The sequence below is a fragment of the Rosa chinensis genome, chromosome 3 (genome assembly GCF_002994745.2).
Source record: "Rosa chinensis cultivar Old Blush chromosome 3, RchiOBHm-V2, whole genome shotgun sequence".
In the NCBI taxonomy this organism is placed as follows: Eukaryota; Viridiplantae; Streptophyta; class Magnoliopsida; order Rosales; family Rosaceae; genus Rosa; species Rosa chinensis.
This window is the reverse complement of record NC_037090.1, coordinates 35,092,583-35,236,761: the sequence shown is the minus strand read 5'-3', so window position 1 is coordinate 35,236,761 and position 144,179 is coordinate 35,092,583. Positions and strand designations below refer to the sequence as shown.

The following is a 144,179-nucleotide window of genomic DNA, read 5'->3' as shown; positions in this document are numbered from 1 at the left end:
ATTCTTTCTCTTCTCTTATACCCACCAAGACCACAACCTCACACCAATCAATTTTCATCATCTTCTCCAAGGATTTGGGTTAAGTATAGAGAAAGTATAATTTCAAGCTAGTCATGCTCACTCTCTAGTGTTGTTGTGACTAGTGTTGGTTTCTCTCTCTTTTCTCAACTCTATACTCTCTTAATTTATTGGAATTTGATGAATTTTGTTGTGGGTTTGTTGATGAGTTGTGAGTAGTGTATTTGGAAACTAGGGTTTGAGCCCTAGCATAGATTTAATGTAATAAATATGTTTTGATTTAATGGTTTTCAATTTTGTAATTACAGAATGGATGTATGTATTTCCCAATTAACGGAATTTATCAATATGTCAACAACTTTAGAAATCAGTCTTAGGAGTGCAGACCTGTTTGCATCCTAATGTAGGATTGCAGTTGAATTTGAATCCTAATTGAAATTGCAGATCTTTGATGACGTTATGATTTATTCAATTTGCCAAACCATCCAAAAGTAAAATCATCACACATAACACAAGATCTGTTGACGCAGTAAAACCATCCAAAGAGGTAAACAACTGCGGGCACTATGTCGGTGAACAATCCACTATATGAATAGGAAAGTACATAAAGATCTTACACAACTCATCTACTAGAACCAATCTAGTGGGCAGCGGTGTCTTCTCGTCTTTGCTACTTTCAGATCAGCGAACTTGTTCTCCTTTGTCAATCTTGAGATGACACAACTCTCACCTCGGTTGTCAATCACCTCAAGGCACAAATCATGCATGAACTACCAACACACATGAAGCATAAAACCAGAAAACTTTTTGATAGAAAAAGTTTGAGATTTGATAATCCTTCAAGAGCTAAACAAGGAACAGCTCATGAAGAATTCTCACATGAAACTTTAGCTCAATGCTTTCTGAAGATAAAGGCAGAAAACTCTCAAGAAAGTAACGACCAAATATTCTGATATATTCCACACCTGTTTGCATCCTGATATATGGGCTTCATGACGTCTTTTAAAAAAGTATGGATTAAAATAGAATCATCATTTAGAAAAGCACATAAACCAATTTAAGAAACTTTGAATGCTTTGGATAAAACCATCTGAAAATTCTCATATCAGTGCATTAGGATCGAAAAGATTTTCGCATCCTACAATAGGATTTAAAGACAAGTTCAGTCCGAACCATTTACAAGCATGCACATGTATGCAAGACATAGCTGATTGATGAGAGTGGTACATGAAACTTGAAGCATTCCATTCTTTCAAGGATCCAAGAGTAGAAAGCTATTTCAAGAAACATGACTCTTGGTTGTTGTGCTTAGGAAATGCCAATCAATTAAACATTGCACTAACAAATTTCATATGTGGCATATGTTCTATTCTATAATATTTGGCTTAGATGCATGCTTAGGAGCTTGATTAACTCTTGAATGTGTAGATGAGCATGTCTAGAACAAGTTAGGGGACCTAATCACTTCTCTAATTTATGGCTAGGACACTTGTTTAGAACATGGTTAGTTACAATACCAATTCCGATTGCCGTATTGGCTAGCTTGGGAACCTTGATTTTAGGACTCTTCGCCTTTTGGTGCAACTAGAGGCCCTAACAAGGCTCTAAATTGTCCCAATTGAATTTCTACGACCCTTGATCCGGAGTAGGAATACCATTTAAGGAATCTAATGACCCATGAGCCTTGAAAAGCCTTGGGTACGGTTCTTGATGCCATTATGAATTGAATGACCATTGTCGGAGCATATTTATGCATTAAATTTGGCTAGGAGGATACCCTAGTGACCTAATTTCCTTTTCTTGATAAGTTTCTATCATCTTTATTTTTAGTTACAATTTTAATTTTCAATTGTCAATTTTATTTTTCGCAATCAAAATCAAATTTCACAAACCACTTTCATTGTCCATACCATTTGGTTGTGAGCTTCCGCATTTATTTGTGGTTCTCTTGACCCATTTTAGGCTTGGTTGTTCCGAGCCGAGCATGTAAATAGCTTGGTGCTATTTTTCTAGGTTATTTGTTAATTGTTAGTGACTTAGTAATCGGCATAACCAAGGATTGGAGTTAGCTTTTCAATCCCCGTGGTACGATAATTTCGGGTTCAAATATTTCCCACTTCTTTGATGACTTTGCCCTTATTGCGCGTAAGTTGCATTTAAGCACTCAAATCAGTTGCTACATATATATGGCTGCTGCAAAAAAAAAAAAAAAAAAAAAAAAACACTTGCAATGAATTACATTCAAAATCCCACATGGATAAGTTTGTACATGTTGTTACAGCCTTGACCATTTCAAACGGCAAATAGGCCATTCAAAATGAAGCAAGAGAGATATGCTGATAGTCAAAGTTTACTAGATTTGAAAAAGACTTCAAACTTGAAGCAAACTTAGGACTGTTGCTGGTCAAAATACAAGATAAGCTTGTATCCAAAATTCAAAGTGTGTCATTCAAATTTCAAAGTTACAAGTCCTGCGGAAGGCAAAGTTATCTGAGGAGTAGCTATAATATTATAAAAGGATAATAACATGAAAAGAAATACACGCGGAGAGAGAAGAGAGAAATATTCAGTAAACAAGAGGCTAAGACGCTGCCAAAACAGAGAGTGAAATCAAAGCAGCTTGAAGGGAGAAGTTCAGGTATACACTGCATCATGCTGCTCTTGTTTGCTTCGGCAGGGAATTAATAGGTTTGCTTCAAGAAAAAGGGGGCTGTTCATGAACAACCGACACCCTTTTGAGACAACCATGGTCGTTCAAGAACGGCCGAGCGATCTTCTCTTGCATTAAGACTGACATGGTCGTTCATGAACTGCCGAAGTCTTAATACAACATAGTTGTTGTGGTTTTAACATTGGAACATAGGGTCGTTCATGAAAGGCCGAGTTCCGGTGTCACAACCTATACAATACATTCACTGCCTTCAAACTCAGAAATACATAAAAAGCTTCCTGCCTTGTTTTTCTCCTTCCACCACAAGATGCCATATTCACCTCGTTTAAATCATGCTATAGCTTTATTCTAAAAGACAAAATGATGGGAGCCAATTTCCAGGGCCTTTGAAAAGAGATGAATCATGCAATTAAATCGGTGGCAAACATAATACTTGATTCCAAGTTTGAAGCGGTGGTTTAAAAGAATATTTGATGGATCGTGGCATTCACAGAAGAGTCATACCAGTAGAAAAGTTGCAGCAGCTTTTCGTTCTTGCTCACCGACTAATCGATCGAGTGCCGTAATGGGGAATTGAACCTGCACCGGCAGAGAATCAAATTTAGGAGTCTTAGTCAGTGTTTCGATCGATCGAAATCCATTGAGAAGAAAGATGGAGGCCTTACCCAGGTCATAATTATAGCATCACAGGCATGCAACCCGCTATTTATGCAGAGCCAAGCTTCAAGTTTCCCTCTCCAAGACGAATTGTAAGAATTGGCTTCCATCTCCAACACGATCTCTACTAGCCCGAGGCAATGACGAAAGATCTCACTCTTTCTGATGTGAGGATAGAGCTATCAGTTTAGTCTCATGGATGGAGTGGGCCTTACAATTGGGCCTAACACATAATAAAGCTAAAGGCCTGGAAAGGAAAGTGGGTGTCCAAATCATTTGGGCCTGACCCACTATAGAGCTAAAGGCCCAGAAATACAGACCACCTTTTAAGTCCGCTTATCTCAATATTCGGCCCGGCCAAGTTCGTTTGTTGACAACATAAAATCCCATTCACACGGCCCAGTACAAATTCAACACATTGGGTGCCCAAATTAGATTCGGGTGTCTATAGAAGAAATACATCCGATGGATTCGAAAATAAATATATGTACATCCGTCGACACAAATTCTTCCAATACCAGAAATACAAATTCATATGAACTACAACGGTTTGATCCATTTTCGAGGGTATGTAGGTAATCTAGCGACCCACTAGATACAACCGCAAGTCCAAACAAAAATCCTTGACTTCCTGGTTCATTCAATTAGAATCCCTGACCTCATCAGTCAAATTCCGCCAAACACCAGGAAAAGTCATAGCCTTTCCAAACAAATCCAAAACAAATCGAATCCCTGGTTCACCTACACCAAATTCGTCCAAACACTATTCTTGTAGATACCTCTACTAGCAAGGCTATTTTCTATGTCACCATGCATCAGTAACACCCTCTTGGGGGGCCCACAAGTCATGGTGGGGCCCAACCGAGACATGCATCCCTTAACCCGATGTCCAAGTTACGCCACGGTAGTCGGAAGCGGCCAATACCTCACCGGGAAGCTACCTTCCCGGCCTTGCCAAGTTGCCTCCATAATATGTATTTCTAGACTAGAATAGGACTTCTTGTCCCACATTGAAGAACATGTAAAGGAAGGAGCCTCCCTCTCCTATAAAAGGAGACTCCTTCCCATTTACTCATCAGCCCATTACATCTCATGTAATCCCCTTGGGCCGCAAGGCCCAACACACATAGTTAAGTTTTCAAGTGGACGTAGTCTCCCGCTAAGGCGGGAGACGAACCACTATACTTCTTGTGTCTCTCTCTCTCCCTCTCTCTTTCTTTTACGTTAATTAGACCCCCTCGGTCACAAACATTAACATTGGCGCCGTCTGTGGAAAGCCAACACAAAGGCTTTGTTACGTACTATGAACTTTGACCCGTAGGGGTCAAGTCAACGCCCATAGGGCTGGTCAACATCGAACAATGCTGGTTAACGCTGATAAAGGTTAGTTAACGCTGACCTACTCAAAAAAAAAAAAAAATTTGATAATTCACTCGGGACACCCAGAAAACCTCTCTGGGCACCCATCCTATCTTCAATCATCACCCACACTCGCCTCCTAGCGCCAACTCCAGCAGGCGTATAGTACTCCTTCTGTCGAGCTCCCTCTGTCAGCCACAAGGCCAGAAACCACTATGCAGCACCGCCGGGTTTCTGTCAAGAGGCAGCGCCGAGCCTCTAGAACAAGCCAAAACTGCAGTCAGCGGCACCGCTGAGATTGTGTCAGCGGCAGTGACCTCCACTGGGAACCACCGCCGGCAGCCCCGGGCAATCCTTTACTCGATCGTCAACTTCAGTTCGATCATCTCTCTCACTGCTGGATGTCGACATCGTCCTCCGCTTGGTCAATGCAAGCTCCAACGCGCCAGCAAACCACGCTGGCCATCCTCCTTCTAGCGCTACCACTAGCCGCCAGAAGCTCATTCACTGGGCTTAAAGCGAAGTGATACTACTCTAGGAGCCAAGTCCCACCGCCAAGCTTGATCAACGCAAGCGTAATATTTATATATATATGTGTGTACCTACATGTGCCAGAACAAGCATAATTAGCTATAATGAGCCACGCTCATTGTACCGCCAAAGGTACCGACTCTCACCAACGGCGTGACCTGCGAAGGCACGGCCAGTCGGGCTACCGCTCGAGCCCTGGATTGGCCCCAGATCACCGCTGATGCGCCGCCACGCTCCGCGTCAAGATAGCATCAGAAGCTCCAGACACTGGGAATCGAAGCACATCAGTCCCATATCGAAAACAAGAAGAGGATCAACCTTCCCCTCACCTATAAAAGGTTCTCTCCTCTCTCCTCATTAATTACGCATTTACTACTCATTTATTGTTATGCTGCCTATCTGCATTGACTGACTTAGGCATCGGAGAAGTGAAGACCACCCAACGCGGTCTCTCTCTGACGCCCTGTCTTTCGTGTGATAGCTAGCGGAGGCCATCAGACCCTCAGAGTAGCGGTCCGCCCACCAGACCCGCTTTAAACGAAAGATCGGCTACTGCGGGACTTTGAGCATCAACATTGGCGCCGTTTGTGGGAACCCTTGAACAAAAGGTCATCCCGCCACAATCACCATGACTAACTGTAGTGGGGGAAACGCTGAAGAGCAGGCAGACCAGTCAGCCATCCCCCAACCCACCCGCCCAGCGGTAAACGTCAACCGCGCACTATTCAACACCCCAGTAATCCCTGGCGGTGAGACAAACCCAGGTAGCAGCCGCCCACCAGGCCAAGACCTCACCTCTCTCTATAAGCTGGCACTGGCGGATCTTAATACGGCAAACAGGGAACGTGAACAAGAGCGCAAAGAAAAGGCCGAGGCCCAAAAGCAGGTGGCGACGTTGGTATCACGTTTTGATGAACTGAGAAGAACGCTGGAGGCAACTGCCAACCCGGCACGAAGCGAACAGTCACGAAGCACCAAGCATAGCCGACCTAGTACCGGCGCATTGATACCAACACCAGTCGTGCATATGCAGGTCTCGTTGGACCCACCGGAGCTATTGGGAAAGGGGCTGCCCCCCGTGCCCCAGTTAATGTTAGAACAGGAGGTAGAATCATCACTACAGCCCCACCGCTAGAGACCAAGGGCAAGAACCGAGGGAAACCGACCCACTCCCAGACGAGGATCAGTCCAGCAGAATGCCCGGCCAGGCCCCGCTGGCGATGTAACCGCTCAAATACTGGAAAGGATGCAGCAGTTGGAGCAAAGGTTAATCCGAGCGGAGTTAGGCACCCCAGCGCCAATTTCAAATCCACTTTTTGCGTCCAGGCCGGGACCATTCACTGCTGCAATTTTGCAGGCTGTCAGACCGGCGTACGCAAAGACTCCAAAAATGTCACATTACAGCGGTAAGACTGACCCCTTTGTCCATATGGACACCTTCAAGAAGGTCACCAACAACAAAGGATTCGATGACGCCACCCTGTGCCACTTGTTCAGCGAAACACTGGACAATGAGGCAATGAATTGGTTCTTCGAGTGCCCGCTAGGATCCATTGACTCATTCCAGGCGTTATCACATGCTTTCCTCTCTCGATTCATCTTACTGTCCGCCGGGCACCACAACACGAGCCAACTGTTCAACGTCAAGCAGGGTACGGAGGAAACACTGAAGGCATTCGTCACAAGGTGGCGGGCGGCTGCATCTCAGTGCCGTGACCTTGATAAAACAATGGCGTCGGTGGCTTTTAAGCAGGGACTCCTCAAGGGGCCATTCCTCTATCACCAACATGTCTCACAGGGCAAGAAAGCGTTATGCACGAGCTAATCACCCAAAGGAAGTCTGCAACATCCGCTACGAGAGATCCGCAAAACTCCCAAAGTCTGGTTGGGAGCCCATTACCTTCTCAGAGGAGGAGGAACGCGGAGTACATTTGCCCCATGACGACCCATTCTTGATCGACCCCATTCTCGGCAAAATGTCAGTTGGAAGGATCCTGGTAGATAGCGGATCCGCTGTCAACGTCATATTCAGCGGTTGTTACAACGACCTTAAGCGAAACAAAAAACTACTCCAAGATCATGAACCACTACTCAGCTTCTCCGGTGATGTCACGCAACCACTGGGTTCTAACTATATGCGGCTAGTTATCGGCACTAGCCCATGTATGGCGGAGATACATACGGAATGCATAATTGTCAACTGTTTTAGCTCATATAATGCCATCATTGGTCGGCCAGCACTCAACAAACTCAAGTGCATCATCGCCGGATACATGCTGCTCATGAAGTTCCCCACACCCAACGGCACAGGCTGTGTCAGGGGAAGTCAGCAGTTGGCACGAGAATGTTATTCAACTACTATAACACGATCAACTCGCTGCCATGAGATCCTAACGGTAGGGAGCTAGGTACCGCCACCAAATATCTTTGAGGATCCCAAGGATGACGAAAAGAAGTACGTAAAGAAGGAGCCGGTCAACCCAGAAACATCATTAAAGGTTATCAGCATCTTTGACGAGCACCATGAGCGGACAGTCTGCATAGGCACTCGATTAGACCCAGAGCTGGCGGCGGAGCTCACTCAGTTCCTACGTGACAACACTACGGTCTTGGCTTGGTCATATGCAGACATGCCATGTATCTCCCCTGAAATCATCACACACAAGTTGAGCATCAAACCATCCTTCTACCCTATCAAGCAGAAGCGCAGAGCCTTCGACGAAGAGAAATACCGTGCTATAGGAGAAGAGGTTGCCAAGCTGCAGGGCATTGGGTTCATCCGCCAGGTCATCTATCCCCAGTGGATTTCCAACCTGGTTATGGTCAAAAAGACTAGCGGCAGGTGGCGGATGTGCGTCGACTTCAAAAATCTTAACAAGGCATGCCCAAAAGATAGTTTCCCACTACCCCGCATCGATCAACTGGTTGATGCAACCGCTGGACACGAGCTCCTTAGCATGATGGATGCTTTCTCGGGTTATAATCAGATCAAGATGCATCCCGCCGACCAGGAGTGCACCACCTTCACCACCGACAAGGGCTTGTATTGCTACAATGTTATGCCTTTCGGTCTAAAGAACGCAGGAGCAACTTATCAGCGACTGATGAACGCCATGTTCGCGGAGCATCTGGGCAAGATAATCGAGGTCTACGTAGACGACATGTTGGTCAAGAGTATAAAAGCCAGCGGACATGTGGCAAACCTCAAAATCATAATAACCATCCTCTTAGCCTACGGCATGCGCCTCAACCCAGAAAAATGCTTCTTTGGCGTCACTACCAGCAAATTTCTGGGTTATATTGTCAGTGAACGAGGCATTGAGGCTAACCCTGACAAGGTGCAAGCCATCCTAGACCTAAAGGACCCGGAGTGGAAAGTCCACGTCCAGTGCCTCCCGGGCAAGCTAACCGCCCTGTCTCGAATCATCTCCAGACTCACAGACAGATGCGCACCATTTTTCAAGGTCCTTAAAACGACTCACAAGAAAGTCATCAACTGGAACCCGGAGTGCCAGGCGGTGTTCAAGGGCTTAAAGGAGTACCTGGCGGCAGTTCCACTCCTCTCCATTCAGGTACAGGGCGAGACACTATACATATACTTAGCGGTATCGCAATCGGCGGTAAGCTGCGCCATCATCCGGCGGGAAAACCTGGACGAGCTCCCAGTGTTCTATGCCGGCAGGGGCATGAACGGAGCGGAAACACGATATCCCTCCTTCGAGCAACTCTTGCACTAATTGTTGCCGCCAGACGCCTCCGCCAGTACTTCCAAGCCCACACAATCCATGTGCTAACCAATCAACCGCTGAGACAAGTAATGCAGAACCCTGAACATTTGGGGCGCCTCAGCAAGTGGGCCATTTAGCTCAGCGAATTTGACATTGATTACAAACCAAGAACAGCCATGAAGGGCCAGGCGGTGGCAGACTTCATCACTGAGCTCACCGGGCGTCAACCCGAATCCAAAGTCGGAACACCAGCAATGGAGATGGTGGTATCTGAGGAACAATCCCCCCGGCAGTCAGACTGGAACCTGCATGTGGACGGCTCCTCTTGCCCCAGAGCCAGCGGCGCCGGAGTCATCTTAACAGGTCCTGGGGGGCTGAACGCGGAGTACGCGTTGAAATTCAACTTCAAAGCTTCCAACAATATGGCGGAGTATGAAGCACTCATTGCCGGCCTACTCCTGGCCATCGATTCAGAGGCCGACAGTGTCAACATATTCAGTGACTCTCAGTTAGTCGTTAACCAAGTCAACGACAGCTTTCAGGCCAAAGACCAGCAGTTGGCAGCATACTTAGGGTACGTCAAGACACTACTCAAAAAATTCAAATTTCACACCATCACACAGATCCCCAGGGAAAAGAACGCCAAGGCTGATTCACTGGCAAGACTAGCAACCGTCCAGCCACACCAAAGTCCAGCGGACACAAGGGTAGAGTGCCTTGACAAGCCAAGTATCACAAAAACCTTGGCAGAGATCTTCAACATTGAGGCCAATCCTAGCTGGATGGACGAAATTATTAAGTACAAGCGGCACGGGACATTGCCAGAGGACAAGGTCAAAGCGCGACAGCTCCAGCGGAGAGCAACCCGCTACAACATTCAGAGCGGCAAACTGTACCGCCAGGGATTCACTCACCCCAACCTCCGCTGTCTAACCCCAGAGGAGGGAAAGGCCATTCTGGCAACGATACACGGCGGAGAATGTGGAAACCACTCGGGCGCCAGATCCTTGGCCAATCGTACAATGCGACAGGGCTACTTCTGGCCTACACTCGGTGACGACGCCCAGCAGATATCAAAATCTTGTCACAAATGCCAACAATATGCTGACCTTCCTCATGCACCAGCGGAACCACTGTCGGTCATCATCGGTCCATGGATTCACTCCACATGGGGCCTGGACTTGATGGGAAAATTCCAAATCGCAAAGGGCCAGTTCAAATACATCATCGTTGCTATCGACTACAACAGCAAATGGATAGAAGCGGAGCCCCTGACGGCAATAACTACCGCCAAAGTAATTCACTTCCTCTAGAAGAACATCTACTGTCGCTACGGTGTCCCGCATACGATCATCACAGACAACGGTACACAGTTCAATAACAAGGAACTCATCTCTTTCACTGCCAACCTGGGTACCAAGATGCGTTTTGCATCCGTCGCCCACCCCCAAACCAACTGCCAGGTCGAGGCGGCAAACAAGATAATCAAGAAGCTGTTACAGAAGAAGCTCGACAAGGCTAGAGGTTTGTGGGCGGAGAAGCTCCCGGAAGTTCTATGGGCCATCAGAACAACCCCAACTTCCGCCACTGGTGAAACCCCCTTTTGTATGATGTTCGGAACTGAGGCCGTCCTGCCTATCGAGGTAACCCAACCAACCGCTAGGGTCAAAAGCTACTGCCCCAACACCAATAGCGACAGTGTCAACCTTGACAGGGATCTCATAGATGAAAAACGAGACGCAGCCCATTTACACAACCTTCAGAACAAGCAACGGGTCTCGCGTTTCTACAACGCCAGGGTCAGAGCACGCAACCTCCAACTGGGGGACTGGGTAATGAAAGAAGTCATACCACCACCTACAAAACTCCGCCCAACTTGGGAAGGTCCATACAAAATTGTAGAAGTCGTTAGCCCAGGCACCTTCTACTTAATGGACAAGGATGGAGTCACAACGACCCACCCTTGGAATACCGAACACCTTCGGTATTACTACACAGTCATGCCGCTACCCAAGAGCATCTTGACTTAGCTAAATTTTTGTTCAATATTTAGCTAAAGGAAGCTACCCAACGGGTACGACCCCGCTTTTGTAAAACGCTGATCAGTCAGCTATTAATGAAACGAGGAATTATTCAAACCATTGTTACCAAGTCCAGCACTAGGGGCAACCGACAACGCCGGTCAGCGGACCACGTCCGATACATTGTGCACTTTGACCAATTTTAATTCCTTTAATGTTTCATTTGTTGCCAAAACCAAAATTGTCATAACTCTAGCGGTACAGGATATCGAAAACAAAATAACCAAATTCCGAAATTTCATAAACTTTAGGGCTATTCATTACATCAGATAAATACGCCTTAGCGGCTACAAAAATAGGCACTTCCATCTTCAGGTATTAGCGAGGTTGGCTTGGCTTCCTTCAGCATTTCCACCTTCAGCGTCCGGCTGCGGTTGTTGGCGGCTTGTCTGATCAGATCCGCGGGCTGTGGGACTTGGGGTCTCTATGGTACCATCCGCCCGGGTATGGCCCGCCAAAAACCCAGCACGGGACACCTCCGACTGGGTAGGAGTCCGCTGGGAGTCATACGCCGGGCAAGCGCCACTTTCCCCTCTACCCGAGCGGGTACCATCAGCCTGAGAGGGGCCAACACCCTTTGCTGCCGACGGAGCATCCTTAGCTGGCGGCACGACCGGCGTGGACGCCTTTGCCCAGTCAATGGCGCCTTTCTGCTGCAGCATTTCCACATTGGCTAGGGCACCGGCCTTCGCCACTTCGGTCAGCGCCTTCTTATATTCCGCCGACTGCTTGTACGACTCCACAGTGGCGATCGCAGCGTGGCTCCCCTCAGCACTCAGGCGGGCGACTTCACCCTCCAGTCGTTTAACCTCGGCCTGTCTAGCGGCAGACTCCCGCTGAAGGATTTCAACCTTCTTATCCTTGGCGGCCACCCGATCTTGCAGCAGGGACATATCTTGCTCCAACTTGGAGAATTGTTCGTTCCGTTCCAGGTCCCGCTTAATGGAGACTGCCAGCTTGCCATGGGCGTCTGCCGCATCATAGTCGGCCTTTGTCAAGCGTCGCTCAACATCATCCAACCTTTCCTGGGCCTCCCCCAAGTCCCTCTGTAGGCCGGCCACCTCCTCCCTGAGCTCCCGCTCAACCAGGGGCTGTTTTGACGCCGCCAGAAACATCTCGTGCAGCCCAACAGAGATGTGCCCAACTGCCGTGCTGAAGGGCGATTGGTTAACGGCGGTCGACCGCACAATCCCCTCCAGGCCGCCGAACCCCAGCCGCTCGCAGAGGTTATAAAGAAACTCCCGCTCACCGTCATTGAGGAACTCGGCGTAAGCGGTAAATGAGTCTAGCTCACTCGGGGCCGCCTCCCTCGCCACGTCCGCAGGAACCTCGGTCGGACCCTGCCTTGCCTTCTTCTTCTGGCGGACCCCAGTAATCTCCACGGCATCCTCCTCTTCCCCGCCGGAGTCAGGTTGGCGGCGTTTTCGCTGAACCACCCGCGTGCTTCCAGCGAGGGCAGGCCTCGGACCCCTCGTCGGCGGCTCCAACCTCGTAATAGTGACACCTTCCGCTGGGCGCGCTGTTTCTTCTGCACCCCATGCTGTGTGGCCGACACTCTCTCTTTCTGCGGTACTGCCTCGCTTACCGCACCAGTCGCCGCCTGAACGACAGGCAGCCCGTCACCGCCAAGATGGGAGTGGTGCGGCATGTGTAGCACCACAGGAACCTCGGACGGGCTTAGCGTCAGCGTCTCTGGGTTCACCACCGTCTTCTGAGCCGCCAGCCCGGAAGCGTACATGGATTCCAGGAAGTTGTCGATTTCAGCGCGGTCCATGGCTTTCGTAAAGGCGTCACGGCTCGCTTTGTTCCCCGGCGGAGTTTCTACAAAAAAGCAACAAACCAGTTAGCATGGAAAAATCTCATCAAAGGCGCGGCATGGCGGAGAATGCTTACCAACGGCACGAGTCAATTGTTGATCGACCAACAACTCCCAGCCAGTAAGGATACAGAAATCCAGCAAGTTGCGATTCCGCCAGCAACCTCTGATACGTGCCACGCGGTACTCTTCTTCGCGAGTCAGGTTATAACGCAACCCCGCTGCACAAAAAAGGTCATTATCAGTATAGAATACAAAAAAAAAAAAAAAAAAAAAACCCGCCACTCATGTTCAGCGGAGACGACATACGACCTCGGATGGGCTGAAACTCCGACTTAATTCTAAACGTCGGCTCCCCCTCGTTAGTCCCTGCTTGGTACTCCCACCCTGTCGTGGCAACACAGAAGGTCGCTCGCCAGTAGGACATGGAATCTCTCAAGTTCTCGATTAACTTTGGCGCTCCCTGGCGGCGACTCAGGTTTACCTGCCCTCTGTAACCTTGGCGTTTCACGTACACCAGTTTGTAGAAGTGCAGCACCTCTGCCACAGTCGGTCCCTCGCAACCTGACAACCGCCATAGCGAGTTCAGCGCTAGCATCAACCGCCAAATGTTGGGGCAGATTTTCCCAAAAGCAACGCCAAACTCGTACACCAAAATTTGAAGGTTTGGCACCAGCGGGAAGGTCACTCCCTGGCAGAATATCGCCTCGTGCACGGCGGCATGGTCCGCTGGCAGGATCGAGGCCTTCTCCTCCATCGTCGGCGGACGCAGCTTCACCACGCCGGGCAACCGGAACATCCGCTTCAGCCGGTTGACGGCAACAGCAGTCTTCCTACCTCCCGCCTCATCAACGGGGGTACCGTCCTCAAACACCCACGCCAACTCAGTATCCTCTCCCGCTACATCTCCCCCCCCCCAGCGAAGCCGCTGGCTGCACTATTGCTTTCTAACCGCTCTTCATGCATATTGTGGGCAGCGGCAGCCTCCCCTGCCCTAGAACTCTCTGGACGCGGTGCACGACCCATAACTACGTCCCACGGTATGGTCTGTAGCGGCTCAACCTCTAGCGGTTCTGGCAGTGAGGTTCCTGCATGGGTAGACGGACGCAACGAGTCAATAAAATTCCTATCCGCCACGCTGAATGACACTTCAGATCCGGAATCCTCACTACTTGAAATCTATATGACGTCGGCCATCCCAAACGCTAAAACCTAAATCAGTCAGCTCACACAAGATCTAACCTATCCCTATGTCAGTTAGTACCCAAGAACATCAAGAACAGTCACCCAGAAAATGCCGAAACAAGAACAAACACACGCAACCTAGATCCAACCATCTAGCAAATCCCTAAAAGCCCCAACTCTGGCAAAAACCATAACCCATCCCCAAACTCACCCTAACACCCTTACAACACGTCAAGGAAGAGCATATAAAAAAATAAACCCAAAACCCAGAAACTGGCTGTGCCAGACATCCAATGAAACAGGGATAAGGGTTTGAGTACCAACCTTAAGGAAGTCTCCGGTGAGATAGTAGGCGCTTCTCCTCGACACAGGGGGTCGTCGTCTCTCCAGGTATGGTAACTCCATGAAATCGCCGCAGTTTTCTTCTCGAATCTCAGGTGACCAGAGCTTGAAGAGGAAGAGTAGAGTTCGAAGATTTGGCAGAGTGTCAAAACTTGCTAACTTCCCTCCCTTTTATGTCAGCGTCAAACAGTTCTAAGTCGTCCACTGAAAAACAACATCAAATACCAGCCGTACACGTGTCCCACGATTCCACTTACTTTCCGGATTAACCGAGGCGTCGCCTCGGTTACAAAATCCATCATTACTCAGCATTAATGGCAGGGAGACGGCTAGGCGGAGGAGACGCGCCTCCGCACGCTAACCCTCTATGGGTTAGCCACGTGTCGGCCACCATCAGACGAAGCGTCTGATGGAAGTCACCACTCGGAAGGAAAGAGCCAAGTGTCGAAGTCCCCGCTGAGTGAAACCCCGCTAGCGGAATATCTCACTTGTCACCTTCCATGTGTAGAAGTCCCCACTAAGCGAAACCCCGCTAGCGAAACTTCTCACTTGTCACCTTCCAAGTGTAGAAGTCCCCGCTGAGCGAAACCCCGCTAGCGGAATTTCTCACTTGTCACCTTCCATGTGTAGAAGTCCCCGCTGAGTGAAACCCCGCTAGCGAAACTTCTCACTTGTCACCTTCCAAGTGTTGAAGTCCCCGCTGAGCGAAACCCCGCTAGCGGAGCTTCTCATTTGTCACCTTCCAAGTGTCGAAGTCCCCGCTGAGCGAAACCCGGCTAGCGGAACTTCTCACTTGTCACCGTCCAAGTGTAGAAGTCCCCGCTGAGCGAAACCCCGCTAGCGGAGCTTCTCATTTGTCACCTTCCAAGTGTCGAAGTCCCTGCTGAGCGAAACCCCGCTAGCGGAACTTCTCACTTGTCACCTTCCAAGTGTCGAAGTCCCCGCTGAGCGAAACCCCGCTAGCGGAACTTCTCACTTGTCACCTTCCAAGTGTCGAAGTCCCCACTGAGCGAAACCCCGCGAGCGGAACTTCTCACTTGTCACCTTCCAAGTGTCGAAGTCTCCGCTGAGCGAAACCCCGCCACCGGGAACTTCTCACTTGTCACCTTCCAAGTGTCGAAGTCTTCGCTGAGCGAAACCCCGCTAGCGGAACTTCTCACTTGTCACCTTCCAAGTGTCGAAGTCTCCGCTGAGCGAAACCCCGCTAGCAGAACTTCCACCCATCAACTTGCAAGAGATGCAGCCTCTGCTACACGCAACACTGCCGGCAGAGCTCCCTCTCTATCTTGCAAACCCCGTACTTTGCTGAGCGCAACACCGCTCAATAAAACACCGCCAAACACGTCTACGCGACGCTGTTTCCTGCTACAACCAGCGGGGGGTATCCGCCATGCGGCGTTACGGTCAGGTCGTCCCTACGGGACACGGGGACTAGTCAACAGTCTACGACGACCCTGATCAGGTACGTTGACCCCCGTCACTTGGGTACTAAAGATTGGGCTCGCTACCCAACACCCTCTGCTCCGTGCAGCTCCCCCTCAACCAACAATCTAACCGACCATTCGGAGATCCGTCTTGGCTAGGGAGTGGGGGACTCCCTGGCGGGCCTAGCAGGGGCCCACCCGAAAGGGTGTAAAGCGTTCGCTCAGAAAATCCATGGTTGAAAACGCACTGATGCTAATTATGCTGTTGCAAGTCTAGCGGAAGTAACGATTCACACCGCCGATCAACTCCCCAACCAAGATTGCCCTCCTTGACTGGGGACTTGGGGAATTGTATCTACATGTGCCAAAACAAGCATAATTAGCTATAATGAGCCATGCTCATTGTACCGCCAGAGGTACCGACTCTTACCAACGGCATGACCTGCGAAGGCACAGCCAGGCGGGCTACCGCTCGAGCCCTGGATCGCCCCCAGATCACCGTTGACGCGCCACCACGCCCCGCGTCAAGATAGCATCAGAAGCTCCAGACACTGGGAATCGAAGCACATCAGTCCCACATTGAAAACAAGAAGACGATCAACCTTCCCCTCACCTATAAAAGGTTCTCTCCTCTCTCCTCATTAATTACACATTTACTACTCATTTATTGTTATGCTGCCTGTCTGCATTGACTGACTTAGGCATCGGAGAAGTGAAGACCGCCCAACGCAGTCTCCCTCTGATGCCCTGTCTTTCGTGTGACAGCTAGCGGAGGCCATCAGACCCTCAGAGTAGCGGTCCGCCCACCGGACCCGCGTTAAACGAAAGATCGGCTACCGCCGGACTTTGAGCATCAACAATATATATATATATATATATATATATATATTTGCAACAGTAACCTTCGATTCTTTGCGGTCCGTCAATCAATGCACCGCCAATACTCACCGTCAAACGGCAACTGCCAACACTTTGGGACTAGCGGCACCGCCAACACCGGCGCGCTAACGACAGTTACACAGGTTAACCGGTCTTCGTCATCCAGGAAACTCACTGGGTATCTCGAAGAGTGATCAGTGCACCCATCAGCGATCACTTATCTCACCACTCACAGCCGCTGCATAATAGCTGCAATCTACCATTACCGCTGACCAAACCAACGTTGACCAACCTCCGCTGACCAAAGCTTCACCGCCGAGAGATTCACCTCTGAGCTTCACCGTTAAGTTTCACCGCTGGTCAAAGGCTCCGCTCTGCTGGACAAAGGTTCCGCCGACCAAGAGCTCTGCCGTCCATGATCCGCTCATGTCCCAAAGCTCCGCTCCGCTAGGAGCCACCCCCGACCAAAGCTCCTCCGCCGGCCATTACCGCCAGTCAAAGATTCACCGCTGGACAGGCCCAGGCACCACCGCTAAGCATCTAGCGCCTTGCGCTTCCGCCAAGCATCACCAAACTGCTAGGCATCATTCGCCAAGAATCACCTTCGATTCTTTGCGGTCCGTCAATCAATGCTCCGCCAATACTCACTGTCAAACGGCAACTGCCAACACTTTGGGACTAGCGGCACCGCCAACACCGGCGCGCTAACGACAGTTACACAGGTTAACCGGTCTTCGTCATCCAGGAAACTCACTGGGTATCTCGAAGAGTGATCAGTGCACCCATCAGCGATCGCTTATCTCACCACTCACAGCCGCTGCATAATAGCTGCAATCTACCGTTACCGCTGACTAAACCAACGTTGACCAACCTCCGCTGACCAAAGCTTCACCGCCGAGAGATTCACCTCTGAGCTTCACCGTTAAGTTTCACCGCTGGTCAAAGGCTCCACTCCACTGGATAAAGGTTCCGCCGACCAAGAGCTCTGCCGTCCATGATCCGCTCATGTCCCAAAGCTCCGCTCCGCTAGGAGCCACCCCCGACCAAAGCTCCTCCGCCGGCCATTACCACCAGTCAAAGCTTCACTGCTGGATAGCCCCAGGCACCACCGCTAAGCATCTAGCGCCTTGCGCTTCCGCCAAGCATCACCAAACCGCTAGGCATCATCCGCCAAGAATCACCGCCAAGCGGCAAAGTCCAATTGACGTGGCCGTTCACCTGCACCCGTCAAGACCATCAGCTCATCCATGACTAACTCGAGCTCATCCACTATCAACCAACGGTCATCCACAACGAGGTCCAGTAAAACCTCTCATCAACATCAACCATCGATCAATCATCAGCATCAAACACGATCAACGATTACCGCGTGTAGGGAGCGTTTCTGAATGTTCCTTCAACTTATGGGCATTCACTAAAACACCTGCCTTCAAGCATGGCCTTGGGCTCTAAGCTTTCAGCTTCTACGCTGATCAGAGCTTCAATAAAAGATGAGTTTTTCTCCATCATGCTTTATCTGCTTACCGAGTTATGTACGAACGATTGAATATTGATAATACTGTCCACGCATGCAGTTGTGCTTGTGAGATTGCCGCTGCACACACTTATCATGCTTTCTATTATATACTGATACACATGCAACGCCAGATATCAGCAACACCACACACCTATATATCTATCTATATATATATATGTTTTACACAACAGCATGATACATGGTTCTAATGCCACCTATCAAATAGCATGATATATTTGACACTTAATCTACCCGTGCAAATGCCACATATATTTATACTTCACATATGCTCCTCATGCACAATTAGCTGCCCTCATTGGTTGTTCCATGCATGCTAGACTCGCTGAAAACTCCATGTTTCTTTGAGGACATGTGTCTATCGCTGATCTCAATCATTAATTACATGGCTATCATGTTAGGCATCAGTGACAAGTAAACAACACACATGTGGCTTGATGTGATACATATATGTTTCTTATATGACACAACTAACGCATCTTATGGATAATTACATGTGCTATTCAAAGAAGTCTATGACAAGTTGCCAGCATGTTTAAACTTTACTTATGTCCATAGGGCTATCAAGATGAACATAAGCATCCATATGTCTTAGTTCTCTTACTGATGTGAACCCCTTACTGATTATAACGCCATGCTTTACATCATGTGATAATTACTAGCAGATGCATGCTCCAATCTTGCTATGATCACAATTACTAGCAAATTTCTGATGTACTTATGCAATCATAAATTCAAGCTAGCATAACACTTGTTTTACACATCTTGTGAGAAGGTCACGTTCTCACAAAGTCCATAAGTCACAATATCTTCAAACATAATCTTATATGTTTCTCTACCAAGTTCTAATTTAAGGACACATATGGTGGAAGTGCATACGCATATATTCTACACTTAGTGTAATGGATATATTACTTTGTTCATTTTATCAAAGTACATATGCAAATTATTGATGTTGATTTTATAAATCCACATATTAATCATCTATTTTTTTTCAAGGAAATTCAACTATTTCTACCGAGCATTCCACTACTTGCAAATGATACCTCAACTACGAGTTGACGGACATTATCGGAATACTTTATCCGCCACAAGCAATGGAGCGTCATGCTTGGACAACTCAAACATGATTTGGGCACTTACAATGATTCCAATTTGAACCCACTCCAATCAGCATAAGATAAGTAAAACGCTATATCTCAATACACGCTCATACAATTAGAGCTATTGCCATGCCTTTGCATGCTTTTACTACTTCTAAGCATGCTTACAATATATCGTACTTGATATGCATTTACATGTCTTCATGATCCTAGGCATGTTCACAACAATGCAAAAATATTATTAGCATTCACATTACAAGTACATGCTAATATGCCATGTTTCTCTTTAAATTACAATTTAATTAAATAAACATGTGGCCATCAAACAAACTAGGCCATGTCTAGAAGTTTGTGACACTTTGACTTAATTAAACATGCTCGGAAAAACACTTGCAATGGTTACGACTCGCTTGGGTATCGAGCATAGCCACGACTTGCTTGGGCTACACCCCGCATGCTCGCATAGCGCCTATCCCACTATGCCAATAATGCCTTCAGACGACAGATGATATCTGTCGTCTGATATGCAAATTTTCTGTTGTGTATTCAGCTGCCGTCTCTTACGGCATCAGACTACAGATATCGTCCGTCATCTCACCTCCTTCACACAACAGATGCAATTTAAGAAACTGTCGTCTGAAGTTCCCAACTTTGAAGAATTGGTGACCTTCTGTCGTTTGTAACAAGAAGAAACAACAGATAAATGTTGTTGGCAGATAAAAAGAAACAACAAATAAATGTTGTTGGAAAATAGAAAGAAACAACAGATAAATGTTTTGGGAAATAATCTTGGACAACAGATTTAGACATACATCTGTGGTTATAATGTCACTTAGACAACATCTATGTAATGAGTTCTGTCGTCTGATTGCAACTTTTGTTGTTTGATATTGATGTTGACTTCACTTTTCTGTTGTTTGATATTGATTTTGATTTCACTTTTCTATTGTTTAAAAGTAAGAAGAAACAACAGATTATAGTTTGGTTTAGTTGTTCCTATATATGTTGAGACAACATATATTGTTAAACCTGTGTTGGATTTTAACCATATCAACATCATTCATAAATAACAATCACCAAAGCCATTAAAATTAGTCATCAAAATGAAGCCATATTTGTCATTGTCTCCACCAAAATACATGAATACATATAGTGATCAATCCCATAAGTTCCCTAATACTAAACTAGGTTCAAGTATGATCGATGAAGGCACAAAAAAACTAGCTAGGTAGAACACATTGAAATTTCATACAATTTCGGAGTTCGGGAACTAAGGAAAAAGATGAACACAATCTAACTGAACTGCAGGAGTTATATAAAAAAATCTCAGCAGTATGGTCAACTTAGAAAATTCACCAAAAATTCATTGTAAGTCCAATTGACATGAAATCAGTTTTGAAACAACCATTTCAAATGCATAATTCAATATACATAAAAATCAGAGGTTAAATGATTCAAATAGGATTTCAAATCTCAACAGAAAATCAGAGGATACATTCAAAATGCTGGAACTTTCCCAAATGCAGACCAAATTTGGAAAAATCACCGAAAATTCACTTTGCTTCGGAATAAGATGAAACTTTCCAGATCCTTTGTTAACTAACAGAAAAGAAACATATCAAAATTTCAGGATATTTGAAGATCAGTAAGTAGGGTAAAACAAATACAAAAGAGAGCTGTGCTGCAGGGCAATTTCTGCAGAATTCCAAAAGAAGTTAGCACCTATCCATGACTTCTTGGATCAACAACTTATGGACTACAAGTTATGAGTATCCTAATATATCTCTCTCTCTCTCACACACATACAGAGGGCAGTTTCTGCAACAGGCTTTGAACTTTTCTCAGATGTTAATCATCAAGGATAACAATCAATTTTGAAAATATATGCAGACATCAAAATCAAAGGGCATCATAAGAGGCAATCTGATGTTTATACGATGAAGAGAAATTCTCCTTCATACCATCCCATCATTCAAGATCCACAACATAAATTACACTAAAGAGAAACTCAGCTGAAGTCAGCCACAACTAAAGCCAATTGGACTTGAAACATGATAAAGCAATTTGTAAAGCTATGCTTACATGGACTCATCATCTGGGTGGGCAACAACCAGCAATGCAGTTCTCTTCTTGGCACTACCACTTGATATCAACAACACATTATACTAAACCAATAGTAAAAAAAAAAATACACTCTGTAAAATACAAACGCTCGTGCAGAACACCCACCATTATTAGAATCATCCAAGATAGCGCCCTTGGAAGGTGAGTATGAACCATGGAGAATTTTGAACAGAGAAGCTATCCATATTACAATCACAGAACACCCCTCCCCCGCCTTCTACTTCCTCTCATCCCAGCCCAAATATGCCAACGAACCCACACTCAACCTTGTTCACGGTCCTCTCCCCTGCGTAGCAATCCTAAGGATCCATCGATGGCAAACCCTGAGCCTTTTGTCCGCCTCACAAACCGCTATAAAGATGAAGACAAGACCTTGCTTATAAGTTATAACTCATACAAATATGATTGCAATTTCCAATGGCCAAGCTAAGTAATTAAATTGATCAAAATAGAGGGAACTCAAAGTCTCAAAAACCTTGGAGTCCAGAATTGAAAACATGCATCACAGACTCGCTCCAAAGCAATATGATGTAGACATCTCAAACCTTTGTCAATTTACACCACCCACATTGTGATATAGACATCTTATTAGATGTACATACTTTGATATATATTTAAAGCCAAAAGTAGAATTGCTACGAAGAAAAAGAAGCTTGTAAAAATAAAATATATTGACAGTAGACAGAAAAAGGCATAGCCACACTTGCACCCATTTTGGATCTGAAGATCCACAATCTGCATAGGACTTGTTCGCAGATTGATCCAGCAAAAACTCCAGCCTTTTGTGCGGACCTGTTCAGAATTGAAAAAGATACAATATGCTCTTATCATAATGTGACAGAGATTTAAGACTAACAAGATCAATCAAAATAAATAAATAAATAAATAAAACAATTGTATATTGGATAGACTGGACTACTTGGATGAACAGAGCTCATTGTTTATCTATTAATTCAAATGGTACATGATAACTAGCTAATCAACCATCGGTGAGGCATTTTAACAAACAGTTGCTGTACACAACTTAGCACCTATTTGACGATAAGCTATACGAGCAGAACTAAGCAAACTACACTCTACCCATTGTCAGTATGCAAATGAATAACTCGTAATTGACAGATCGTAAAGATTTTTGTAAGAGAAGGGATATTCCAGTCCACAAAAATGAGTCTGAACATATAAATGGTATAGAGTTTATAGAACCACAAACATGACTTAGAAATAACGAAAAGCAAGCAAAGTAAAAGAAGAAGTGAACAACGCACCTAAGTAGATCTCTCCGAAGGATCCACTACTGTTCTTCCAGCCCTGTGATATCTGTTACGTCCATTTGTTACTCATACTCAAGGTCTTGTCTTCTGGGTATAGTGAGCAGAGACAGCTTTAGAGCTGGACACAGTACAACGACGACGAATCGGAGTCCAGCTCAAAACGATTTGAAGAACACCCATAAAGTTTAAGCAAATTTTATTCAAAGGTTATAGCTATTAAATACCCAAATTGAATTAAAGACTAAACCAATAAGGTAATCCAAAAACCCAGTACCAGATCCCTAAACTTGAGTAAAATTCAATTCCATTTCAGTCACTTCCAACCTGTAAATCAACAAAATCCCTAATGCCCCAATCTAATTTCAAAGAAGATTAGCAAAACCCCCAAATCAATATCCCAACAAAACCCTAAAATCCAAAACGAATCGAAGTCGAAAGCCTAAGAGGAAGAACGAGCTTACCATGCAATCAACAATACTGAATACTTTGGACTCCAGCTCTTGAAATCGAAGAACTCCAGTTCTGGGAAAACCTAGTTCGGGGAGTGCAAAGGAATCTTCTGTCTTTTCTGATGGAGAGGAATCAAGGGAATCTAGGTTGGGTTGCTGGTAATGGAGGGTAGGTTGCTGGGTTGTTCCTCTGGGTTGCCTAGGGTACGTTGCTGCTGGGTCGAGAGAGAGAGAGCTAGGCGCGAAAAGGTGTTTTTGATTTTTTGACCAAGTGTGGGAAAAACACGGACATGTTAAGGCAAATCGATGATAAGTTTACATGGTAACAAAAAACAATTTTTGGACACACAAGGTGAAGTAATTTCCCCATTTCATTCAGACAACATAAATCTGTCGTCTTATTTTTTAATTGAAAGTGAGAATTTCTGGGTTTATTCATACGACAGTTATCTGTCGTCTGAATTTTTCAAAGCAAGAAAAACAAAAACAGTATGGATTCTCATGCTATTTAGACAATAGAATTAATTTATATGTTGTCTAAAGAAGTTTAAAAAATTCAGAAGACAGAAAACAAGAATTCTGTCGTCTGAAGTGTGTCGTCTGAAGACATTATTGGCATAGTGTCCGCTCAACTACACCCAACTTGCTTGAACACAACCTAACTCGCTCAAACAGATCCAACATGCTTTAGTTAAGCTCTAAGTTCACAATGCTCCATAGCTTTCATCGGAAGCTACTCCCAAAATTTTATATGGACACCCATCACACTTACCACTATCTATTGTGCATGTTACATGGCCATAAGATCCATATATTATTACTTGCTATACTTATTTTTCATTGTTCATACAGCTACAAACATTACATGTACTCTATATGTAAACATATGGTCTAGCCTCCATGCACTATACTTTGTCAAACTCTCCCCACGGGAAAGAGACCTAAAACGGGTTCAGACTCCACAAGTCTATGGTCTATGACCAACCGCCAAGCAGTAAGGCAACGCCTCACAATGACAATGACCGTTAAGCGGCATTGCGATCAAGTTTTTCTCCTCCAGGAAAGAGTAAAGGGACCAGTTAATGCAGCCCACGGTAGCCATTGATCCGACGGTTAACCCCCGACGCTTGGGTATCAAAGATTAGGTTCGCTACCTAACACCCACTGCTCATACGCAGCTTCCCTCATCAAACAATTCCCCGACCATACGGAGGTCTATAACCAGGAATGGGGGACTCCTCGGCGGGCCTAGCAGGGGGCCCACCTGAAAGGGCATAAGCGCTCACTCCAACCAATTCTAGATGGACGACGCACTTGCACTAATTATGCTCACAATAGGGCACAAAGCTACGCTTTGGTGTCAACCCCGTAAGAAAACCCTCATTGACTAGGGACTTCGGGGACTTGTACATATAGCCCAGCATAATTAGTAACAGTTACATTTACGCCTCAAGGCATCACATTAGAGTTTCACGCTCTTGCCTCAGCGGCACCACAAAGCTCTTAGCTCTCGCCTCAGCGGCACCCACTAGCTTTGCGCTCATGCCTTCGTGGCACCCTCAAGCTTCCGCTCACGAGCTCCGCTCTCAAGCCTTCCTGGCACCCCCGAGATTACCGCTCACGCCTTCTCGGCAACCCTTGAGCTTTTCGCTCATGCCTTCACGGCACCCAGAGCTTACCACTCACGCCTTCCTGGCAACCCACGAGCTCCGCGCTCATGCCTTCGTGGCACCCCAGAGCTTCCGTCCACGAGCTCCGCGCTCATGCCTTCGTGGCACCCTCAAGCTTCCGCTCACGCCTTAGTGCCCCCCGAGCTTACCGCTCACGCCTTCCCGACAACCCTCGAGTTTTCCTCTCACGCCTTCCCGGCACCCCCGAGCTTACAGCTTAAGCCTTCCTGGCAACCCTTGAGCTTTCTGCTCACGCCTTCCCGGTACTCTCGAGCTTACCGCTCACTCCTTCTTGGAAACCCTTGAGCTTTCCGCTCACGCCTTCCCGGCACCCTCGAGCTTTCACGCTCTTGCCTTCCGGCATTCCCAAGCTTTACACTCAGATCCCCTCCACATAATACACATTAATGGAACATTGAATTCTTCTACCATTTGTCGTTTGCAACAAATTGAATTCTTTTCGTGTTCCATTAATACGAGCGAAAACCAAACAAACACAAGCGTTCGCCTATTCATCATTCACGAAATACAAACGCTTGCCTTCATGGCACCCATGAAACTTACACCAGCGTAACCTCGTCAACTCGACCTCGTTTGTCCTCTTGCGAGCAACACGCGCATCATATGCAATTCACATGCCAATCCGCATATGCACACAACCATATGCTCCCGCGAGTTTTTACATCATGACCGATCATACTCGGCGTCTTTCACATATATACATCAGCATGTATCATGCACATCGTACATTCGTATATGCCAATGCATATCAATGCAACTCATATACGTTGCTCAATACAACAAGCATTCTGCATATGCGTGTTTTTGTATTTGTTGTGCAGGTTAACGAGTCCCTTCTTGCTTATGGAGTTCGAGGACTTGTAGGGGCTTCGTACCGCTCGGTTGCTTATGCTTGATGACTTCATGATTATAACTCCTTCATGATTATAACTCCCTAACCAAGAAGCTCCTCTTACTTGGGGACTGCGGGGACCTGTACATACCTCTACTAGCAAGGCTATTTTCTATGTCACCAAGCATAAGTAACACCCTCTTGGGGGGCCCATAAGCCATGGTGGGGCCCAACTGAGACATGCATCCCTTAACCCGATGTCCAATCTACACCACGGTAGTCGGAAGCGGCCAATAGCTCACCGGGAAGCCACCTTCCCGGCCTTGCCAAGTTGCCTCCATAATATGTATTTCTAGACTAGAATGGGACTTCTTATCCCACATTGAAGAACATGTAAAGGAAGGAGCCTCCCTCCCCTATAAAAGGAGACTCCTTCCCACTTACTCATCAGCCCATTACATCTCATGTAATCCCCTTGGGCCGCAAGGCCCAACACACATAGTTAAGTTTTCAAGTGGACGTAGTCTCCCGCTAAGGCGGGAGACGAACCACTATACTTCTTGTGTGTGTCTCTCTCTCTCTCTCTTTCTTTTACGTTAATTAGACCCCCTCGGTCACAAACATTAACATTGGCGCTGTCTGTGGGAAGCCAACACAAAGGCTTCGTTACGTACTATTTACACAACGCCCATAGGGCTAGTCAACATCGAACAATGCTGGTCAATGGCTGGTCAACGCTGATAAAGGTTAGTCAACGCTGACATACAAAAAAAAAAATTGATGATTTACTCGGGACGCCCAGAAAACCTCTCTAGGCACCCATCCTATCTTCAATCATCACCCACACTCGCCTCCTAGCGCCAACTCCAGCAGGCGTACCGTACTCCTTCTGCTAAGCTCCCTCCGTCAGCCATAAGGCCAGAAACCGCTATGCAGCACTGCCGGGTTTATGTCAACAGGCAGCGCCGAGCCTCTAGAACAAGCCAAAACTGCAGTTAGCAGCACCGCCGAAACTTACGTCAGCGGCACCGCCGAGATTGTGTCAGCGGTAGTGACCTCCGCTTGGAACCACCGCCGGCAGCCTAGGGCAATCCGCTACCCGATCGTCAACTTCAGTTCGATCATCTCTCTCACTGCTGGATGTCGACATCGTCCTCCGCTTGGTCAATGCAAGCTCCAACGCGCCAGCAAACCACGCTGGCCATCCTCCTTCTAGCGCTACCGCTAGCCACCAGAAGCTCATCTGCTGGGCTTGGAGCGAAGTGATACTACTCTAGGCGCCAAGTCCCACCACCAAGCTTGATCAACGCAAGTGTAATATATATATATATATATATATATATTTGCAACAGCAACCTTCGATTCTTTGCGGTCCGTCAATCAAGCCACCTTCCCTGCCTTGCCAAGTTGCCTTCATAATATGTATTTCTAGACTAGAATGGGACTTCTTGTCCCACATTGAAGAACATGTAAAGGAAGGAGCCTCCCTCCCCTATAAAAGGAGACTCCTTCCTACTTACTCATCAGCCCATTACATCTCATGTAATCCCCTTGGGCCGCAAGGCCCAACACACATAGTTAAGTTTTCAAGTGGACGTAGTCTCCCACTAAGGCAGGAGACGAACCACTATACTTCTTGTGTGTCTCTCTCTCCCTCTCTCTTTCTTTTACGTTAATTAGACCCCCTCGATCACAAACAATAACAATTCCTATTCCAAAAAGCCATACCCTCCAATGGGTCATACACCTATTGGAACTCTTGAACTACGAATGGCTTGATCCCTCTCCAAGGGTACGTAGGCAACCCATTCAGACATTTGGGCGCAGCCACAAAAATAAACAAACAGACACATCCCTATAATTGATTTCTTCATAATAGGAATCAAAGGGTGTTTCCCTGTAATGGGGATTGTAATTAAAAGACACATTCTGTCTTCAATGGGTCCAACCTGAACTAATTAAAACTCTTTTCTTTTAGTGAATACAAGTGAAATTATGTTGGGTGGCATTTACGCTCACTGTGTGCATATTTCTCCTCAACATAATTTTTGGCACTCCCAGTGGGACCCATTCTCCTTTTCATCTCCTTTATGAAGATACTAATGTATTTTATGTGTGTGTTTTTTAGGAAACAAGACAATGGCACCACAAGTTACCGTGTTCTTCCACAAGTTCCTAGCAGTTGGCGACAACACAAAAAGGACTGGTCATCGTATGTCCATCGTGATTGGCCATGCACCCATCACCCGGAGCATGACGAAGCCCAAGCTTGGAGCCAAACAAGATAAGAAGGTTGTGAAGGTTGTCAAGACTCAGATCGTTATGACCCCTTCAAAGAATGCCATCAGAAACCAAAGGAAAAAAGCCGCTAGGGCTAAGAGGAAAAGAGATGCTGAGGCCAAAACAATTGACGCCATCTTGGCGGAAATTGCTCAGTTGACACCAACTCAGGTCAAAACCACCAACGTTCCCAAGACTCCTTCAGCTACTAAGGCCCACATGCCAGCTCATTTCATGGTTGGCACCATTCCGGTCTACCTACCTAGCACTGAGAGTGTGATGGTGACCTCTACTGAGGAGAAGGATGAAGACGAAGCTTTAGTGGCTCAAGAATCCACCACCTCTTCACAAAGAGTTATCATACGGGAAGGTCAAAACATCGACCCAAAGCAAATAGCCGAAGGGGTAATCAAGGCCCTCGATGCACCATCAAAGCACGCAGGGAGGCCAAAGGGGGCTAGAAATAAAGGGTATCAGGTTTTCAAAGATGACTCTTACTCAGGGCCAGTCACCCGCAACAAGGCTCACAAAATGATGCCTAAAGATGCTTCTTCAGTGGGTACTGCATCAAAAGATGAAGGCAAACGTGGAAAGATAATCCACTCTATGAGACATCTGTAATAGAAAGAATGTCCCAGCCGCAAAAATCGCAAACTGGCGGCTCCTCACAGGGTTTAGAAAGCAGTGAAAGCAGAGAGCCCGATGGTGCATAAGTGCTGGTAGCTAACCCGCAAAGGCCGGAAGAGCAGATGCAATAGTTGCAGAGAAGGTTAGCTTAGCTTGAGTTTGAGGCAATCCGAAGGCAGGAAGAGGAGGCCAAGAGGCGTATTGAAATAGAAGCAACAGCAGCCAAAAAAATAGAAGAAAAGGAGGCTGAAGTAGCTGCGTTGGTAGCACAACTAGCCCTTATGGCGAATGACAAAGGCAAGAACAAGGACACGGCGTATCAGTTTTCAGAACGGAAACATGAGGAAGGTGGAGGTTCTATAGGCAGCTCAAAGAATGATAGCCGAGGGGATCAAAGAATTTCAGTTATCGCTGAATCCTCCTGTAATTGGGTACAGGAAGCCATATCCTCTCCACTATGATGCCATACCTTTCTCCAAAGGGTATCAGAGGCCCACTTTTGATAAGTTTGATGGGATAAATGGCTCTCCTCACGAACTTCTGGCCCACTTCCACTCAGCTTGCAGAGAGACTTCCCAACTGGATGCCTTTTTGGTTAGGCAATTTGTTCAATCCCTCAAAGGGTCCGCATTCACATGGTACACCCAGCTTCAGCCAGGGTCCATTACAACATGGGACGACATGTAGAGAGCATTCTTGGCACAGTTTGTCAGTTCCAAGGAAAAGTTCTCAATCATTGACTTGGCTGATGCAAGACAAAAGGTGGGAGAAAACGCCAATGACTTTATCACAAGGTGGAGAAGCCTGAACCTCTAATGCCCTGAGAAGCTGACTGAACAGTCTGCCGTTCAAATGTGCGCCAACAACTTGCTTCCGGATATTGCGAATTTGTTAGCACCGCAGTGCCTCAAACTTTTGACTCATTGGTTTCAAAGGCATGGAAAGACAGATAGCTCGCCAAAAGATGCTAACTCTAAAAGTTCAGACTGGGGAAAAGAAAAATGACCTCAAGAAACCTGCAGTGAAGAAGGGAGAGTCAATGGCCACCTTCATCAAAACGGAAAAGAACAATGCGAGCAACAGTAATCGAGGAAGGGATGAGCGACCACGGGGGCTTACATGGAAAGAAAGAAGACAGGTCAAGTATTCATTTGATGACGATGATGTAGACTCGATCTTTGATGAACTTCTTCCAGCAAAAGCCATAAAGCTCCCAGAGCCAAAACGCCCTGTTGAAATGAATAGGATCAACGACCCCACGTATTGTAGGTACCATCGCTTGGTCTGTTACACGCTAAAGGGCTGCTACATCCTTAAAGATTTAATTCAAGAGATGATTAACAATCAGGAAATAGAGATTGATTCGTCTCCAAACAAAACTGCATTGCAAGTGTGGTTGAGGAAGGTCCAAGGTAAATTCCCTCACCAACAAAGGCTGCAACAGTCTCATTACCAGAGGGTGCTATACGCATCGCTTTCCAGGTAGACAATGAAGTCAAGATTGTTCATGCGCATCCAGATATGCCTTACCTTGGGAATCCAAAAATTCTGAGTCTGTATGAGCTAATGATAGCACCGAGTTTTGACATTTGGGAAGATTTAGAAGATTCAGATGGGTCAGCAGACGAGTGGAAGACATTGGCCAAAGTGTTCAAGCACCGTCCTGTTAACACGGGATCCTCCACTCAATCTGGAGTTAAGATCAGGAGAAGGCCGTCCTTAAGAAACAAGAAAAAGAAGAAGAGAGCCCCAAGAAAGTTCAGATCCTTGATGAAGAAGAGTATGAACAACCACCGAGGGTGCCAATCACTCTACGGGAATTCTTGCCTAAGGAACTTCTCGAAGCTGAATAACAAGAGGATGGTGAGGAAGTGCTTGAGTGTTGCATGGTCACCATCGAGGGTCTTAAGGGATCAGACACCGAGGAGGACGACGAAAGCTCTGATAAGCCAGAACCCGAGGTTAATAAGATCACTCTACGCTCTGGTTTGAGCATTCTAGGAGCTGACAAGAAGAAAGAAGTGAATGACCCATCTAATAGCCTGAAAAAAGTCAAAGTCAAAAATTGTTCTATAGAACACGGCTGACAAGACTGCAAAAGCCTCAACGTCAAAGAACTCTAAACCGGAACAGATCGAGGGCCGAGTAAAGGAATCATTACAGAAGTGCAGATATAATGTGTTGGCTCACCTGAAACGTGTCTCGGCTACATTGAGTGTTTATGACACATTACAGATGTCAAGGGAACTGAGGGAAGCACTCATTGAAGCTTTGATGAGCCCTGACATGTATAAGGAAGAGGTTGCCATAACCACACCAAAGGTTTGTGCAAGTTGTATGGAGTGCATCACATTTGGTGAAGAGGACCTCTTACTAGGATCTGAGTACCACAATAGATCCCTTTATGTTACAGAACTTGTGGGAAACACGACGCTTAATCGGATCCTCTTAGATGCTGGTTCGGCTATGAATCTCCTACCGCTCAAGTCACTCCGCACGATAGGAATGGGTGTGAAACAATTGTCCCCATCCATGTTGACAATCCAGCGATACAACTGATCCGGGCAAAAGGCCATGGGCACAGTCACACTCCAGATGGAGATTGGAGCGCTATGCTCGGACGCATTATTTCATGTGATTGATGCTCCGACGTCTTTTAACGTACTATTGGGACGACCTTGGCTTCATACATATGGCATCGTTCCTTCAACACTACATCAGTGCTTCAAGTTTTTGGCAGATGGTGAGGCCAAGAAAGTAGTGGCAGATGTGGATCCCTTTAAAGGTGAAGAAGTAAACTACTCTGATGCCAAATTCTACGAGCCTCCAACCTTTAGTTTGACACAGCAGCCAAAGACTGGAATACTGAAGGATAACGTAGTTGAACGACAGTCTGAAAAACTCGAGGTTGCTAAGCCACCGAAGCCTATCCGAGTCAAGGTGATGACCCTAAAAGATGAGAAGCCTTCAAGCTTAACAATAATACGGCCTAAAGTGATCTTCAAATACTCAAAGAACGACCAACGAGAACCTGGATAAAAGGCCTTAACACCAGTCAGAGATACGATTGAGGAACTCATGACGAGCTATACCAAGCCTCTTCGCAAGATTGATCAGTCTATCCCATGGGGCAATATGGTGATTTCAACAGTATTTGGGAAAAAGCAAAGCCAGAACAAGCACATTGTCTCATTCAGAAATACAGCATCTACTCCACTAATGGTCAAATCAAGAAGGCTCAGGAACAGGCTAGGGAACAATGCACTCAAGATCACAGTTCAACATGTGAATGGCATGCTTAAAGCAAAAGTTCTCGAAGCAGACATATTTACAGATCACGAAATGGCTGTTTTTCAGGAAGAATAGATGATGGAGAAGCCATCATGTGTCTCGGTCTTTCAACACCTAGGGACGAACAATCCACCCCCCGTTCCAATCTTTCAGCGCTTGGAAACTCAAAAGCAACCCCGTGTCTTAGTTGTCCAGCATTTGGGCAACACTTCTTCATCACAATCCAACAAGACACAAGCAAGCAAGAAATGGAAGGTTAAACGACACACAAGGGTGATCTTCAAAAAGACAGAGGGTTCTAAGCCAGATGAAAGTATGGAAGAATCAGTGTTAGTGAACTATGTTTCGTTTGAAGAGGAACCAGATCAAGATCAAGCTCTAGAATTCATTGACGCCACCCAACTTGCTCCCCCACAAATGGAAGATGGAGGACAAGCGACCATTGATGACCTCCAAGAGATCAACCTTGGGACAGCTGAAGACCCAAAGCCTATATTTGTAAGTGCTTTGTTGACGCCAGATGAATTACAAGGCTACATATATCTTCTCTAGGAATACAAAGACGTCTTCGCTTGGGGCTATCAGGACATGCCTGGTTTAGATCCAAAAGTAGCAGTTCACAAGTTAGCAGTCTCGGATCAGAAACGCTAGGTAAAACAAGCTCCTCGACGCTTTCGCCCAGAGCTCGCTGTTCAAGTTAAAGCAGAAGTTGATAAGCTCATTGACGCTAGTTTCATCCAAGAGGTTAAATATCCCACATGGCTGGCGAGTATCGTCCCATTGAATAAGAAGAATGGACAGATATGCATTTGCATTGACTATAGAGATCTCAACGACACATGTCCAAAAGATGAGTTCCCGCTCCCAATTACAGAATTACTAGTTGATGCTACAACGGGATATGGTGCCTTGTCCTTCATGGATGGTTTCGCTGGCTGTAATAAGATCAAGATGGCACCTGAAGACGAAGAGCTCACAGCATTTCGTACACCAAAAGGGGTATACTGCTACACTATAATGCCTTTCGGTTTAAAGAATGCAGGGGCAACCTACCAAAGGGCTATGACAGTCATCTTCAGCAATATGCTACATAACACGGTTGAGTGTTACGTCGACAATTTAGTGGTCAAGTCAAGGAAAAGGGGGCACCACCTAGTTGACTTGAGAAGGGTGTTTGAAAGGCTCTGGAAATATCAACTTAAAATGAACCCCTTTGAAATGTGCATTCGGGGTAACATCTGGAAAGTTCCTTGGCTTCGTTGTTAGGTACCGAGGAATAGAGATTGACCCCACAAAAATCAAGGCAATCAGAGAAATGCTTCCTCCCAGAAATTTGCAAGAGCTGAGAGGGTTACAGGATAGACTGGCTTACATAAGGAGGTTCATTTCAAACCTTTCTGGCAGATACCAACCCTTCACAAGATTGATGAAGAAGGACGTCCCATTTGTATGGGATCAAACTTGCCAAAATGCCTTTGACAGCATTAAGGAGTACCTCCTCAAGCCTCCAGTATTAATGGCACTTGTCAAAGGAAAACCTCTCATCCTCTATATTGTGGCACTCGAGCGATCTCTGGGGCCATTGCTTGCACAAAACAATGACGAGGGGAAAGAAAATGCTCTGTATTATCTGAGCAGGACACTTGTGGGGGCAGAACACAACTACATCCCCATTGAAAAGGTTTGCCTAGCCTTGGTCTTTGCCGCTCAGAAATTACGACACTACATGCTCGCTCACAACATTACTCTGATCTCCAAAGCCGATCCACTCAGGTACTTAATGTCAAAGGCTGTGCTATCCGGAGGCTTAGCAAAATGGGTCTTTATTCCTGTCAGAGTTCAATATCAAATACGTGTCCCAAAAAGCCATCAAAGGGCAAGCACTTGCTGATTTCTTAGCAGCACACCCTGTGCCTGATTGTATGGAACTGCTAGAAGACTTTCCAGATGAAGAGGTTTTCTCGACGGAGGCATCTACATGGCAGCTTTATTTTGATAGGGCGGCTAGGAAAAGAGGAGTAGGAGCAGGCATTGTACTTATTACACCCTATGGGGGTTTAATCCCATACTCATTCTCTCTCATGGCTATATGTTCAAATAATGTTGTAGAATATGAAGCCTTGATCATTAGCCTTGAGATAGCACTGGAAATGAAGATTGGCTCTGTGCAAGTCTATGGAGATTCTCAGCTGCTTGTCAAGCAAGTAAATGACCAGTACACAGTCAAAAATGAGAACCTCATTCCGTACCATGGAAGGGTCAAATACCTTATGGCACAGTTCCACGAAGTATACGTTAGCCACATTCCCAGATCAGAGAATGACAAAGCTGAAGCACTAGCCAATTTGGCGGCATCCTTAACACTCCCAGATGAAAGAGATATCCAGATTACTGTTGGAGAAGGTCGCCTATTGCCTCCAATATTTGAACAAGTGGAAGAATCTCAAGAAATACATGCAGTCTCAGTGTTCGATGTCGAGGAAGAGCCAGATTGGAGAAAAGACATGATCAAATAATGCTAAACCAGAAAGTTGCCTAGCGATCCGAGAAAAAGGGTGTATGTAAGGCGAACAGCCCTTCGATTCGCTTATCTAAATGACACTTTGTACAGAAGGTTCTTTGATGGGATACTCCTGAGGTGTCTGTCAAAAGAAGAGGCAGCTCAAGCTCTTAGGGACACCCATGCAGGTATTTGTGGAGCTCATCAGGCCGGTCCAAAACTGGCAGCCTAACTGAAACGAATAGGCTACTACTGGCCGTCAATAGTACAAGATTCAGTGAATTACGCTCGAGCCTGCAAGGCATGCCAGGTACATGGGGATTTCATACATCAACCCCCATTACCTCTGCATCCTTCTGTCCTTTCATACCCCTTTGAGACATGGGGATTAGATGTCATGGGTGCCATAAACCCTAAATCCTCACGATTACATCAGTACATACAAGCAGCCACTGATAACTTTTCTAAGTGGTCTAAAGAAATTCCCCTGAAAGTAGTCAAAGCAGAAGATGTTGCAAGCTTTATCCGGAACAACATCATTTACTGTTTTGGTGTACCTGCAAAGATAGTATCTGACAATGCCTCATACTTCAAGTGCAAGGCCATGGTCCAGCTGTGTGAGAAATACCATATTTAGCATGCATTCTCTGCAAGCTATAACCCTACAGCTAATGGGCAAGCCGAGGCTTTCAACAAGATTCTTTGCAACATCTTAAAGAAGATGGTCTCAGGAAATGAAAGAGACTGGCATGAACGCCTACCTGAGGCATTGTGGGCCTATAGAACTATTGTTCGTACAGCAACGGGGTGCACGCCATATAATTTGGTATTTGGGTCTGAAGCAGTGTTACCGCTAGAGATCCAGTTTCCATCACTAAGGATTGCTACTCAGCTTTCAAGTCCAGATGAAAATGTGAAGATCAGGCTTGCAGAACTTGAAACTCTTGACGAAAAAAGACTAGCGGTCCAACAAAGCTCGAAATCTACCAAGCACAGGTTGTGGTGCCTTCAACAAAAAGGTTAAGTTCAGATCATTCAGAGTTGGGGACTTAGTCTTAACAATACGAAGGCCCATAATTGTTACCAGAAAGTCAAAGGGGAAATTTGAGCCAAAATGGGAGGGACCTTATGTCATTACTAAAGTCTTCACCAAAGGAGCATACGAGCTTTCAAATGCAGACGGAGACTGTATCTACCCCTGTGTGAACGGCAAGTTCGTCAAAAAGTTCTTCACTTAAGATGCTCACTGGATTGACAACCTGAAAGAATAATCCAGGCCAAGATAGAGCACAAAAATTCAGTCCCTTCAGAACTACGACGGCTTGATCCCTCAAAAGGGGTACGTAGGCAGTCTAGTCTCAAAGCTAGATGCAGCCACCCATTTTAAATATTCCTGAGTCAATCAAGGGAACCACGTTTGGCTTGATCCCTTAACGGGGTACGTAGGCAGTCTGGTAACAACTGGATCCAGCCATCTTTTCTCACACATCTGCTTTCCTTTAATTAATTTAATTTGTGGTTAAATAATCAATAATCACAGGTTGAATTATCACAAGTTTACAGCAAACAAAGGAAAGAAATAAATGAACAATTACTTCAGTTTTATTCCAGGTTAAGAAGATACATTTGGAAACTACTTTAAAGCTGAAGTACATCTCATCAAAGTCCAGAATTAAGAAAAGGACAAAATCAATCACTAGCTATGGAAAATGGAAACAAAAGTCGTACACAAAGAGCAAATGGTGGGAACAGGCTCCCAAAATCGAGTCCTAAACTACCTCAAGACTGTACTGGGGTGGTGCACACATGGAATAGCGGGAGCAAAGAATCGAACAGGCTCTGATACGCCTCTGTTTCCAGCTTATACGAAGCCGTAACCTGCTCAATCTCTGGAAGTTTCTCTGCCATATAAGCAGCTCTGTCTTCTTGAAGCTTCTGGCCTTTTTCATCATGCACTTTCAAGGAATCCTTCAGTTCTTGCAGAGTGTCTTCAAGAGATTGTCTCTTAGCATCATATTCTGATCGCCTCTTTTGTACTCGTTGCTGATCTGCTATGATATCAAATTCCGTAGCTTTCAAGGTTTCAAGCTCTTTGGAAGATCCCATAAGCTGAGACTCTAAACTTCCCTTGGATTTCTTACACTCCTCAAGTTCAACATCCATGGTAGTTTTCTGCTCAAGGACCTTAGTAGTAGCTAACGATTGGTCCGCCACCTCTAGCATCTTCTCAATAGCAGTTACAAACGCTTCAAGTTGCGACTTGCCAGCTTTCAGAGGCTTAATTGCAGGGTGAAGCATGTCAAGGCTTGATCTGATGTCCAAAACATAGACTAATAGTTCCTTTGGCGTCGAAGATGAAGAAATTTTAGCGTAAATGTCCACAACCTGAGCAATGAGGTAATTCTTCTTGAAGGACGGCAGTTCTGAACCAAGCAGATTAGATATGGAATTCTCCAGATTTGACAATGGTGACAGAGCCTGGTTTGAAGAAGCGTCACTCAAACAGATGGTTGGCATAACCGTTTCATTCTCAATGACCTGATTTAGAGCTTCCACTCTCAAATGACTGTGAACATCTAACCCACGCTCACCATTTGAAGAAGACTTTACTGGGATAACGACAGTCTCTTCAACTACCTTTTCAAGCCTAACTCTTTTGTGTCCACCACGTTCATCTGTGGGATGGGCCCTGCTGGCTTTAGAACAAGAAGCTCCATCACAAGATTTTCAAGGAGCCTTTCTAGAAGATTTCCCAAGAGACTTTTCCACCTCTGAGATTTCCCAGTAGAAACTTCTCTCAAATTCTGTACGACGAAAACACGTTGTGGCTTTTCAGGAGGGCGCTCGTTCAAAGTTGTGAAAGTTTTGGACACCGACAACCCCTAGTAAGGAGTACAAGCTCTCAACCACCACTGTAGTACCACCATGTACACTGTCCAGAACAAGAAGAACGTGGGATAAAGAAACGAGAGGTAGTGTTCTTCCTATACATGATAGTCTGTGCCCTTAGCAGATCCTCAACACCACATTGCTGCCTTTTGGAAACACTAAAGGATATCTTGTTAGAGGGAACACTCTGACCAAGACCAAACTGATGTGCAAACCTGTTCGGATAATAGGGCTCAAGGAAAAGACTCTTGCCAACTCGCACAGGCAGCACTGCAGAACGCATACAGACGAGGACCTCAAATAACACATCAGGCTATTTGTCGTCATCAAACAAAAAACGGTCTTTTTCACAGGCTACAGAGATAAGGTGATGACCGACAGATTTATTGGTCCTGAAAACCATACGAGCCTCTGTAATGCTTAGACTCCTGCCTTGGACACCTGCATACCTGGCCAAACGAGGATACCCTGCTAGGAACTCTTTATCAGAGCGTGACAAGTATAGATAAGGAAAATATTCTCTAAGCCATCCGATGACGTAGTGGATAGGCAAACAAGAGTTGGAAGCTCCAGGACCAGCAGAGTGAGTAGCCATCTCACCAAGACCATGGTATACATAACCCAGTACTGTGGGCGCAAGAGATACCCTGATGCCCTGTGCCATCAAAGAGGCCGTATAGAAAGTCTCAGGCCTTATCTTCTTACTGTTGGAAGGGAGAACAAACCTGCTATGCCAAGAACGCGAGGATTGCAGCTAGTTTTCCTTGTCTTGAAATCTTCAACTCAAGCTTTGGCTCTCTCAGTTTCGGAACCCCAGAATTCTTACATTCACCATAGGCTCCGTAAATTATCTCCCCACAATAAAAATGTTCTATCCAGCATGGCCAGTAGACATACCTGCTCTTATAAGTAGCGCACAGATAGGTGTAAATCCTCAAAAGCTTTGCAACTGTAGGAGGATATAATTTAGCCTTCACCAGATCTTTGTTTGGAGGAACGAATTCTTCGTATGGTTCTCTCGAAACCGGCAATCCTTCAATAACATTCAAATCATGCAAATAGATGCTCATTTCCCTAACTGCATGATGAAAAGTGTTTGTTAAAAGCCCCCACAGCTCACAAAATGGCCTCCACACATTACTGCAATACTCATATGGATAACGAGAAACAGCAACTGCACCAAAGATACCGGCTTTGTCTAATGCGTCTTCAAAGTCAGTTAAGGTAGTTTCCGTCCATTCTAAAATGTCATGCTCAAATACGGCCCGACCACGAAAACAAAAGTCTTCACCCCAGTCTTTCTTACACTTTAGTATTCTATGAAGGGCTGGGTAAAAACCTTCTCCAACTGGGAACTTTTTGTCACCGTCCTCTTCATTGTTCGCCTTCATCAACGTGTGAGCATCAAAATAAGCACCGAAATAGCAAACATTCTTTATAACACCTTCTTCGGCATGAGGATCGAATCTAAGGACACCAGAGTTCAAGTTGGCAGTGGTAACCCAGGTAGGCCTACTCTCAAGGGACACAGTGAGACTAATCGAGTTCAACAATAACGATCTTCGGTATTCAGGACCGTAGTCAAGATCTTTCCCTTGCTTATTTGGGGCTCGGTCGGAGCAAAGAAATCCTTGAGCATCCATTTACCTATACATAGAAATACAGATTAGTAAGTGGGAAATATCAAGCCTCGCACGCGTAAAATCTTTTCATGCACGATGCTTGGGGGGCAACTGTTGAGATATAAAAAAGTTGGTTGCTACATATATATGGCTGCCGTAAAAAAAAACAAAACAAAACAAAACAAAAAAAAATACCACTTGCAATGAATTACATTCAAAATCCCACATGGATAAGTTTGTACATGTTGTTACAGCCTTGACCATTTCAAACGGCAAATAGGCCATTCAAAATTAAGCAAGAGCGATATGCTGATAGTCAATGTTTACTAGCTTTGAAAAAGACTTCAAACGTGAAGCAAACTCGGGATTGTCGCTGGTCAAAATACAACATAAGCTTGTGTTAATGTTAGTGACCGAGGGGTCTAATTAACGATAAATAAAGAGAGAGAGAGAGAGAGAGAGAGAGAGAGAGAGAGAGAGAGAGACAAGAGGTATAGTGGTTCGTCTCCGCCTTAGCGGGAGACTACGTCCACTTGAATATTGTACTATGTGTGTTTGTGCCTTGCGGCCCAAAGGGGATTACAAAGTGTGTAATGGGATGTGGAGTAAGTGGGAAGGAGTCTCCTTTTATAGGGGAAGGAGACTCCATCATTTACATTTTCTTAGATGTGGGATGCAAAACCACTATTCTAGTATAGAAATGTCTATTATGTAGGCAACTTGGCAAGGCCGGGAAGGTGGCTTTCCGGCGAGGTATCGGCCGCTTCCGACTACCGTGGCGTAGCTTGGACATCAGGCTACAGGATGCATGCCTCGGTTGGGCCCACCATGGCTTGTGGGCCCCCCAAAAAGGGTGTTACTTATGCTTGGTGATGTAGGAAATAACCTTGTAGGTAGAGGCATCTACAAGTCCCCAAAGTCCCCAAGTAAGAGGAGCTTCTTGGTTGGGAAGTTATAAACATGAAGTCATCAAGCATAAGTAACATCCGGGTGGCACAGAGCCCCCATAAGTCCCCGAACTCCTTAAGCAAGAAGGGACTCGTTAACCTGCATAACAAAGATAAGAGCAAGCATATCTAGAACGCTCGTTGCAATGGACAACAAATGTGAGTTGCATTGATATGCGTTGGCGTACACGAATGTACGAGGTGCATGACATATGTTGATGTATACATGTGAATGTCGTCGAGTACGATCGGTTATGACGTATAGACTCGAGAACGCATGTGGTTGCGTGAACATATGAATTGCATATGATAAATGCGTGATGCGCGTAAGAAAACGAACGAGGTTGATTTGACGAGGTTACACTTGATTTAAGTTGCATGAGTGCCATGAAGGCAAGCGTTTGTAATTCGTGAACGTTGAATACGTGAACGCTTGTGTTTGTTTGGTTGTCGCTCGTATTAATGGAACGGGAAAAGCATTCGATTTGTCGCAATTGGTAAACGAAAAATGGTAGAAAAATTCAATGTTCCATTAACGTGTAGTGTGTCGAGGAGACATGAGTGTACAGCTTGGGAATGCAGGAAGGCAAGAGCGTGAGAGCTCGGGGGTGCCGGGAAAGCATGAACGGAAAATTCGGGGTTGCCGGGAAGGCATGAAAGGGAAGTTCGATGGTTGCCGGGAAGGCATGAGCGAAGACCTCGAGGGTTACCGGGAAGGCATGAGCGGGAAGCTCAAGGGTTTCCAGGAAGGCATAAGCGGGAAGTTCGAGGGTTGCCGGGAAGGCATGAGCGGGAGCTCATGGGTTGCTGGGAAGGCATGAGCGGGAAACTCGAGGGTTGCCGGAAAGGCATGAGCGGAAAGCTCGGGGTTGCAGGGAAGGCATGAGCGGGAAGCTCGGGGGTAGAGGGAAGGCATGAGTGGGAAGCTCGGGGGTTGCTGGGAAGGCATGAGCGGGAGCTCGGGGGTTGCCGGGAAGGCATGAGCGGGAAGCTCGGGGGTTGCCGGGAAGGCATGTGCGGGAAGCTAGGGGGTGAGCTGAAGCTCGTGGTTGCCGCGAAGGCATGAGCGGAAGCTCGGGGATGTCGCGAAGGCGTGAGCGGAAGTTCGTGAGCAGGAAGCTCAGGGGTGCAACGAAGGCGTGAGCAGGAAGCTCGGGGGTGCAGCGAAGGCGTGAGCGGAAGCTCGTGGATGCCGCGATGGCGTGAGCGGAAGCTCGAAGGTGCCACGAAGGCTTGAGCGGTGAGCTCGTGGATGCCGTGAAGGCGTGAGCGGAAGCTCGTGAGTGGGAAGCTCAATGGTGATGCCCTGAGGCGTAAACATAATCGTTGCTAATTACGCTGGGTTGTATGTATAAGTCCCCGAAGTCCCCAGTCAAAGAGGGTGTTCTTGCGGGGTTGATACCAAAGCGTGGCTTTGTGCCGTATATCGAGCATAATTAGTGCAAGTACGTCGTCCACCTAGAATTGGTTGGAGCGAGCGCTTATGCCCTTTTGGGTGGGCCGCTGCTAGGCTCTCCAAGTAATCCCCAACTCCTGGCTATAGACTTCCGTATGGTCGGAAATTTTTTGATGAAGGGAGCTGCGTATAAGCAGTGGGTGTTAGGTAGCGAACCTAATCTTTGATACCCAAGCGTCAGGGGTTAACTGCCGGATCAACGGCTGCCGTGGGCTGCGTTAACCGGTCCCTTTGCTCTTTCCCGAAGGAGAAAAGCTTGACTGCAATGCCAATGCCGCGTAGCGGTCATTGTCATTATGAGGCATTGCCTTACCGCTTGGCGGTTGGTCGTAGACCATAGACTCATGGAGTCTAGAGCCGTTTAGGGCTTCTTCCCGTAGGGAGGGATTGATAAAATATGGTGGCCAAGAGGTTAGACAAAATATTTTACATATAGTGTACATGTAAATCTTGCTAATTGTATGAACAACAAATAAGCATGGCATAGTTTGTCTAAGCGTCACATGTTTATTTAATTTTGTAATTAAATAGAAGCATGGCATATGTATATAGCATGTACTTGTAGTAAAGTTACTAATAATATTTTTGCATTGTTGTAAACATGCTTAGAGATCATGAAGACATGTAAATGCATATCAAGTGTGATATATTTGTAGGCATGCTTAAAGTAGTAAAAGCATGGCAATGGCTCTAATTGTAAGAGCGTAAAAGATAAGATATAGTGACTTATCTTGTGCCGATTTGGAGCGAGTTGGAGTTGGAATTGATATATGTACCCAAATCATGTTGGAGTTGTCCAAGTATGACGCTTCATTACTTTGGCGAAGCACCGTAGTAAGAGGCTCGTTAATTGAAACGGTACTCGGTAATTGTATCTCCTTAACATAAGGTAAATGATTAGCAATTTATTCATATTTAATGAACCGACCGATAAATAAAATTGATTATTTGCATGCACTCGGGCGGGTAAAAGTATGAGAAATGTTGTATTTCAAGTAATAAGAGTATGATTACATTGGTCATATAAAATGGGAGATGGTCATATAAAAGTGAAATGATGATTGATAAGGCATAGAATGATCATATGCCTAGGAGGAGCTTGGGTATAATGCAATTGTGCATATATAAAGTAGCACGGTACGTGTGTACAAAATATGATGATTTGATTTAACATAGTTGCCTGGCATGGTAATTATGCATGACTGTGGCAATCATTGATATGTAGATGCTAATTATATGGCACAAGTGGCAAAATGAATTTGATATAAATATCCCATGTGTACGTGTACATGTTCCTACCCACAAACCATATGTCAGAAACATCATCCTTTTGTTGGCTTTTTAATTACCAAAAACTAAATGTACAGCATAGTGGTTATGTGCGTAGCACATGTACAGCATAGTTGCTATGTTGGATGTGCACTTGTCATGGTCTCATGGAACTAGCCTGCTCTAACATGCCATGCATTTGTATTCAAGGCTTATGGTGCTTAGGATGTTCACGTGAATCACAGAGTCATGCCAAAGCAAATGGCAGTTTGACAATTATGCAAGCTATCTAAGCTAGTTGTAACGTGCATGGCTGCACAAGTGCAGTACGTATTTGCTAAAGCTAACTGAGGTGTCTAGCATAGAATCATGTGCATGTGTGAAACAAGTTGTTCAGCGGACACATGGAATGAAAGCAAACTGAGTGCACACGTGCACAAATGTAATTGTAGTCTGTTGCCCTGTTGGGCGACACATGCAGGTACAAGCATGAAAGTATGAATGCACAGCAAGTAGAAGAGCATGTGTATATATATATATATTTGAATGTCGGCGACTTTGAAATATAAACAAAACTGCATAGAGAAAAAGCAGTTAGCTTTTCGTAAATCACAGACACAGCGACGTCGTGCCTTGAGCGAGGGCCATGTTGACTCTGATTGAGGCATGGCCGAGGTTGAAGTATAGCGGAGGATCAAAGATGGGTGTTCGAGCGCGTAGAGAAAGAATCAAGAACTACTCGGTGCTGAGAGGTCTGGGGGGTGCCCAGAGAAGATGGATTGAACATGGGTGCCTAGAGAAGATGGTAATCTGGACATGGTAAGCTATGGTGGTGGCTGCGATTGAGCTTGATGCTAGCACTGGCGGTAGTGGCCGCTAGGCTTTAGTCAGCGGAAAGGCTCTTGGCTAGCGGTGATCGCTGCTGAAGCTATAGGTGCTGTGATTGTAGTTGGGTGGTGCCGCTGACGGGAGCCCGGCGGTGCCGCCGACGGAAGCTGCATGGTGCCGCTGAAGGAAGCTTGGCCGAGGAGTTGTTCAACGGAACCTGGACGGCGGAGCCCTGAGACATCAGTGGAGAGCCGGAGACTGATGCTCCGTCAAGGCTTTGTTAGCTTTTGAAGCTAGGTGTGTCGTGCTTGGCGGATGGGATCCACTATTGGCGTTGGCCGTAGCGGTGCCGCTGAAGTTGCTTGAATGAGCTTGTTTGGCTGAGCAAGGCTTGCTGGCGGTAATGTGTAGGCGCTGGACTGCTGGGTGCTTGGCGGTGCTTGGTGCTACTTGTTCTAGCGGTGGTTCTCGACAGAGCGGAGCCTTGGCTAGCGATGAAGCTTTGGCTGGCGGTGGTGGCCAAGGGGCTTGGCGATGCTGACTGAAGCTTGCACTGCCGCTGACGGCAGCTTTGGTCGGCGGTGGTGATGAATAGATTATTGTTTAGCGGTGATGGTGGAAAAAGACTGGTGCTTTGCGCTGCAGTGACTGGCGCTGAGGATGACCAAAGGATGCAATGATGATCAAAGGCCTCCGAATGGGGTAGAGGCATACAGTTCAGCAGTGATGCCGATGCTGACTGAAGAATGCCAAAGTGTTCAAAGTGGACCTCCGGGTGTCGAGAGCAAATTTGCATAATTTTTTTTTTTTGTAGGTTAGCGTTGACCATTTGAGCTGGTGTTGACCAAGCATTGACCGGCCCATGGGGGTTGACCGAGCATTGACCTGCCCCCGATGGCCGTTGACTGAGCCTGATGGGCGTTGACCGGAGTTGACCAGCCCTTTGGGCGTTGACTTGGCCGATGGCATAAGTTGCCGCTAAGAATATCAATTATATAACTCAATTTTGAGTTCCGTCAAGATGACTTAACTCAATGATAAGTGACAAAATCTTTGTGTTGGCTTTCCACAGACGGCGCCAATGTTAATGTTAGTGACTGAGGGGTCTAATTAATGATAGGGCAATGATATAGGGCCTCAATGAGGCCTAAGATTTGTGGCCTCAAATCCTAGGTGTCATGCCATGTAAGCAAATATAAATTTTATTTTTAATTTTACATAATATATCTTGCCACATCATACTATTGCAACACCAACTCTACCCTTTTATACTTCCTTTTAGATGTTAGGGGGTGAATTACTTACAATAATGAATTTAATTAGGTGACGAAAAAAAAGATAAGCAATTAATTATGTATTAATTTAAGAGATATGTCTACAAATTCTTTGACCAATATTTTTCTTAATTTAATTAAATTCTTTCCTATAATTTTTCTTTCCAAATAGTATTAATATATTGAATTAGGTGTCAAGAAATAAGCATTAACTTTTCTTTCCAAACATTGATTAATTTCATCCAAAAAACTAGCATTAATAAATTGATTTTGGAAAATACATATGTCTAAATTAAGAGATAAGAAAAAATTTCATGTTAGTAGCAGCCATTAATTATCATCTACAATCTAAATATATGGGGGAAAAATAAAAAATAATAATAAACTCAAATATAACATTTAAACCCTAGCTACATAAAGAGAAGAAATGAACAAAAGAATATATATATATATATATAATCGTATGAATATGTATTTTTCACACTATATATATTCTCAAAATTTACAAGAATCCAACAAAGGTTGAATTCATATACATGTGTTAAGCAAATCTATTGTGATCGAATGTATGTGCAAATCCATTGACTGAATTACATGAAATTTTTCTATTCTTGATTGGAGAAAAAATTTGTTATTGAAATCTAAGCATGAGTATAATGAAAAGAAAAAATGCAACAAAAAAAAACTAAAATATTTTTTAGAAAGCCAAAATAACAGTCATTAGATTTTGGAATGATAAAATGGTATTTTTCTCAAGAGTTACATAGCATGATTTGACAAATAGTTGAAGTGTGTAGGTGACATGGCATGACACCTAAGATTGAGGCCATAAATCTTAGGCCTCATTGAGGCCACAAATCATTTTCCTTAATGATAAATAAAGAGAGAGAGAGAGAGACACACACACAAGAGGTATAGTGGTTCGTCTCCGCCTTAGCAGGAGACTACATCCACTTAAATATTGTACTATGTGTGTTTGGGCCTTGCAGTGTGTTTGGGCCTTGCGGCTTAAAGAGGATTACAATGTGTGTAATGGGATGTGGAGTAAGTGGGAAGGAGTCTGCTTTTATAGGGGAAGGAGACTCCCTCATTTACATTTTCTTAGATGTGGGATGTAAAACCACTATTCTAGTATAGAAATGTCTATTATGTAGGCAACTTGGCAAGTGTTGAAACCGAAAAATTCACAAGTCCAATTCGAGAAGGGCTACATTCAAAAATTATATGGTGGTGGTTTTTTTCAATAAATCAGAAAAGTGGGAGCCGATTGCAATGTATGTACTTGTATAGTTTGACTTGGCCACCAAATCAACAGAACAAGTTCATCCAAAAGCACAAGAATGATATAAGTCCAATTTAAATCTCAACTCTTGAGTATGGTTAGTTAGTTGGCCTTCGTTCTTATCTCCAGAAGGAAGAGGAACAGTATGGCGACAAAGAAGCCATCATATGCTGCACTTTGTACAGGCTTTCAAATTCAAATAACATATTGAAAGTTGTGGATAATCCCCACATATACAAATTTCAATGTGGAGGTGGTTATCGTCATCTGAAGATCATTTCAATTTCGAAACAAATTGAACTCAACCAACTTGGTGTCTTATCCTTCTACGTTGCTTATAAAATGAGGCTTTTAACAATAATTCATCAGAGGGGGAGAGAAATACAAAGATACAGGCAACAGAGGAGAAAAAGTTACGGAGCAGAAATACAGAGAGCGAAAAGAGGAAAAGGAGGTACAACTACGCAGTGAAGCTACGTTTAGTTACAAGAGAAAGAGGAAGAAAGTCGGCAGGTATAAGGCTACATTATGGTTAATTTTTCATAGACAAAATTTCCCAGATGATGTCAACGACAGGAAAAACAAGTCCGCCTTCCTTGTGATACAACCTTCTCCAAGTGATCCTCATATGTCTTGTGGCCCTCCAAAACTCTAATAGGCCGTTCATGAACGACCACAATAATTAGAGTTCTCCTAAGCTCATCGAAATGATGTTCTTGCTGCTCCCAAATGCTCCGAGGCCTGAAGCATTGAAACAAGAGCGGTTGTTCATGAACAGCCGAGTTTCATGCTCAAAATCCCTCCCAAATGGTGTTGCAAGCTTAATGCATTGAAATATCTAGTTGTTCATGAACAACCCAGCTTCAATGCTAAATTCCCCCAAAGGATGACGTTGTTATCTCTTTAACGGAGGTTGTTCACGAACAGCCAAAGTCATGGATGGTCATGACCATCACACAAATATTCCTTGAAGCCAATGTCGAAGCTATAGTCAGCAAATAGAAACTGAGACGAACAAAAGTCTGTCTCTCAAAGTCTTATCCTTTACGACCACGTTTCAAGCAAAATTGCATGACAAAGCTTGGCAGTGGTGAAATAATGGAAACCTGCAAAAGAGTTTATATTAAAGCAATACAAAAGGGTCTGGACGAGGTCCAGATGCTCAGAAGCAAAAGAAGGATTAATTAAGCTTTGCTTTGTTTCTTGAAGAGGTGGACAAAGCCAAAATGTAATCAAGCAAACAGGCTTACCTTTCCAAAACTTTAATCGTGGAGGAATGTTTCAAAACATGCAGACAATGACAAAAAACTTTAAAACATAGGCTTGTCAGAACATGCTGCAAGTCACAGCCTTCAAAATATATAATTGAATATATGTGCTGCAAGTTAAGCTTTTGAGCATGTATAATTGATTATTAAGCTGCTGTAAGTTTCCTTCATATGCAAAGACTCTAGAATGTTTGGCACGAGTCAAGGAATGAAAGGCATGACAAAAAATGATGGTAGGAGTCTTCAAATATGTATTGCCTGTTTATAAATTGCAAAGGGTGGTCAAATGGGTCTATTGAACAAGAAGACAAAAGATCAAGCTTAATTATTCAAATATGCGGACATGTGTGCAGAAGCAAAGTATAATCAACCAAATTGCTTTGCTTTCGCGAATCAGTACAAAGGATGGTGGCAAATATAATACTCGATCTGAGGCGGTGGTACATGGTCAACAAAGAAAGAAGGGTCGTACCAGAAGAAGAGTGGCACCAACTTTTTGTTCCTGCACACCGACTAATCGCTCAAGTGTTGTAATGGGGAATTGAACCTGCCGCAGCAAAGAAACAAATTTGGAATAGTGTTTCGGTTGATCAAAATCCATTGAGAAGAAATAAGAAAGTTGGAGGCTCGTAATTGTAGCATCACGGGCATGCAACCCGCTATTTATGCAGAGCCAGGCTTCATGTTTCCCTCTCCAAGACGAACTGCAAGAGTTAGCTTCCATCTCCAACACGGTCTCTACTAGCTAGAGACAACAACAGAAGATCCCACTTTTCTGATGTGAGAATAGAGTCCATCAGTTTAGTCTCATGGATGGAGTGGACCGTTTCAATTGGGCCTGACGCAAAATAAAGCTAAAGGCCTGGAAAGAAAATGGGTGTCCAAATCATTCAGGCCTGACCCAGTATGGAGCTAAAGGCCCAGAAATGCCGAAGAAATACAGACCACCTTCTCAATATTCAGGCCCGGCTAAATTTGTTTGTCGACAACACAAAGCCCATTTACATGGCCCAATATAATATTCAACACATTGGGTGCCCAAGTTAAATTCGAGTGTTTGCAAAAGAAATACATCCGACGGATTCAGAAAAATACATACATCCGTCGAACACAAAAGATGGTACAAAACCAGAAATACAAATTCTTATGAACTACGGTCGGTTTGATCCCACAATGGGTACGTAGGCAATCTAGCAACACCCACTAGATGCAACTACAAGTCCAAACAAAATCCCTGACTCCACTAGTCAAAATTCAGCCAGTCCTAAATTGAATCATTGACTCCAGTCAAATTCTGCCAACACCAGAAATACAAAATCAAGAACTACAACGGTTTGATCCCTCCTTGAGGGTATGTAGGCAATCTAGCAACTCACTAGATGCAACCGCAAGTCCAAACAAAATCCATGACTCCCTGGTTCATCCAATCCGAATGTCTGACCTCATCAGTCAAATTCCGCCAAACACTAGAAAACGTCATAGCCTTTCCAAACAAATCCAAAACAAATCGAATCCCTGGTTCACTTACACCAAATTCGTCCAAACACTATTCCTATTCCAAAAAGCAACACCCTCCAATGGGTCATACATCCATTGGAACTCTTGAACTACGAGTGGCTTGATCCCTCTCCAAGGGTACGTAGGCAACCCATTCAAATATCCGGGTGCAGCCGCAAAAACAAAACAAACACACATCCACAATTGGTTTCTTCATAAATCAATCAAAGGGTGTTTCCATGTAACGAGGGAATATAATTAAGAGACACATTCTGTCTTGAATGGGTCGAACCTGAAATAATTAAAACTCTATTCACTAAATGAATACGAGTGAAATTATGTTGGGTGACATTTACACTCACTATGTGCAGATTTTTCCTCAACAGCAAGGCCAGGAAGGTGGCTTCCCGGCGAGGTATCGGCCGCTTCCGACTACCGTGGCGTAGTTTGGACATCAGGCTACGGGATGCATGCCTCAGTTGGGCCCCACCATGGCTTGTAGGCCCCCCAAAAAGGGTGTTACTTATGCTTGGTGATGTAGGAAATAGCCTTGTAGGTAGAGGCATCTACAGCTTGTTATCCAAAATTCATAGTGTGTCATTCAAATTTCAAAGTTACAAGTCCTGCGGAAGGCAAAGTTATCTGAGGAGCAGCTATACTATTATAAAAGGACAATAACATGAAAGAAATACACGCGGAGAGAGAAGAGAGAAATATTCAATAAACAAGAGGCCAAGACGCTGCCAAAACAGAGAGTGAAATCAAAGCAGCTTAAAGGGAGAAGTTCAGGTATACACTGCATCATGCTGCTCTTGTTTGCTTCGGCAGGGAATTAACAGGTTTGCTTCAAGCAAAAGGGGGCTGTTCATGAACAACCGACACCCTTTTGAGACAACCATGGTCGTTCAAGAACAGCCGAGCGATCTTCTCTTGCATTAAGACTGAAATGGTTGTTCATGAACGGCCAACGTCTTAATACAACATAGTTGCTGTGGTTTTAACATTGGAACATAGGGTCGTTCATGAACGGCCGAGTTCCGGTGTCACAACCTATGCAATACATTCACTGCCTTCAAACTCAGAAATACATAAAAAAACTTCCTGCCTTGTTTTTCTCCTTCCACCACAAGACGCCATATTCACCTCGTTTAAATTTGGCAATACCGATCGCATAAGAGAGCTCCCCTACTTCTGCTTTTCATCCACCACCACTTCCAAAAAGAAATACATAGCCTAAACTACCACAACCAAAATGTGAAACAAAGTAGCACCCTTAATATTTCGTCTCTGTATCCTGCAAACAAAAAGAAATAACAGAAGGAGGTCAGAAGGCAGAGCATACATACAAGGCTTTTAGTGGTTAATTAAAAAACCGAAGCCATGTTGATTTAATTAACAAGAAATACCAGTTGGGACAAGCTAAATTCATGAATGCTTTGTTAAAGCGGTGGTGAGTGGTATTGACAATTAAAGCAAAACTGGGAGCAGTCATTTCGATTCGGTGGTGTGATCAAGTGAAGTCAAACTTCAATTGTTCCCATACATGGTCAGAGACAAAGCTATGGATGGCCAGTTTAATTATATGGTTTATATGGGAATGTGGGTGCAAGCTGGGAACAAATATAAATTCAATTGTTTTTTTTTTTTTTTTTTTCTGGGATCATGCTAACAAGATGACAAAACCATGGCTTTCATGGTTCAATCTGGAACTTGATTTATAAGCAGGACGTGGTGGCAATTACAAACTCAAAGTGCAGCAAATTTAATGGAAGCAGTTGATAAAGGCAAAACATAAAGCAAACAGCCTGACCTTTCTGGAACTTTAATTATGGAGGAATGTCCAAACCTGCAGAGAATGACAAAGGAGCTTTAAATATAGGCTCTTCAAAACATATTGCAAGTCTGAGTCCTCAAAATTATAATTAAATATATGTAAGCTTTTAAGCATATATATTTGATTATGAAGTTATGGTGTGCTTTAGATGCAAAAGACAAAAGACTCTAGAATCTTTGTAATTAAGTCATGGTCCAAAGAATGAAATCATACTGTAGCTTTATTCTAAACGACAAAATGATGGGAGCCAATTTCCAGGGCCTTTGAAAAGAGATGAATCATGCAATTAAATCGGTGGTTTAAAAGAATATTTGATGGATCGTGGCATTCACAGAAGAGTCGTACCAGTAGAAAAGTTGCAGCAGCTTTTCATTCTTGCTCACCAACTAATCGATCGAGTGCCGTAATGGGGAATTGAACCTGCAGCGGCAGAGAATCAAATTTGGGAGTCTTAGTATGACTCATTGATTAAGTGTACCTTTCTCTCAATCTTGTTGGTCCCTAATTATGTTTTGATACATGACATAATGGTTAATAATTCATGGCCAGGAAGACAAGAAAAAACTCGAGAAGCATCGCATGACATGGATGTAGTGATTAAGCAAATGGAAAGAAATGGACCCTTCTATGTAGGAGCCATATATGAAGTAGCTGTGCATGCATGTTAAGCATATATTGTATCAACTTTTGCTGTTTTTCATTTTTTGAAATTGTTAGCTAGAATGTTGCTACGTTAAGCTAGCTACAATGCTTTCTTTATTGGTTTTATGGTCTAGAAACTTGAATGTATGGATGATTGACAAATATATTGGAACATTGTTTCTATGCAAATATATATGGAGCATTATTTTTGTGCAAATATTTTAGGCAAATAATCGATAATGAACAAACAACATTTCGTAAATTACGTTGTATGAGTATGTGTTTGTTGTGAATCACACAACAGAAAAAAAACAAAAAGAAAGTTGTCCCATTGTTGAATCACACAACAGTATAGAACCATTGTGTTGTACAATTGGTGCAAAATTCAACCTTAATCTCTCACATACAATAGCCATTGGTTGGTCACAAATATAATTACAACTATCACACAACAGTTATACACAAATATCTGTAGTGGTAAAGATCATCCAACAACAGTTCATAATATTTCTGTTGTCTGATTAGGCAACCAACATCAGTTGAAAACTTAATTCTGTTATGTGAGTAGCCATTGAAACAACAAATTGGATGCGGTGCATGCCGTGCATCCAATTTCTGGCATTGGCATGCGCATATTTGGGACAACGGTTCTATCTTCTGCGTCGTCCCTATGATTGACACATAATAGTGATTCACCCCCGTCTAAGTGTTGTGATCACACAACACTGAGATAGACGACAGAACTTTACTCTTTGGACAACGGTTATACACCGTTGTGTGATGTATGTTTTGTAGCTGTGTTTGGTTTATTTGGTTTGCCTACTCATCCTGGTCACCAAACTTTACAAGAAAAGAAAATATCGTGCTAGTCTCAATCCCTTAGATTTTTGGCGTATTATTTCTTTATGTTCACTTTGGTCTTTTAGATCATCACAAAATCTCATTGCTAGTAAAATTCATATCTCTTTTTCTCCCTTCAAGGCTCAAGCTATAGTTTTCAAATGTTTAGATTCTCAGATGTCACTGCTATTAGATCTTGCTGAAACTTTTCATCTGATGAATGTAAATTCGGAAAATGTGTTTTGATGTTGATAAACTGATATGTTCTCTATTAATGCAAAAACAAAAGTGTCAAAGGCACAAATCTATTCACTTGGGTGTTGGGGCCATTCATGTCCTAAGATATTTTGCTATGGGAGGATATCATAAATAGTCACTCAACTTTTACCTATTCGACAGTTTGGTCACTCACCTTTTAAATATATCACTTTAGTCACTCAACTTTAACTCTGTTATTCACTTTAGTCACTTCGTTAATTTTTTTCATTTAAAAAAAAATTATTTGCCAAAATATTAATGATATTTTCGTCCAACCAATTGTGAAAAATTGAGAAATATGTATTAGAATGATTGGGAGAAGTGATCAAAGTGAGATAAAATGCCCCTTGGGTGACTAAAGTGATTGATAGTGTAATAGTTGAGTGACTAAAGTGATATATTTGAAACTTGAGTGACCAAAGTGTCGAATGAGTCATAGTTGAGTGACTATTTGTGGAATTCTCCATATTGCTATATATGAATTTGTAGCTCTTGATAAGGATGAATCTGATCTCGCTTTTGTACAATGAAAATTAGAATTTCATTGCAGTTCTTAATTCTTTTCAGATAATTCAAGTAATTCATTCGATGAGCTATTTACTTGCAGGAACTTAAAATTGGGAAAGTCTGTGTATTCAAGTAAGTTGCATCTTGTTCTTTATCAGAATAGTGAGGACTTTGGACTTCAGAGTAGTTAAAAGTGTACATGGGTCACAATAATGGCTCAAGTTTAGCTCAAAACAAAGAAAAAAGATTTTTTTAAAAAAATCACCTTTTGATTTTAGTTAAGCATTTTGTGAATACAACGAATTATTGCTTGATTCTTGCAAATATTACAAGTTACTGATACCATTAACACCTATCAAGTATGTACACTGAGATGTTGTTTTGTAGCAATAAGTTTGAACCTTATAAGCCATCTAATTTGTTTTCTGATGCTCTTCCATTTTTAGGCTAACGAGATAGCTGAGAAGCTTTGTGAATCACCTTGAGCAATGCATGTCATCGGAAAGCTAAGATGTTAAAGAATTTGTTCAAGAAATTTGCTGACTATCAATGAAGACTTCATATGAGGCATGTTTTGGAACAATATGTGTATTAGCTTTTGAGTTCCCAAGTAGATAGGGCTTGTACACTAGAATGCTTTTCTTGTTTTAATGTTGGCTTGGATGATTAGGAAGCGCTTCCTTTTAACATTTGAGGTTTATACTATGGATTGGATTACTCATTTGATAGTTTGCAATATGCACTACTACAAAAATTGAATCAGACGACGCATCATAGTTTTCTGTCGTCTGATTGATTTTTATTTTTGTTGTACGTCGTTTTTATAAAATCTGTCATCTGATATGGAATTATGAACTAGTTCAGAAGACGTTTAAGGATAAAACTGTTGTATGACCCAAAAAACATTGAGCGGCAAATTTCCCACCATCTCTGTGGTGCCAAATCCCATCTTAGACCAAAATTTCCCCCCAACATGTATTGATCATACGACAAAAAATTTAAAAACTGTGGTCTGATCAATATGTTTGACAAGAAGGAGGGAGATTTCCCACCATCATATATCTCCAACTCTCCAAAGAGGACAATCAAATTGATAGGAGACAAACCTCAAATTTAAAATGGCTGTATTCAGACTACATTTTTATAAAATTCTGTTGTGTGAGACCTTGTCCAAATTGATAGGGCTTGTCCAAATTGATATAGGCCCGGCTTGAAACCCTAACACTTGGGCAAAAAAATAACAAAAAACTCAAAGCTTCTCACTCTCTCTCGACACAGACCCAAAACCAAAACCCAATGCTCCTCAGTCTCTCGACAGCGTCTCCCCAGAACCAAAACCTACAGCCAAAGCCTCGATCACTCTCCCAAACCCTCACTCTTTTCCTCAGCTTTCCAGGGTTTCAATTTTCAAATCCTCACCATACAACGTCTGGATCCCCAAATTTCAAATCTTTCCCTCAGCTTTCTAGGGTTTCAATTTTAAAATCTCCACCACACTCTGTCTGGATCCTCAAATTTGAAATCCTCGATTTTTCAATTTTCAAATCCCCAAGATGTCGCTCAAGGTTACAATCTGGGATTGGAGAAACGAAGTGCGGTAACATAAACACGGAGGCCATCCAAGACTTCTTCGAGCAGTCAACCTAAGATGCTTTCTCCGGCGGCATCTCTCTCCGATCCATTACCACCTTCAGCAACTCGATTATGATTTTAGGTTTCACTTCTTTCTCCCTAATCGATCCAATTTCTGACGCCTCTGCTGCCTTACGATTGCGAGAAGCGAGTTCGCGAACTCGAAATCAAAAACAAAGCCTATATGGTCACTATTTCAATCTTTCCTGTTTCGAAAACCAAATACAAAACAAGCTAAAATGGCATTTCTAAGGTCCGTGGCTAGTGCCATAGCTGCCTCTCGTTCTATTATCGGCCGCCAATGCCTTTTCTTCCTCTTCTTCCTCTCAATCTTTCCGATTCCCTCAACTCAAAAGCTTTCCTTTCTCTCCTCCTCCTCCCCAAACCCAAATCTTCTGTTCCTCGCTACAAGCCTTACCCACTCTTCCTCAGCTCTCCACATGAAAGCTCCCACATCGGAACGGAAGCCCTCCTTTCAGGTCTCACTTCAATTCTCACACCCTTCTTTGTTTTCTATTCATTCTTTGATGGGTTTAATTTGATTCGTCGATTTACTTAAATTTCATTGATGGTTTCTATTGTAAATCTTCAAGTACTTAACTTTTCTTTACTGATTCTGCAAATTTTATTGTTTTTCAACTGCAAAATGATGCTGTATTGTCAGAGCTATTGGTAACTTCCAACCTTCAGGAATTTACTTTCTTTTGGTTTAACTATATTGATTGCATATGTTCCTATTGAGAAATTTTGATTAGGATATGAGTTTCCTGGGCTGGAGTTGATTTGATGTTTATTTTAGAGGAAACAGTTATCTATGCTGGCGTTTTTTAGTTATGAAAATTAAGGGTCTGCTGATCTTGCTAAAAATCTAAACTGTTGGTTTTGGTTGGTAACAGACAGAGTACATGGTAGATATGAAATGTGAGGGTTTGTGTTAAGGCTGTCAAGAAAATGCTACTGTTGTTGATGGTGAGACTTTTGAGCTACTAGATTATACTAGAATTTTTGCCTCTCATCAATAGCAATTATCTTATGCTTAATGGGGTTTTCTTTTAGGGGTTACAAGTGTAGAGGCAAACCTCAACACCCAAGTCATTAGGATTCTAGGTGCAACCTCTGAAGACCATGAATGAAACTCTTAAGCAGACGGGTCAAACTTTTTTCTTGCATTTGGTTTAGGTTCAAATTTGTTTTCATTATCTTCTTCCTTTGTCATTGAATCATCCATTTAGGGTACATATTCATTGTCATTGGTACCTTTTGCATGGCTCTGGTTAAAGACTAGGATTCTTATTCGAGCGAGTTTTTCTTTTAAGTAATGTGAAAAGTGAACAGCAAGATTACTTTTTAGGTAGTCCAGTGAGTTATAAAGTTAAAAAAAAAAAAAAAAAAAAAACCATCTTTTAAGTTATAAGTAGAATACAAATGATATATCTGAGTATGAAGAATGGTATGGTTAGGCACATAGAGCTTGTTTTGATCACCCATATTAGTCAATCACAACATCCTGGTTTTCTTAATGGACTTTCTTTGTAGGCTAATCTCATTCAGTCTAAAAATACTATTATCGACTCAAAATGTGGTGTTAGTGGAGTAGGTTAGGATGCACTAGCTGTTTCTTACATTTCCATGCAAAATCTGGCCATATATATTCTTCGTCCTACTTTTGTATATATAGTAACATTTGGAACCAGGTTAATTGTGCAGGACGTGCTGCCAGGGAGGCTAATTTATACACTGAAATAACTGAAGGCACATATTCTTATAGCATTACTCGTCATCGTCATGGTAAAATTTTGAATTTGCTAGAATTTGGATTGTTCACTTCTTGGTAGGTACTTGAATGAACTTGAGAAATTAACTCTATTTATGTCTCAAATTTTTTGTATTACTATTGACGAGGAAAATATGCCTCAAGAATTTTGAAATGAAACTCAGATGCTTTTAAGGAATCTGGTCAAAATCGAGAGATACACGTGATGAAGTTCTTTTCTACACTTTAAATTTGTGGATGCTTACTAGGGCTGGCCTGGAGAACCGTAAAACCGAAGGAACCGCACCGAACCGCACTGAAAAACCCGGTTCGGTTCGGTTTTGCGGCATATGTATTTACAGTTTTTACGGTTCGGTCCCAGATGAAGTATGTTCGGTTCGGTTCCGGTTCTTGTTTTTAAAACTCCCTTGGAACCGAAATACATATGTCAGTGTATAAGTGGATATTAGGGCCGAGCTTATTTCTGTAAAATAGACCCCTTCCCATGTGATCAGACGCCAAATCCCATCCGAATAACTCCTATCCACTCGATCAAAACCCTAAAAACATCGCGTTAGTCTCTTCTCCAGTTCTCTCTAATGCAGAAACGCTCATTCTCTGCGCCTCCATTCTCCAACCCCAATTCTTATGATCAAAACCCAAACGAGCAAGACGATCGCCCTCAAAGTTTGGAACCCAGAAACATCGCATCCTTCGATTTGTGTTGGGCTGTTAGCCATCTGCGATTTGGTTGATGCAGCCCCGTCTTCGACCTCCGTCAATGTAAGCTTTCTGTGATTTGGTTAGCCATCTGCGATTTGGTTGCTTAATTTCAACTGATTGATTGCAAAATTCAGTTTTGGAGATCCAACATAGTTCTTTCGGTACTATAATGCTTAAGCATATGCTGAAACTTGTAGATCCAAAGCATATGCTTAAGCATACGCTGTTCTGCTGAAATATATTGATCTATTGCACCCTGTGATCTATTTTGTCCTTGCGTTATGATGCAAAAAGAAAAACAAGGAAACGCAACACCCTGTAACAAAATAAAGTTAGTCGATCTGCAGATTAAACACTATTTTTGCATGCTTGTATGATTAATTTGAAGCTCATATATGGAATATAAACTGTCCTGTGATTGGAGAAAGAATCTTGACCCAATTACCATCTTTGGTCTCTGATGTTTCTTTTTGCCTTTGTTTGGTTGTGAATAAATGATGACACTACTTTTGTTTTGTTTTGTTTTGTTTGGGGTTAGGAGTATGTGCCAGTGCATGATGGAGCCATAGCCAAAGCAAGTTGGGAGGTTCAGCAACAAGAACAACAGAAGAAACAACAAGTGGGGTTCAATGTTGCTTCTGCAGCTGCTGCATCTGCTACTACTTTGCATACTGAGATAGCTTTGTAAAAGAGGAAAGAGGAAGAGGAGGGATAAGGGATGAAAGAAAGTAAGTTGTAAGTTAGGGAAAAAGGTGCTTTGGGCTCTCTTTTGCTTTTGCTTTGCTCTCTGATTTTGGTCATAATAGACCAGCCTAATACCATAATGGTATGACTAGCTTTGATTGACAAGTAGGTAAAAGGAAGAAACATCTGACTGGTCCAATTGTCCAAATCTTCTTTTGTATGCTTAAGTTTAATCAAAAGGAAGGGCCTCTATGTTTAGGCTAGAAATATCAATATCATTATGGATATTATACCAGAAATTTGCTGATACTAGTTTACCGTGGTCTAAATGGATATTATACCAGAAAAGGAACTGTAAGTTTACCATGCACTCGAGCTAGTACTGAAGTGTTAACTCAGAAAATGTCCTTTGCAATCATTATTTTCTTTCTGATACCTAATGAGATATGGATTGATCATACAAACAAAAAGCAGGTCAATGTTTGCCAAAATCTTGTTTTCTCTGAACATTCGCTTTTCTTCTGTTGTGGTTGAATATTATCATGCATTGATATCTGTTTTCTTCCTTTTAATGTCTGCATTTTTTATGAGATTAGTGCTATCTGAAGATTGCCTTTTTTTTAAAGATATGCTATATTGCTTTTGCAGAGTACTCTTGCTCTTGAGTTATACGTAGAGAACATGCTAAAGTTGGAGAGCGGTGCGCTTGGCTAAGTTGTTCGGGTCTCAGTGGTCACATATGTTGTGCAACTGCTGCTAGATTTGGATGTATGTATATTGAATGTTGAATTTGATTTAGTTATGAAAGAAATGTTGGCATTTATTTATGATAACACTATCATCTGATTTCTGCAGTTGGAAATTGGATCATTGAAGAATTCTCACAAGATCATGGACTATTTCAGATGGAGCTGGAACACCTTTATCTAAATGATGGTAGTGAGGTATGACTGAGTTGGCTTAAACTAGGTAAATTGAAAACATGATGCATGTTAGCTTTGGAACTCTTTTTGAATTAAGGCTGTTTCTAAGGAACTCTTTTTGAGAAACATAGTGTGCTGTGTGGTTTTTGCTTTTGAAAATAGAACTTATGTATAGGTACTTAAATATAGGTACTGGTTTTTTTTAAAGATTAGTGTTTCATCACTGCTTTCTTTCTAAATGTTCTGATTTTGTTCAGTGCATTGCAAATTTGCAATATCATTCTATTCTTCTTTATGTACTGTATTAGGAACTGGGGAGCCAATCCATGATGATGCATTTTATTTACCACAATAGAATTTGATATTCATTTTGTGTGGGATTGATTGGACTGTGTGGGATTGATGGTTTGAGAATTAGGAACTGGGCATTTTTGTATTTACTATGCATTTGAGGTGAACTGGTAAATGGGTTTTCTTTTGCTGTGTCTGTTTTGCTCAGTTTTTTTGTTTGTTAACTGTTAATGAAAAAAAGATATTGCATCTGTTTTGAGGCCAGGAAATATTGCTTAACAAAATTGCTTGGTGTCTTCATTTCAGGCCAGAAAGTATTGAGGTTGTACATACACTTGCAGCTTTGAGAGTTTGGGAGTTTGCTGGAAATTTCTAATTTGTTATGTTGATGTTGATTGTTGAATATGTAGATTATAGATAATGTTGAGTTTTATGAGTGAATGGTATTTGCAATATTGAATCATTTGAATGTATGTATGGAAATCAGGAAAACTAGAAGCTGGAGACTAGAAAAGGCTGAAAAACAGTTTGTCTATATAGAAAAACCGAGGAACCGATAGTGGAACCGAACTGATCTTGGAACCGAAAAACTGAAAAACCGAGTGTGAAACCGAACTGAGATTGGAACCGAAAAACCGAGGAACCGACCCGAGAATGGTCGGTTCGGTTCTATATCGGTTCTTGATTCAAAAATCAACATACCCGAACCGATTATCTCTTCTCGGTTCCGGTTCCGGGTTCTGGATTTAAAATCGTAGAACCGACTCAGGCCAGCCCTAATGCTTACAATCTTTAAATCGTTGAATAAACATGATGTCTGGGAATTGTAGAAGGTTTCGACTTGTTTGCTGGTAGTTTTCAAAGTAGTATTGTGTTAGTTTATCAAATGGCATGAGTTTAAATTTGTGATTTTTAAGCCAGCATAAGTCTGACCATGCTAGTACGTATTTGGTTGAGTTAGTTGAGTTTTGGAAGATGTGCTTTGTGCCGAATTATTGGCTAAAGATTTCTAGAGTATTGATCTTTGATTTATTGCATATTGTTGTAAAATGAAAGCAAAAGTGTTTCAGAAAAAGAGAGAGTTTGGATGCATGGAGATAGAGTGTGTTTATTCATCTCACCATGAGGGGGTTTATATAGGAGTACATGATGATAGGCAATATTTAATAGCAACGTCAATTACTTCTATTCACAATCCTATCAATCACTAATCTATAGTGAAAGGCATATATGACTCTTCATCTATTTACATGATATTAGCCATAACTACTTACAACACTCCCCCTTGGATATTTCATGTCAATAGTGTTGCCTAGGCTGAGCGCTTCTAAGTTGCCTAGTCAAAAACCTTGCCAAGTAATAAAAACCATGTGGGAGAAAAACAACCTTGGTCGAAGGAGAAAAAGAGCATAACGCGCGTGAATGTGGAGTAGTTGTATCACAACAGAGATAGGTGAAGTCTTCTTATCAGCATCATAAGTAGATAGTATGTCTATGAGAGGGATGCATTAGAGTTGCTACACCAAAACCTTGCCCGGTAACCCAGTGGGTGAAACCCGTGGTCGAAGGGAAAAGATGAGTAAATGCATATATGTCAAATCAAGGCATCTTCAGGATGCAGTAATTGGGGTGACCATGCTAAAGATGTGCCTCGTCAAAACCTTGCCAGGTAACAAAACCTAGTAGGACAGAATTAACCCTGGATGAAGGACAAAAAGAGTACACGATGGTCAAGTTGGTATGCTTCATGATACTCCCCTTGAAAATTACATGTTAGGTAATTCAGATAGTTTACGTAGACCAATACCTTGAACATGCTTCTGGAATGTAGACTTTGGTAGTGACTTGGTAAAGAGGTCTACACGATTGTCTTTAGATCGAATATGCTTGACTTCAATCTTCTGATGCTCATGTTGTTGCTGATTGAAGAAGAACTTCGGTGCAATATGTTTGGTGTTGTCTCCTTTGATGAAACCCGTCATCATTTGCTTAATACAAGCAGCATTATCTTCGTGGATAGTGGTTAGTTTATCAGTAGTGGAATACAGTCCACATGTGCTTCTAACATGCTTTGTGATGGCTCTCAACCATATACATTCACGTACTGCTTCGTGAAGAGCTAGAATCTCAGCATGATTCGAAGAGGTAGCAATAAGAGTCTGTTTTGTAGACCTCAAAGAAATTGCAGTATTCCCAACGGTAAAGACATAACCAGTTTGGGAACGCGCCTTATGCGGGTCTGATAGATAGCTTGTATCAGCATATCTAACAAGGCGAGCATCATTCTGAGGATCAAGGGGGTTTGATCCATTTCTTGATGCAGAGGGATAGAATAAGCCTATATCGGTCATACCTTTAAGGTAGCGAAAAATGTCTTTTATGCCATTCCAGTGGCGGCGTGTTGGCGCAGAACTATATCTAGCTAAGAAGTTCACAGAGAATGAAATGTCAGGTCTAGTGCATTGAGCCAAGTACAATAATGCGCCTATTGCACTTAGATATGGGACTTCTAGTGCCAATATCTCTTCGTTATCATCTGCAGGACGAAACGGATCTCTCTTAGGATCTAGACTTCGAACAACCATGGCAGTGCTTGAGGGCTTTACTTTATCCTCATTAAAACGTCTTAACATCTTCTAGATGTAGTTTGATTGATGAAGTAGAATGCCATCAGCACGGTGCTCGAGCTCCAGGCCAAGGTAGTAATCCGTTCTCCCAAGATCTTTCATCTCGAATTCAGACTTCAGGTGCTTTGCGGTTTCTTTGAACTCTTCAAGAGTACCAATCAGATTCATGTCATCGACATAGACAGCCACAATTGCAAATCCAGAACTTGTTTTCTTAATAAACACGTATGGGCATATTTCATTGTTTATATATCCCATCCCGATCAAATATTCACTTAGACGGTTATACCACATCCGTCAGGATTGTTTTAATCCATAGAGTGAACGCCTCAAACGAATGGAGAGCGTGTTCCATGGTCTAGAACTATTTGCATCGGGTATCTTAAGTCCTTCATGAACTTTCATGTATATCTCTGTATCAAGATCCCCATAGAGATAAGCTATGACCACATCCATTAGCTGCATACTCAGTTTTTCGGAAACTACCAAACTGATAAGGTAGTGGAACGTTATGACGTCCATTATAGTAGAATATGTCTCCTCGTAATCAATCCCAGGGCGTTGAGAAAATCCTTGAGCCACTAGACGAGCCTTGTATCTCATAATCTCGTTTTTCTCATTACGCTTCCTTACATGGGGAGGTGTGGGAACTACAGGCCCAAACACCTTTCTCTTTGTCAAGGAATCTAATTTGACCTGGATTACTTCTTTCCATTTTGGCCAGTCGTCTCTACGTTGACATTCGTCAATGGAGCGAGGTTCGATGTCATCGCTATTTATAATTTCGGTAGCTATTGCGAATACAAATATATCATTGATGACAATCTCATTCCTATTCCAGATCTCACTTAAGCATGCATAATTTGCCGAGATTTCTCTATTCTCGGGAGTGGGTTCAGACGTTGGAGCGTCCCCCAACGTCGTCTCTTCTAGGATAGACCCATAATTCGGAATTGTCTCATGAGATGGATCAGTTGAGATCGCAATGTCTAGTGGATTCTTTTGTGCCAGTTTTACCCTCTTCCGGGGATAAGAATCCTTCGAACGTAGTGGTCTACCTCGCTTCTGGGCAAGGACATGTGACTGGTTAGCCGCCATGGTCGTACCTCGTCCATCTGGGGCGACATATCCTATAGGGACATCTATCCTTGCAGGCACATTTGCAGCAGGTATATGTGATCTCGTCACTTTAGCTAGATCAAAGAAAGCGTCTGGCATATTTTGGGCTACACTCTGTAGATCTAGAATTCTCCGTACTTCATTATCACATTGTGCGGTTCGGCGATCAAGATGAGACATAGTAGGGACATTCCACGTCAATTCACAACGTTCATCAGGAACGGTAATGTTCTTATCTCCCCCTAACGGCTGGAAGACTGTCTCATCAAAATGACAATCCGCAAATCTAGCGGTAAAGAGATCGCCTATCAAGGGCTCTAAAAAGTGTATAATGGATGGGGATTCATAACCGACATATATGCCCATCCGTCGTTGAGGACCCATTTTTGTACGTTGTGGCGACGCAATTGGCATGAAAACTACACACCCAAATACACGTAAGTGCGAAACATCAGGTTTATACCTAGTAACCAATTATAACGCGGAATAAGGTTGGGTGGCAATGGGCCATTAGTCGGACCAACATAGCTGCATCCAAAATTGCATAGCCCCACGCAGATACTGGAAGCTTGGTGTGCATTACCAAGGTCCGTGCGATCATTTGTAATCTTTTAATGAACGCTTCTGTGAGACCATTCTGGGTATGAACATAGGGAACTGGATGCTCAACATTAATCCCAAGGGACATGCAATAATCATCAAAAGATCTTGATGTAAACTCTCCAGCATTATCAAGTCTTATGGACTTTATTAGATAATCCGGGTAGTGAGCCCTCAATTTAATAATCTAGGCAAGAAGTTTAGCAAACGTAGCATTTCTTGTAGACAATAGTGTAACATGTGACCACCTTGTTGATGCATCAACCAAAACCATGAAATATTTAAATGGTCCGCATGGTGGTTGGATAGGTCCACATATATCCCCTTGTATCCTTTTTAGGGAAAGGTTAGAGTCTTTTTCAGTCTTTGCATATGATGGTCTTACATTTAATTTTCCCAATGAGCATGCTTGGAATAATGTGTTACTATACACAAGATCCTTTTTGGTAAGTGGATGCTCGTGGGATGAATTTAGGATACGGCGCATCATACTTTGACCTGGGTGTCCCAAACGGTCATGCCAAAGCAAGTAGTTGCTCGAATTGGTTAGCTTCTGGCTAGTTATGTGATTTGTATCAATCGATCTAATGGTGGTCATGTAGAGACCACTCGAAAGGCATTTCAGCTTCTCCAATGTATGCTTCTGGCCATACAGGTTGGATGTTATGCAAAGATATTCCACTCCTTTTTCCTCAGTGGTTTCAACGTGATAATTGTTGGCTCGGATGTCCTTAAAGCTCAATAACGTTCTTCTGGAACATGGAGAATATAAGGCCTCATTAATGGTAAATTCAGTACCATTAGACAACATAAAATGAGCTTTGCCATAGCCCTCTATCAAGTTGGATTGACCTGATATAGTTGTCACAGAGTAGGCAATAAGTTTGAAAAATACTTCCTATCTCGGAGTATGGTGTGCATAGTAGCACTATCAGCTAGACAACAAACTTCCCCACAAGACATGCCTATTCATAAATTTAATTCAATGGATCACATGTATGAAATAAATAACTTTATTGAATTAAACATCCAAGCATATCCAAATTATAAAATCAATATTCCAAAGATCACCAAAGATAATCTAAAAACAAATAGAAAGCATTATTCATAATAATAATAATATAGATATGGCACAAGTGCCTATTATGTCCATGTCCTTGAGTTTTCAATCCTCGATCTGTCCATTGGCTGCTTGGAAATCAGTAATCTCAAAAGTGGTATCCATAGGGACTGACTCTTCCACAAGGTTGGCATCTCGAGTTCCGCATCTGGCGTGATACTCTCCTATCTCTTCATTTGTTGCACGGCAGGTGCGGGAACAATGGTCAGTGCCTCCACATCTATAACACAGATTATGCTGATTCTGAGGGTGACGGGCTGGGCCAACATTCTCTCTAATTTGAGCTTGTTGGACCTCGGCATTTCGGTTTCCACCACGTGGGCCTTGTCCACATCCTCCTCGACCCCTTGGGCGATTACCTTGGTGGTCACGGTCATATGGGCCCATGTCTCCTTCCATGTCTCGGACGTTCAGGCCTCCTTCCCCTTCCACGACCCCCGTTTCTCCTTGCGTGGTTATTTTCGCGATGGGCAATAGCATTTGCTTCAGGCAAAGGAACTGCTCTGGTACCGGTGGGCCTTGCTTGATCATTCCTCAAAAGTAGGTAGTTGTTCTTTTCAGCGAGCAACAGGACGGTGACCAATTCTGAGAATCTAGCAAAGTTCCTCTCCCTATATTGTTGTTGCAGGTCCATACAGGAAAAAGGGAAGGTGGAGAAAGTTTTCTCCAACAGATCAACTTCTGTGAGCTCTTCTCCACAAAATTTTAGGAGTGACCGAATCCTGCAGATTTCAGAGTTATACTCATTGACAATCTTGAAATCCTGGAAACGTATGTTCTGCCAGTCGTGTCTTGCTTCTGGCAAGTAGATAGTCCTCTGATGGTTGAATCGCTCTTCTAGCGCAACCTAAAGGGACCGTGGGTCCTCTTTAGCTAAATATTCCACCTTGAGTGCTTCCTCCATATGTTTCCTGATGAAAATCATAGCCCTTACCTTCATATCTTCAGGGGCGATGTTGTCAGCATTAATTGTTGATCTCATCTTATTTGCAGTCAAATGGAGCTTGACATCCTGGGTCCACTTGAGGTAGTTCCTTCCGGAAACTTCCAAAGCAACAAAGTCAAGCTTGTTGAGATTTGACATTCTCTACAAGGATTCAAAGATAATAGTTAGTGCTATGGGTAATAATTTCCACAAGCAATCAATAAGAACTTCAGGTTCACATGATATGAAAAATAGGATTAAACATGTATGGTGAATTCATGAATGAAACTTCAAGTTTCTTATACGACATTATCGAAATTATAGATTCGATATACATGAAATGTTATTACTCAACCCTTTTGGTAACTCCAATTAAATACGACCAGGTAAGAGTATGAGGTTTGGGTGGAGCGAGGCTCACTTAAGTACACAGCCTCATTGTATCTTGCCTAGATGTCGCATCGAATTGGGTGCGCCTACTTGGGAAAGATTCATAACTTTTCAATGTTATCGAAACTACGGGTTCAATACTTGTGAACTTCTGGTTCAATATTTATGTATGAATTTTTGGTTCATTAAGTACCTGCATTCTATTCATATATATTCTAGTGCAAGGAAATTTTTTAAGCCACTAAAATATTCATATAATAAATATGAGCAAATAGATAAGCAAGTAACACCACAAAATCATTATAGTAATAAATGCAATATACGTTATTAAAATGAATAATGAAAAAAGAAAGAATAAATTATGAAGTGATTGTGGTAATGAGCATAAATTACTATGGTAATTGGTTTGGATAAAAATCAATCAAAATAAAAACACGGGTTGATCAATCACCAATTAATTGGCCTCAAATTTGCTTCTAGCAGAATTAATATTAAATAGTGTTAACACATACTAACTTGCCGTAATGGTACAGTGGACAACATGTTGAGTTGGCACCTATTTTAGCTAGGTTCGAATCCCAGCAACTGCACAATCTATTTTTTTTCTTCTTCTTTCTTGTTGAATTGCTGTTACTGATATTAATTTGGTACTACTGGACCAAGAACTACAGATATATAGTTGCAGTCCATAAATTTTTCTCTTTTCTTTTCCAATCAAACAATCCCAAACACATGAACAAATATATACAAATACGTATACCAAGTAAATAAATCATGTAGGATTTGCTAGGGTTCATGCATTATGGTGATTTTTCATATTCAATCAATAGGCTCAATAAGCATGAAGCATGAATATAAAATTAGATTTTGGAAAACATTACTTGATGAAGGACGGATGAGTCTTCAGCTTATGTGTGCAGAACTGAGAAGGTTGTCTTCTCAGCCAATCCAAGAGCTATTCGCCTCTTCTAATAGGAAATCCCGAATTTCAAAGCTATTCGATCCAAATCTTAGAGCTACTCGTGCTGATAACGTGTTGTAAAATGAAGGCAAAAGTGTTTCAAAAAAAGAGAGAGTTTGGACGCATGGAGATAGACACTACTAAAAAAAATTGCTTTTGCGACGCCTATTTTGCGACGGCAAATTGGACTTTTGCGACGGAAAAAACTTTTCGCGACGGAAAATTGAGCCTTTTGCGACGGAAATGTTGGCGTTGCAATAGGTGGCGTCACAAAATCCATTTGCAACGGTAAAATGCCGTCGCAAAAGATAATTGCGACGGTATTCTCTTGCCGTCGCATCAGTTATTGTTTTGCGACAGCTATTTGCTACGGTGACTTCCGTCGCAATGTCTGCTTCAGGATAATCCATGTGGAGGTATTTGCAACTGCAAGGTTGCCGTCGCAAAAAAATAAATTTAAAAAAAAAATAAATATGGTGCAAAATTGCACCATATTTTCATTACAAGAACATGCAAAAATGAAAATTATTATACATGCATTAGAGAAGCACAATGTACAATATTCTGACGGCAAATCATTTATAACAGAAGATGTAGATCATTTGGTCACCTCAGATCTAATCCCAAGTGCTTTCCAGATTTATTTCCAAGGAAATATAGTTACAGTGAAAAAAATATTTTACAGTATATGTGATGCACATACACAGAGAAGTTGCAGTCCTGCAACAGGCATGAGTAGAATTTTCTCCCTTTACTGTGTGGTATTAGCAATTCGCAGACAAAGTGCACCACATGTATATGAGACTGGATATTTGCCCTGCTAAAAGAACACAATATAAGAGAGAGATTCATAAAAATCAGGAATGCAGAGTGCAAGGTAAGGATCGAATGAGACAAAATGAGAATGTTTTTTTTTTTTCTGTCTTCTTTGAAGGAAAGTAAATCTTCAGCTCCATAATATTTCTCATTCCACATGATATGGTCAACATAATACTTTCTAGCTCAAGTATTTCACAAAAATATGTACATACTGAGCTACAAGTAGGAACTTTCTATTTAACTGCAATTAAATTATACCTGAAGTAGAGGATTTATGCTTGTAATAAACTTGATAAAGCCAACTTGTGCAACTATAGGATCCCTTTGAATGAGAATGGATTGGTGAGATAAGAAAAATATAGAGCAAACAGAAGCAAGCAATAACAAAGTTCAAGTCAAACATACTTTAATAGGCCTCTCAGAATGAGAACCCCAAATACTTGGAGTCCACCAAGTCCAACGACCATTGCTCTCTTAGCAATACTAGTTTTTCCTGCAAAGAGAAAGCTTAATTGCTAAATTTAATTGCAGATGGAACTCACGGAACAATTGGAAAAGGCAAATAGAATAAGGACCTGAATTGCCATTTCTCCTTAAAAAAATTATCAGCTCTTCCAACAAACTCTGGACATATTCTCATCTTCCTAGAAGCTATGCGCCTTCGAGATGGAAACTGGTACAGAATGTTTCCCCGCATAATATGCATTTTTTACATTTAAATATTTATGAATGAATAATATATTTCCTTATCTTAAGAGAACTAAGCCATTAAAAAAGGCATGAATGGGATTGCATGAAGCATAATGGCTTGAGATCCAAGAGTTAATAGTATCAACACCATGCAAGAAACACTACTAACTAATGTGATGATCTCATAAATTGCAAGGATATCACAGTCCAAAACAGAAATTGATTTTTCCAATACTTCTTTATTTATATAAATAAAAATATGGAAAGACTTATGGAGTAATAAAATTGCATCTAGAATATTCATATTTCAAAAGAGTCCTCAAAACAAGATACATTACACATATACAATATATCTCCAAAAGGCCAAAACTGATACAGCAGCAGAAGCTGCAGAATGCATTAACAAGAATAGAATTGAATTAACAGGCTAGCATGAAGCATTAAGCCATAATTCCCATAAACAAACAGAATGCCATGATCATAATTCATTAACAGAAAGCACTCAATGCAACATGAATAATTGATTAATTGAATAGAATTGAAATAGCAGAGCATTAACAGAGCTAGCACAAAAATCTGGGTTATGAACTTATAACTATATTTCAGGGACTAGGATTCCAACATTAAGTCATCAACACATTGCACTCAAAAATTAATTACTATTTTTGCTTCAAGAACATGGTACATGATACATAATGTCACTATCTTATTCCTCTTTCAATTTCAATATAAACCAAACACACAACAAGCTAAAAAGAAAAAAACAAGTTAACCACCAGTCCACCACTAGATGCAGTGCCGCAAACACTAAATTGATGCATTCACCCAGTTAAATATCCAAAATGATACTAAATCAATAAACCCAATCTAGAAAAGAAAAAAGAAAAAACATTTGGCACCAAAGGAGAAGGACAACAACCAAATATCGAATCAAACATTAGACCTGAAAAACTAATGCAGCAGTCAAATACATATACCGAGTTACAAAAGGAACTGGATACAATCTCTTTGAAGTTTAACAATAATCATTCCCTAATCTTTGAGACCTTATATGGCTAATACATATCTCCAAAAGGCCAACACAAATCCAATAAAAAAAAACTACCTCAGAAAGAAAGAAGCCGATTCTTTGGAAAATTGGAAGTAGTTTGGACACTTCTGGAGGAAGAACAACATGCCTATAGTGCAAACATTTTAGTTTAAGAACCAATTAGTGAAGACGAAGAACCAATTCAAAGTTTCAAACAGATACGAAGAAGTGAAGAACTGAAAAACAAATTCTTCTGTTCAAATTTCAACCCCAATTCAAAATAGATTCAGTACCCAACTACCCACTAACTAAAATACCAATTCAAACTTAAAAGTTGGAACTTACGTTCAGAGAGTTAGAGATTGAAGGCGGCGCGGAGTAGAGGGTGTCTGAGGCATAGAACCTACAAAATCAAAACAAACTAATCATGAGCACCCCAAAACAAACCAATCACCCAAAAAAATCGAAACCATATTAATTGGAGGCAGTGGAATCGACGGAGGCACTCCGGAGGGAGGAGGCGCATCGGAGAAGAGCCGAGCGGTATTATGGAAGTTGAGAAATCGAGCTGGAAGCTAAAGACTGGAAGTTGACAAAAAAAAAAAAAAAAACAAAAATCAAATCAGATCTGGAAGCTAAAGACTCAGATACAAACAGTAAACGAGCTATCAATTCCATCCAACTCAGTTCATAACTATCAGATCGACAGTGATGAATCCCTAATAGTAGCCAAATCAAACCCTAGAAATTGAGAAATTGAGAGAACTGAAAATGGAGAAACTAAAGTGAAGGACCTGTTTGGGGAGCATTGAGGCGTGGGCCTTGCTGCCCATGATGTCATGCTTGTAGAGGGCTTTGTCGAAGGAGATGGACTCGGTGAAGGGCTCGGCGGCATCGGTGAAGCGCTCGATGGCGTCGGTGAAGCGCTCGATGGCGTCGGTGATGCCCTCCTCGAAGCGGCCTCCCTGGAGCTTGGGCTCGGTGGCAGCGCAGTGGAGGTCGAGCTTGGGCATGGATCTGTGAGAGGAGGGTGTGATCGACAGTTGAGGTTTGGGAAGGTAGTGGTGGTTAAGTGAGGAAGAGGAGTGATAGGGAGGTCATTTTTTAATAAAGTAGATATGTATATGTTTGCGACGGCAACATGAAAATGCGTCGCAATTAATAACTAATTCTACTACGGTAAAGATTTGCCGTCGCTAATAATAAAAATTATTCGCTACGGAATATTTGCCGTTGCAATTGATAACAATTGCGACGGAAATCGCTGCCGAAGTAAAAAACCGTCGCAAATGCAATTTTTTTTAGTAGTGAGAGATGAGGGGGTTTATATAGGAGTACATGATGTATACAAATAGGCAACGTTTAATAGCAACATCAATTACTCCTATTCACAATCCTATCAATCACTAATCTATAGTGAAAGACATATATGACTCTCCATCTATTTACATGATATAGCCATAACTACTTACAACACATGTGTTTTTTTTTTTTTTTTTGGGCGGGGGGTTTGAACTATGCTTTACAGTTCCTATAATCACCAAGCACCTCTGCTTTCCTTTGGTATTTATTTGCATATGTTTAGAAAATGACCTTTTTTAACCTCTTGTGCGTTCTTAATTTATTTGCATATATATGTCATCCTTTTATGTTCCTCATGTCCAAAAGGCACTAGGTAACTGACTTGCCACTACTAAACTAATACCTTGGTGCCAGTACAGTTTCTAACTACTATATTTGATTTCTTTGATCTAAAGATATGCTGATTTTTATGAGTACATTTTATGAGTCTAGCCATAACATATATTTTAGCATTCCCACATTTTATGGTTGTGGAATAGAATACATATGATGGGACCACAGTACATATGGCTTCTAGTGGAATTTGGAGGTCTTATCATTTTGGCTGGAGTAGTTAAACTATAGCTAACTAGATTAGCTAGGAAGGAACATGAAAATTGAAATTATAGAGCTGGCAGTAGTTATATTTATCTATTTATGTCTTTCTTTGATGATATTTGTATGCTTGGTATATGTAGGAACTAATCGAAGGAAGATTCATATTTGACATTCTAGGTGGATACCTACACTAAAAGTGGTATAGTTATTGGGCTAGGGTCTGATATAGCTTCTGGTATGGCGATGCAGTATATAGGTCTGCAACTTGGAGCAGGTGCTTTAAAGGATATAGTGGGAATACCAACGTAAGTATGCATTCATTCATCTTATCTGATTAGGAATTTACAGTCATTTTTTTCCTTTTTTGTTATGCCTATGATTCTTGGGCTCCTTCCGAAGTTTATTAAAATCCCTCAAGTGACTATGCAAGCCAGTGATCTCCTAGATTCATAATATATATTGAACTTGGTATTTTCTAATCTGAAGTGCAAATATATCATCTGCATTCTATTTTGATCACAAATAACTTGTTTGATACTGAGGCACTTTGGTCACCATGACAACAAAACATGTGATGCTAAAAGAATACATGAGTACTGTTTGAACTTTTTAGTATTGTTCTCTGTTCTGCAGGTTGCAATACATTTCATTGACCGCATATATGAATAAGTCTGTTGTTTCTTTTTTTCTAATCTCAGGCACAAGATCCTAGCATTGACTGGTGAGAAAGGGTATAATTGAGTTGCAGATGTAACTAGTGTTCTGTCCATATTGGTCCAGTTTCTGTTCTGGCATGTGTACCCCTCAATGAACTATTGATCCATATGCAGCTGGAACTATAGAAAGAGAGCAAAAAGCTCCTACAAAAGCTTCCCAAGCTAGACTGCAATGAGGCCATGAGAGCAGCAAAGCTAGACTCCTTAAGTAAATTTTTGGATGTATATTGCTAGGAGAGTACGTAGTATTAGATGTATTCCTTTTGTGGAAGAAAGATTACCTTTGCACAATCTATTTTGGTGCATGATGTGGATTATAATAATTTCTTCTATATATTGATCAGCTAATGTTAATTTGATCATTTTTTATTTCAGTTTCAACATATACAATGCATTGAATCATTCTATTAGGACAACAATAACCACAAAAAAAAACTGTCGTACGTGCACAATAGTCACAATGACCCAAAAATAAAAACTGTCGTCTGAATGTAAAATAGATAATGGATACTTTGAAAAACTATCGTCTGAATGAAAGTCACACAACGGGCATAAAATAAAGTGACCTCTGAATTGCAATCACACAACAGTTTCTAAAGTCGCCGACATCTAAAGAATAGTCACGCAACAACTAATGTTGTCGAGCCCTTCACACGACGGCTCCCTATAATCGACCTTCATCAGATGGTGCCTCGATATACGACGGTTTGCCTCTATATCAGACGGCGGTTTTTAGCCGTCATCTGATTCAATTTTTGAAGTAGTGATGGTTTCTTTACAATTGATCATTATTCATTGGATGTGCATTCTTATATATCACACAATGGTTTCACAAGAAATATAACTTCTTATTTACATTCACACAACTATAAAAACCGAACTACATTGTCCAAAACTAAACCACACAACAACCATAGTCTACAACTGAAGTGTGAGGGGAAATCAGAAGATAATGAAATTTAAAAAACGTTGTCTGAAAATGCCTTTCAACAACAGCTTGGAAACAAGCTTTGTTGTTTGACGCATGCACCTACCATGCGCAACATGGCTACGCGATAGTTCTGCCTGGCATATGTTGAGAGAAGGCACAACACTAATAACAAAATAAGTGTCGACTATTTGTGTTTCATACAACGGGTTTCCACCGTTGTGCCATTTTTCATCACACAACGCTCTGATACATAACGGGGATCGTCCAAATCACACAACATTTTTTCCCTGTTGTTTGTTAGCTTTTTTAGCCTAGTGTGACTAAGAAAATTTACCACTTTAAGGACTTATGTAACCACTTTGAGGACTAATATTACTACTTTGAGGACTCATTTTACCACTTTAAGACAACTGTATGCATGTCATACGTTAACAAAATTGTAAAATTTCCCTAAAATAAAATATGTATATTATATATTTCTTCATATAAAATATTTTGAGTCGATTTCGAGTGAAGTTTCAAATGGCTGGTTGTGCCACATGAATCGTTGGATTCACTAGATGAAAATACTATAGACAAAAGAAATTATCAGCCATAATTATTGACTTTAGAGAGATGGATGATGTTTCCATTCTAATTTCGCCCGGAATTAATAAAAATGCAAAAAAAAAAAAAAAAAAAGAGTGGTTTGATGTTAGTAAAATAAATTTCTTTCAAGTCCCCAAATGAAATTATTTTTCAAAATTCACCCCAGCATGGGGGGCTGTAGTGAAATTTGATCATAGCTGGAAGCTATATAAAGCCCAGGAAGACCGCAAAATGTAGAGACGACACGATCACTGTGACAGTGCGACGTGTTGAGCCCAGTTCCGCTATTGCTGAGTAAGCCTAGTGCAGACTCGAAGCCATGATGAGATTCTTGTATTTTAGAATCGAGTCCACCCAAATCCATCTCTATTTCTCTCCAAGGAAAACACAGAACAAGAAAGAGAAGCAAAAATGTGGAGCGGGAAAGGTGAACGTCGCGTTCTGTTACTATGCGGGGACTACATGGAAGACCACGAGGCCATGGTCCCCTTTCAAACACTGCAGGCCTATGGAGTCACTATTGACGCCGTCTGTCCCGGCAAGAAAGTTGGTGACTACTGCCGCACCGCTATTCATCAACACACTTCTGCCCACCAGGTCATCCATATATATCATCACTTTTGACTGATAAACCAAGTAACCATACACTAGAACTAGTTTCTGTAAAAAAGAATGAAAGAGTGTGAAACTCAGAGTCTAGGTATATGTTTTTGATATGTTACAAATTGTGAAAGCTATATTGATTATCTAATTCCAATTCGTTTTGTTTATTTTGGGATCTGCTTCTTTTACTTTCCATGCAGACTCATCCGGAATCACGTGGTCAGAACTTTGCTCTGAATGCAACGTTTGATGACATTGAATATAGCAACTATGATGGAATAATAATCCCCGGAGGACGATCTCCTGAGTATCTTGCTATGGATGCATTGGTTTTACAATTGGTCAACAAGTTTGCCTAGTCCAGGAAGATAATTGCTGATTTGCTGCTATGGGCCGTGGGGTATTGGTCTTAGCAGCTGCAGGCTTGGTTAAGGGGAGCAACTGCACAGGGTTCCCACCTATGAGACCTGTACTCCTTGCTGGGGGTGCTCAGTGGGTGGAACCTGATACCATGGGGACATGTATTGCCGATGGTAATATAATTACTGGGGTTACATATGAAGGTAATGCTGAGTTCATCAGGCTTTTTGTCAAGGCATTGGGAGGACACATAATTAGTTCAGAGAGAAGGATCCTGTTTTTCTGTGGAGTAAGTTTTGCTGTTGTCTTGTCTTGCCACAAGTAATCTAGGTTGTGATATCATCAATATATCCAAGACCGTGTTTATCACTATAAGACTGTGATACTCATTTAAGATTATCAACATCATCATTAATTGTTATTTTAAACCATGTGTCCGGATTTCTCTGGTAACAGACTAACAACTGAATGAATAATTCTTAGGTTCACCTCTAGGGTGAATGAACGTATTCACCCCCGTTGTCGATTAACATATTTTTACTTAATAAATTTATAATCCAACGGTCTATATCTTAAATTATCCTTTAAAGATCATCTCTGTGAAAAATCAATCAAATCAGAAATCGTTTAATTATCTAATTGAATCAAACAAATGGATGGTTCTAACAACACTTACTACTACTATGATGGACCGTCCATGTATTTCATAGAAATGAATAACTAAAAGGTCTTCAATTTGATTGATTTTTTACAGAGCTAATCTTTATATTACGTTATACAACATGAATGGTTGGATTAGAAAATTATAAAGTTATTATGCATTAATCGCAAGAGATGGTGGATTTGCTCATTCACCCTAGGGGTGAACCTAAGAATTGTTCCCACTGAATACTATATATACATTTGACACATAAAATATATGCTATATGTAACAGTTTTTCCTTGATAATATACAATTATACACCCCTGTATAAATGAACACAAAAAGAAACTTGACATATTAAAAATGGGGACCATCCCCTTGACATATTATCTTGAAACAACACGGAACAATACCAAGTAGGCACTTGGCAATTTTGTTTCCACTATCAAGATTGAGAGGGTTCCGTGACCTGGTTCTGTAAACTGATTCTTACTACCTAGCTATGGTTGTCGCCAACAATGGAAATATTAGATATCTCACATTTGCTAAGCATAATTTACTTTATCAACCTGCAGGACTTCATGGAAGATTATGAGATAACTGTGCCTTTTCAGTCACTTCTAGCACTAGGATGCCATGTTGATGCAGTTTTCCCAAGAGGAAAGCTGGCGATGTATGTGCAACTACAGTACATGATTTTGAAGGTGACCAAACCTACAGTGAGAAGCCAGGCCATAATTTCATTTTGACAGCCAACTTTGAAACTATAAATGCCACAAGGTACGATGCTCTTGTAGTCCCTGGAGGTCGTGCCCCAGAGTATTTGGCATTGAATGAGAAGGTTATTGCATTAGTGAAACATTTTATGGGAGCAAGGAAACCAGTTGCATCCATTTGCCAGGGTCAGCAGATTTTAGCTGCTACTGGTGTTCTGCAGGTAAGGGCAATTTACAGATTCACTTATGAAACAATTTGTACTCTCTCTTTTAAACCAAACTCCACCCTTGTTTGTTGAATTTTAATCCAAAAATTCATTTGCTCGTATTCATTAAGTTCTTACTCGAATCCTTTTTTTTTTTTTTTTTTTTACTGATTATACCTTCTGCATCCTTCAACTTCAATAAGTTGGGCACTTAAAGTTTGAAAAACCTAATATCTCAGAGAAAGAATCCAATATCTAGAGGTTGACTTGAACACAGCTCTCTCCATGGGAGAGGGATAGTTGCAAAACCTTTATGAACCAAAATTACACTCGTTTTCATACACTCATTTTACTAGAATTTAAAGTCTAGTGAAAAGGGTTTCTTCAGTTTGTACTGTAGTAACTAATTAAATTAAGTGTAAGTGGTGGATCATCAACTCTACTCATTTGTAAAGAGGGATGGTATCTGTTTTCTCATGTCATCAACTTATTAGTTTGCATCTCTGCGAAGAACTCATATTTCCTGCCTATATATATTGATTTGCACCTCCCCATTGATATTTTTGTTTTTTGGATTCTAATGTTGTATCCTATATTATTGGTGGTTAAAGTCGTGATGTTTCTCTATAACACATCTGGATAATGCTTTTATTTCAAAAAATAGATTACTGCAGCGAGTGCAGTCAAATGACTGATATATAGAATTGCAGATACTGTTTTGTTATACCATGCTAACCACATCAGAAGTGTAAATATTAACTTGGATATGAGATGTTCTTTTCTGTTGCTTATCGGTGGTTATTTTACTTATTACATTTGAAGCTGTTTAGCATGTCAGAATTGTTATTTTTTGGCTACATTGCAGGGATGGAAATGTACTGCACACCCAACGGTCAGGGTCAATGTAGTTTTGTCAGAAGTAAAATGGGTGGAACCTGATCCAATAGATAGTTCTATTACAGATGGAAATCTGGTAACTGGAGCTGTTTGGCTGGGCCATCCCGACTTCATTTCTCAGTTGATGGCATTGCTTGCTGTTCGAGTATCATTCTAATGGCCATCTACCAGGTCAGATGTTTCCATGTAATATCTGTGATCCATAAATAAAAAAGAAGTGAGAATGAAATGTTAAATCTACATGATGCCACAAACAACACATCAACCACAAGATCATATCATACAACACATACACAATATCAATTAAACCAGCTGCACAACAACCACACAGAAACTGCAGAATAGCTTTCCTAGCGGAACTAGGACTCCACCTGGATCAATGGCACTTTGAATCCCTGCAGAAACAACTTGACCAATGTTAGACATCTCGAGCAACTGGAACGAGAATGAAAAACAGCAGAACTGGAGCTAGAAGCCTTTTGTATATCAACACCAAAAGCTTCAGAATGGGGCTAAACAATATGCAAAAAACTAGTGGTGAATACAGTCGTGATGTTTTTTGGATTCTAATGTTGTATCCTATATTATTGGTGGTTAAAGTCGTGATGTTTCTCTATAACACATCTGGGTAATGCTTTTATTTCAAAAAAATAGATTACTGCAGCGAGTGTAGTCAAATGACTGATATCTAGAATTATGTTGAAGGAAAATCAGTTTTGTGTGCCTATTCAAACTAGGATTAGTTTCATGGTTATAATAGGAGAGAAGGTTCTAGAATTCCTAGTCCTACTCGGATTAGTTTTCCTTGTAACATTAGAACGTGTATTTTGCAATCTCTATATCTAGGGCTCCTATTCTCAATAATGAATACACAATTCTCTCATCAATCTCTCTCGAATTCTCTCTGCCTGAAACACTTTATCAGCCCAAGCCCTAACCACAAAAATAAAAACTCAAAAACCCGAAACCTTCTAGCCTTAATACCGCAGCACCTAGCCCACGCTAGCCTTGCCGCACGCCTGCTGCCCCTGCAGCAGTACTGCACGTCCTAGTCTGCCCTTGCAGCCCTCTTGGACAGCCGTGCGCCTCCGCTGCCCCTGCAGCTCCTTTGGCCAGCCAACCAACCACTGAACCGGACACCGGGCACATTCCGGACTAATTGCAGCAGTAGCTTTTGGCCAACCTTCCTGCAATACTCGGCAGCAACCAAAATCCTTTGCTACCATCCAAAGCACCTCCATCAATCAACAATAGTCCAAGCTTCCAAAAGTTCAAGAATTCAAGACTCAAGGTTTCAAGCTTCAAATTAACCAAGTAAGTATTTATAATTAAAGTTCCCGCTTTTCGTACCTTAATTTCTTCTTCTTTTTCTTCGGGGACTTGCAACCTCCCTTCTTCTACATCCCACCTTTCTTATAATGTGGGTTCGATTCTTGAAAAGCAGAATCGTGGGGATTCAAGCTATTAACGAACTAAGAGCGTTCGTAAGACTTCGGACTAAGAGCGTCCGCAAGCATCGATTTATGACCATATAAACATCATTGTTTTGGTCTAATCCAAAATATTCTTGGAAATCGATTTCTTGGTAGCATACCTCGGAAATCTTATTATTTAATTAGTTGTCGTGGAAGCATTGACTTCGAAACTAATATTCTTCTTCTTCTTGATTTCAGGATGTTAAAGCCGAAGCTTGACTTTCCTATACTTGACTCAACTGGCTCGCAATATCATAGTTGGGTCACTAATGTTGAAAACCATCTCGCTTCAAAAGGTATCCTTCCTGTAATTCAGGCCCCAAACCCTGAGCTCCTATTTGAGCATACGGCTACAAATAATGCCACCGCCCTCATCTTGATGAGACGCCACATGGAAAAATCACTCCAATTGGAGTACATGGCAATCAAGGATGCTAGAGAATTATGGGTTGCACTAGAATGGCATTTTGGCAATGTCAAGGACTCCCTCCTCCTCGACTTGAAAGTTCAATGGAGCAATCTACGATTCGCCGATTTCAAGTCTGTAGCTGGATATAATTCGGAAGCTCTACGCCTCAAAACCATGTTGGGGTTCTGTGGACAACCTGTCACGGAGCAAGAGCTAATTGAGAAAACTCTCTCCACCTTCCCCGTCTCAACAATCTTGCTATCAAAAGCAATATCGGACTGAATACAATACTGGACAGATCACGAGGTTTCATCAGCTAATTAATGTTATGTCTGTAGCTAAAAAACATGATAATATCCTCGTGAAGAATTATAATTCAAGGCCTATCGGAACTAAGAGCGTTCAAGAGGCGAATTATAATAATGCACTCAAAGAAGGGCGCAAGGAGCGGAACCCTAAAAATAAGGGACACAACGGACGTTTTGGTCCATATAACTGCCCTACAAAGAAAGGTAATCGTCAGAATGAAGGACGAATACGTGGCAACACATGGCAACATGGGAAAAAAGGTCGTGGGGCTCCAGGACGTGGTGGAGCCACCCAAGCCATGGGAATGGCGCCGACTCCTCTAGAGGACGCCACCCAAGTGCTAACAATGCACCTCAATTAAAGGGAGGAAATCACAATGACGTGTGTCATCGATGTGGATCAAGTGAGCATTGGTTCAAGCAATGCAATGCAAGCAATCAACTAGCTGCACGTTACAAGGCATATAGAGACTTTAGAGAGCATGAAGCCTATCTTGCCGAAGAAGAAGAAGATGGTGATGATGCCAACATCAATCTCACCATAGCGGACTTCAAATCTGACAAGGAATTGCACAAGGATGTTGCAGATTTTGATTAGTATAGTCCTTTATTTTTCCAAGAATTATGTAATGGCAATATGCCTTAGTCAATAAATGACAATTGTATTAATTCTTTCTCATGTGGCGCATCTAATGAAGTATGATGTCTAGGAAAGTAATTGAGATTAGTGGTACTTAAGAGAGCCTCGTTCCACCGACATCTCTCTCTACTTACCTGGTTATATTTGATTGGAGTTACCAAACAGTTAGAGTGACTAAGATTTGTCTAAATTTGCTTTTTTTTTTTTTTTTTGGATTAGACTTTGGAAACTTTGATGTAATCATTGGCTATTATTAATAAAGTCTCGATTTATTTTATTCAATGTCTTGGACATATTTTAATTTCGAACTTTATTATTTTTCAGTATGTTTCCCGGAGAGCTAGAATGCCTCGTGGATAGTGCAACTACACATATTATTCTTCGAAATAGGCAACTCTTTCTATGGATGACGCCTACTTGATCTTCTGTGACTACGATGGCTGGATCATCTCAATTGATTCATGGTAGAGGACCAGCCCTATTTATGTTGCCAAAGGGCACAATTTTAAATGTCACCGAAGCTCTTTATGCTCCTAGGGTAGGAAGAACCCTATTAAGCTTCAAAGATATAAGAGCCAATGGTTTTCATGTGGAAACATATTGTGAGAATGAACAAGAGTTCCTTTGCATCACCTCTAATGACTACGGACATAAAAGAGTCTTAGAGAAACTTATGTGTTGATCTAGTGGGTTGTATGCAACCACTATTTGAATAATTGAATCCAATCATGTTATGAGAGATGATTTATGGGATTCAGACACATATAGGCTTTGGCATGACCGTTTGGGACATTCAAGTCGTGACATGATGATCCGTATATTAAAGACTTCGCACGGACATCCATTTTTCAAAACAAAAAGAAGTAAAAATAGGATTTTGGACCCCGAGAGAGCCCCTGAGCCTCACAACGCCGTTCACCCCAAAAACTGGTCATCCTTGGCCTGCGCCGCCATCCCCCTGCTGCCTAAGGGTGGCCTTGACACCACCAATGCTCTTTCAACTCCAAATCCTACTTCTAAAGTCCATTGTGACTTCATGGCTCAACCAAAATCCTCATTGGTTGTTTCTAAAGCCCATCATTCGTTCTACAAAGCCTGCTCTTTAGCAAAATTAGAATCGAGATCATCCTATGAAAAGTATACTAAAGAAAATATACCATTCTTGCAACGAATCCAAGGTGATATTTGTGGACCTATTCAACCACCATGCGGACCATTTAGATATTTTATGGTGTTGGTTGATGCATCGACATGCTGGTCACATGTCATGCTATTGTCCATCAGGACTACTACATTTGCTAAACTCCTAGCCCAAATTATTAAGTTACGGGCTAACCACCCTAATCATCCTATTAAGTCTATAAGATTAAACAACGTTGGGGAGTTTACATCAAAAACCTTTGATGATTATTACATGTTCGTTGGGATTGATGTTCAACATCCTGTTCCTCATGTTCACACCCAAAATGGTCTTGCAGAAGCCGCCATTAAAAGACTACAAATAGTCGCTAGAGCATTGGTAATGCGTACCAATCTCCCTATTTCTGCTTGGGGCTATGCAATATTGCATGCAGCTGTGCTTATTCGTCTAAGGCCTACTGCCACTCAACCCTTTTCTGTGTCCCAGATGGTGACTGGGTATGAGCCTGATGTCTCACACTTACGCATATTTGGGTGTGCAGTTTATGTGCCAACTGCGTTGCCACAGGGCACTAAAATGGGTCATCAACGATGATTAGGCATTTATGTTGGATATGACTCTCCAACGATTGTCCGCTACTTAGAACCCTTGACATGCGATCTCTTTATCGCTAGATTTGCGGATTGTCACTTTGATGAGACAGTCTTCCCATCTTTAGGGGGAGATAAGAACATAAATGTTCAACAGGAACGACAGGAATTGTCGTGGTCTGTCCCCACTCTGTCTCATCTTGATCCCCGAACCACATAGTCTGAAATTAAAGTACGGAGAATTCTCGATCTTTAGAACATAGCAGAATCGATGCCTGATGCGTTTTCTGATATCGCTAAAGTGACAAGATCACATATATCTGCTGCAAACGTGCCTGTAAGGATTGATGTCCCTAAAATTAGAGGACATGACACCACCTCAAGGATACCTAAGCATGGCGCCAACATCCCCTCCCTTGGTGACGTTGTGGCTAGGCCCACGGCTCCCGCCAGGAAGCGCATGAGGCCCATAGGTTCGATGGATTCTCGCCCAAGAAAGAAAGCGAGTTTGGCACAAAATAATCCATTAACCATCAATGTAAATAATCAATCTCATGAGAATATTCCGGATTATGGTTATGTCCAAGAGACATCTGATGAGCTCGAAATGAGTTCTCAAAATTAACCTTGTTGACAATTGTAGTATATAGCAAATATGGATCGTTCTATCCGGGGATTGAGGGTGCTCCTGTCATTTAAGCATCAAAGAAAAAATATTAATATATTTACACAATATGTACGAAAATTTACAAATAGAAAAGGGGGTTTCGAAATTTGTTTTAATTACTAAACTAATAATCTAATTAACTAATTACAATGACCAATCAACCAAGAATCAAGATAAGATGGACAGATGAAATGTAGAGATGAAGTTAACAACCTTTAACACGAATCCAAGGATACAAATCATAGTTTTCGAATCAAACACACACTTGAACAAAATCAATCAAGAACAAACCATGAACGCATGCATAAGTTCTTTTTACTTTCCTTAGTTAAATTAACTAGATGAACGCACCATAGTTAACCCTATTAAACATGCTATGCTAAAGAGTGACCAATCCAATAACAAACACATTCAACGCATTAAACACTTAGAAAGTTTGATTGATTTAAGAAAAACACACAAGTTAGAACGCTAATCGAGCATGCAATTCTCTTTGTTGATTTACCTCAGTAATTATAGGTTTTCCACTTTAATTAACAAGACCTAAAATGCTAGCATCTCATTATGAATTCAATCATGCAATTCGTAACCTAAGTTGGTCAACAAAGAAATCGAAACATAAAAGATGGGATTGAAGAACAAAATCAACAAACATTCAAGAACATATAAAGATTTCGAAAACTATAAATCTGAAAATCCAAAAACGAAATCATGCTTCAAGGCTATTGGAAACTAAACATCAAAACAAATACTTTAATCTAACATGAAATTGCATCATCCAAGAAAACCAAAAAGATAGAACGCTACTCAATTCGATTTTAAAGTTACAAGAAAGCAAAACCGAATACAAAGTTCTAGGGTTCATGGTTACACTTTTAAAGATGCTTCAAGAACGCAAGAAGGTCTTCAAAGGTGATGGACGGCAAGGATAGCTACGGCAAGGATGAAGAATGGAGGAGGAACTTGCTTCACGGCTTCAAATTCTTGAACACTTGGACAGGCCGAAACTTTGGAAGAGTAAAGGGGAGAGTTTGCGATTTTGATTCAGGGTTGAGAGATGGTTTTCACAGCATGTATCCCCTCCTTTATATAGTGCACGGCCTAGGGTTAGAGTTTCCCATGAATTCTCCTTTTGTGACATCATTCAACCAATAAGAAAATTCCATTTGAATTAGAGAACAAGTAAACTTCCTTTGGCCGAATTCTCCATGTATTTAGTCCATATTTCGGCTTCCTTGCATGTAGAATCATAATTCAATTCTTCCTCCTCTATTTTCTCTCCAAGAATTCCAAAGAAATCCGAAAACATCCCCAAATGGACTCTTGCCGAAATCTTCTTGTATCTTCTTTGTATTACACGGAAAAAAGCAATTAGAATGGACCATGGACTCCTCAAGACATCATGGAAGGGTCTAGAAACTCATGTGCAAGTCACATGCTTCAAACTTCGGGCCAGGCTTCTCAATTGGACAATTTCAAAGCCCAATCCTTTGTTGCCGAAATTCCTTGTGCATTCTAGAACATTCTTGAACTATCTTGAGTCATCTTGAAGCCACAACATCTCCTAGCACCACCAGGTTGCCTATTGTCATCAGGTTTCCTAGTCCAACTGGGACTCTGTCATTTCTCATTTCCGAACACTATTTTTCCGAGCTCACTCCTAGTTGCATTAGGATTCCTACTTCAACTGGGATTTCCTGTTTTACATTAGGAAAGTTTCCATTTCTCCATTTCTTTCCCATTTCTGCGCTTCATTTCCTCCTTGCCTTCATTTCTTTCATTTCCAGCTCTTCTTAGCTCATTTCTTGCGTTTGAAGCTCATTTCTACCTAAATACAACAAAGTAAGTTAGAAATGATATTGTTAAGAGAATAACTAAGTAAATTGTAGGGAAAATGATACTAAAAATATAGAAAATATTACTCCAAACAACATCATTGGGAGACGCTCCAATGTCAGAACCAATTCCAGAGAATAGAGAGATCTCCATGAATTACACTAGTGTACATGAGATGATGGATAAAAATTCTATGGCTATTGATGATGCATTTGCATATCATATTGCAAAAGGAATTATAGAATATGATGATATCGAACCTCACTCTGTCGAAGAATGTCAATGAAGAGTGGATTGGCCTAAATGGAAAGATGCAATCCAAGCTGAATTAGATTCACTAGTAAAGAGACAGATATTTGGGCCTATAACGCAGACACCCCTAGATGTAAAACCTGTTGGCCATAAATGGGCCTTTGTTAGAAAGCGTAATGAGAAAAATGAGGTGGTTAGATATAAAGCCCGTCTCGTGGCGTAAGGTTTCTCACAACGCCCTGGGATCGACTACGAGGAGATGTATTCTCCCGTAATGGACGTACATTCCACTACCTTGTCAGTTTGGTAGCTTCCGAAAAACTTGACATGCAGCTTATGGATGTGGTTACAGCATATCTCTATGGGGATCTAGATTCAGAGATATATATATATATATATATATATATATATATATATGAAGGTTCTAGATGGACTTCAATTACCCAAATCAAGTGGCTCTAAACCACGGAGCGCGTTTTCAATAAGATTAAAACGCTCACTATATAGATTAAAACAATCAAGACGGATGTGGTATAACCGTCTAAGTGACTACTTGATTGGGAAGGGATATATTAATAATGAAATATGCCCATGCATGTTCATTAAAAGAACAAGTTCAGGATTTGCAATCGTAGTAGTTTATGTCGATGACATGAACCTAATTGGAACTCTAGATAAGTTGAAGGAGCTAAATACTTGAAATCCGAAATTGAGATGAAAGATCTTGGGAAAACACGATTTTGTCTTGGGAAAACTCGAGCACCATAGTGCTGGGATTTTGATCCATCAGTCTGCAAATACTTAGAAAATTCTAAGGCGCTTTAATGAAGATAAAGCAAAGCCTGTGAGTACTCCCATGATTGGTCGTAGTCTTGAGCCCGGAAAAGATCCGTTTCGTCCAAAGGATGAGGACGAAGAATTATTAGAGGCCGAAGTGCCCTACTTAAGTGCAATAGGCGCATTATTGTACTTAGCTCAATGCACAAGACCGGACATCTCATTCGCAGTGAACTTGTTAGCTCGTCATAGCTCTGCGCCAACATGTCGCCATTGGACTGGTGTAAAGACAATCTTTTGATACTTAAGAGGTACGATTGATATGGGCCTATTTTATCCCTACAAAGAGAAAAGGAATAACGGAATTTTGGGATCAGACCCTAAGAGGCAAAAAGCCACCTTCCAAGAGTTGGCCGCTGCCGTCTATGGTGACCGGCGTCTTCCTACTCCCCTCCACCAAAACTACAATGATGTTTTGATGGGTTTTGCTGATGCAGGGTGCCTCTCTGACCCTCACAAAAAAGGCTCCCAAACGGGTTATGTCTTTACCATGGGAAGCACTGCGATATCTTGGAGGTCTACAAAACAAACCCTTGTTGCTACTTCCTCAAATCATGTAGAGATTATTACTCTACATGAAGCCAAGTGTGAATGTATATAGCTAAGGTCTGTAATTAGACATATTCAAGGAAGTTGTCGTTTGAAGTCTACCACGGATGAACCTACATGCATTTATGAGGATAATGCAGCTTGTATTGAACAAATGAAGTTAGGTTTCATCAAGGGCGACAACATCAAGCATATATCACCTATGTTCTTTTATAATAAGCAACAACAATCACTTCTAAAGATTGAAGTGAATCAAATCCGATCAGAGGATAATGTAGCAGACTTATTCACTAAGTCGTTACCTAAATCCACCTTCCAGAAACATGTGAAGAGCATCGGATTGAGAAAGTTATCCGAACTCCCACGATTGTAGCAATCAGGGGGAGATATCGACATCAGGGGGAGTTATGATGCCTACATGTTCGATCTCAAAGAATGAAGGACGTGTTGTACTCTTTTTCTCCTCCTCGAGCTTGTTTTTGTCCCATAGGGTTTTTCACTTGAGCAAGGTTTTTAACCAGGCAACGGATGAAGCGTCACCACCAAGTTTGAGCGGCACAAAGGGGAGTGTTGAAGGAAAATCAGTTTTGTGTGCCTATTCAAACTAGGATTAGTTTCATGGTTGTAATAGGAGAGAAGGTTCTAGAATTCCTAGCCCTACTAAGATTAGTTTTCCTTGTAACATTAGAACATGTACTTTGTAATCCCTATATATAGGGCTCCTATTCTCAATAATGAATACACAATTCTCTCATCAATCTCTCTCGAATTCTCTCTTCGTTAAACAAATTACAGATACTGTTTTGTTGTAGCATGCTAACCACATCTGAAGTGTAAATATTAACTTGGATATGAGATGTTCTTTTCTGTTGCTTAGGTGGTTATTTTACTTATTACATTTGAAGCTGTTTAGCATGTCAGAATTGTTATTTTTTGGCTGGTTAGCATGCAGGGAAGGAAATGTACTGCACACCCAACGGTCAGGATCAATGTAGTTTTGTCAGAAGCAAAATGGGTGGAACCTGATCCAATAGATAGTTCTATTACAGATGAAAATCTGGTAACTGGAGCTGTTTGGCTGGGCCATCCCGACTTCATTTTTCAGTTGATGGCATTGCTTGCTGTTCGAGTATCATTCTAATGGCCATCTACCAGGTCAGATGTTTTCATGTAATAACTATGATCCATAAATAAAAAGAAGTCAGAATGAAAGAACAAGAACTATCAGTCTCCATGTAAAATAAATAAGGACATGTGTTAAGGTGGCATACATGTATGTATAAGGGGAGACAAGCTAGTATACTGGTGGGTATGAGATACCCTCATTTACAACTATTTGAACAAAAATTTACAAGTATTTGAACCAAAATTACAACATTGAGAACAAAAGTTACCATATTCATTTACATTATTTACATATAGTTAAACAAAAATTACAACATTGACAACAAATTTGTTCAAAAGCTTGTAAAAATGTCGTAAAAGGTGTAATTACCATTATTAGAATTAAGATTACAACATTGACAAATAAAGTTGTTCAAAAACTTGTAAAATGTCGTAAGAGGTGCAATTACCATTATTAGAACTAAGATTACATAAAGTAGGACTCAAATTACAACTTTGACAACAAAATTTGTTCTCACTTTTGTAAATGTGGGTATGAGATACCCACAACTACACTAGAATTTCCCGTATAAGGGTACAATACTACAATGATCTGTATATATTTCATGCATGTTTGGAAGTAATGTTGGTTTGCATTAGAAATTTGATGTCAAGTTGAAGGCTAGAATTTTTCGCTTTTTGCGGGTTGCATATCCGATATTAGTTCTATAGAGGTAATACTCTCAGGGAGCTGTCACCTGAATGTCTGAACGCATAGTTTTTTATGGGTGGGATGATTGAATCTCTCGGTCACTTCACAGTAGATGAGAGGAGTGTATTGGTGACATCGTTCCTAATTTTCTCAAATCTCTGATATATGCTTTAGGAACCCATCCGATCGAGAAAGTGTAGGACCTGGTGTAGGTCAATGCCAGTATCCTTCATACCCTAGCGTTTTAACTTTCTAGGAAAGAGCAGCAAGGAAATTCTGCATTAGTCAAAATTGTTGGAGATTATTTCCCAAGTAAAACAGAATCAAATGTAAATGCAAAAACAAAACTCTAATGAACACTACACTCCTAAACTTGCAAGATTCACCCAAGGTTAAGCCACTTTAGAGTTTAGTCGAGGCAACTCCTAGAATCGAGACTTGCCGGAGCAACTTACACACATTGTTGGCGTTAGAATGTCGGGACATTTTGAGCCAAAAAAAAAGAATGACATGGACAGATTATCAAATTATAAATCAACCCAGTATTAGATTTTTTCATATTACGCATTCTGCTTTTTTGCAATACTTCTGCTATCACTGGACTTCAGATCATGTTAATGAAGGGTTTGGCAATGTAGATCTACTTGAGGTGTACAGATGTGTAATGACAAATCTGAAATTGTTATTTTCTGCAACCATGTCAAGATTTATAAAATATATATTCTTTGATTCATTTCCATCCCATGAAAATAATTGTTGAAATCAAGAGCCAAAATACAATATCTGGTTATCTACTAGTCTAATAAGATGTAGTAGATCTGCGAGCTTGCCCATGTAGTTGATATCTCAATTCCGGGGGAGAACTAGGAAAAGAGCATCAGGATTGTCTAAGCAGTATGCAGATCACCTCGTTCAGATGCATATCCTTGTACATAAGACATGCCTTTTACTTGAGTTTAACCAAGATAATTTCCTCCTACAGTCACAAGTTTCTTTTTTCAGACAGTTCAACTTTATAGGTAGGTTTCATCTAATAGCTAGGTAGTAGCAAGGTGACCAGTATATATTATCCAGTAAGTAATTTCATTAAGTAGGCTAGAGCCATAGTCGTATCCACGATTGATATATTAATCTCTTTCTCCCATTTAGAGAGCCTCTCTTTGACCTATTTCTCATACAAAGAAGTTGCAGACCAAAAAAAAAGCAAAGAAGTTGCAGTAATAAAGAAACATACAATAAAGATTAACCAGATTCTGAAGGTCACCAAACCTGCGTTGGGAAGCCAGGGCAGTTTCGTTCTTAAGATGACTTTTCAGCAGTGGATACCCAGATTACTCTTGCACCTTTGTTCCTAGAAATGATCCAGATTCCGTTCCCGTTGTCATCTTTTCAGTTCTCGTTCAAATAGCATCAGTTCCTTTACTGATTCAACTCTCTGCCTGTCAACTACAACTTTACAACTTTGGATACCTCAGGAATTGTTGTTATAGTTTCTCTCTAGCTACTAGGTGAGATGTTCATGAACTGATACAAGAACACGAATTAAGACAATATACATACAAAAATGAACGAATAATCTGTACATATTTAATCCGTAAGAGAATCACAATGTATGTGAAGTTGTGAAGAACTAAAGTTGACGTATCTATTTATGCAGAAACAGTTTTACTCTGCTTTTAAACCGGTATATGCATGTCATCTTCCATGCAAGTTCTGTTCCCAATGAAACTTGTTTTTCTATAAGGTATGCTTCGGATGGAAACTTTGGTTTTGGTTGGTCTAATATGTAATATGTAATGTGTATAACTAATTAGCTGTCTCAGAATAATGCTGTCATTTAGCCTGGCTATTGTTTGCGCTTAATTAGTTATACTTTCACTAATGTTCATCACTCTTCCTCTATAATTTGTACTGTGAGCTGAATGATTTAAATTTTGGTTCTGAGTCCGTATCCAATGGCATCTCCACCCTTCCCATATAATGGTGAAAGGTTTGAGCTAGCTATCTCGAGATTAGAACTTCCAAAAGCCTTGGGAATAGTTCTAAGAAGTGGAGACCGGTCAATTAATAACTGTCAGCGTTCATGTCATCCAAAGTGGAGCCCGAGAATAGTAGCTTTCTTCCAATTAATCAACCAAATTCTTGAAACATCTCATCCTTATTAGGCTATGAGAGTAAACCTTCCAACCTTTGGCATAGAAAAAAGCCTAGTTTATGCATTACTAAAACATATAATTTCACAGAAAGTGCAAAATATTTACATAGTTCAGCCAGTAGGCTTTAATTCCTAGACAAAACATGGTGAGGAAACTCACTAATAGCCAAAATTGTTGAAGACTATTTTCAAATACGAAAAGAGAATTTTAAATCGAAACCCCAAAGTTTGAAGAGAATAAACCGGCACCCATATATATGTACATGCAGTTCCATTACACACACACACACACAGCGTCTTCCCACAAAGTTTAGCGACCTGAAAGTTGAGAGATGGATGCTGTAGCATTGGATGATGAGGAACCAGTAGAAGTTGACGTGTCCACCCGTACTCTTTTATGGCCAGAATCAACAAACACAGGCCTAGTAAGCGGCCTATTTACCCAAAAGCCTGTGCTTTTGAGTAAAACAACAATTTCAGACATTGTTGGCCTTAGAGCAGGTGATGATTGAGTGCACATTAGAGCAATCTCAACTATCTTTTTCACATCTTCTGCGTCAAACTCGTTGGGATCCAACGTTTCATCGACCAACTCCAAGTGCTTGCCATTCTCATAGAGTTTCCAGGCCTAGCCATTAATGTGATAAAAGGTGAGGTGTGCATCATCATCAGGTACTATAAGACTAAAAGAAGGATATAGAGTTTTGAAGTTACCTTTTCGAGGAGAAATTCACCCATAGTATCAGATTTGATCTCACTGCTCTTTTGGCCGCTTACAATTTCAAGGACTACTACTCCATAGCTATAGGTATCCACCTTTTCTGACAATTGACCATGGATTGCATATTCAGGTGCTGTGTATCCTCTGTCACACAACATCAAATTAATGTTAAAAAGAGATGAGCTTCAAGTATCACTCCTTGAGGGATTGAGGCCTTCATGGTTGTATACATTAGAGGCTAGTACTCGAAGTGATAAAATATAGATAAGTAATTTAGCTTACAATGTTCCTGCAAATCGGGTACTAAGATGAGTTTGATCCTCAGGTAAAAGCCTTGCCAACCCAAAATCTGCAATTCTTGGCTGAAAACCATCATCCAAGAGAATGTTGCTGGTTTTTATATCTCTATGTATGATACATACATGGAATTCCTCATGTAGATAGGCTAGGCCCCTAGCTGTACCAACGATTATATCATTCCTTTGCTTCCAGTTTAGAAAGCCTCTTTTCTCACCTATTTCCATGGAAAACAAAAAAAAAAAAAAAAAAGAAGAAAGAACCTTGAAATAAGCAGATGAACATTAAAGTTGAATGAAATGTATCATATGCACATTTTATTTATATTTGTTTATATGCATGGATTTAGAGCTAGCCCGGGCTAGGAGCAGAGGACTACCAAATAAGAATTTGTCCAGACTGTTGTTTGCCATGTATTCATATATCAGAAGTAATTCTGGTCCTTTGCTACAACATCCAAGAAGGCGAATTAGATTCCGGTGATGTACATTACTTATAAGCTTGACTTCATTTTCGAAACTTGTCATTGCCCTGTCTGATTGGAGTATAGCTAGTTTCTTTACTGCAACTGTTTTCCCATTGTTTAGAGTTGCCTGTTCAAGGATGTAATTGTAAACGACAGTACTTAAGATTATGCAATCAGAACTAGAAAAATTGAATATGCTCTGAGAAAGTATGTGTAACCAAGGACTAACATTAAAATATTTCACAGAGCATCTAATTGTGTAGTATTTTCTTTTACCTTGTAGACGTCCCCGAATCCTCCTTCTCCTAGCTTATTTGCATCACTAAAATTTGCTGTTGCCGACTTCAGATCTTTATACTTATAATTCACTGGACCTTGCAACTCGGTTGCTCCCAATATGTCTCCTAGAAAAGAAGGCAATGTGAATTTTTTTGATATATTCGTAAAACACAGAGACAGGTCCAATATCTTTGATGCTTTGGTATTAACATTTATGAAAACTTGTCTGCTTTACCTATAGGATTAAGAAAAGTACATGCAAACAGTAAATACAGCAGTAAGACAACGAAATTTAGGATTCAAACTTTAGGATCTCAAAAGTGAAACTTCAAATTATATGGTTGTGAACAAGACAATACCTCTACGAACCGTCTTGGGCTTCCTTGAAAGTCTGAAATAGATCAAAACTCCAACGAGTAAAATAAGACCTACACCTCCAACCACTACCCCAATGATGATGGCCTTCTTTCTTGAATTGCCTCCTGAAAGAGAATATATCATAAAATTAACTATGCTTTTCAAGCACTAAATTAAGGACTAAGAAATTAGTCAAATATCTTTTATCTCCCCTCCATAAATCTCTAATCAAATTAGAGGGGGCATAGCTAATGAAAATAACCATGTCCAAAACGAAATGAAACATCAATATTCAATAAAGTACTTGGATGATAGGACTAGTTGAATAATCATCTAGAAGTAAGAGATCTTGCGTACCTTTTTCTAAGAAAGGCTTGATATTAGTAGTCTGGTTATCTGGGAAGAAAGAAGTAGCAGAGTACCTCAAGAAACAACCGGCATCAACTGCCCTACCATCTGTATCGGGAAGGCAACTCTGTACATTGGTGTATGCCACCTTCAAACAATCTTGGCAACCAGTTACGGTAGTTGTCTCAGCACATTGTGCCACACCATAGACTGTTGTGTTTCCACTACCGCTAACTACCTCCTTAGATGCTGCAAAGAAGCCATTAATCTTGGGCGTAGCAACTTGAAGATCCATTAGAAGTTCTTCAGCAGCTGCAGTAAAGGTTGTAGCAGGCGATCCAGTTTGATTCCCACAGAGTCCTACATTACCAGGAAGGGTAGCTACAGTCTGGTCAAAAAAACCACTGCTCTCATACCTACACAAAAGCACACAACTGATATCAAACTTCCAAAATGCAGTTACATTCATATTCATTTCACTTCTAGATGTTTTGGATCTCATTATCTATATAATTATATTAATTTCAGGTCGAAAGCGAGTTCCATTAATCTCTGTTTTGGTTCCTGCCCTATCACATAGGAGCTCCAAACCAAGTAGCATGTCCCTTAGAGGTCATCTGATAGAATTGGAACGATACAGAAAAATGCAGTTGTACGTAAATTAAGAAATCTGCTCAAGCAAGTTGGCATAAGTACTTATGTAGTATATATGATACATTGATCATGGCTGAGATACCACTGATTGTTACAGTTTTATTTATTACAGTTAATTTGTTTGATTTGTCATTACATATTTAGTGTTCTCTCCTTAATTAGTTTGTGCCTTTTGTATTCTGATTTGTTATTGCACATTACAAAGTTAGAATTGTGAGCATGCATGACTTAAAAAAACTCCATGCATGATCTAGGTACATGGCATTCAACATCTTCATATTTTCTAAGATTGCACTTATATAGAGACAAATGATATATGGTATGGAAGAAATCATAGTACGTACAAAAGACGGTTCGGGACCATGGATTTGCAAGTTCCTATTTGGAAGGCTGTAACTTTAACTGCCACAGTTTTCACCCTTGCTAACAATTTGCGAGTCATAAATGGGTGGTCTTGAGGCACAGAGGGATTTTATTCGGTGGTATCAATCAGGCTTTTGTTGTACTATATGATGCTTTCCGACTAATAGGCCGGCTTTAAGGTACAATGTAAGCGATTATAAGTAGAATCTAAAATCTTAGCTTAACTAAGAAAAGAGATATTTGACATGACTAAAAGCATCATGAGTCCAGAAAACCTTGCGTGCCAAAGAAGAATCAGGGTGATAGAGCAAATGATACGGCTTTGGCCTGATCGAATGAACTCCATCATCGATATGGCCGAATATTTTTTGACACCAACGGTATAAGTAAATTTTCTTTTTCAATTATCAACATGGTATTGATAACCATTTAACTAATCTGGATTTTGTAGGCCGGTATGACATCTCGTTGAGGAAGGAGGAATAATTGAGTTGACATTAATCGGATCATTAAATTGATTTAAGTTGTTACACATCAATTTTTCGAATTATTTGACAGCCCCACCTCAACAGTATGTCATATTAAACCAGAATACCTGATGGTATCAAGGAACTGGTATCAATATGTAATGCTAAGAGGTTGCTGATTTAAAATGTGGATGGCCTGCACCAACTTGAAAACGACACACATGATTTCTTTGACTTCTATTTCTTTTCTAATTCCGTCGGATTATGCTAATGGGTTGCAAATTCCAAATTTGAATTATTGACTCGAGCAACTATTAATTTTATTGCGTAGCATCATTATTAGAGTTGAATATTGTAGCTACAAGAAGCCGGCATATTATGGTCATTGAGTGGTAGGGAAGTATTAGTAGAAATACACACTGAATGATCAGATTAGCAAAACAAACTATGTGTGTACTTGTTTTATGGATGACTCTATACCTAGTATGCATCTTACATGCATGCCGTTGCTATGTCCTGGAGTTTTGCCACCATGTCTTTGGGTGGTATATGAGGTCTTCCATTAATTAACGTTTAAGGGCTCTGCCTAACTTTGAAAAATCATCAAATATAACAAAATTTAAAACTAAAAGAAATAAATAAATAGAGAAAATGGAAGAATAGTAGTAGGTAGGAGGTGGTATGTACCGGAGGAAGCAGCCGTCGTAGACGACGCGTGCGCCATTGGAGGCAGAGCAGTTGCGGATTTGGGAGACGGCGGCGGCAAAGCAAGATAGACAGTCGGCGGAGGAGAGGTAATTCCTACACTGCGTCATGGCGTAGACGGGGTCGGAGCCCTTGGCCTGTTGCGCCGTTGCAAAGTGTTTGCTGCCGTTGAGTAGTTGCGCTTTGAGGTCCAAGAAAGTGGCGTTGAGATTGGTATAGAAGTTGGACAGGCTGGTTGCGTTGTACTGGCTGCAACCCTCGTTCAGAAGATTGATCTGCGGGTCTGCACTCACGCAAGCCCACCACCATATCTGGCTGATCGTAATTATTGACAGTGTTGTCAATATCTTCTTATTCATCATGACTTTCTTAATTACTGGGAATCTGTATGTCTACAGCTGAGACTAAACAAGAAAAGAACAAAGTTATTTAGCTTGAAATATTGAGTATGAGTAAACAAGATAAACAAAACCACTAGAGTTACATCACTTTGCAGATTAATGCTGGGAACAGATCGATGAGCTTCAATATGCAAGATATATAGCATCATTCGATCATGGACTCTCTCTCTCTCTCTCTCTCTCTCCCTTACACACACACACACACACACAATATGCAAGATATATAGCATCATTCGATTATGGACTCTCTCTCTCTACCTCACACACACACACACATATATCAGATCCTATCCAGAGCGGAGCTCCGCTTTCAAATTAACGTGTGAAGTTCGAGTTTTGTGTCACTTTTCGGTCGCATATCCACATCTTGACCGTTCAATTTATAGGTACTAGTGTATAGATCATCTCTGTAAATTTTCAGCCAAAATGATGATCGTTAAGGCATTGAAAACTGCCTTAAAGCTAGTACGATTCAGGTTGACAGATTCAGTCCGTCCATTGGTTTAAGCTAGTTAGATACCTTAACGATCATCAATTTTACTGAAAATTTGCAGAGATTATCTGTACACTAGTACCTAAAAACTGAACGGTTGAGATGTGGATGTGCGACCGAAAAGTGACCCAAAACTCGAACTTCACATGTTAATTTCAAAGCGGAGCTCTGCTCTAGATAAAATCTGTATATATACAATTAATTATATATATATATAATTAATTAAAAATAATTGTAAATAGGATAAGTGATTTCTTAGCAGCCTCTCTCTGATAATTGGCAGCACATTCCTTGTGGACCAGTACAGTGGTCTTCCCTTGTCTTGTAGATGCCGACCAGAAGCAACTTTTAGTGCTCTAGCGGCTTACTAAAATTAGGGAGGCTTGTTTAGGTTGTTTCATGGCTTGCTTCCCCTCTATTGCTACTCGTGAACAAATTCTACGTGGTGGTCTGGTCTTTGCCATCTTGAGAACATCATGATCGTAGACGTATCCTGGCCTTTTGAACTCTTATCTTAGAGCCTTGGACTCAGTTAGTTAGCGGAAGAAAATCGATTCCTTTATCTTTTCTTATAAGATGAGAAATTAAGATTTTCTTAAAATTTTCATGAACTTTCATTTCGTACGTTGGTAATATTAAGAAATTTGTTTTGAAAATCATAATTAATACAATAAAAGCTTTAAAGGTGAGTAATTAATGCAACAAAAGAGTGAGTGAAAATGAATCCCTCAATGGGTATTGGAGGATTCACTTTTCCCCATTTTTTCTCTTCTTTAAAAAACTACACTCAACACATGAAGTGAATTAATTTTCTTTCCCAAGACATCAAATTTCGCAAACCAAATGAGGTCAACAACTAAAAAGGCTTCCCTCCAAATAACTTGCTCGTCTAGATAAAACACTCTTCACCAGAGCTAGTAAGAGGTTAACACTAGATTTATTAACTGATATGCATTTTTAGTTGAAAATTATTTGTATCCATGTAAAATAAGAATGAAAGGCAAATATTGGACTGAAGTAATACAGTATTAATTCCAATATTTCACATCTCAATCGATCAAGAAGACTTGACCAAAACCCATCTCAATCGATCAAGAAGACTTGACCTAAAACCACCTCAATCGATCAAGACTTCACCTAACCCATCCGGATCGATCAAGACTTCACCTAAACTAGGGCTGGGATCGGTTTTGTTATTGTATTTTTTTGCCGGAACCTGAACCGACAATGTTTTTCCGGTTCGGTGTTGTTACTTTTTTTCGCCGGAACCGACTTGAAACCGGAACTGTTTAGTTCGGTTCGGTTACGGTTTCTAACCGATTCCTATACACATAGCAAAAGTGCAAAACAGCAGTAAAGCTATCCTGTTTCCCACCTTCCCAGCCACTATCATGTTCTGCAATTTTCTCAGTTTCTCCATCAAAGAACACAGCAAATCTAAAAACATAGCAAACCTAAAAATTGAAAGCAAGCTGCACACTTTAAAGCCACCACCAAGTCTGCAAATAGTCAAACATCAAGCCACACAGCAAATTCAAACATGAATGCAAACACTCCCAAACTCGATGTGGAAGGATTGTGAGACTGAACTTCTTCTTCTTAATGCCCAGGAGATTCGCTACTTGAATGCGAAGAAATTGGGAATTGGGGACTGGAATTCGAAGCCATGTCCTTCGAATTGGAAATTGGGGAAGTGAGTGAGTTTCGGCTAAAGACTTGAAGTGAATCGGCATTGAAGACTTGAAGTGATGAAGATGGATTTGGGAAAGAACTGAAGACTTGAATTTGGGGAAGAAGAAGAACTGAAGGTGTGTTTCAGGGGCTAGGTGTGTTTGATCGAAAATGACTAAATGCTAGGTAGGTCTGCAGTTCTGCACATGCTTCAGCATAATAGGTCCACATATATATATATAATTATATACAAAAGCTAATAGAATCACATGCTTCGCCAACTTTGGTAGTTCGGTATAATGGGTCCATATATATATATATATACAGGGCTCTTCTAGTGAGGGATCCCTTTTTTTGGTCTTTTATAGGGATAGGCATTAGACCAACTTTTAGATCATATTTTCACATCTTAACCGTTCAGTTTTTAGGTCCTAATGTATAGATCACTTCTGCAAATTTTCAGCCAAATTGGTGATCGTTAAGGCATCCAAAACTGCAATTTACACAAACGGACCGAATCTGTCGAACCGGAACCGTTCGTGTTTATAATGGTAATTGCAGTTTTGGATGCCTTAACGATCATCAAATTAGCTGAAAATTTGCAGAAGTGATCTATACATTAGGACCTAAAAACAGAACGGTTAAGATGTGAAAATATGATCGAAAAGTTGGTATAATGTCTATCCCTATAAAAGACCCAAAAAAGGGACCCCTCACTAGAAGGGCCCTGTATATGTGTGTGTGTGTGTGTATATATATATATATATATATATAATCTATTGGACTCACATGCTTTAGTATAATATATATATTATATAACATATACTCGGTTCTTGCTGGTTTTGAGTGTTGCAGAAAAGAAGAACCGGAACCGAACTGCTATAAGGGGGAAACGGTTCGGTGCAGACGAAAATGACTTCTTTCAAAACTACAAACCGAACTGAACCGCCTGTTTCGGCTCGGTCCGGACCGGTTCCATCGGTTTTCGGTTTGAAAATCCCAGCCCTAACCTAAACTGCTAAACCCCTAACCGATCAAAACCTCATAACTGTGCCATTATCATTAGGGTTAGTTTGTGCGAATTTTGGAATATTTTATGTACATGTAGCTAGTGGACTCTTGTATATATATTTTTTTCTTCATACCCAAAAATACGTCAGAGCTTAAAATCATACTATAAAACTCATGATGACGTCACACCAAAAAAAAAAATTAATGTTAATGTAAGCTAGACGTTTTCCAAACGTTTGCCCCTTTAGGTCCAAACCCACTAACGACATTTGAAAAGAAATTTTTCCCATCCAAAGACAAAAAATGGTGCTTCTTATACGGTCCACTATCATATATAGGTCGAGAAATTTGATGTTCACCCCACTAACTACTGAATAAGTACTTCAATTATTTTTATTTTAAATTATCTATCAAAAGAAGAAGAAAAAATTGTGCGTCTATTCTCTCTTCTTCTCAACCCTAAAGGTTGCAACACATCTTTTCTTCTCTACACTCCATCATCTCATTTTCAACCATTCACATGGATTCTCAAGACATGATTCAACAACTTCAATTGAGGTATGTGTTCTTCATCTTGTTTCTCATTCTCATGTTGCTGTATTTTAGTTAGCAGGGCTAGCCCTGACGCGACGCTGGTGGTGTAACCACACTGTAAGTACAAGTTTTGATCAACTTGGTGTGTTGGCATTCCCATACAAAACGGGAAAATATCTTTGAGGTTTAACTTTCTTTATTTAAAGATATTTTTCTGTTTATGAATTGTGTAATTGATTTCCTTTAAGATTTATTGTATTTCTTATATGGAAAGTCTCTTTTTCAATTAAAGAGGAATTAGGTCAGAATCTTGGGACAGAGGTTTTGCCGTTGGTCTACAACATATATACACACAGATACACGGTCAAGAGGGATCTCTTCTGAACGCAAGAATAGTATAGGTGTCTTGCATGGTTGTTTGAGTTTGTGTCTTCACAAGAGTCAAAACACTTGATCCATGTTTAAGTGTTCGTGATTATTGTCTCATATGCATATCTTCTCTTGAGATCAGTAGAGGAGCTGTGAAGAAAGGAGAGTGATAATTGACGATCATTCAAGTGAAGAAGGAGTATAAGATTGAAGACAAGCTTCTTGATAGTTTTGTCTAGTGAGTGTAGCAATTTGAGTGCTACTTGTGTCTTGTAAAAGAACATATCCTTCGTTATAAGTTGATTCTTATTTTGGGTTCTCAAGAGTAAGAGCCCCGCAGTGTTTTTAATCTCAGAAGTTGAGATTTTCACTGTGTAACCAAAATTTGTGTTCTGTTTGTCTATTTTGGTGCTGCCCAGTAAGGATTGATCCATAGCCTGCAATCCCCGTATTCGAGAAATCACATTTTGTCCTTATATTTTCACACACCAAGCCTCTGATTCTACGAGACCTTTGATCATGAAGCATGTAGATAATACATATATAAAAAAAAAAAATTTTTTTTTTGACAAAGCACATAATTTCATTCATTATCATAGCCAGAACGGCACATACATCAATTCCAAACTTGGACCAAGTCTTTATGGACCAAGCAAACTGACAAGTATCACTCATTGAAAACAAATAAACTCGTTTATTCAAAACGAGCTAAATGGAAAAAAGCATGAATAACCTAACTCTCATCGCATCAAATCCAATCACCTAGAGAACTCAACGGTTGTACAATTGAAAAAACTAAGAATGAAGTAAATCGAATGACTAAAGTCCATTCTATAAGCAACTAAAACTAAGAAAGTTAAATTTTTTCCTTGCCCTTATGACTAGGCCAAACCATACCAACTTTAGCAAAAGGATAACGGAGTGGCATATGTCCAACGTCCTGCTTTTTCATAGGCATCGGCTTCTTGTTCTTCGCGGATCCCTCTTCCACAACAATCCCAGAAGAAGCCGCCGCTTCAAAGTTTTTGGAGGTCAGAGGCTTACTTAGAAGATAGGACATGAGTTGATTTGCATATATAGCCGCCGCCAATCCATCCTAAATTTGGTGCGTACGTTGATGCCATTTACAAACCCCAATGAGCTCACGAAGCTTGCTATGACTGAATCAATATATGACATTAATTATGAGATTGGAGGCAGAAGAGGGGTATAATTTGAGAAAATAGGGTTAGATTTTTTTTTTTCCCCATGGAGGCCGCATCAGTAGATGAGAGGAAAATTCTCTCCTATGGTTTTTTTCCTTATATAACTAAACATTTTTTTTAATCAATCCATCAATGATTGCATTACTAAAAGCTCAAGCCAGAATGGCCATTACATACCCCTCCGCTACCATTCAAAGATAGACAAGAGGTTGTGGAGGTAACACATGGTACATAGTGCTAGACCATTCATTAGACATCCAGTGCTCACTTATCAAAGCAAGCATATTAACTACGATAATCTAAGACATAGTAATAGGCCGAGTAAACCTATCCTCATTAGCGCTCGTAAGAAAACTAACAAGCCTAGTCCCTAGAAAAAAGGGAATTATTTAGTAAACAAGCTAAACTAAAGAAAAAAACCCAAAGGGCAGCCCAAGCCCAGGCCTCTTCCTTCGTCCACCAGCAGCACCTACAGGCGGCCGCCTCGCCTCCAATGCCGGCTACCTTGAGCCACACCACCCTCTACCACGTCACCGACCACAGTGCCTACACCACGACCTCTGCACCACAGCGCCTGCACCATGTTGCCCGACTACATTGCCTGCACCACGAGGCTCTGCCTGGTCAACGCCGTGCACCATCGTCAGCTAAGCCCTGCCTCTGTACGACACCACCACCTGCAACAAAGGAGTCAAAAACCAGGTCTTCGCTGCCTCCTCCCTACCAAAAACTTTGAGCAGCAAACTTTCTCCAGAATCTGCCCAAACAATAGTCTCAGAACTTCTCCCGTCCGGCCGCACTCTCCACATAGCGACAGGCCAGAAGCTTGCCACAGGCGGGAGCCGCCAGACGAGCAGCGAGATGGGTACCGGGAAAACTTAGGTTTGGCGGCGTAGGACAAGGTTTGTGAATTTACAGTTCAAAAATTCTTTCATTTAACTCAATATTATATAACTAAATTGTGCTATAGTCTTTGGTTCAACTAGCCACTTCAGTTTATCCAAAAAAAAAATAAAAATAAAAAACTACCCATTTCACTTTTTTTTTCCCCTAACTATGTAGTTGTTTCTGTTTGTGTGGTTCTAGTTGGATATCCAAATTTGATATTTGGACATTTCCTACTTATTAAACCTCCAATTCACCTTTTTGAATCCTAAAAAAGCTAAGTATACCTCCTTTATTTTACCAAAACACACTTGAACATTAAATCTATATCTTCAACCCATTTTTTCTTTTTTTTATCTCTATCAATTCAACAACGAAGAATTTTGTAAGGGAGCTGCCTACATTTTTTGTACTTTCATCCAGTGACAGAACCAAAAATTGATTCTTGGAGGGGCCGAGCAAGTAGACAATTATAAAGATTTGTATTAAATGAAGGGACCATGTATAGAATTTATATTTTTACTTCATTATTTTAGGTAACTTATTGGGGAGGTAAAAAAAAAATCTCTCTTGAAGAGAAACCCTAACCAAAACTAGGTTTTTTTTTCCAGTTCCATCTCGCTGCTCGTCCGGCGGCTCCTGCCCGTGGCAAGCCTCTGGCATCGTCACTGTGTGGAGAGTGCGCTGGACAGGAATGTCTTGAGGCTATTGCTTAGGTGGTATAGAGAGTTGTCGCCGCGTGATGCTCCAGCAGGTTTGTTGAGGCAGCGAAGTTCTGATTTGAAGCCTTCGATGCGCAGCGTTGGTGATGTATAGGGTGGATCTTAGGCGGTTGATGGTCGTGGCGGCGTGGTCGTGGCGTTGATGGTCATGGCAACGTGGTGGTGGCGGCCTAGATAGACGGCAGGGAGGCCCGCTGTACGTGCTGCAAGAGCGTGAAGGAGGGGGAGAGTTGGGCTGGGTGCTAATCCAACTTGCTTGGCTTTGGGTTGTGGCTTTTCTTTGGGCTACCCTTTTGTCTTTCTATTTAGTTAGTTTCTTGCTTTCTAATTAATTTCCTATTGTTTTTAGGACAACTATGAGTTTTTACCTCTAGGCTTGCTTATCTACTATGTTATTTCATAGTGTGTAGGCTTGCTTAAATAATTGAGCGTGGGTACCCTCAAATGATCGGATCTAATCTATGTATCGTTATGGTTTATCACAAACTCTTTATCTACCCATAAATGGTAGAGAGAGGATATATTAATATATCGATATGATATTCTTAAAAAAAAAAAAGTAATTAATTAATTAATTAATGGGGGAGGTAAAAAAGTATTTGTTTTTTTTTCCTCACCTTATCTTTATTTGTCTTTTCATATGAGTTGACAAAATTTAATAAGGGAAAAAATCACAAACAGTACCTGAACTACGGGCCACTAATAATTTTCGTACCTCAACTTCAAAAAATATCATTTTGGTACCTGGACTTTTCACTCCGACCCAAGATTCATACCTAGGATCCACTTCGCCGTTAACACAAATCTATCCTTCCATGTTCTCCCGCTAACCACCACAAACCCATCTCTCTTCTCCTTCACACAACCCTTCTCTATAATCCCTCCTCTCTCTTCTTCTTCCTACACCCTCCTCCTCTCTCAACCCTCCGATCATCCCTCTCTCCCCACCACCTTCCCTTGACGTTGAGGATCTCCGTCATCTGTTCGAGAGACCAGGGCATCAAGTTTTCCGGGACGCCACCACCCATCTCATTTATGGGCCCACACGTGGTGGAGTTTCTCATTTCTTAGCGGACCTGGATCTCTGGGTTTGATTTCTTCTTCAATAAAGCAGTTTCCGGGTGCTCTGGATTATCGGAGCTAAAGACGCTGCTGAGACCTGGCAATGCGAACTTGGTCTCGAGCTTGATCGACGCCGGAAGAAATGTGAATGGGAAAGTTTCAAATTCCAAGTTTTTGTTGTCTTTGGCTGTTTGGAAAAGAAATATTGAAGCTGTGAAGATTCTTATATCATGCGGCTGTAAAGTTGATAACTCAGTTTTGCACGACGCGGCGGCGATGGACATGGTCGATTTGGAGGAGATTTTGTGCAAGAATTTCCCAGAAAACGTTTTATAAGAGTTTTGAGGGAGATGAATATGTGGAAATGGGAGGTTCTGATTTTGGTTTCGATTTGTAGGAGGCTGGTTTCGGGTTGGATGACAGGGATTATAGTGTTCTTTGTGGAGAGGAACTCATCTTGAGGAAGGGGCTGTTATATTTTGTTTATGGGATCAGGAAGGCTGTTCAGAACTATATTTGGCTTGGCCTTATTTGATGGGTTGGCATTTCGTGTTGATCAAGAAGGTTGAGAAGGAAACAAACGGTAGAATCCAAACGAAAAAGAAGAACAATTTGTATCGAGGTATGAAGAGGAAGAAGAAAAAAATCTGATATTGCACAGAGATAGGAGAGAGGTTTGGAGAAGATGAACAGTGAAATGACGACTGTACGCTTGCAAAGTTAACACCGTTAACGGTGAAGTGGATCCCAGGTATGTATCTTGGGTCGGGGTGAAAAGTCCAGATACCAAAATGATATTTTTTAAAGTTGAGGTGCGAAAGTTATTAGTGGCCCGTAGTTCAGGTACTGTTTGTGAGTTTTTCCCATTTAATAATAATTGAAAAAAGCTGGAGGTCCAAATATCAAATTTGGATATCTATCTAGAACCACCATTTCTGTTTAATTTTGTGAGTTTTCTTCTCATTTATTTTGTCTTTTTTTTTTTTTTTTATTTCTTTCTCATTATAAACTTTTTTTAAAGATTTTTTATATATCTATTTTATCAAAGTAATTTTTTTTTTTAAAAGTATTTTTATTTGAGGTTATAATTAATAAGGTCTCATTTACATTTTTGTAACAGGCCTCCCAAAATTGAGGATCGGTCCAGGGAGAGTTAGAAGTTAGAACAATAAGATAGAAACAAATTTTGTGATTATAATAGATAGATATTTAGAGCAACTTTCATAGACTCTCTATCTTAGCTCCTTAGCTATCTTGGAGAGCAAGTTTAGCTTTTTATCAATGCTAGCAGTGCCAGCGAATTCCTGAGTGGCTCTCCATTTTAATGCTTAACTATTTTGCTCCTAAATCTAGAGAGCGAGAGGAGACTTTCCATTATTTTTCTAAATTTAAAACATGTTTTAGGGAATCAGAAATTGAGAGATAATCGCTGTGTATTCTCATTGATAATAGGGGCCTCTTTATATAGAGGATTACAATGCATAGAATCTCAATCATACAAGGAAAGTAATCGTACATTGATTAGGAATCTAGATTCTTCTAATTTAACCCTATTACCACTAGGTCAAGTAACCTAGAGTTTGGGCTAAACACAAATTAGGTTTTCCTTGAACACTCCCCCTTGTGCTGCCCAAACGCGGTGCTTCTCCCGTTGCCTCATTAAAAACCTTGCCGAGTAACAAAAATCCAGTGGGACAAAAATAACCTCGGTCGAAGGGGAAAAAGAGCACAACACACCATTCACGTTTCGAGACCATACGTGTAGACATCTCCCCCTGATGTCTGCATCTCCCCCTGATGACAACGGTCATGGGAGATCGGATAACTTCCGTAAACGATGATACCAACACGTTTCTCGAAAGTGGAATCTAGGCAATGACTTAGTGAGCAAGTCTGCCATACTGTCCTCAGATTGAATCTAGTTCAAATTGATCTTGAGGAGATTTTGTTGTTGCTGATTATCCTTGGTGTTGTCGCTTTTGATGTAGCCTTGCTTCATTTGTTCAAAACGAACAGCATTATCCTAAATGCTCGTAGGCTCATCTTGTGGTAGACTTCAAACCACAATTGTTCGAACATGCGTGATTATGGATCCAATCCATAAGTATTCACAAACCACTTCGTGAAGAGCAATAATCTCTGCATGGTTCAAAGATATAGCGACTACGGTCTGCTCTGTAGACCTCGAAGATATCACGGTCTTTTCCCATAGTGAACACTTAACCGGATTGGGAATGACCTTTGTGTGGGTTAGAGAGATACCTAACATCAGCAAAATCTTCAAAAACACATGTCGTTTTGGGATGGGGATAATAGACGCAGGCCAGTGTTGGCGGCATTCCTGGTGTGTGATGGGTCCGAATCCATCATCTCTTTGTAGGGATAGAACAAGCCCATATCACTCATACATCTCAAGTATCGAAAGATATCTTTTATACTAATCCAATGGCGTTGCGTTGGCGCAGAGCTATATCTAGCTAACAAGTTCACAACATATGAGATGTCCTGGTCTTGTGCATTGGGATAAGTACAATAATGCGCCTATTGTACTAAGTAAGGCACTCCTGCCTTTAGCACATCTTCGTCATCATTCTTTCGACGAAGAGGATCCTTTTCAGGATTAAGACTACGGACGATCATGGGGGTGCTTGAAGGCTTGACCTTGTCAAAATGCCTAAGCATCTATCGACACGATGCTCAAGTTCCAAACCAAGCCTTAATCGTGTTCTCCCAAAATCCTTCATCTCAAACTCGGATTTCAAGTGTTCAGCGGTTTCCCTTAACTCTTTAAGGGCTTCTAATGAAGATCATGTCTAACATGAACCGCTATAGAATCTGAAACTTGTTATAGAAACGCGTGGGCATATCCCTTCCCAATCAAGTAGTCACTTTAGTGAGCGTTTCAATCTTATTGTAAACGCGCTCCGTGGTCTAGAGCCTCTTGACTCGGGTAAATGAAGTTCACCATGAACCTTCATGTATATTCCGTATCTAGATCCCCATAGAGATACTTAGTGACCACATTTGTAAGCTGCATGTTCAGTTATTCGGAAACTACCAAACTGATAAGGTAGTGAAGTGCAATAACATCCATTACGAGGGAATATGTCTCATCGTAGTCGATTCCAGGGAGTTTTGTGAGAAGCCTTGTGCCATAAGGCGAGATTACCATCTCTTTTTCTCATCACGCTTTCTAACGAAGACCCATTAGTCAATAGGTTTTATGTCAGGAGGTGTTAGCATCTCTAACTCGAAAACCTTCCTCTTCGTTAGAGAATCCATCTTAACCTAGATCGCATCTTTCCATTTAAGCCAAATCTCTCTATGTTGGCATTCATTCATCAACGGAGCGTGGTTCGATATCATCTGACTCAACAAACTCATGCGCAATGAAATACGCAACTACATCACCAATTATGATGGAGTTTCTATCCCACGTCTCATGTACACTAGTGTAAGTTTCATAGAGCTCTATATTCTCAGGAATAGGTTCTGACGTTGAGGAGTCCCCAACGATAACCATAACCCGGAAGATACTCATGAGACGGATTTTTGAGTGTCAATGATCAAGAATTGGTTTGTGCCAATGTATCCTTCGAACCCACGGGCCTCCCACGCATCCTAGCTGGGGCCATGGCCTGTAACGCCAGAGTGCCACTCTCTTTGGCATTGGCACCATGCCTACCTCCGTGTAGGGTGGCCTATGTCCTCTCGTAGGGACGTACTTCCTTGCAGGCATGTTTGCAGCATATTTGTGTGATCTCGTCACTTTAATAGGGATCAAGATGAGACATAGTGGGGACAGACCACGACAATTCCTGTCGTTCCTGTTGAACATCTGTGTTCTTATCTCCCCCGAACGACGGGAAGACTGTCTCATCAAAGTAACAACCCGCAAATCTAGCGGTAAAGAGATCGCCTTGCAAGGGCATTAAGTGGCGGAAGATTGTTGGAGTCTCAAATCCAATGTAGTTGCCCATTCATCTATAAGGACCCATCATAGGGCGCTGTGGCGGCGCAATTGGCACACAAATGGCGCACTCAAATGTGCGTAAGTACAAAATACGTGTACCCAGTCACTAGCTGTAACACAGAGGTACATTGAGTGGCGGTAGGTCGTAGACGAATTAGCATAGCTATATGCGATATTGCAGTACCCCAAGCGGATATAAGGAGATTGGTGCGCATTATCAATGTCCAGACTATCATCGTAGTCGTGTCCGCAAGACCATTTGGGTGTGTACATGGGAATGTGATGTCCAACATGAAGCCCATTGCAATATCCATCGAAAGTCTTTCGATGTAAACTCTCTAGCATAGTCAAATCCAATTGACTGAATAGGATGATCTGGGGAGTGAGCCCGTTGTCATATGATAGGGGCTAGGAGTGTAGCGTAAGCAGCATTTATAGGTGGACAATGGCACAACACGTGACCAGCGTGTTTGCGTGTCAACCAACATCATGAAATATTTAAGCGTCCGCAAGTTGGTTGAATCAATCCACAAAATCCCTACGGATTCTTTGTAAGAACAAAATGAGTATTGTTATATCCTTTGCATAGGACGGTCTCAGTCCTAGTTTCTCGAAGGAACGGGCTTTGTAAAACGAGCGAGAGGCCTTAGAAGCAACCATTGAGTATTTTGGTTAGGCCTGAGCGTCTAAAACGCTATTTAAAGCAAGTTGGTGATTGCAGCATCACCTGGGGCGCCATCACCATGATGGACGCCATCCATGGCGTCATGGATAGGGACTGCGCCAGCCCTAAGCTGGTGGTGGACGGAGGCAGTGCTCTAGGCAGCTGCGTCGGTCACACTTAGTCCAGAAATCAACTTTTGATTCATGCTTCGTTTCGCTCGAGAGAAAGGATGTATGAAGTCTTTGTAGACGGATCATCATATCATGACTAGGATGACCTATCCTGTCGTGACAAAGCCAATATGTGTCTAAATCCAAGAGATCTTCTCTCGTAACTTTATTGGATTAATAGCTCGAATAGTGACATGGAATCTACTAGAGAGACACATAAACTTCTCTAAGATGCGTCTTTGTTCGCAATCGTTAGAGGTATTTGCAAAGGAACTCATCTCCGTTCTCTACATGCGTTTTCGCATGGAATCCATTGGCTATTCATAGGGCAATTTGCCCTAAGAGCGTAGAGAGTTTCTGTGACAGTAATTAAGGTGCCATTTGGCAAGTGGAACTTGGGCTATTCCATGTCCTTGAATTAATATTGATGGCCCATCCATCGTAGTCACAAAGTAATATGCTCAGAATCAAAATTGAGTCATAATGAAAAGAACTCAAAATTTTATTCATAAGCAAACGGAGTACATCATTGTTTCTTTGATCAAAGAAAATCTAATCCAATAAAAAGTAATATGGCAATCGCCTACATCTCTTGGAAAATAAAAAGACTTAATCAAAATCGCCAGTTTCTGGGTCTTGATCCTTGTAGTCTTCCACCCTTAGATCTAGATCGCCATCTTGATCTTCTTGTTCCATGTAATTTGCTTCCCTTGCTTCACGATACGTCTTGTATGCGTTTGCAACATTCTGGGGTGCTGTACATGTTTTGGCCCAATGTTCAGTTGATCCACATCAAAAACAAAAATCATTATGGTCAGGCTCCCTTGTTCGAGGAGACATTGGGGCGCGATTTGGACGACCTATGCTTTTGTTGGAGTCACTACCATGGTCGGAGGCTCCGCCTCTTTCTCTCTTCACACGTTGACCTCCACGGTTCTGTGCACGCCTCTCTCAGCGATTTCCTTCCTCTTTAGGGCGAACATATGGACCAGAATGTCCAGAATTGTCCCTACTCTTAGGGTTTCGCTCCTTGCATCCTCCATTGGGGGCGCGACTATAGTTAGACTCCGGAATAGACTTAGTTCCCACGGGTCTAGCATTATAGTTCTTCACAAGAATATTGTCGTGCTTTTCAGCTACGTTCATGGCTCCAATGAGCTCATGAAACCTTGTGATACGTCCTGCATTTACATCAATCCGATAATTCTTTGAAATCATCAGTGCAGAGACGGGGAAGGTAGAGAGAGTCTTCTCGATCAACCTCGTATCAGTTATGGCTTGGCCACAAAACTCCATCAGAGACTTGATACGAAGGGCTTCCGAGTTATAATCAAGCACAGACTTGAAATCACAAAAACGGAGGCTATGCCATCGCACTTCTAAATCAGGAAGCAGGGAGTCACGAACGTTGCCAAATCGCTGCTCAAGTTCTACCCATAGCTTTCTTGGGTCTTCCTCATTGAGGTATTCATTGTGGAGTGCGTCATTCATGTGCCTTGTCATGAGAATTATGGCTTTAGCTTGTTTTGCTTCGAAAGCAGTAGCTTGCTCAATGGAGAGCACGTTCTGACCAGGCTCTTGGATGGCTCCCAGAAGTCCATCAGCCTTAAGATGTTGGCGCACATCTCGGACCCACCTGTGGTATCCTGTGCCAGTTGTCTCTAGTGGAACGAAGTTCAACTTGTTCAGGTTACTCATTCTGAAAAACAACACAAGATTAGGGTTAGTTTTAGAGTGAAAAGGCTACCACGAAAAACTATTAAATTTCTGAGCGTAGTTGCTTCCAAGAAATTATGAATTTTCTGAGCGTAGTCGCTTCCAAGAAAATCAGATTCCAAGAGGGATTTTGGATTAGATCGAAACAACGATGTATGTGGTCGATCGTTTTCTTCTCAACAAACTTTAAGTTTGAAGGACTCTACAAGCTCCAAGCTTGGAGTGAGCACGAACCCCCACAGTTCGGCTTTTGGTCTCCCCTATAAAGAAGAAAGGGGGGTAGAAGAAGGGATGTTGGAAGTCCCCGAGAAAAGAAAAAGAAATTGAAAAACTTCAAAAAAAACGGGAACTTTTAAAAAAGTTTACCTTGAAAAATTGCCGGAAATCTTGACTGAAAAGTTGGCCGGAAAAATGTCGCCGGAAGTACTGTAGCTGCAGGGAAAATGTCGCCCGGGAAAATGGCAGGAAGTTGGCAGGAAAAGTCGCCTGAAAGTGGCCGGAAAAGTTGTCGGAAAGCTGCCGGAAAAGTTGTCGGATAGCTGCCGGAAAAGTGTTGACCGGAGGGTTGACCGGCGTTGACTGACCATTGACCAGGGTGCTGACGTGGCAGGCCGGTGCTGACGTGGCAGTCCGGATGATGGCGTGGCAGCTGACTGGACGCCTGCGTGTATGTTGATGTGGCAGGGATTCTGCGGCTTGGAAGCTCGGCTGATTCACGTGGGCTCCGCTTGGGCCAGCTGCACGTGGGCTGGTCCTTTGCTTCTGGGCTTAGGGCTGCTCTGTTGCTTGGGCTGGGCTCTGCTTCAGCCTCCTTTTTTTTTTTTTCCTTTTCTGCCGGTTCGGTTGCTGTCTTTTCTGTTGGCCGGTTAGGATGTTTCCAGGCCGGTTCCGGTGGTTATTTTTCCGGTTCCGGTAATCTGGGTTTGAGGCGCTGCAGTTGATGGAGTACGGATGTCAGAGGCGGAGGAAAAGGCCTTAAAATGAGCAGAGGGGTTTTTGGTACTTCTGAGGGCCGGTTCGATATTTTTCCGGCCGGTTCTTGGGGTGGTTCCGCCGGTTCTGGACTCCTGGGGTCGAAACCTTCAAGGTGGGTGGTGGTGGTTTCTGGGATTTGAAGGCTACGAATTTAGGGCTTCAGGGTTAGGGCTTCGTGCTGATAACGTGTTTTAGGGAATCAGAAATTGAGAGATAATCGCTGTGTATTCTCATTGATAATAGGGGCCTCTTTATATAGAGGATTACAATGCATAGAATCTCAATCATACAAGGAAAGTAATCGTACATTGATTAGGAATCTAGATTCTTCTAATTGAACCCTATTACCACTAGGTCAAGTAACCTAGAGTTTGGGCTAAACACAAATTAGGTTTTCCTTGAACAAAATTCATTTTGAAGTTATTCTATATAATTTATAAATGTATTTAGACTATTTTTTATTTATTCAATAAATAATGTAAATTCAAAACTAGCTAAAATAGAAAGTACTGATGCAAACGTATTTTAAAAATGGTTAGCAAAATTAATTTTTAGCTAGTTTTAAAAATTTAACTATAAAATAACTAGTATTGTTAAAATGCTCTTAGAGAAGCTATAATAGACCATTTCTTAGTTTAATGTTGATTATGTGGTCTTAATAATGATCGATTTAGTCAATTTCTTAATTCAGTACACATATTTACATGTATAGAATGAGTTTTTGATGGAGGGGGACCATAAAAGATTGTGCAAAGTGGTGATCTTCTTATATATATGCCATTATAGTTCGTTAATAATTGGACTTAGATTCTGTGAATAATCTTTTAATGGGTCTGCATGATCAAAAAAATTATTTCGTGAATCGTCTCAAAGCATCAATATTAAAGATACTAAATAGTAGCATTAACAGTGAACACGAGGATGATTCATGGGTTTTGAGATTGCAGTTGTTTTAGTTACTTTGGATTGTGTATTTAGTAAAGTATTAGACTCAGTTTCTCCAAAAAAAAAAAAGTATTAGACTCAGAACCTAAATTGGTGATGTTTTGAGTATGGGTTGTGTATAAAGTAGTTAGACAAAAGGCCTAAGGAGAACTTGTTTCTGGTTTATCGGTCGCAAGTATATTCTTTAATACCATAGAATATACAAAAACTTTACGAGGGTGAAATTTGCACACCCAAAATTGCAAACCACACCCCGTTTTATTTTTTAATAATATTTCATGTCACCTCTTTTGGCACTTCCTAAAACACCCTCAAAGTCATATTTGTTGTAAATAGTTATGGCTAAATCATGTAAATAGATGTAGAATGATATGTGCTTTTCACTATAGATTAGTGATTGATAGAATTGTGTATAGGAGTAATTGGTGTTGCTATTAAACGTTGCCTTTTTGTACACACCATCAGAGCCGTCTCAAACTTTTTGAAGGCCCTGTGCGAAAGTTTAAAATGGGGCCCTCTAAGTTGTAGTCTCATATGAAAATTTAGGAAGACAAAATTATTGAAATCTCATCAAATTCATAATTAAAATTTATATTTGAACAACTGACAATGTCCAACAATGTCTAATCAATTATACCTCATTAGGTGAGCCTACAAAAGAGGCCAAATATTCAATACAAATGAAAAGTTTGCAGCAAAGAAAAATACAGAAAGATCTCACATAAAACCCTCAAACTAACACATTCTTCCAACGAAGTGTTGATTGATATATCAGCATCAGGTTTTCATTTGAAAATCAATCTACTTGCCTTCTTAGCTGAAAACATCAATTAGTTTATCACAATTGATTTTTCAAAGCTAGTCCATTTGATCTGCATGCTTCTAAATTTTAACATAACATCACCAGACAATCCAAGCAAATTAATGTGAATGAGAGAACCTAATTCTCTGAAGAAGACTTGAAGTGGGAGAGAACTAATTTGGGATTTTTTAGATCAATCAGAGAATGAAAAAGGATAGAAGAGATCGGTGGGAATAGAGAAAGTGGTCAATGAGAATTTAGAGGAGAGAGATAACGAACACAAAAAACTAAGAGCAGAGGATAAGGATTTAGTGTTTGGGGCCCTATTTTTTTCTTTTCAGACTTAATGTTTATATAAATAGATATAAAAATATAAAATCTGGGGCCCTATTTCATATTAGTGTTAGTCTTTTGGGTCTGGATCCTAGTCTTTTATATTCAATCATGTAAACATAAAGCCGTAAAAAATATTTAAAAAAAAAAAAAAATTTGGGCCCTCTCAATTTGGGGCCCTGTTCTGTTGCCATTATTGCACCTGTTCTGAGTCAGCCCTGTACACCATGTACTCCTATATAAACCTCCTCATGGTGAGATGAATACACACATTCCATTGTCTGCGTCTAAACTCTGTCTCTCTCTCAAATTCTTCCACTATTGTTTTACAACGCGTTATTAGCACGAAAAGCTTTGAAATTGCTGATCAACCAAAGGAGGATCATCGTTCAATCTGGTTTAGGATCTGAATCACAAACAAGCTCTTGGATTGGCTAAGAAGACAACCTTCTTAGTTCTGCACAAATAAGCTAAAGATTCATCCGTTCTTCATCAAATAATGTTTTCCAAAATCTAATTTTATATTCATGCTTATTGAGCCTATTGATTGAATATGAAAAATCACCATAATGCATGAACCCTAGCTAATCCTACATGATTTATTTACTTGGTATACATATTTGTATATATTCGTTCATGTGTCTTGGATTGTTTGATTGGAAAAGAAAAAAAAATTAGGATTCTTTAGCTGTAGCTATTTCTAGCACTTGGTCCAGTAGTACCAATTCACAAATAGAGAGCATTAATCAATCATGAAAAAAAAAAACAAAGTTTGATGTTTCTGGGATTCAAACTCAACCACAGCGTGTACCAGCCTAGCATGTTGTCCACTGTGCCATTATGGCTAGTTGGTAATTATCATTACCATTTATTATTAATACTGCCAGAAGTAGATTCAACTCCATTTAATTGGCGATTGATCAATTGAGTCAATTCATGTTTTGATTTTGATTGACATTTATCCAAAACAATTACCATAATAGTTTCACAATGTATCTTTTATTACTACATTTTAATATTGTATATTACGCGAATTATGAGCTTAATTTTTGGATACACAAATTTGAATTATGCCATTATAATTCCTTATGCTAGAAGCATTATGGGCTAAATTATTACACAATTATTACATAAACGTTATGCCAGAATCATTTGCCCAATTTATTACTTATACAAAATGCCAAAAGCATTAATGGGATTTGAACCCATTTCCTTAGGTACATAACCGCTGCATTAATTTATTTAAATTACTATTTAATAACATATATTGAATTTGGTTATGTTATAATTGTGAATATTAAATGTGGCTGAATCAGAAGCTCAAATCAAGCCCAAAGTCACAACAACAAATCCGAGCCAAAAGCTCAGGCCCAAGCTGCAAGGCTAGAACAGAAGCATGCCACGTGTTGCCATGACAAAGGTTATAAACGTTCTCAAACTAGGTTCATCTAGTTGAATGCGATGTCTAGGTAAGGTTCAGATGAGGCTATATACTTAAGTGAGCCTCGCTCCACCTAAACCTCATCTTTCCTTACCTGGTCGTATTTAATTGGAGTTACCAAAAGGGTTGAGTAATAACTTTTCATTCCTTGGCAGACCAGTTTGAGCCCAGCAGGCTCACTCTCCCTCCATGGGACCTAGCAGCCCAGCAGGCCTCACACACCATTTGACTTAAGCATGAAAGCCTGAGTCACAAGCTCACAGACTAAGCCTCGTAGGCTTCACTATCAAGCCCACTCTTTCTTTGATCCAGCAGAATCAAATAAAAGGAAAAATGATTTAATTACACTGGGGTTTGAACCCAGTCAATAAGGCACTCTAACTACGTTGTCATTATGGCATATGCAATTTTTGAGATATTATTTGCTATATTAAATATCATTTTGTTACTTGTCAAAATTTTTGCATTAGAATATATGTGTAGAAAATGCAGGTATCTGATGAACCGATAGTTCATACATAAATCGAACTTGTAGTTTCGATAATGCCATTTAAGAAACTTAAAGTTTCCTTCATAAATTCACCACACATGATAAAACCAGTAGATTTTACATGTTTAATCTAATCTGTCATATCATGTTGTAAGAACTCAAAGTTCCCATTTGTTGCTCATGGATTTTTCCAAAAAGCACTTACCCTGATTATTTGTTCTTTAATATCAAATTTTAGCATTCGAAAGTTTCTGGAAGAAATTATCTAAAGTTGGCATGTTTTCTTTCCTGAAGCAACACATGATTAGCAAGATATTGAAGAAGCCCATTTTCCAAAACAATACAAGGAGAGGCACTTTACTAATTCTCAGAATTGATCACTATCTTGTTGCTCACTAAAATGAACAACAACCTCCTGTTGAGGAATGATCAAGCCAAGCCCATCGGTACCCGAGCACCACTTTTGCTTGAAGCAAATGATGTTGCTCATCGCAAACCTAATAGCGAAAGGAGAAATTGTGGTCGTGGAATGGACAAAAAGTCTGATCTTTTGAGATAGGGAAAGAGAGGTGGACCCATAAATGGCCCATATAACTGGCCCAAAACATGGCCCCATGTTATAGTGCCCCTGCCCAACAAGACAAAGTGGAAAGGAACACTGGTTCGGCCGCCGCTACCAAAATTAGCATGATCTTTGTTATCGATATGGGGGAATTGACTGCTGGTCCCGCACCTGCTGTGCGATAGCTGAAGCAGTAGATGAGTATTACGCCGGTCGCGAAACTCGAAATACCAACTTTATTGAAGGGTCATTTTCTATCGACTCCACACTAGAGATCATGGATTTTTCGTGCAGTTACTGAACATACCGAGGATTAGAACTCGAAGACATGGGTATAATTGGCCCCTTGTGCCATATCTATTTCATCTTAATGAATGAAACATCTTCAGATTTTGGTGATCTATGTTTTCAGTTATTTTGGATTATGGAAATGTGGTTCTGTTCGAATATATTTAATTCAATAAACTTATTTATACATGTGATCCATTAAATTAAATAAATGAATAGGCATATTATGTGGGAAAATTTGTTGTTTGGCTTAAAGTGCTATTACGCGCACCATACTCCCAGATCGGAGATATATTTCAAACTTATTGCCTATTCATACCTCAGTGACAACCGTATTAGGCCAATCCAACCTGATAAAGGGCTATGGCAAAGCCCACTTTATGTTGTCCAATGGTACTGAACTTACCATTAATGAGGCCTTATAATCTCCACGTTCCAGAAGAACATATTGAGTATTAAGGATATTAAAATCAATGGTTATCACGTTGAAACCACTGAGAAAAATGAGTGGAATATCTTTGCATAACCTCCGAGTGTGCGGCCAAAAGCGCACATTGGAGAAATTGAAATATGTTAGCTAGAAGCTAACCAATTCGAGCAACTACTTGCTATGGCATGACCATTTGAGACACCCAGGTCAAAAGTATGATGCACCGTATCCTCAACTCATCAGAGGTGCATCCCCTTCTAAATAAGGGTCTTGTATATAATGACACACTATGCCATACTGGTTAAGAATATTTAATACTAGACCATCATATGCAAAGACTAGTACATACACCACCATTTTTCTGCACATAATGCAAGGGAAATTTATGGACATATTCAACCACCATGTGGACCAGTTAAATATTAATGGTTTTGGTTGATGTATCGACAAAGTGATCACATGTTACACTACTGTCCATAAGAAAATGCTGCTTTTGCTAAACTCTAGCCCAGATCATGAAATTAAGGGCTCACCACTCGGATTACCCATAAAGTCCATAAGACTTGATAATGCCTGAGAGTTTACATCGAAGTCTTTCGATGATTATTGCATATCCCTTGGGATTGATGCTGAACATATATGTTCACACCCAAGATGGTCTCACAAATAAAATCTTGATAATGTGCACCAAGCTTCTAATTTCTGCATGGGGCTATACAATCTTGCATGTAGTTATGTTGGTCCCGTTGAGGCCCACTGCTACCAACCTTACTTCGTGTTACAGCTAGTGACTGGGTACGAACCTGATGTTTCACACTTACGCACATTTGGGTATGCAGTCCTCGTGCCAATTGTGTCGTCACAACATACAAAATTAGGTCCTCAACATAGGATGGGCATACATGTCGATTATGAGTCTCATCCATTATGTGCTATTTAGAGCCCTTGACAGGCGATCTCTTTACTGCTAGATTTGTGGATTGTCACTTTGATGAGACAGTCTTCCAGCCGTTAGGGGGAGATAAGAACGTCACTGTTCCTGATGAACGACATGAATTAACATGAAATGTCCCCACTATGTCTCATCTTGATCCCCGAACAGCACGAAAAAAGCGAAGTGCGGACAATTCTAGATCTGTAGAGTATAAAATACAATATGCCAGACACTTTCTCTGATCTAGCTAAAGTGACGAGATCACATATACCTGCTGCAAATATGTCTGCAAGGATAGATGTCCCCGTAGGACATGTTGTCCCAGATGGACGAGGTACGACCATGGCGGCTAACCAGTCATATGTCCCTGCTCAGAAGCGAGGTAGACCATTAGGTTCGAAGGATTCTTATCCCCAGAAGAGGGTAAACTTGGCACAAACGAATCCTCTTAACATCTCAATCTTAAACTGATCCATCTCATGAGATAAATCCGGATTATGGGTCCGTCCTAGAAGATACGATGTTCTGGGACGCTCCAACTTCGGAACCCACTCCCAAGAATAGAGAAATCTCGATAAATTTAGTGAGATTTGGAATCGGAATGAGATTATCATCGATGATATGTTTGTATTTACGGTGGCCACCGAAACTATAACAAGCGATGATCTCGAACCTTGCTTTGTTGATCAATATCAACGAAGAGACGACTGGCCAAAAAAAGAAATAAACAATCCAGGTGAAATTAGATTCCTTGACAAGAGAAAGGTGTTTGGACATGTTGTTCCTACACCTCCCCATGTTAAATCTGTAGGATTTAAATGGGCATTTGTAAGGAAGCGTAATGAGAAAAACGAGATTGTAACACACAAGGCTCGTCTAGTGGCGCAAGGATTTTCCCAACACCCTATGATTGATTACGAGGAGGCATATTCTCCAGTAATGGACGTCATAACGTTCCACTACCTTATCAGTTTGGTAGTTTCCGAAAAACTGAATATGCAGCTTATGAATGTGGTCACAGCTTATCTCTATGGGGATCATGATACAGAGATATACATAAAAGTTCCTGAAGGACTTAATATACCCGATGCAAATAAGTTCTAGTCCATGGAACACGCTCTTCATTAGTTTTTCAGCTTTCACTTGATGGATTGAAACAATCTAGACAGAGGTGGTATAACCGTCTCAATGAATATTTGATCGGGATGGGATATGTGAATAATAAACTATGCCCATGCGTGTTTATTAAGGAAACAAGTTCTGGGTTTGCAATTGTGGCGGTCTATGTCAATGACATAAATTTGATTGATACTCTTGAAGAGATCAAGGAAACCGCAAAGCACCTGAAGTCGAAATTTGAGATGAAAGGCCTTAAGAGAACAAATTATTGTGTGGACCTGGAGCCCGAGCATAGTATAGATGAAATTTTAGTCCATCAACCAAATTATATCCAGAAGATGTTAAAATGCTTTAATAAGGATAAAAGCAAGCACACGCATGGTCGTCCGAAGTCTAGAGAGAACCGTATCTAAGTGTAGTGGGCGCATTATTGTACTTGGCTCAATGCCCTAGACAAGACATCTCATTCGATGTGAACTTATTAGCTAGATATAGCTCTGCGCCAACACGCCGCCATTAGAATGACATAAAAGACATTTTTCGCTACCTTCGAGGTACGACTGAAATGGGCTTATTCTATCCCTACGCATTAAGGAATGGATCAAACCCCCTTGATCCTCGGAATGATTCTCGCCTTGTTAGATATGCTGATATATACTATCTATCAAACCCGCACAAGGTGTGTTCCCAAACTGGTTATGTCCTTACCATTGGGAATACTGCAATTTCTTGGAGGTCTACGAAACATACCCTTATTGCTACCTCTTTGAATCATGCTGAGATTCTAGCCCTTCACGAAGCAGTAGGTGAATGTATATGGTTGAGAGGCATCACAAAAGCATGTTTGAAGCACATGTGGACTGCATTCCACCATTGATGAACCGACCATTATCTACGAGGATAATGCTGCTTACATCGAGCAGATAAAGATGAGTTTCATCAAAGGAGACAACACCAAACATATTGCACCGAAGTTCTTCTTCAATCAGCAACAAGAAGCATCAGAAGATTGAAGTTAAGCAGACTCAATCTAAAGACAATCGTGCAGGCCTCTTTACCAAGTCAGTACCAAAGTCTACATTCCAGAAGCATGTCCAAGGTATTAGTCTACGTAAACTATCTGAATTACCTAAAATGTAATTTTCAGGGGGAGTATCCTGAAGCATACCCACTTGACCATCGTGTACTATTTTTGTCCTTCGTCTAGGGTTATTTTGCCCTACTGGGTTTGGTTACCTAACAAGGTTTTGACGAGGCACATCTTTGGCATGGTCACCCCACTTACTACATCCCGAAGATGCTTTGATTCGACATATATATGCATTTGCTCATCTTTTCCCTTCAACCACGGGTTTCTCCCACTAGGTTTACCAGGCAAGGTTTTGGTGTACGTAGCAACTCTAATGCATCCCTCTCATAGACATACTACCTAGTACCTACTTGTGGTGTTGATAAGAAGACTTCACCTATCTCTAAAGCTGTGATACTGCTACTCCACACTCAAGCGAGTTGCGCTCTTTTTCTCCTTTGACCAAAGTTGTTTTTTCCCATAGGGTTTTTATTACTTGGCAAGGTTTTTGACTAGGCAACTTAGAAGTGCCCAGCCTTGGCAACACTATTGACATGAAATATCCAAGGGGAGTGTTGTAAATAGTTATGGCTAAATCATGTAAATAGATATAAAGTGATGTATGCTTTTCACTATAGATTAGTGATTGATAGAATTGTGTGTAGGAGTAATTGATGTTGCTATTAAACGTTACCTTTTTGTATACACCATATACTCCTATATAAACCTCCTCATGGTGAGATGAATACACACATTCCATTCTCTGCGTCTAAACTCTCTCTCTCTCTCTCAAATTCTTCCACTATTGTTTTACAACAAGATTCTCTCTTTCGCTCTCTCTCTCTCTCTCTCTCCCCCCCCCCCCCCCCCCCCCCCATCTCTCTTCCAGACCACGACCAAAATTCTCAGTTTTCTTTCTTTCTTCTCCAAACAACTGCAGACTCTCTTCTCCATTGAAGCTTTATCAATCTCAACCCTTTGTCTTTCCAGATATTCAATTGGTCATGTTCCATGTAACCTATGTTACTATTAATGTGTGTGCTTGTCTTCAATCAAATGATAAATGTAGGCAAAGTTGCATTGCTAAAGCAACATCCATTGATGACTTTAAAAGATACATAGCTCAAAGGGAGCTCAAATCCTAAACTTTTTCTACCAATTACATAGCTCAAATCCCCTAGTAATACGTTATCTACAAAACTCTTCTATGCTGTGAGAGATACAAAAAGAACGTAGTCCAAGCCATGCTGCACAAAAAGCTTCCAGAGCAAGTCCCCTAGTAAATTTCTTGCTCTCTGCACAAAGAAGCAAAATGCAAACAAAGAAAGCTTAATTGAGACAACAATCCAATCAATACATACCACCAATTACTACATCACAAGATGATCAATGTTAAGTACATAGTTTATTTTTTGTCAGTAAAATAGGACCAATAACACTAAAATAGGAGTCAAGCATATAACCTCAGTACCCAACTTATCTAGTAAGCACCACATGCTACAGATTGGAGAAAAATTTTGGTATTCGGTGATAATATCTTATAAAAATTCTTAACTGATCAAAAACTCTTACTGCTGCATTACTTCTCTTCCATCTCCACTCCTCCATAGGCACAAATTGTTCTTTTGCAGATTTAGTATTATTCATTTGTGCTCTTCTCTTTTAAATAACACAAGGTATAGTTGACTCATTCATTACTTATTGATACTGTAGTTTTGTCTACCAAGGTTTGATCTACCTAATTCCCACCTCTTCTCCAAAGTCCATTAGCACAATTGATATTAGAAGTTTCCTGTGCTGTTAAGGATTGACACAAAAATGGTTACCATGAAAAATGGCTAGGATGCAGAACCGGTTCTTAGAGGGGTCGAGTAGAAGTCTTTAGAAGCATATATGTTAGGATGAGTCCATTTTTCTAATTTATCTGCTGGTAAAAAACTTTTTTAATGTTGTATGTTAGCTTTACCGATTTGGGGGTTACTGACACCACTCAAGAATGAGGAGCTAATCTAGCAAACAAAGTGACTCACATAATTCAGTTTGCCTAACCTCAGAATGCATAACAAAAAACAGCAAGTTAGCAACCAATTCAGAATTCCTCAGAATGCATAACAAAAAAATCAGAATGCATCAACCAAAAGAAAGAAAGAAAATAAACAAAAAATTCTGACTAACCCAAAAGTAGCTGGAAGCTTTATCTCATTGTGTTCCTAGAGCGGTAGACTTATTAATTGATGGATACTTGTCACGATAATGGCCAATATTACCGCAGCCACTACATTTTTTAGGTGCCTTCTCCACTATCTCAAAATATGAAGGTTCCCGCTTTGTAGAGCTAGTTTCCTTTCTTGTATTTGATCCTACCGGACAACTTTTATGAGGTTGAAGAGTAGGTTCAAAAATTAAAGGACAAGAGGCACCAAGAATCTGAGAAAGCTGCCTTATGGTATTTTCTTTTTGCATAAGCGGTCTTTTCCATACTTCTCTTCAACCTCAGATAAAAGCCTACTGAATGGATCTTCATGATCCAAGCTTGAATGATGATCATTAGTAAATGATCTTGTGTCAATCCTCCATCGCTTGTGAATCTGATTCATAGGCAGCACTTCAATATTCATCTCCTTGATCATGTGCACATATGGAAGACCCATGGTTTTGGAAAACTGGCCCTTGCATTGAGATGAATAGTCTTTGGTATTTGCCAAAAAATATTGCTTTTGTGACTCAAACAAAGCATAGAAAGATACCTTATTAATCACCACTTTAAAGAAAGGGATGCAAAGCTTTTGAGGAACACGAAACTTTTCAGTTGCAAGTTGAGTTCGAATTTCTTGAAACTGATTTTGAATAGCAAGACAAATATTTTCCTTCACTTCACGGAGACCACTAGTAGAAACTTGAAGATATTTCTTTAAGGTTCCATGTGCACCTTCTGCTCTAGAAGTAATATTATTACCGAAGTGTGAAGTCTGTCCCGTACATGCAAATACAAACCTCTCTTTCCATGGAAGCCAAGTATTGCCAATGTAAGTCAGAACGGAAGCATAGTCTTTGTACTCAATTTGAAAACGGTTCCAAGCTTCATTAAACGTTGACACGTCCTAAGACTTTACAAGGATACTCCAAGAAGACATAAAACCAACCTAATCTGCATCTTCCTTAAACTGACCCTTACAATCACTACTACAATAAGTTAATCAGACGACAGACATTTTGTGTTGTGTGATGACCAGCCTCACTGTGGTCTAAACGAGTGTTGTGTGATTGAAAAATCACACAACGGTGATTCCACCGTTGTGTGACAATACTTTGCTCAACAGAATACATGTTTCCGTTGTGTGAATTCTGCGCAGGCATGTGCCTGCCATGACATGCGCGGGGATGTGTCGACACATTCAGACAACAGAAGAAGGAATTTGCCGTTGTCTGAGATTCATAACACACAACAGATATAACTCATTCTTTGTTGTCTGAGATATATAACACACAACAGATATTACTCATTCTTTGTTGTCTGAGATTAATAACACACAATTGAAGTGAAATGATCTCCCTTGTCTGTTGATTACACAGACAACAGAGATGATTTCATTTCTGTTGTGTGTTATGAATCTCACACAACAGAACTTTGTTTTCTTTTGTTGTTGGTTGTTAGTTCACACAACCAATATATTTGGTTAGCTGTGGTGTGAATATTGTAATCAAATTGGCTAATAGCCAATTACTGTTGTAGGAGAAGCCTTAATTTTAAACTCATTTACAATCATACAATACATTGTTTTGTATTGTGTTGTATGAGATCAATACTAGGTGAAATCATACAAAATCAATGCTAGAGATTATTACCAATGAACAATAATTTTATATTAATGCTAAAAGTAACTTAGATACTAAAAACAAACTCCAATCGATTCACTATATACAATTTTATAAGCATTTAAACATTTCATTGAACGAAGCCTTCCAATTTCATAAGCTATACAAGACTGTGTTCGATCCTCACCCACAAGCAATGTTGCAATACGAGCAATCCAATTTCCATCTTGTGCAGCATATGTTCGATCCTCCAAGAATGATCCTTCGCCTATCAAATTCAGGTAACCTCCCCGGCAAACTTGACTGCCGCACAAACAATCTTATGCTTCATATTCTTCCTTACTCTGTCAAAAAAAATAGACTTCAATTATCAAATACAGTCATGTAAATTACAATCGAGTAACACATGAGACCCATAGGCAAAAGAGTCAGACCTCCTTAATAGAGTTGTAGTCCAATGTGATCTCTTCACCATATTGAATCTTACGTACAGTGTAGATTCCAATCTGGTAACGATCATCTACAGCAGTAACTCTGCATTAACGAAAGTGTAAATGTTTATAGAACCAGTAGTCAAAGTTTGGCCAGACTAAATTCTAGGATTAGGATGCCATTGATTACTATAGGTACTTGTGTATATATAAGACATAAAGAACTGCTAATAACACATATCTTGATAGCATACATCAATCTAATTTGTATTTCCGGCGTTCTTAACCACAGTACTATAATACTTACTAAAATGGCAATCTAAAACTGCATATTCAAAAAATAAATATTCTAAAATGGAAAGTTGTTCTTACACCAAAGTATAAAATAATCTAAACATCATAAAGTACGAAAGCTCTAAATACGTACAAGCCAAAAGGTAACCGTAAAACATAAGTAGCAACAAAGAACCTTTAACTAGATGCAGCACCATATATCATGGGGATGTAACAATTACTAGTCAAAATCACAACTTCGTACTGCTCTGTAAAATTCCCTATATGCATAGTGGGACGAGGACAGTACGATGACTAACAGAACAAATTTAATAGAACTTACTTTGCTTCACAATTAGGTCGGCACGAGTGACAAATTCTACTTGCATAGGTTGCTTTATGCATGGCATCAACAACAACTAAATCATACCCATCAGCATCACCCTGCCAAACAACAATCAATGATAGGCACAAATCAGTAGAGCAAACAGTAACTACCTATGAACTTGGGCAACAATAAAGCACCTTGAACTCTTTAATCAAGCTTCAATCTCAAACCTTGAGCACTTGATTGAGCCCATGGATATGTCAATTTCAATCATATTTTCTTCCTCATTGATCTCAGCTAAGAACTCAAATAAAGTATGCTGTTGGAAAATGGCCTTCTTTGACAAACCTGACATTTTCTGTTGCAGACTAAAGATGGACTCTTCTTCCTTGTCATGGCCAACAGAATATCCGTCGGGGAGGGATATTTCGATGAGGCTTCAAATCTGGATCTCCGATATTTCGATGAGGCTTCAAATCTGGATCTCCAATGAGTTTCATAAACTTCCTGGAAGATGTCCTTGAATCTTCATTATAATCCGAGTGTAAGAAAATGACATAAGCAAGAAAAAAGTTGTGTAGTGCAACATCCTACTGACCCATAATGTAACATAGGTAATTAGTTTTGTCTTGCATATGTAGGACTCTGCACTCCTATGCTAAGGTGCATGAGGGGCTTTAGTGGTTATTTTCCAGTTGTAAAAAATAGGACAATAGATTACATAACAAAAGAAGAAAGGAAATACTGCACTGGCATACCTTCCATCATATTTCTTGAGAATAGTATTTTTAGTGCTAAGATAAAGTGGCCACTTTTTCTGGTAGGCAGTATTCATAGATGCATCCGCAAAGGATCGGATAGACTGCTCAGACAGATTAAAACATAAACAATAGCTGTTAGAATTATCTAGCAACTCATTTATGCCTGTAATAGACATTGGAGGGAAAAAAAAAAAAAAAGAGTAAGTTTCAACCTCATCAGTGTTATACATTGACAGAGCTACCCCTCCAGCACCAGTAAAGTTGAAAACCTCATATTCTTGCTTCTCATTGGACCCATCAGGTACTGCAAATCACGTCACACACAAACACTAAATTTCAACTCCTTTGCAAGAAGTGTCAAAATCAAAACTCAAAGGAAAAGACTATAGCAAACGTGGAACAAGGCGGGGAACATTTCTGCAGATAATAGGTTCTCTAAAAACAGTACCTGAAAAGGACAGAAAATGCATTTGCTACTTAGAACTGATCAAACACACAACAAAGTCTGTTAATATTAGGGAAAAGTCTACTGACCATTTAAAATGTTCCGGATTGTCCCATTTGGACTCCTCCACATCTGTTTCAAGTTGAACTCCTTAACACGAGTTTCATCTATTGAGATCCCAATAAAATGATTCAGATCGTCAGAATAGTACGTTAGCCAATGATTGTCCATGGAGAAGGATATATATGTAAGTATACAGGCCCGTTCTAGAGAGGACCTCCTCAAACTTGAAGATCATACCAGGAGTTATAGTTGCACACTTGATTGCTACATTGTACCTACAAAGACAAGAAACATAGAAAATAAATTATGCAAAGACGATTGATCAACATCTTTTCATGATAAAAAAATTGGTTTAACGAATATGAAATGGTCATATAAAATTATGGCAATATCTGCCTTGGCAACCCATGAGCCCTGTCATTCTGGTCAAGTATAACAGAACATAGACAACAATGTCATGCTTAACGTATTAGCACATGTCATACGCATGCCGTCTAACCAATTTTACATTGCAGTTTATTCAATTCAATACCAACTTACTTCAATATTTATGATAACCAGAACTACATAGTTCATACAGGAATAAGGTATTAAATGAAACAAGACCAAAATCGAAGCTTTATTTTGTGATTTCTTAAGCAGACTATATCAGTCAACATCAGAGAAAGAGAAAGAGAAAGAAATCAAAAGAAGATAGAGAACATTAGTTTTCTTCAACAGTACTGTAGTCTAGCAAAGGTAACATGAAGGCAGAATGATAAGGCATACTTAAGAGTAGCTTCTGCACTTTCAATTGTGACTCTATCATTGGTGGCATCACCATTAGGGAGGCCAAGATCAAAGTACTCGATATCCAGTTCCAGAAAGGGCAAAATAAGTTGTGAAACATGGAAACAAGTTGCAGATTCATTAAGAACATGAAATGATGAAATCACCTGATGCCATGAATATCACAATTACCTTATCTTTTATAGATTTCCAGAAAATTCGAGTCATTTCATCTCCTGCATCATGGAAACAATGCATCATTGCCACACAAGTAGACAGAGATAACAAGTCTGCCTCAGTTCTTAACTATATATAGATTAGCCATATTGTGATGGGCATTTCCATAATAAGTGTATACACTACCAACGCAGGCAAATGGTATACAATCTCAATTTGGATCTTCGGCCTAACTCCAAATGACGTGCTGGACACACATTCTGGTTTACATGAACAAAATAGGATCGAAACCATTTAAACATATTTGAAAAAAGGTCCAAGTTAAACACACCATAGCAGTGATAAGTAAAACTGGAAGATGCCCTTAAAGTAGCCTAACTGTGTAATAGCTAAAGTGATCAAATTTGGTTAAAGAAGTACGTTGACTTTGTGAATTGAACTCAAAGATACATACTTTTAACTTGATGAATGTCTGTTCAAGAAAAAGATATACACTCTTTCTGATTTTCAGATAATCTTGACAAGAGGACGTTCAATTTTCACTCTTTCTACTTCTCTAAAGCAAAGAAGAGAGCAATTGCAAGCAAGTAAGGTAATTTTTCCCCCAACTGCAAAGCCAAAGCAAAACCTAATTGAGATCTGCAAACCTAAATTCCACAGAATCATTTAACTATACGCACACACACACACACACACACACACACACACACACACACACACACTGTTCTCAAAGTAAATAAATTGAAAGGGTGCCAAGGACGAACCAGAGCTGTAGAGGCCATGGCCGATGAAGAAAATCAACCAAACAACAAGACGAATATAAATACCGCAGTAGGGAATGAGATCTGGCGGCTCTGTTTCGGTGGAGCCCATGCTTCACCGCCATTGCTAATCGATACCTGGAATTCAATCAGCTTCAATAGAAAGGAAAAAAAAAAAAGGGATTCATTCCCTATTGGATAGAGCGATGTGGTGGAGAGAGAATCAGAATCCATCGGTAAAGTAAAACATGAGTGAACCCAGGTGGAGGAGATGTGGGGATTTGGGTCGGTATATCGGGGAAGAAAGTGGAGTGAACCAGATGGAAGACTGAGAGAAAGGTTTCACGAGAGAGAGAGAGAGAGAGAGAGAGAGAGAGAGAGTGAGTGTGTCGAGAAACCATAGATTGCAGATTGATGATATCGAATACGCCATTGCTAAACCTCCAGGGAAAAACCTCTAACTGAACACTACCTTCAGAGAGAATGGGCTAGGATTGGCGGTTAGGGTTATGAGGTAGAAGGTCTTGGGGGACTGTTTGGGGGGAGAGGTCGATTCTAGGAGAATGTATGGGATTTAGAGAAATTGAAGTTCTTTCGGGGCCAGATCCATGGTTGATTCAAGATAGGTCGAAGCTTTAGGGCCAAAGATCGAAAATTTGGGGGAGATTTGGAGAGAGAGAGAGAGAGAGAGAGAGAGAGAGAGAGAGAGAAAGAGGGACACAAAGAGGGATATTAGGAACGGAAGAAAGATAGTAGAAGAAGAAGACGAACGAGAGCTGGCATAAGAAAGGTGGAGTGAACCTTGATCGAGAGTATTGATTTCAATAAAGACTACATAAGTTGTTTAGCACTTTAGTGGGAGACTTCAAGTTTCTCCAACAACAGAAAATTAACGGACCGTTGTATGAGTATATGATTACAAACAGGCTGAGAGGGAAAATTTGCCGCCTGTGACTCGTTTCATTTGAGTTAAATTAATTTTGCCACGCTATGCAATTTGCTTCCTTGCTCAGACAACAGAACTATGACAATCTGTTGTGTAAATTTGTGCAACTTGCACTAGGTGTACCTAGAGGACTTCTCAAGGTTCATGCAACATTCATTATACAACAGATATCAAAAAATCGGTTGTGTGAATAATTCAAATTGAGCTCCTTCTGGGAGGGAATTATGTGCTCATTTCCCTCCATCTAGGCCTCATATTCACACAACGGAAACTTCTTAACTCAGTTGTGCAATACCTTCCTAAGAAAAAAGTTTTTAATTTTCTTACATTCACACAACAGAAACATATTTGTACCGTTGTATGATAGAGTTTGTGTTAACACACAACAGCAAATTTTAGTTCTGTTGTGTGATGAGTGTTGTGTGTTTCGATTTTTGTAGTAGTGAATGTGCAAGAATATTTTTTTCAATATGCCATACACATAAAAGATTAGTAGTCATCAGAAACACAACTTGTATTGTTTTCATTAATGCCAACTCCCTATCAGTTACAATTGCCAATGGATGATTACCATCTCCCAACAACTTACTGAACATTTCAAGAGCCCAATGATAATCTTGTTGTTCCTCTTTTTGCATGAAAACAAAACACGAATAGAATGATCTGTTGAAGCTCGACACTCCTACGATCTCAAGTAATGGCATCTTGTACTTAATTATTTGTCTTATAAGTACAATCCATCACAAAGACATTACAGTAGCTTTTAGTCAACTCAATGGAAGTGGGATGAGCAAAGAATAGATGAGTCAAATGACTAGAGTGATCATATTTGACATTATGAGAAAAACCAGCAGCACCAAGCTCATCTAATAATGCTTGAATAATTGAACGCCCACCTAGACTCTCCCTCCTAAACTGAGCTGTCTTGCTATATATATTTCTGAAAACAGCTAAAAGATCAGGATTGCTTTGTCTAAGCGAAGAGAGAATTTGACGTGGTTTTATGCAAGCCCTACTCATTTGTTCAACTTGTAAGGCTTCCTCTTTAGTAAACCGATGACAATATGGATGTCCAGCCATGTCAGTGGAAGTCCTTGTTCCCAAAATTTTGAAAGGGCAATCTATCTGACGAGAAGCTGAATGCTTTTTCTTCTCCCCAAGTGTAGAGTAGGTTGATAACAACCACCTCTATCACAACCAATAGCCACATATCTATTGCTTTTAGATCTTTTGATTACCATAACATATACCCTTGCAGCAACCCAATCTTACGAATAGCACTAACAAGGTCTTCTCAATTTTCAAAAAATTTCATCGATAATGAGAGGAATTCATCAGGAACATCAATCACAAAGGGGCCTTCAAGTAAATCAAAGAAAAAAAAAATTAGCTCTAAACAAAATAAAAGTGATAGCACATTATGCTTACCATTAACAATAGGGACTTCAGTGATACTAGACGAGTGATTTGTTTGTAAGTCTTCTTCCATATCATCTGAAGACATAAAAATTTGCAACCCATCATCTTCTTCCGTTGTACGCAGCAGCTGTTGGGCATAAAAGCAACCCAATTTTTTCAATGTAACCTAATTCAAAAGATATCGAAAAGCAATAAAGACTCCAAATTTCTCAATTTATCAGCAAACATATTATCCACAAATCATAAATAAAGAAACTTGTGCAATTTGATATGAGCTAGAAGATAATGAACAGTAACAAGGATGGAATTGCAGAATAGAAAAGAAAAATTAAACATGAAATTAGAGTAGATATAGTAAGATAGTAAAGAGAAAAGTTGGGATTGTGACCTGATTTGGAAAAACGAAGGGTGAGATTGGTAAAGTTTCAATGGAGAAGAGAGTCTGCAGTTGCTTGGAGAAGAAAGAAAGAAAAGTGAGAGTTTTGGTCGTGGTCTGGAAGAGAAAGAGAGAGAGAGAGAGAGACAGAGAGAGAGAGAGAAGAAAAGACCCAAAAAGAAAAAGAAAAAAAAATCTGACTTTGAGGGTGTTTTAGGCAGTGCCAAAAGAGGTGACATGAAATATTATTAAAAAAATAAAAGGGGGTAGTGTGGTTTGTAATTTTGGGTGTGCAAATTTCACCCCCAAACTTTATGAGAAATGAAGAAACAACTTAAATCAAATGACCAATGACATATAAGGTCGCTTATAGTTACTGCAAACAAACAAAACATTTATTGCGATGAACTAGAAAACTATTGTCATTCTTCAGAAAAGTTATTGTCATTCGTCAAAAAAGCTAGTCACTACCATCTTTCGAAAAACTATTATCCCAAAACGAAAAGTTTCAGATGAACTGAAAAGCTAGTTACTGTCATTCCCCAATAGAGCTATTGTCGCTCATGATAAGTTTTTGAAAAGCTATTGGCATCTTCCGAAAAACTATTCTCGACAAACTAAATAGCTACTATTGGAGAACCAAAAAGCTACAAACTAGTTTTCAGGCCAAACCTAACCGGTCGAAGATCAACTGTTTGGCCACCTTTCGACAATAGGCCAATACAGATCTCTCTCTCTCTCTCTCTCTCCTCTCTCTCTCTCTCCTCTCTCTCTCTCTCTCTCTCTCTCTCTCTCTCTCTCTCTCTCTCTCTCTCTCTCTCTCTCTCTCTCTCTCTCTCTCTCTCCTCTCTCTCTCTCTCTCTCCTCTCTCTCTCTCTCTCTCTCTCTCTCTCTCTCTCTGTGGATATGGAGAAGAAGAGTTGGAGGCTTAGCCTTATACTTCTTCTTCTTCTTTTTTTTTGTGAGGAGAATCGATAACTTTATTCACAATGTGGTAACATTATAAAGACACCTACCACAATGGGGCTCGATAAAAGTAACCCCCTCCCCAAAACACAACCGAACAAAGTCACACCCCATATTTGACATACCTGTGCAGTTACCAAGACTCCTCAATTCATATGGGCTATCTTCTTAGAAGCAGGAGGGGCCTATAGGATTAAAAGAGTAAAAACTAATCTATAATAAACTAGTCGATTCCCAGGCCTAAGTTCATCACCAAAACCAAACCTTAAGGCACAAAAAGAAACCCTAGGCACCATGAACATTAAACCGAAATCGTCATCACTATTGGAACTTCCGCCAGCATCATTACCACCATGGCCCCATTGGAGCCATCTATGTCATTATTTATAACAGTAAAACCATGAAACCACGATTGAAGTTCAAGATCAGATCAGGGGGGACCAAACCCAAAACTGAATTCAGTAAAGTGATAAATTGCTACAAGAAAACACATCGAAATCAAGACAATGATCCATTTCCAAAGAAAGATTGATTTACGGCCTCAGACAAGTCCACACCAAAATGTATACCAGCTGTAGGAAAACCAAATTCCAACTAACTGTCTTTTCGATCGCTAGATTGAACTAGTATATTTTTAGTAATCATTATATGGTTAAAAAAAAAATTCCATGGTTTTAACCAATTTATAGAGCGTTCTAGAGCTAACAATATTTTAGACCAACTTTTAAGTCTCATATTGGGATCTCCACAGTTCGGTTTGTAGGTCTCTATCAATACATCACTTCTGCAAATTTTCAGCCAAGTTGATGATCGTTTAAGTACCGAACTAGATCAAATCTATGCTCGGTTAGTTCTTGTCCAACCTGAACTGTTCGCGTTCATAATTAGTAGATCACAATTATGATTACCCAAATAATAATTAATTTAGCTGAAAATTTACGGAAATAATCTACTCATAGGGACCTAAAAACTAAATGGTGGAGATGCCATTATGTGATTTAAAAGTTGGTCTAAAAGATGGTTAGCTTCTTAATACGAAACTAACCGGTTAGCTTTAGAACATTCCTCCCAATTTATATATCATTCCATTTGCATGTTTATGTATCCCAATACACGTGTGTGTGTGTATTTTTATTAAACAGGCATCTAATTATATGTTGTATAATAAAATCAAAATAAATAAATAAACCTGCCTAGACACTAGGCCTTTCCCTGTCACCACCTACATCTTAGCGAATTTCATAACATTACCCCAATAATCCCAAAAAAAAAAAAAAACAAGATGCAAAAAATAAATAATAAAAAATAATCCCAAATAGAAATAATTTTATCCTTCCGATCCATATCAGTGACGGTCAATCAGAAAGTTGATGCTTAGAACACAAAGGTAAAAAAAGGTTTTTCAACTGTCAACGGGTTGTTAAAGGACAAGCAATTTCTGACAAACTTCGAGCACATCCAAGACCATTGATCAAGGCTCTGTGCACGTATACAAGAAAAATTGTTATGCTGCATTGCTGCTAGAGTATCAATAATTCCCAACCCCCTTGTCTGCTTCCCAACGTCCTTGTCTTATTCCCAAATTCAGATTCTGTTCATAATCTGAAAAAAATAAAAAAGTCCACGCTAAAAGCAAGTAGAACAGGTTTGATCTCTGAAAAAAAAAAAAAAAAACTATTGTTCTAATTTCTTTTTAATTCTGTTGCTATTCTTTAATTTTAGTGGAATTTACAGCAGATTGATCATTGGGTGAAGTAGAAGACAAGTGCTTTAGCTTAGAATATCTTTGAGCTTGCTCAAGTATTTAAATTGTGCTTTTGTTTAATTTATGTTTTTCCTTCTAAGTTTAAATGAATTTCTTTTTTGATATTCAGTGATTTTGAAAGACAGCTTTTTCTTTTGTTTGTTTTCTATTTATAATTTTGTGCAATCTATCTTCAGTTTCTTATTACATTCTTCATGTTTTGTGATTCTAGATTTGTTTGTTAATCATTAATAGACTTTAGAAAAAAATTGAGGGTAATTGATAATACTTCAATCTAATCAGCAAAAACAAAATGCTCAACTTCTTATACTACTGATAGATTAACATATCAGTTTAAATATTGTTACAGCTTTTTACACTACTACACTACTGTAGTTTTAATCATCAGTTATCTACAGTAATGTTTCATTATATAATAAACGAATAAACAACTATTGTTTGTTTATAGAAATTATACTCAAATTGGGGGAGAAGTATTGAGAAGTTGAAACTGATGTTTTTATGTCTTATACCAAAGGTGGCACTAAAGATTAGGGATTATAGCGTTGATGTTTCTCTTAGATAGTTGCAGAAGTGTTGCCTTCATCGTGCATTTTTAATGGCTAGATATATTTCAAAGAGTCTTAGAAACGTTTGGTGGTCAATAAGTAGTGGAAGAGGTCAGAGGTGAGTAGGAAAACTATAGAAGGTTCTCATAAACAATAAAGCAAACCAAGACAAAAAGTTCAATTACTTCTTTAACCTATTTATGGCGTAAATCTAAAGTGTGGTTGACATTTCAATTTCAGCTTTAGATTTCTTCAATCAAGTCAATTTGTTATTTGGTACCCTCACAGAGTTAATCACATTATTTGCTAAAACAAACAGTGGCAAACAAATTTACTGATGCCCATGCTTTTTCAAGTGCATTTGTAATTTTGTTGATGCCCTTCTCATGCCTTCTATCTCTAATAATCTCTAGCAGAAAGAACACGGCTTTTATGTTCCTTTTCATAAATCTTTTTATTTAAACACAGTATCAACCTTTTGCAGAGACATGAATAAAAATTTTACTTGAAGAGGCACATGACTGGAAGCTTTCCACTCCATGCAAGCCAATACCACAGGTAAAACTCATCTACACAAATCTTATCCTTCTCTATCAACTGTCTAGAGAAATTGCTAAACCTGCATGATAGTTGAATGTCACTATTCATTTTAGTAATATACTGTTATTGACTAGGCACTCCTTTCCTGATTATAACTGTCATCAACACCAAGAAAGGGCTGAGGGTAGAAAATGTTGCAATTGAAACTCTGGAAGTCTTATCTTGCAAACTAAGACACACACATTGCTAAATTGATTAGGTCTATTTACATATGCATTACATTTCAATTCTGCAAGCAAATAAGGTTCTAAGTTGTGATGTGATGTCTAAATTTTATAGCTTTGATTTACTCAGTTTTGCATTGTGATTTTATATGTGTTCATGTGATAGTTAGGTGTAAAGTACATGTTCTATTCAATACATTTGAGATAATCTTGCCTGTAGGAGAAATGAGTAAAGATAATCTTGCCTGAAAGTGCAGCAATGTAAACCTAAACGAGAGTGTTATGCAGATTATGCCATTCAAAGTGCACATATAAAATAGAAGCAATACTGAATTTAACTTATGCAGATATGAAAGCAATAAGTGATGTATTTGAACTTTGAACATCAAAGTTGAAGTTATTTTGACTGAGACAAGAACCTGATCAACACAGTTCACGAAAAAACAAAATAGCAATTAGACAATCTAGAGGTGTAGAAACTTATAATTCCCTCAATGATATTAGGTGAAAATGCAGTTGACACTAATAATTCTCTCAAGTTGTACCTTAGATGGTAAATGGTGGGAAGTTTTCAGACATTTGCCGTCAATAAGAAATTCACCTCCATAAATAGGACCAGAAGCATTTTCCTAATGTGGACAGGCATGAAATTATATATTATTTTTTTGGCATGCACTCTAGAACTGGAGGAAATATTCCATGAAGCTCATGAAGGGAAATTAATACTCCCAGCCACTGCATTGTATTGATTCACTTAGAATACAGTTTGCACTGAAATCGTAAGTCCGGAAAATGTACTCCCATAGTCCCATATATAAATGAATCATGATCTAAACTTAGTTATTCCATTTTCCTTATTGTCTACACATCTTTTTCAGGTTGTCTTTCTATGTCTTACCATTTCTTTGGTCAATGCAGAGTTCTCTTTGGCCGGCCAACACATAATGGACCTTAGAGACTAAGCCGATCAGAGATGCTCAGCATCCCGAATCTATCAAATCAAAGTTGTCAGCTGCTTCAGCCAGGTACAAATGTTTCTGTCAGGCTCCTCATTGATCTGTTATATAAATTTGCACACATTCATAATCAATATTCAAATTGCATCACTCATGAGCAGTGACTTTCCTCAATGCTCATATATAGTAACTAGCTCCATATAATAAGAAAGATTGGTATATATATGTAGCACTCAACATATCTATCTATTTTGGTGGAGGAAAAAAAAAAAACACCTAGGAAGTAAAATTGGGAAAAAATGGAGCAAAGAAATAATATTAACATTAACTATTTCCTATTTCTGATATGAATTTCTGAAGAGTTTGGGTATGGTTGTTAAGTATATGAGTCCAAACTGTAGCTTAAATACAATTGTGCATAGACTTTTTGATCTGGGTTTTGCCTCATTATGAAGCTCACAATGAGTGATGCTTGACTCACCCTGTATGCCTATTGAAACAAACAAGAGAGTTGGCCAGGGTATTCTATACTATGAGCATTTAGTATTTGTGTTTCAGGAAAAGGCATATATTTAGGTAAATCAAGTATAAGCGTCAAAGGTCATGGTTTTGGCATTAAAGGAGGTTTAATGCTATGAGAGGCTTCATTATGAAAATTATCTGAAATGGATGAGAATGATATGAAGTTTGGTTTTGGTGTGATTGTGAAGTATCAGGAATTAAGTACTTCCAATTTTTTTTTTACGCTTATTCTCATCTATGAAGCTTTTGGTTTCTGAATGACAATTACCTAAATTCAGGTGTTGGAAAGAGTTGCCTGCTTTTACGATTCTCTGATGGCTCCTTCACAACCAGCTTCATACCACTATTGGGTTTGTATTCTTAGGAACTTTGGACATTTTGTATTCAGAAACTCTTTAGCAGATAAATGTTGATTTATCACATTAAGTCAATTGGATGATGATCTATGCCTATAGAATATAGAAATATGGCATTATAAAGTGAAGTGTGTTTTTTTGTTTTAATGTTCTAGAGTCATTACATGAATATATCTTAAAATGCAAGCAGGCTTTTAATGTATCTTTAGGCTCATATTAGCTTAATGAACAGTGTAAGGGCTGCAATGAGAGTATATTATAATGCAAGCAGTCAAAATTCAAGAAGGTAGCTATTTAATAATCCTCTAAAGTTTAGGCGGGCATTTTGATAATTAGATGCAGGTGTCAATTTCTAATTTTGTTTGCTGTTTTGACCCTTTTTGAATCGAACCTTTATGAGAAAATCAAATTTGATTGTCACAGAGATTTTGGAGTTCCATTGGTTCTGCAGCACTTGCAAATGGCTCATCTGCAAGGAATTTTGATACCTATAGTACAAGGAAGTTAATTTAAGGTATTCAACCTATTCAGTTACTGAATCATTAAGCCACATATAATCACATATATGTTTCCCAAATTCCGGAAAAAGAAACCCATTTGTTTATGTAAGTGACGTATTAATTTCTTACAATTGATGGTGTAGTGAAAGCTTTGAATTTAATCTTCAGGCAGTGGGGTATTGAGGCCAATATGAAGCAATGGAATATAACTGGAGACCCATGTAGTGGAGCTGCCAGTGACTCCACTGCATTCGACAGTGGCGATTACAACCCCTTCATCAAATAAGACTGTTCTGTCATTTACTCTCTTACTGTCAATGTTTTTTCTTCAATTCCACTCTGAAGAACCATACTTACCTTAAATATCACACCCATGCAATGATCATGATTTGCATTTGCAGGGAAGTTTATGCCTTTGATGTTGTTGGTGTACTTCGAGAAGAACAATGAAAACTGAGCTACCTATTCAATCTGTGTGCTGATCTAAAAACTGAGCTACCTATTCAATCTGTGTGCTGATCTAAATTATTGTGCTCCAGTTGGACTCATATTGGTAATTGATTAGCCAAATTTAGTACCAAATTTGTAATTTTCGATTATTTTGAAATTTGTAAATACACGAGTCTGGTTAGAACACCAGTTTTTGCAATCTGTAAAATTATAGCAATCTGTAAAATTATAACAACTTCAGTTACATTACATATCCAGCATGAAAATAAACTGATTTCCAGCATGAAAATAATCTGATTTTGTGAATTATCTTTGCTACTTTACCACGCATAGAATTTAGGAAGAAAATAAACCCGCAGCAAAGCGCGGGCATCTTTTCTAGTGAGTCTCTGGACTTCCAGGTCATTAAGGTTCCTTCTAAACCAGAAATCCCAACTTAACAGTAACGAAACAAGAGTTGACACACATACTGGCAATAGAAAATCATGATTTTGACATAATCTGTACAAACAAGGAAAGGAAAGGAAAGAAAGCTACACGATATTAGAATCCCAGCCATTTGCTTGCAGCCAATATTTTCTTTTAATGACTGCGTATACTGAGTTTCTTTACCCCTGGAACCTCCATAGTCATTTCCCAAGAAAAGCCGGTTCTTTTTCACCAAATTCCCCACCCCCAAATCGCCTCTTCTTTCACTTCACCAAATCCCAAGTTATTAAATGATCTTTCATTGCCCTCCCATTAGAAGTCTCTCATCAGTCTCTCAATCCTTGTTGTCACACTAGAAGGAATCTGGAATAGGGACATAGTATAATGGCACACTGCTCTCTTCCACCACCGCGGATCCCAAAAACTCACTGCCCCGGGGTCTGTATGTCACCACCCTTATTAAAATATGTAGATGTATCTTCTATGTCTCATATGTTCTGTAGACACTAACCCCAACATAACGAATACTCCATAGAGCTCGGATATCACTCGAACAAGAAAAGGGTGGATAAATAGAAATGGCAAATCCGTTTTATTTTGGACACACACAATTGAGTCATCACACTTCCTTCAATCAATATTCTTACTAATCCAGGGTACCACATGAAACTCAACTGAATCTCAATGAGAAAACGGCAGACTACATCTGCCAAGAGGCAATGGGATTTACCTAAGCTTGACCTTGTCTTCCTCTAGATGCTTGAAAAAAAAAATTTCGGCTATTAATTTACCTTAATTTTCATGTGAGACCATTTTTCTTGCAAGATGCTTTCTATAAAATCAGCAGCCTGGATGTAACAGAAGGGCCCTAGGACGACCCTGCAATGCTATATTACATGTAATTTCATCTACATGCCATCTTTTGATGCTCAAATATTGCAGGAAAGAAAATAAGGAATGAAACAGTTGTGTGATACTTATAGTCTAGATAAAACTTCATTAAGAACCATCACAATATTCTCATAGCATTCACGAATTCGTGATGCATCTCTGTCCCTTGCTGCATAATCAAGCTGCAATGCACACCAAAATGGTCAAGTCAATGGAAGTGATCTTGTTTACAATAAGTGGGAATAATTGACACAGGAAACAAAGTACAAAATACAAGGAAATCAAAAGAAGAAACAATACGAGGAAATAATAATCCCATGGAAACAATCAACAGAAAAGTATATTTAAAACAAAAATGGCTTTGAAAAGAAGAGCATCAAAGTACTGGCCATTCAACCATCACAAAAGTAATATCCAAACCATCAAGTATTAGACTTCAAAGAACTAGTCAAAATGCCATCCCAGAAAACATCAGAAACAGCATGCAACAACAATATCTTCAGTTTATTGAGCAATTAATCATATATAATTGATTAAGAGGACGGGACATTTGAGTATTGCTGTTCACTTCAATTAAGATGTCTTTAATATTGATTAAGACCTGATAGGTTATCCATGTTCTCAAAAAATCAAATCCGTTTATGGAATCTATTCACTGGGTGGAAATACTTACTCTTGTAACATTGTTGAAGAGATTGGAATACAGTTTCCTCAATAGGGGCCTCTCATTTCCAGGTTTTTGTTGAATAATGGTATAAATGTCCTGCTTCAAGAACGGCGAGCTCTTCCGGACAGCTGTTTGCACTTGTCCCCATGACTCTGACTCTATCAGTTCTTTCACTTGTAATAAAGCTTGTGCATGTCCAATGATACCACTCTCTGCCTCTTCAATTGTCTGATCAGGTGCCACCAGTTGAAAGTCGAACCCATATGCAAGTTTAGTAGAAATTGAATCTTTTGCTAACAATACTAGGCTTAATGCCGCTATTGCTCCTATTCTTCTATTGATATTAATATCAAAATCCTTGAGTCGCATCTCTCTTAACTGAAATGAGGGTTTCAGACAGCAGGAAAATGTAGGATTAAAGTGCATTAGGTTGTTTTGTAGGATTGCTGCCCTCATTGTCAAAGATATCTCCTGCAAAAGCATATCACAGTTGGGTCGCTCTATTCAGAGTTGAAGAAAACGCATGACAACTTCACACAACACACCACAGATTGCAAAGTAGAGTTACAAAGTGTAAAAGACAAGACAGAGACACACCTTGAAGCTTAGGCCTTGAACTTTTGAGAACCAGAAAGCTAAGAGAACAACTTCAATCCTCTAATGCTATAAGAGGGTCTTCAACCTTCATCTGGAGATGGGTCTCAGCGTTTTCAACCCTTGATTCTTGAAAAATAGGAACACTATCCTCACCCTATCTGTATCCGACTTTCTCGCCCCGTCTTTTCGTTTATAACAAGTCGTCAAATTGTTTGGATAAAAAAAAAAAACAAAAAAAAAAAAACAAAATCTCCTAAAATAGAAATCGTCAAATTGTTTGGATAATTTTCTTTTTTATGAAGTTTTTTTTTTTTAATCAAATAAGAACTTCATTAAAAATGAACAACTTACAACGAGTTTTAGGCAACATCTCTTAGAAATGACCACTAGACTTCACACTGGAACTCTATAATGACTGACTCTAAACTTGCACTACAACTGTATGGCAAAGACAACAAACGCAGGAGTAGTGAATCCTTGACATCTCACCTCTCATCCAGTCAATCAGAACTCTGAAACTCGACAACTCATTTGTGTCAATACTAACTCACCAACCAGAGTCCTCCTGACCAGCTTTTGATCGACCAAGCCAACACTCGTTGTGACCTAAACCCAACCAAAAAGGATTGCCGAACATTCAGGCCTGGGACTAAAGAAACCCAACACCATCACCACCCTATTGTCAACACCGTCAATCCACAACTACTCCAAATCACCATCGCCTCTTACCCAAAACTAGACAGGAACGACCCACTAGAAGGCCAAAAATGCTCGTCAATGGCACAACCCAACTTTTTTGCTGACCCAAAACTAGATAGGAACGACCGACTAGAAGGCCAGAGAGAAATTGTCTCTGGCACAACCTGTAGTGCACACGACCCTAAAGCTAAAACCTAACACAACTGAAACAATAGCTAAAACCACAAACCAAACCATGGTAGTGAGACTTATTACCAACAAAACGACTTTAAAAACAACATTAAATAAAAAGACAACCAGGGCAGGGCCCAAAAGTAGAGCCCAAACCCCACATCTAGCCCAAGTAGCAGAGAAATCAGAGCCACCAAGCAGGCCCAGCCCAGTTCCTACACAGCTGACAGCCCCCACCTTCGTTCCCCCATTCCTGACGTGCCACCACCTGCGACGGACTGCCACCGTCAGCGAGCCCCGAAACCGGTTTTCTCGCACCATCGCCGACGATCCACCAACCCGGTCGCGCCACCTCCAAATATCCACAGCCCACATCCCAATCCAGAAGTCCACCCAACCCAGATCGAGTCGAGGACTCCGTAGCGCCAGCCCAGAATAGATCGACAATCCACCACCATCTCTGACCATCCAGGATTCGACCCGCCACAAATCCCATCTCCTCCGCCCTCTTCATCCCCAGACATGCCGCCCAACCAACCCACAACTTCCATTTGCAAGTACTGAACCACCATCCCCCAACAACTCTGATCTCCCCTACCACCAGCCATCAAACCCAACGATCAAGAGCAAAGCCACCCCGATTGAAGGGACCACGATTACCCAGCAACAAGGTCCGTCCGACGACAGTGTCCGTTGACGCCCCCCCGGACGAAGGCAAGAGAGTTTTTTTTTTTTTTTTTTTTGGAAAGCAGAGAGAGATAGTTTTATTTTTGTAGTTCTGTAAAAAAGAAAACTCCTAAAATAGAAAATTAGTTGAAAATACCTAATTCATAATTCTTTCTTTTTTTATATAAAAAAAACAACTCAAATGCTACAACTAGTCTATCGTGAGTTCAATTCACGACCTCCCACTTACGAATGAGAGACTATATCACTAGACTAAATGGTACTACGCACAAAATTAAGCTTTTGATAGCTAATTAATTTTCACTACCAAAATTGAATTAAAGGCTATATTTAAATTATATTAAAGGTATAATTTCAGTTTATCTCCTTAGGTTTGGGTCCAACATCATGTTAATTACTGTTATTTCAATTTAATCAGCAACACTCATAAACTTTCTAATTTCACTAGTCATGTCTAATTTCACTTGTTCCGGCCAAATTATATGTTAGCTTTGATGATGGGGCCCACTTTAAAAGCAAAATGGTCATTTCAAGACAAAAAAATAATTTTTTTAAAAAATCCCTACTAACAAAAAAACTCCTCTTCCTCTGATCCTCCTCTCCCCAACAATCATGTCAATCTCACGAGGCGACTCGTCTGTCTACCCCCTGCAGTCCCAATATCCTTACCATTCTCAATCGACCATTGTTAACCTTAGCCACCTTGTTTTCCCCCTAATCCAAACTCACAGTTTAATCAGAACCAAAATCCTCAACCTTGTTGCTTCATTTCTTCAAAACCAGAACCCTAGAAATCCATAAAACCTTCATTGAAAACCCTAACTTCCATATAAGACGAAGCTTCAGCTCCTCTGAAAATTCAATCCAAAAAAAATGGTCACTACTAAACCCCCAGAAATTGACAACCGCAAATCCTAATCTAGACCGAGAGAGACAACTTTCTTCTGTTCCTCAATCAAGCTGGACTTCAAAGGCGAAGTGAATTGCACACTCGATGGGGAAATTTTCCGAGAAATGCAAGAGAGTTTAGGATTCTAGGAAAAAAGGGAGGAATGAGAGATCGAATTGTGCTTCATTACCTTAGCTGATGCTGAGGCAGAACATCGAATCTTGTAAATGTGGAGTTATGCATCATTGTTCTCTCTCATAACCCGGCTACTGGATTAGAGCTCCGACTTGTTCTCTTCTTGCTTACACTTTTAGGTCCTAAATCAAAGCTTCGATAGGTCCGGGGGCTTCAAATTTCGCAGAGCTGCGGAGACTTGCTTCTGCTGCTCATACAGTAAAGTCAAAGCTTTCACCTTTTTCCTTCAATCTATAATGTAGGTTTCACAGAGGAAGAAGATTTGAGTGGGTCTGTTCTTGATCCGACCTAGTTTTTGTTCACTTTGCGATTGAGTTGATACATGCAATTTCGGGTTTTGAATTCTTGAGTTTTCCTCACAAGCCTAGAAAAAATTGAAGGCAGTCAAGATTGCTGGTCAAATTGCCTAGTTGATTAAACTAATCAAATTGCATAAAGATTGAAGCTTTTTCCTGAATGCATAACATAAATTGGATTTGGGAAGATCAAGATTGTGATTTTGGGTATTAAGTTTGGAAGGAAATTTTGGGGAGAGGGGATCAAGGGAAGAAAAAAAAACATATGGGTTTTCTTTTTGTCCTAAAAAGACCATTTTATCTCCTAAAGCAGGCCCCATTGTCGGAGTTAATGTCCAATTTGGACTAAGCAATTGAAATTAGACAAAGCTGATGAGATTAGAAAATATAGGGTGTTACTAATTAAATTGAAACCATAGGGATTAACATGATGTTGGACCCAAACCTCATAGGAGTAAACTGAATTTAGTCTTACATTCAATTAAAATTTGAGATTTATATTCTACCACTATGCCACTTTCTCGCAACGCTTTGTGATCCCCTGAAAATTCATAATTATTTTTCAAGGATTTTTCAGAATTTAATTAGTAATTTTTGGATAATTTTGTGGTTCGTAGATGGAGCGGAAGTGTTTCGGATAAATAATTACTCGAAACGTTTTATTTTCAAAGAGTCAAGAGTTGACTTTTTATTCATTGAGTTTCTCCGAAAACTCCTTTTACGAAAGTCGTAAAGCGGTGAATACGGGTTCGTGAATATGTGGTATGCGTAAATCAGAGTTCATACGAGAGAGTTATGGTTAGTGAAAGTTATTTCCATTTTCAAAAAATTTTGTATAAATAGGGAAATTTTCGGATTGGTTTGCACAAAAAACAAAAGTTGCCATTTTTGTCAAATTCCAGAAATTTCCAGAAACTGAACTCTCTCAGTTTTTCGATTAACCTGACCTGGACCAAAATCAAAGACCTGACTTTTCCGACGAGCTCCGGCGATGGCAGACCACCAAATCAACCCAGATCTTTTCCTCTCCTCGTTCTGGTCCTCCCTACGGTGGTCTCTAGTGGCAATTCTCACCCACGGTGGCACAACGAGGCGGCGAAGATATGTGGCGGCGAACCGGATCGGTTTTCTCGATTCCGACGACGGCTGGAGGTGAAACCAGTCTTGTTGTGCTCATGAGCACCTCCTCTATCGATCCTTGGTGGTGGTTTTGATCAATTTTTCGATGTGGAATTGCAACTCTAGGTGAACAGTAATTCCTGGGCTTGCGGCGGTGATCAGCTACGATCTGGGCCGAGTTGGCTTGAACTTCAAGTATTAAAGTTGATCCTCATTGTATGAACTCCATTTTGGATTGGATTAAGGTGGTTTTGAGTTTGGCCGGCGGTGCATGGGGTGCACGTGCAGCCGTCTGGGGCGGCGCGTCTGGCCATGTCAGGGGTAGTTTCTTACTTCATTTATCATCTACTCGTCGATGTGAGCATTTTGATATATGATTTGTAAATTTTGGTGATCGTATGAGCATGTTAGGATTTTTAGATATTTCGAATCGTTCGGTTTTCGATCGGTGAGGATCTGACTGTTGGATCAACTTGTAGTTTTGACATATCGATCGTAGGAGTGTTCCATAGACTTTGGGTGGTCTCGGATGGGGTTTTGCCTCGATCAGCATTACTTTCGAATTTTAGTTTAAATGGGGGATTAGAACTTTAATCACTTTGTGATTCGTGCACTGAATTGAGACCATATGTGTTTAGGTACTTGACTGAATTGTGTTGAAAGGATTGCAGCGATTTGTGCTTGTCTTAGTTAGTGGGTGAAGACGCAACAGGATTCAAAGGTGAATAAATCTCACAATGTGCATTTACGAGCAAGTTACCATATTGTCATGGAGTTAATTGTTTAACTATGACTATAGTTGGTATTAGTGGCATTCTTGAGTGGATGACTACGTGTATATATATGTGTGTGTGTGTGTGTGTGTGTGTTTACGTGAAACATATATATAGGTATTGGTGTATTTGTTGTGATATGAGTAGTATATGATGTATTGAGTTCATTATCGTTTGGAAATAGTGAAATTGTGTATTGAGTTAAGATTATAGAATATCATTTGTTGAGATTGCAAACAATGATTAGAATTGAGTTCATTATTGTTTGAGAATAGTGAAATTGTGTATTGAGTTGTGATTGTAGAGATTCATTTGATGAGATAGCATAGGTCTTTTAGGAATATCTGTGTGATGATCTTTGTAATGATTATCATGTAAAGCATGTGTAAGGATATCTGAGTGATGATCGGTGAAATCAGTGTGATGATCTTTATGATGAATGTTGTGTAAAGCATGTGGGAATTGAATATCTTAGTGATGACTAGTGAAATCTATGTGATGATTGCTCTGTAAAGGAGTTGAATTATTATTAAGTTAACAATGATCGAGAGGGTTGCTGTGATGATTTTTCAGTGAAGGAGGTTAGTTTGTTATTAAGTTAACAACTAATGAGATGGTAATCGTGATGATCGGAGCTACATATAGATGTGAGGGCATGGAGTTGTAACTATTACTATGATTTGAATTGTTTTTTTTAATGTAACATCTTGAACTAAAACTATACGTATGGGCTACTATGAATTGATTTACCCTTATTTGATTTGTGATTGTCATGCTTTCTTCTTGGTTTTAATGTTGAGGGTTGTTGAGGGTTTGAATGATTTGAAGGGCTATAGTGGTGACAAGTGTTCCCTGTGGGGAGGATAGGAAGGTGATTTCATTGATTTTCGCCTTTGATGTCATGTTGATGACAAAGGCTTCAAATGGGGAGGAAAGGAGTGTGATTTTGTAATTCGCCGTAGTGCCTTAAAATGTTTTCAAACATTACTTGAGGAGGTTTTGTTTGACTGAAATTTGTGTAATTTTATGCTTTTAGTCATGAGTTGACTTACGTAAGCATGACATGGAAGGATATGAAACTGATGGTTGTAGTTGTGAGTTATGTGCTAATCGGTGTTTAGGTTGAG

General features: G+C 40.6%; 4 protein-coding genes, 4 long non-coding RNA genes and 1 pseudogene across 10 annotated transcripts; 4 read left to right on the top strand and 5 right to left on the bottom strand.

Moving 5' to 3' along the window:
• The first annotated feature begins 31,971 nt into the window (after nt 1-31,971).
• Nucleotides 31,972-34,409, top strand: LOC112194490. Its single transcript, XM_024334722.1, has 4 exons — nt 31,972-32,391; nt 32,545-33,074; nt 33,160-33,574; nt 33,732-34,409. The coding sequence occupies exons 1-4, from the start codon at nt 31,972-31,974 to the stop codon at nt 34,407-34,409; spliced, it is 2,043 nt and encodes a 680-aa protein (XP_024190490.1).
• A 23,475-nt stretch (nt 34,410-57,884) lies between these two features.
• On the top strand, nt 57,885-58,941 carry LOC112191722. Its single transcript, XR_002933081.2, has 3 exons — nt 57,885-57,952; nt 58,247-58,366; nt 58,454-58,941. It is a non-coding gene; the product is annotated as an uncharacterized LOC112191722 (long non-coding RNA).
• A 5,710-nt stretch (nt 58,942-64,651) lies between these two features.
• Nucleotides 64,652-65,362, bottom strand: LOC112194489. The gene is made up of 2 exons (XM_024334721.1): nt 65,213-65,362; nt 64,652-65,125 (listed from the first exon to the last, which is right to left on the bottom strand). Exons 1-2 carry the CDS (start codon nt 65,360-65,362, stop codon nt 64,652-64,654), a joined length of 624 nt encoding a protein of 207 aa, XP_024190489.1.
• Nucleotides 65,363-68,988: 3,626 nt separating this feature from the next.
• On the bottom strand, nt 68,989-69,607 carry LOC121052171. Its single transcript, XR_005808248.1, has 2 exons — nt 69,439-69,607; nt 68,989-69,241 (listed from the first exon to the last, which is right to left on the bottom strand). It is a non-coding gene; the product is annotated as an uncharacterized LOC121052171 (long non-coding RNA).
• Nucleotides 69,608-73,638: 4,031 nt separating this feature from the next.
• On the top strand, nt 73,639-76,809 carry LOC112191525 (annotated as a pseudogene).
• Nucleotides 76,810-89,414: 12,605 nt separating this feature from the next.
• On the bottom strand, nt 89,415-94,577 carry LOC112193332 (cold-responsive protein kinase 1). Of its 2 annotated transcripts, none has more exons than XM_024333433.2 (9): nt 94,474-94,574; nt 93,967-94,388; nt 91,805-92,211; nt 91,450-91,572; nt 91,088-91,215; nt 90,725-90,938; nt 90,331-90,562; nt 90,042-90,192; nt 89,415-89,955 (listed from the first exon to the last, which is right to left on the bottom strand). In XM_024333433.2, exons 2-9 carry the CDS (start codon nt 94,344-94,346, stop codon nt 89,638-89,640), a joined length of 1,953 nt encoding a protein of 650 aa, XP_024189201.1. In that variant the 5' UTR covers nt 94,347-94,388; nt 94,474-94,574; the 3' UTR covers nt 89,415-89,637. The 2 variants fall into 2 exon arrangements, with proteins under 2 accessions (XP_024189201.1, XP_024189200.1); XM_024333432.2 differs by having other exon boundaries at nt 89,416-89,955; nt 94,469-94,577.
• Nucleotides 94,578-127,542: 32,965 nt separating this feature from the next.
• LOC121052386 lies at nt 127,543-128,956 on the bottom strand. The gene is made up of 3 exons (XR_005808906.1): nt 128,825-128,956; nt 128,446-128,602; nt 127,543-128,376 (listed from the first exon to the last, which is right to left on the bottom strand). It is a non-coding gene; the product is annotated as an uncharacterized LOC121052386 (long non-coding RNA).
• A 2,464-nt stretch (nt 128,957-131,420) lies between these two features.
• LOC112193439 lies at nt 131,421-135,599 on the top strand. 2 transcript variants are annotated; one of them, XR_002933895.2, is made up of 6 exons: nt 131,421-131,578; nt 132,576-132,649; nt 133,774-133,880; nt 134,612-134,683; nt 135,113-135,203; nt 135,358-135,599. It is a non-coding gene; the product is annotated as an uncharacterized LOC112193439 (long non-coding RNA). The 2 variants fall into 2 exon arrangements; XR_002933894.2 differs by having other exon boundaries at nt 135,333-135,599.
• Nucleotides 135,600-136,075: 476 nt separating this feature from the next.
• On the bottom strand, nt 136,076-138,392 carry LOC112193549 (psbQ-like protein 3, chloroplastic). The gene is made up of 3 exons (XM_024333734.2): nt 138,224-138,392; nt 137,633-138,097; nt 136,076-137,141 (listed from the first exon to the last, which is right to left on the bottom strand). The coding sequence occupies exons 2-3, from the start codon at nt 138,080-138,082 to the stop codon at nt 137,046-137,048; spliced, it is 546 nt and encodes a 181-aa protein (XP_024189502.1). The 5' UTR covers nt 138,083-138,097; nt 138,224-138,392; the 3' UTR covers nt 136,076-137,045.
• Nucleotides 138,393-144,179: the final 5,787 nt, after the last annotated feature.

Bases quoted from the DNA above. Each gene is read 5' to 3' on its own strand.
- LOC112194490 (XM_024334722.1), top strand. From the start codon at position 31,972: ATGGAGAAGCCATCATGTGTCTCGGTCTTTCAACACCTAGGGACGAAC. The intron at 33,075-33,159 runs GCTCTGGAAATA...CTTCGTTGTTAG, and splicing joins TTGAGAAGGGTGTTTGAAAG to GTACCGAGGAATAGAGATTG. The intron at 33,575-33,731 runs GTTTGCCTAGCC...TTCCTGTCAGAG, and splicing joins ACTACATCCCCATTGAAAAG to TTCAATATCAAATACGTGTC.
- LOC112193332 (XM_024333432.2), bottom strand. From the start codon at position 94,346: ATGATGAATAAGAAGATATTGACAACACTGTCAATAATTACGATCAGC. The intron at 91,573-91,804 runs GTACGCAAGATC...ATTCTCTTTCAG, and splicing joins CAAGCCTTTCTTAGAAAAAG to GAGGCAATTCAAGAAAGAAG. The intron at 90,939-91,087 runs GTAAAAGAAAAT...ATCCTTGAACAG, and splicing joins GATTCGGGGACGTCTACAAG to GCAACTCTAAACAATGGGAA.
- LOC112193549 (XM_024333734.2), bottom strand. From the start codon at position 138,082: ATGAGGGCAGCAATCCTACAAAACAACCTAATGCACTTTAATCCTACA. The intron at 137,142-137,632 runs GTAAGTATTTCC...TGTGCATTGCAG, and splicing joins TCTTCAACAATGTTACAAGA to CTTGATTATGCAGCAAGGGA.
- LOC112194489 (XM_024334721.1), bottom strand. From the start codon at position 65,362: ATGTCAAATCTCAACAAGCTTGACTTTGTTGCTTTGGAAGTTTCCGGA. The intron at 65,126-65,212 runs GTAAGGGCTATG...CGGTCCCTTTAG, and splicing joins TCGCCCCTGAAGATATGAAG to GTTGCGCTAGAAGAGCGATT.